Source organism: Medicago sativa, chromosome 8, assembly GCF_051527215.1.
Source record: "Medicago sativa cultivar Bolivia chromosome 8, Bolivia_mono, whole genome shotgun sequence".
Lineage (NCBI taxonomy): Eukaryota > Viridiplantae > Streptophyta > Magnoliopsida > Fabales > Fabaceae > Medicago > Medicago sativa.
In genome coordinates, this window is record NC_140756.1 from 8,351,265 (window position 1) to 8,495,035 (window position 143,771).

At 32.5% G+C, this 143,771-nt stretch overlaps 12 protein-coding genes, 2 long non-coding RNA genes and 2 pseudogenes across 28 annotated transcripts in view; 8 read left to right on the top strand and 8 right to left on the bottom strand.

Annotated features, from left to right (window-relative positions):
- The first annotated feature begins 8,854 nt into the window (after window positions 1–8,854).
- CSLC6 (Cellulose-synthase-like C6) lies at window positions 8,855–15,490 on the top strand. Its single transcript, XM_085737398.1, has 5 exons — window positions 8,855–9,957; window positions 11,398–11,706; window positions 12,446–12,736; window positions 12,814–12,927; window positions 14,308–15,490. Exons 1-5 carry the CDS (start codon window positions 9,211–9,213, stop codon window positions 14,941–14,943), a joined length of 2,097 nt encoding a protein of 698 aa, XP_085593524.1. The 5' UTR covers window positions 8,855–9,210; the 3' UTR covers window positions 14,944–15,490.
- Window positions 15,491–17,340: 1,850 nt separating this feature from the next.
- LOC146896670 (small ribosomal subunit protein eS8-like) lies at window positions 17,341–19,757 on the bottom strand. Its single transcript, XM_085737402.1, has 5 exons — window positions 19,689–19,757; window positions 19,512–19,584; window positions 18,369–18,693; window positions 17,718–17,887; window positions 17,341–17,633 (listed from the first exon to the last, which is right to left on the bottom strand). The coding sequence occupies exons 1-5, from the start codon at window positions 19,690–19,692 to the stop codon at window positions 17,558–17,560; spliced, it is 648 nt and encodes a 215-aa protein (XP_085593528.1). The 5' UTR covers window positions 19,693–19,757; the 3' UTR covers window positions 17,341–17,557.
- Window positions 19,758–25,276: 5,519 nt separating this feature from the next.
- Window positions 25,277–28,530, bottom strand: LOC146896671 (small ribosomal subunit protein eS8-like). Its single transcript, XM_085737400.1, has 5 exons — window positions 28,004–28,530; window positions 27,834–27,906; window positions 26,306–26,636; window positions 25,762–25,931; window positions 25,277–25,673 (listed from the first exon to the last, which is right to left on the bottom strand). Exons 1-5 carry the CDS (start codon window positions 28,005–28,007, stop codon window positions 25,598–25,600), a joined length of 654 nt encoding a protein of 217 aa, XP_085593526.1. The 5' UTR covers window positions 28,008–28,530; the 3' UTR covers window positions 25,277–25,597.
- A 624-nt stretch (window positions 28,531–29,154) lies between these two features.
- On the bottom strand, window positions 29,155–30,552 carry LOC146896672 (class II metallothionein-like protein 1A). The gene is made up of 2 exons (XM_085737403.1): window positions 30,109–30,552; window positions 29,155–29,475 (listed from the first exon to the last, which is right to left on the bottom strand). Exons 1-2 carry the CDS (start codon window positions 30,150–30,152, stop codon window positions 29,319–29,321), a joined length of 201 nt encoding a protein of 66 aa, XP_085593529.1. The 5' UTR covers window positions 30,153–30,552; the 3' UTR covers window positions 29,155–29,318.
- A 164-nt stretch (window positions 30,553–30,716) lies between these two features.
- LOC146896673 (peptidyl-prolyl cis-trans isomerase FKBP62-like) lies at window positions 30,717–35,256 on the bottom strand. The gene is made up of 13 exons (XM_085737399.1): window positions 34,904–35,256; window positions 34,719–34,805; window positions 33,645–33,905; window positions 33,479–33,553; window positions 33,307–33,387; window positions 33,006–33,200; window positions 32,804–32,899; window positions 32,538–32,713; window positions 31,778–31,900; window positions 31,544–31,690; window positions 31,335–31,462; window positions 31,112–31,229; window positions 30,717–30,976 (listed from the first exon to the last, which is right to left on the bottom strand). Exons 1-13 carry the CDS (start codon window positions 35,088–35,090, stop codon window positions 30,926–30,928), a joined length of 1,725 nt encoding a protein of 574 aa, XP_085593525.1. The 5' UTR covers window positions 35,091–35,256; the 3' UTR covers window positions 30,717–30,925.
- A 2,480-nt stretch (window positions 35,257–37,736) lies between these two features.
- On the bottom strand, window positions 37,737–44,056 carry LOC146896674 (70 kDa peptidyl-prolyl isomerase-like). The gene is made up of 10 exons (XM_085737404.1): window positions 43,956–44,056; window positions 41,771–41,986; window positions 41,606–41,680; window positions 41,439–41,519; window positions 41,263–41,351; window positions 40,443–40,565; window positions 40,220–40,366; window positions 40,095–40,129; window positions 39,915–40,007; window positions 37,737–38,226 (listed from the first exon to the last, which is right to left on the bottom strand). The coding sequence occupies exons 1-10, from the start codon at window positions 44,041–44,043 to the stop codon at window positions 38,103–38,105; spliced, it is 1,071 nt and encodes a 356-aa protein (XP_085593530.1). The 5' UTR covers window positions 44,044–44,056; the 3' UTR covers window positions 37,737–38,102.
- An 8,810-nt stretch (window positions 44,057–52,866) lies between these two features.
- Window positions 52,867–57,478, bottom strand: LOC146896675 (FK506-binding protein 2). The gene is made up of 6 exons (XM_085737405.1): window positions 57,379–57,478; window positions 57,141–57,190; window positions 56,213–56,275; window positions 55,158–55,248; window positions 53,872–53,976; window positions 52,867–53,161 (listed from the first exon to the last, which is right to left on the bottom strand). The coding sequence occupies exons 1-6, from the start codon at window positions 57,437–57,439 to the stop codon at window positions 53,076–53,078; spliced, it is 456 nt and encodes a 151-aa protein (XP_085593531.1). The 5' UTR covers window positions 57,440–57,478; the 3' UTR covers window positions 52,867–53,075.
- A 10,395-nt stretch (window positions 57,479–67,873) lies between these two features.
- On the top strand, window positions 67,874–74,307 carry LOC146896676 (copper-transporting ATPase HMA4-like). The gene is made up of 8 exons (XM_085737406.1): window positions 67,874–68,295; window positions 68,476–69,227; window positions 69,382–69,853; window positions 70,249–70,416; window positions 71,590–71,844; window positions 72,267–72,389; window positions 73,180–73,665; window positions 73,773–74,307. Exons 1-8 carry the CDS (start codon window positions 68,071–68,073, stop codon window positions 74,163–74,165), a joined length of 2,874 nt encoding a protein of 957 aa, XP_085593532.1. The 5' UTR covers window positions 67,874–68,070; the 3' UTR covers window positions 74,166–74,307.
- Window positions 73,093–75,298, bottom strand: LOC146896677 (uncharacterized). Its single transcript, XR_015023336.1, has 2 exons — window positions 74,700–75,298; window positions 73,093–74,377 (listed from the first exon to the last, which is right to left on the bottom strand). It is a non-coding gene; the product is annotated as an uncharacterized LOC146896677 (long non-coding RNA).
- Window positions 75,299–76,049: 751 nt separating this feature from the next.
- Window positions 76,050–78,798, top strand: LOC146896678 (putative glucan endo-1,3-beta-glucosidase A6; annotated as a pseudogene). Its single transcript, XR_015023335.1, has 3 exons — window positions 76,050–76,222; window positions 77,143–78,431; window positions 78,623–78,798. The product of XR_015023335.1 is annotated as a putative glucan endo-1,3-beta-glucosidase A6 (transcript).
- An 844-nt stretch (window positions 78,799–79,642) lies between these two features.
- LOC146896679 (mediator-associated protein) lies at window positions 79,643–82,705 on the bottom strand. The gene is made up of 5 exons (XM_085737407.1): window positions 82,590–82,705; window positions 82,372–82,515; window positions 81,857–81,947; window positions 81,602–81,685; window positions 79,643–80,269 (listed from the first exon to the last, which is right to left on the bottom strand). Exons 2-5 carry the CDS (start codon window positions 82,510–82,512, stop codon window positions 79,935–79,937), a joined length of 651 nt encoding a protein of 216 aa, XP_085593533.1. The 5' UTR covers window positions 82,513–82,515; window positions 82,590–82,705; the 3' UTR covers window positions 79,643–79,934.
- A 7,425-nt stretch (window positions 82,706–90,130) lies between these two features.
- LOC146896680 (UV-B-induced protein At3g17800, chloroplastic-like) lies at window positions 90,131–92,771 on the top strand. Its single transcript, XM_085737408.1, has 2 exons — window positions 90,131–90,502; window positions 91,817–92,771. The coding sequence occupies exons 1-2, from the start codon at window positions 90,177–90,179 to the stop codon at window positions 92,610–92,612; spliced, it is 1,122 nt and encodes a 373-aa protein (XP_085593534.1). The 5' UTR covers window positions 90,131–90,176; the 3' UTR covers window positions 92,613–92,771.
- A 5,465-nt stretch (window positions 92,772–98,236) lies between these two features.
- On the top strand, window positions 98,237–99,261 carry LOC146896681 (uncharacterized; annotated as a pseudogene).
- A 5,351-nt stretch (window positions 99,262–104,612) lies between these two features.
- Window positions 104,613–113,370, top strand: MHK (Protein kinase superfamily protein). Of its 9 annotated transcripts, none has more exons than XM_085737413.1 (19): window positions 104,613–104,754; window positions 105,422–106,017; window positions 106,148–106,238; window positions 106,333–106,411; window positions 107,330–107,398; window positions 107,633–107,722; window positions 108,281–108,419; window positions 108,540–108,642; window positions 108,775–108,827; window positions 109,255–109,321; window positions 109,672–109,783; window positions 109,887–109,952; window positions 110,069–110,137; window positions 110,206–110,266; window positions 110,412–110,516; window positions 111,633–111,667; window positions 111,783–111,828; window positions 112,333–112,408; window positions 112,979–113,370. In XM_085737413.1, the coding sequence occupies exons 3-19, from the start codon at window positions 106,231–106,233 to the stop codon at window positions 113,106–113,108; spliced, it is 1,308 nt and encodes a 435-aa protein (XP_085593539.1). In that variant the 5' UTR covers window positions 104,613–104,754; window positions 105,422–106,017; window positions 106,148–106,230; the 3' UTR covers window positions 113,109–113,370. The 9 variants fall into 9 exon arrangements, with proteins under 9 accessions (XP_085593539.1, XP_085593538.1, XP_085593544.1 ...); XM_085737412.1 differs by having other exon boundaries at window positions 105,899–106,017; XM_085737418.1 differs by having other exon boundaries at window positions 105,422–106,238; window positions 106,333–107,066.
- Window positions 113,371–120,181: 6,811 nt separating this feature from the next.
- LOC146896683 (uncharacterized) lies at window positions 120,182–121,682 on the top strand. The gene is made up of 2 exons (XR_015023337.1): window positions 120,182–120,526; window positions 121,010–121,682. It is a non-coding gene; the product is annotated as an uncharacterized LOC146896683 (long non-coding RNA).
- Window positions 121,683–123,197: 1,515 nt separating this feature from the next.
- LOC146896684 (GDSL esterase/lipase At5g14450-like) overlaps window positions 123,198–143,771 on the top strand; it is a 20,667-nt gene continuing 93 nt past the window's right edge. The window contains exons 1-7 of one of the 6 annotated variants that reach the window (XR_015023339.1): window positions 131,618–132,363; window positions 132,445–132,695; window positions 133,062–133,228; window positions 134,760–134,890; window positions 134,995–135,125; window positions 135,221–135,638; window positions 136,088–136,774. Coding sequence is in view for 2 of the 6 variants with exons in the window: in XM_085737420.1 (XP_085593546.1) it covers window positions 123,413–123,532; window positions 123,856–123,924; window positions 124,157–124,424; window positions 124,786–124,823 (495 nt within the window). In the remaining 4 variants the exon portion in view is untranslated. Of the gene's footprint in view, window positions 123,533–123,855; window positions 123,925–124,156; window positions 124,425–124,785; window positions 124,986–125,417; window positions 125,879–131,614; window positions 132,364–132,444; window positions 132,696–133,061; window positions 133,229–134,759; window positions 134,891–134,994; window positions 135,126–135,220; window positions 135,639–136,087; window positions 136,775–143,578 lie in introns of those variants that run through there. The other 5 variants (XR_015023340.1, XM_085737420.1, XR_015023342.1 and 2 more) reach the window with 5 other exon arrangements.

Consider the following 143,771-nt stretch of genomic DNA (forward strand, 5'->3'; position numbering starts at 1 on the left):
AACCTATGGTTGCCCCCGCCTCATGTCCTCTTAATGCAAATAACGTCGTTGTCTTATAGTAGGTTGCTTTAACCATAGCTGAAACTAGCAAGTTGAGAATACCATTATATATTGTTCATTGACTCAACAAAGTTTGATGTCATGTGGCCCCATCTTCGACCTTCATCATACGCTTGAGGCCACTTCTCTTTTAGTATTTTTTCAACCTAGTCCCCCACCACAGTTATTGGCCCCCGTATGTAGGATTTGAGCTTTGTCCGAATTTTTCTACACGAAGACCGAAAAAGGGTCGTCCATCCACCACTCGCATTAGGACCGAAATGGATGGAGTTGAAAAGGTTCCAAGAAAATGTGGAGTGTGTCGAGGCAAGAGTCATTATCGCAAAAATTGCCTACTCTTAATCTTGCACGCAAGTAGTACTTTCGTTGTATATATATATATATTTTGTAATATTTATCAATCTATATTATTATGTTATTTTATATTTTTCTATTAATTATACATATAATAAATTTTATGCCAAAAAATTAAACAAAAAATAATTAAAAAAAACCTAGTAAGATGGTGCCAACCGAGATGGAGCCATGATGAAGGAAGTATAAATTATTAAGTCAAAAAATAAATGAAAATCGAAAAAACAAAAGGAAAAAGCTAGTAGGATGCTCCAAGCGAGATGGAGCCATCCCGAAGGATGATGGTGCCATCTCGGATGGAGCCATGTAAGGGGAAAATTGAAAGTAGGGTAGATTGGATAATAATTTTGAATGTAGGGCAGACTGGACAATTATTTTCAAAAGGAGGGCAGCAGAAAAAAAATTCACTAAGTAGTCTATTCACTTCTCTTTTTAATAATACCATTTTGTTCGTTTTCTTTTTTCTGTGTTTTGTTCTATAAATGTTATCACCTCTGCTAGGTACCAACTGCAACAAATGAAATTATGTCCTTAACCAAAGTGGGTCTTCAATTTACCTAATTATATATGGAAATTTGTGCAGTTCAATGGTCATAATCATATATAATGAAGTATATATCCCTAGTAGATGGGAAGGGAGAAAAAGAAGAACTCAATTGTCATGCTTTAATAATCCTTTTACACAAACATTCAGTTGCATCTCATCATATAAATATTTGTATAGTTATTAAAAGAATATAGGCTTAAATATGAAAATAGTCCTGTAAATATACGACATTTTGGTTTTAGTCCCTGTAAAAATATTTTTTTTGTTTTAGTCCCTTCAAATATAAAAAATTTGGTTTTGGTCCTTCGTATTTTGTTTTAGTCCTTGTAAAATTGATTCATAATGGATTTGGTCCTTGTAATATGTAGAATATTAGATTTTAGTCCCTCAAAATGAGGACTAAAATGAATATTACGAGGACCAATTTCAATATGAAATGATTTTACAAGGATTAAAACAAAATACCAAGGACCAAAACCAAATATTTTATATTTGCGGACTAAAACCAAAAAAATATTTTTATAGGGACTAAAACCAAAACGCCATATATTTGCGGGGACTATTTCCATATTTAAGCCAAGAATATAATGATATAATACATATAGTTTTTAAACCAAAAATTTAAAGAAAAAAATGTTCTCTCCGTGTGAGATCGTTAAATTCTTCCCACTAAAATGACAAGAAAATCAATGAGGCCCTACCAAATGAGAATGTCTTGAGAGTTTTAGAAGGCACTATAATGATCATTAGGGTAGGTGCCCTACTAAGCAAAGCTTTCACGGTGATATATCACCCACTTTCCACTATCATTTACGGACCTCCACCCTCTTCTACCTTTTTTGGGTCAATGGATCTCTTTTACCTTGAAACATAGGGATTCACCTTCTTTCTTTTTTGGTCTTTTAACAACTTTGTTTTTGCTGGGGTGAGAAAGAATTATAAGGTACGTTTGATCAATTAAAAAAATAAATGATTCTAAAATTGTTTATGGATTATACAAATTAGGGTAAGGGATGTGATAAAAATTTAATTTTTTGTCGTTTAGTAAACTACAAGACAACTTTTTGTCCAAAGTACAAGTGTCTAACATATATATTTTTTTAAAAAAAAGCTAAATTAGCCCACTTAATTTGACATTGGATAGATTCGAACATGAGACCTCGAGGAGGAGCACACTCTCATATGTCCCAACCCAATACCACAAGGACAACTCAAGTGGGCCAATAGTCTTTCATCCACGAAATACTTGTTTAAGACTAAAAATTGTTTAATACCATAAAAGTTTATCATGTGATGTCCTGCCTTATAATGTATTGTTCTCTCTTATGTTATTTTGTTCAACACTTACTTTTTAGCAGATCGAACGAACCTATAAGACCTTATAAAACCTTTAATTTGTTATCATCCATATTTTGTGCTAAACAACTAAGATTTATAATTTTAAATGTCATGTTTTCTGCATTTTAAAGGCTCTCACTATCAATGGCCAATTTTTTGTTCCCCTAAACAAAATTGTTTAAAACTTGTTTCGATGTCAAACCCATATTCATAGCTCACTTGTGTGAATTTGATTCTAATCTATGCTAGGTACTTTTTAAGTAATTAAGTGACTATGACATAATTAATAACCATAGCCCATAGGGACAAACTTATTTTGTGAGGTGAAATTGGGAAAGGCTCCCTAAAGTGAAATTTACATTAAAATAAATAATATCAACCGTTGACAGGTAAATTAATGGTTGACAAGTGTACGAGTCATATTAGGGTTTAGGTGGGTGCCCACCTCACCAAAAAAAACTTAATTTTTTTATAGTATGATTGTTAGTCATTAACATTTAAATAAATTAAATTTTGGTTCACCCTCTTCTTCATCTCACATATTATTAAGTCATTTGAAATACGTAGATGATTATTTTGAATTTTTAAGTTATATAATTTAATTTTTTATGATCAACTTTGTACTTGATGTTTATAAAACATAAATTTTTTGTATATATTTTATTGTTTATTTTGGTGCCCATAGAACTTTTTTTCCTAACTCTGCCGCTTGTTGAAATCACATGAACATACATAATATATCACGGATTCACGGGTGAATAAAATATCAACCTTTAATTTTATCACTTTAATCTTATAAATACTCCATCCTGGTAATATTTATAAGAGAAAGTTAAGTCAACAAAAATTAATGTATTTGGATTGGCCAAAGTTTTGTTGACCAAAGTTTCTCTTGTAAATAAGATTGAAGGGAGTATTCAGTTTAGAGAAGCCGATTCCAATGAAATCACATGAGTTGCTGCGGTCCCTTCCTACCAAATGTGTAATATATCTATAAAAGCTTTTAGATGACATTTTCTACCACGGTGAAGCATACCCTTTTAGACAAACACATTGACTTTTGGAAAATACTTTTCAAATTTCTTCAATGCAAGCTCACATAGAGATTTATCTTCTACAGTTAACGAGATTTAACCAGATTTGACAATTCTCTTTTGCTACAATTATCATGAATGTGCAATGCATCCATGATTTTATCAATTACCAAGCCACCAACTGATTTGCTTGCCAAGAGCACCTACTTTAGTTTAGTTGGTTTCTACTTGTTCTGTATTTAATTATTTATTAGCTGAAATCAGGTGGTACACACTCTTGGTCTGGTCTGGCCTCTAGCATATTCATATCCAAGATATACACAAGAATACTTATTAATATTCGATCATTCAGCATTCAATACAAATTACAACTTGATCAAATCCGTGTTGATATAATTAAATTACAACTTGTGTGTGTGATACCATGACATCCACACACACGCATTATTATGTGTCACATAAAATAGTTTATGTGATCTTTCAACAGACAAATATGTTGGAACTTGGAAATGAATATCGCATGATAGATTGACCAAAATTAATAATACTTCCAAGTATTTGGAGAGATGAAAAATTATCAAAATATTTTCCAATGGCTAAAACCAAAATTTGATCATTTTACATAGACCAAAAAATATTACAATATGAAATTTTAAAAAATTAATATTTCTTCCTACCCATTTTAAATGACCTACTTTAAAAATTTGCACTATTCACGTAACATACTTTAACCATATTTTTCTACTCATATAAAAAACAAAGTATAACATATAGTATGTTATTGGATTTGTCTCGACAAATATTTTTAAAATATCAAACTTTCGTAATTTTTTCTAATATAAGATCAAAATTTACATTGTTATATGTGACGAGTCAACCGCATCATATAATATGAGACGGATGAAATAATGTTAACGGTGATCATGAATTGGAAGGAGAATTACACATGTTAAATGGACACCAGCTTGTTTCCTCACCATTGGCAAGACTTTGAAAAATGACACAAGTTTTAAGAATTTGACCAATCCAACATACGTGTGTGCTAGTTAAACGTGTTATCCAGCAATTCCACTATTGGTACTATGGATATGAATATTACTAGATAGATAGGCAAGTCGGTGTTGTGTGATTTTTATACAACGATACGTAATTTACTTTATATAGAAACCTGACCAAGACTTTATCTTGGTTCTTCATTCAGTGATAATTTATGTTAATTTGCCGTGAATCACTGATACGGTCTCAATTCACAGTTGCACACTTTTTATTTTCTGAAACTTTATTGAAAAATGTTAGTCGATTTCGGCGATAAATTGGTAAGTGACGATGTGTTCACTTTGTGTCGTGTGTGTCGTCCCTCATCTTGTAGAGTTTGAGTGTTCGTCGTCTCGTAGTATCCATGACTTAAATAGATTAAACGGAGCATGATGTAAATTGATCATACATAAACTAATCTAATACTAGTTTTTATCAAGTAGCGACATAGATAGATTGTACTCTTTTCAACGAGTGTAACAAAAAAATGTGGATATTTTAAGGTCTTAAATGCAAGCAAATTTACTATTTTTACTCTATTTTGTAATATCATTTTAATATTTACCTCAATTAATGTTTAATTCTCTAATTCTTTATTTATTTACATAGAACAAGTTTCTATAAATTAAATAGTACTTTTTGAAATACGTTTTTTTTATGATATCAATAAATTAATAGACTAAATTTATTTTTATTGTTTTAAAGTGCGAAATTAGTTGTTTTTCTTGTAATTAATATTGAATACGCACTAGTATATTTAAAGTGGTTAAGAACTAGTAGCAAAGGCGGTCGTATTGTTAGTTAGTTTTTAGATTTTGATTAAGATGATAAATTGTATTGAACACATTTTGATTAATGTGTTTGACAAAAAAACTAGTAGTAAAGTGCTAAGTCATTGGTTTAGATTGATTTTATTAAAACTCTAATTTCGATATGTGGTGTTTGTCTCAAACAACAATGTCTTCCCCGTAGAGGTTGTTGACACGCAAAATGACGCAAATAACACACAAAAGTAATAGTCGTAACTCAATTTGGATCATCTCCTCCCAATCATTCTTTATACATTTTGATTAATGTGTTTGACAAAAAAACTAGTAGTAAAGTGCTAAGTCATTGGTTTAGATTGATTTTATTAAAACTCTAATTTCGATATGTGGTGTTTGTCTCAAACAACAATGTCTTCCCCTTAGAGGTTGTTGACACGCAAAATGACGCAAATAACACACAAAAGTAATAGTCGTAACTCAATTTGGATCATCTCCTCCCAATCATTCTTTATTTCTCCCTTATCGCATCTTACTATGCATACATTTTTTTCCCTTTTCGTTGCATTTTATTCTACATTTCTTTTCCATGCAATTTTGAGTTTTTCACCTCCTCTTTGCTGCCGCTATTTCTTTTTACTAGTATTATTATGTACTTACCACATTTCCTCTATGCTTCTGTTTTCTCTCCAGTTTGCTAGATTTTTCTTGGAAGAGCTACTTTTTCTTTAGAAGCCTTCTTTTTCCACTCTATTTAATTTTTAGTGTGTCCTATGTAGTTCGGATTATAGAAACCGAACGGCAAAAAACCCCATGAAACCCTGCAAAATACGTTAAACATTTCAAATTTTAAAATCCAAACAAAGAGTGCGTGAGAAATTCATAGGGTGCGAAAAGTAAGTTTCTTTTCTTTATTGTCAAGTCTTTTCACTTTTTTGGTGAACCTTCTGCTTTTTTTTTATTAGTGAACATCTCTTTGAATTTTGCTCATCTCACTTCAAGAATTGCTCTTTAAACCCCAAAAATACAAAAATACCTCCGACGACGGCTAATTGTTGTTGGAACAACGGCGATTAACTCGTCGTTGGTTGCCAACGACAGTTAACCGCCGCTGCGCTCTGGTAACACGAGGCAAAACAAACATTCTTGGCATAATTGTTTTTTAATCACCAAAACTTGCAATCAATCATTCACACGTTGATTTAATCATTCTAATTACTTCTAAAAGTAATGTTCATTCTTTAACAAAAAGGAAATTAGTCATTAATTTACATATGATAATGTGCAAGTATCTTTGCTATTTGTCTTTTTGGATCTTAAATAATTAAACTTACCATTTGGAAATACTTAGAACTTACTCACGACAATTCTCGTGGGATCAATACTCTACTTACTCTATATTACTTGTTGCGACAGTGTATACTTGCACCTTGTATGCATTGGAGAATATGTAGCCATTTTCCTAGTATTAAGTTTTTGGTGTCGTTGCCGGGGTTTACTAAATGATTTATTATAAGTTATTTTCATATTTCTTAGTTTATTTTAGTTAAGATCCTTTTTGGTCAAATTTTTTTCCTTTTTTGTTTTGTGTTCCGTATATATTGTGTTTTATTTGTTGTTTTTAGTTAGTTGTTTTGTGAAGAGAAAAAAAAATTCTCACTCCAACTATGAGGTATTGGTCTTTTCTCTTTATTGAAGACAATGAGGTTCAACCACAAAATTTTGAATATGATGGGGCTGAACATACAAGAGGTCACAATGGAACAAATTTTATGTTCATGAAAACACCAACTGTTTGGCCATGAGAAATTTCACTTGTGAGTCATATCCCCAAGTTCAAAATGATTTCCCTTTTTTTTAAAAGAGAAACCATACATTTGAACTCCTCTTTGGTGAAACCAAAACATTTTCTCATTAATACTTCAATTCCAAAGAAATTCAACTCCATTGAAAATGAAAATGCGAATCTTGTTACTCCGGAGCATGTGGCTTAGGACTTAGGAGCAACAAAACCAAATCCTTCTTGTGTGGTAACATACCACAATTTCACATGACATGATCACATGTTTGATTGTTGCAAAAGCTCTTGGATGTTGTGGGACTAGAATCGTGCCTACTTTCGATAACACTCCAATGCAAAATTCAGTCAACTTCATTTAGAGCTGGATATTAGGTGTCTAGTAAATTGCAAGAATTTGGTATTCATTTACGTATTCAAACCTTAATTACTTCACCACAAGCAAATGTGACACCTCACTTTTTGTTTATCCCAAAGGAAATCCTCTTATTTACATGCTCTTTTAGTTGACGATGGTATCATAACTTAGAACTCTCCTACTCTTATTCAGTAAATTGTGTCAAATCTGAATTCTCTCCTTTCTCTTTAAGGTATTGGATGCTCTTGATTATTTTCTTGGATTGAAGTTAAAGCTAAACCAAATGGGCCACTTATGAACAAATATGCATGAAGCAAAACCTATTCCATCTCCCTTGATTGTTGGCAGCAAACATTCCGAAGATGGTTATGAACCTCTCACTGACCCCATTGTGTATAGATCAATTGTTGGTGTCTTGCAATACGATAATATATTCATTTACTTGGTTGACTCAACTAACCTTACTTAGTTGAAGTTACTCTTGTAACTATAGCTAGTCTATTTAAGGACCTTCTCCCTCATTTTGTAATCACAATTTCATTCGATACAAAAAAATATACAAAGGGTCGGTGATTCCCTTTGTATATGTTTAGTTTGCGGACCGCCAACTTCATATATAACTACTTCGTCTTGCATCAAGACTCGTACTTAGAGGGTTGTGGATCGCCAAATATTCCATTAAGGGTTCACTAACCCTTAACAAGAATTTGCCGACCCTCCTTAATGGCGCGCCCCATTCTCTTACCCCCAAAACCACCTATAGTGTATCTTGGGGCTAAAGATTCAGTCTAAGCATCTAGAAGGATCTAGAACTCGCACCTTCCACTCTAACTACACTTAGGGCCTAAGTCGAAAAATCATAAGCCTAAGAGAACTATAAATACCCACATTGAGATCATTCTCAAGGCATGACCTTAACGGACTAAACCCTAGCCATCAATAGTGTACTCACTGCAAGTATATTTTTTAGAGGATATTACAAACAACAAATAAGACAAAAAAAATTCATCATCCTTATTCCTTACTTTGTTAACTTTTTTATTATAATTAATACTTCTTTCGATCACTCTTATAATTAAAAAAACAAATTTTTAAATTAATTGAATAATTGATGTATAGTCAATAATATAGACGAAGAGAAATGTTATGTTGACAACCTTTTGGTTGTCCAACAACGTATATCTATATTGTACGTATACTATATTATTTTTTAATTAGTTTTTTTTGTTATAAGTTATTTCTCTTTCTTATAGTCACATCAATAGTTATAATTGACGTATTTTTTTACTAATTATCCCCATAGTTATTGATATTTGGATGTTCATATAACACGCTCTTAGACAAAATATACTTTTTATTCAATAAATCAAATTTTTTAAAACACAAGATTATTGGACATTCAAAAATCCATAATTAGTCAAGTTAATATATGAATAATCAAGCAAATCAAATCAAATCACCAAACATTGCAAACTCCCTCCAACTAACATTAAATAACTTAACACTAAAACCAGTAGAGTAGTGAGTGAGTGAGTAGTAGATAACCTTGATTGAAGTGAAGTCATCAAATCACATGAATCTCCTCACTCATTCACCCAATCTCCCATCTACCACTGTCTTTCCTTAACCCCTCAAATCTCTCCACGCGCCACCCTACTCTTTTACTCACCAAAGCAGCGCGTGTATCTCACATCCTCCCTTGTAAAAAAACAGACACACCAAAGAAGAAACAAAACAACCTAAAAACTTGGTTCCTACTTTCCAATTATAGCATTCTCTCCTTTCCCTTTGGATCACACAAAAAAAAACACACGAAAAAAAAACCAAAAAAAAAAAACAAAGATCTCTTTCTTTTTCTCTTTGTTTTTTTTCTTACACTTTCTTCACACCTTTGTTTCATTTTGTTGTTGTTGTTAACATTAATGTCTCGTGCACCAAATTACGAGTTTCAAGAATGGTGGAACAAACAAAGAGAAAAAGAAAATCTAGATTTATTCGAAGATAATAATAAATCAGATCAATGTCAATCTTCTTCTCCATTTGTATCCGTTGATGTTACCGGAGGTGGAGGAGGAGGTGGAGGAAGCAACAACAACCGTTCAGATGGATCTGTGAAAAAAGAACGAACACGAAGTGCAAGACAGTTATCATGGGTTTGTTTGTTAAAATTTCAACAAATCGCTGCAACTGTTGGATTTATATCAAATGGATTACTTTATCTTGTAAGGACAGCGAATAGACGAGTTTTATCGCGTGATTCGCGAGCTGATTCATCGTCTTCGCGGCTTTATAGGGTGATTAGGGTGTTTTTAATTGTGGTGGTTGGTTTGTTAGGGTTTGAGTTGGTTGCATATTTTAAAGGCTGGCATTTTAGGCCACCTTCGGTTGGTTCTGCTGATGTGTTGGGATTGGTTGCGGTGTTTTACGCGAGGTGGATTGATATTCGGGCGAATTATTTGGCGCCGCCTTTGCAGAGTTTGACGAATATGTGTATTGTGCTTTTCATTGTGCAGTCTGTGGATAGGATTGTTTTGATTTTGGGGTGTTTTTGGATCAAGTTTAGGAGGATTAGGCCTGTTGCTAGTGTGGATTATGATGATGGGAGTGTTGAGAGTGTGATGGATTATCCTATGGTTTTGGTTCAGATTCCTATGTGTAATGAAAGGGAGGTAAGAACATGTAGGTTCCTTAGTCCCTTTTAGACTCATTTTTTGTTTAATTTTTGGTACCGCTGATTTAGTGATTAACGAGTTGGAACGACATTTGGTTTATGATAGAATATTATGATGTAATTTGATTCATTTAGCTGACCCCAGTTAGTGGGATAAAACTTGGCTATTGTTGTTGGCGCTGCTGATTTTTGTTATTTATTTGTTTTTGTGATTCATGCTTTAGGCTCTTAACATTTTATAGGGGATAGATGATTTTCTGTGAATCTTGTGCAAGAGTAGAAGGGTAATATCATAATCATGTCAGTGTTTTCGATCGTGGAGAACAACAATTTGTTTAATTCTGCTACGCTATAGTGCTATAGCAGCAATGTAGCTGCTATTTGACAACCCTGTGTACGAAGTAGTGTATTGCGGAACAATAGGGATTTGTTCAAATTCCGTTGTACTATAGTGCTATAATGCCACTGTAGCCGCTATTTGACAACATTGATTCATGTAATTTAGATGTTGGTGGTAAGTAGTATTTCATGGGGAAAATGGACCTTAATGAGTTGAGTGTGTGCTCAAGTGTTTTTGTGGTTTGAATGTGTTGTGGTGCTGTGAGTCAGTGTAGTAGGTGTAGTAGGGGTGTCTTTTGTTGATTGAAGTTAGAGCTTTGTAACTTGCAGAAGGGAAAATGAAAGGGTTTGTGTCTTGGAGCTTCGAGCTTTGATAGAATGAGTGTTTTCTGTTAGATCGTGAGTGCAATAGACTGGGTTTGTTATGTTTTGTTGGTCCGTTGTAAAGACAGAAAATGAGAGAACATTGATGTGTCACTTGTGTTTTTGTGGTTGTCTTAGAGAGTAGGTAGGCAGTAGGCACGTGTGCCTTCATCAGAATACTTGATGAGAAATGCTCAACTTATGCTTAGATAGAGACTATAGAAAGTGTGTCTACAGACAGTGATAACTAATAGATATGTCTTTTTGAAGTTTGCATCCTAGAAAATCATGTTTCAATCAGTAGTTTCTTTGAATGCAATCTCCACGCACCCTGTCCCCTTTGTTTCATGCCAACTCTATAATTTTCCTCCTCTATTCTTGTCTCTTTTCAATATTAGTGTTGTCGGTAGTGGATTTTGAACGAACCGCTATTGTTATGTGACACGTGATTTAAGATAAAGTGTTGCCAAATTGCGGCTATAGTGCTATAGTCTAGACGTGTGGCGGGATTCGAACAAACCACTATTTTCCGTGATTGAGAACATTGATTTTAACAAAAATTATTATTGTGATTGAAAGGAGGAGTGCATCCCTTCTTATCACTATTGTCACTGCTCACGAGATGTTTCTATCTGTTTCTCCAACCTCACTATAGAACATCACTTCAGCGAAGACATTCTTTATTACTTCTACTTTTTGTTATCATTACTTACATTTTTTCGTTGATGTACAATAGGTTTACCATCAATCCATTGCAGCAGTTAGTATCCTGGATTGGCCAAAGGAGAGAATGCTTGTACAAGTTCTTGATGATTCGGATGAAGTAGATATCCAAAACCTTATCAAGGCAGAAGTGCATAAATGGCAACAAAGGGGTGTTCGGATCATATATAGACATAGGCTTATACGCACAGGATACAAGGCAGGAAATCTTAAATCCGCAATGAGTTGTGATTATGTTAAGGATTATGACTTTGTGGCAATATTTGATGCTGATTTCCAGCCAACACCAGATTTCTTAAAGAAGACGATACCTTATTTTAAGGTAACAAGTCCATAAATTCAAAGTTGAAAGTACTGTTGATTTCTAGATAATATATCGACAGATATTATTTGAGTGACAGAACATTTATAGATATTTTTGTTATTTTTTCCTTATAAATTAAAGTTGAGATTAGGGAAGGCACACCCTCAATTGAGGATTTATAGAACTTACTTATAACCTACCAATTGCAGAATTTCGGACTTGAATCCAAATCACAACCATCTGTGTCGTTTGTTTTTTATACTAGAATAGTATGCTTATAATGATTTTGTTATGTTTTAGATTGAACATATTGTTTAAGTTATTTTCTATATTGCAGAATCTTCACATACTTTGGCTATAGTTTTACTTTCAAAATATTATAACCCTCCAAACTTGAGACTTATGCACATTTGAATCTCAAGTATCCAATTCAGTGTTCTTTGAATTTCTGATTTTTAATTACACAATCATTCAGAGGAATGTGTGATAAGCTGTCCTATGTCCTGTCATCTACTATTCTCCCATTCAAAACAAAGTTTGTAACATTGGTTGTCTTTTATCAGTATCAATTTCAAAACTAGTCCTCAAGTTACATAAGTGACTCACCACTTTGAAAAATGAAAGAAATTTTCCACTATTTTTGGGACCTTAGTTGATAGTGTAATTCACCCAAGGATTATAAACTGCAACGTATATCTTGTGACTTTAATCTCTAGTCTCTGTCTAACCAAATTTTCTTGTTTTACTCTAATTGAAGGGAAGGGATGATTTGGCATTAGTCCAGGCAAGGTGGGCATTTGTAAACAAGGATGAGAACTTGCTTACAAGATTACAGAATATCAATTTATCGTTCCACTTTGAGGTTGAACAGCAGGTGAATGGTATCTTTATTGACTTCTTTGGTTTCAATGGAACTGCTGGTGTCTGGAGAATAAAGGCCCTAGAGGAGAGTGGCGGCTGGTTAGAACGAACAACTGTTGAGGACATGGACATTGCTGTTCGTGCTCATCTCTGCGGATGGAAGTTTATTTTTCTCAATGATGTTAAGGTGTGCTATATTTCAAATCTTGAGGCTTAATTTGAAATGATTGAGAGTCTTATATATGTTCATTATGCTTCTTGCAGTGCCTCTGTGAGCTTCCAGAGACTTACGAGGCGTATAAAAAACAACAGCACCGCTGGCATTCTGGTCCAATGCAATTGTTTCGTATGTGTTTTGTTGATGTACTTCGTTCAAAGGTATTGAATTCTTTCTTTGTTTTCTTTTTAGAGAAGTTGAATTCTTTTGAATCTAGGAGACTAATATGAAATCCTTATTCTGTTATTTTTGCTATTATTTTTATTTTAAGAATGGTGTGCTTAATTATAATCCCTGTAAGTATTTTAAAGTCAGAACTTGATTTTTGATGTGTCTTTCAACACCAATTTTTGGTGGCAAGATTTGAATAACTAATGCATAAAGTCACTTACTAAAATACACAGGCATGAAGTTGCCTGTTGTGATTATTATTAGCATAGTTTAAGACATTGTGCATAGACAATGACATTCAGATTTGTATAAGAAGGCGTTGATTCAATGGTATCAAATATCATATTCATGCTATTAAGTTACATGCATATTTTCTTGGTTCTTTCTTCAGTGACAAACTGATAATATGATTGTAAACTTATTAGTGACCTGATGAAGGGTTAATAACTTAATGTTGTTTTTTGCTGTCACAAATTAGATACATGATTTTTTTTTTTAAATGCATTGATGCTTCAATTGCATAGAGATTAACTTAATACTATACATTTTAGCCTGCTGTTCAATTTGTTATCAAACTTTGCATTCAAATTTAGTTTGTTTATCACGTCTCTAATAAGTTTACATATAATAAATTTAGTTATATGTCAGGCAAGACAATATTATAGGTAGTATGTTTTCAATTTCCCGGAAAAAAATGGAGGTTAAAAGTTAAAATCCAACAACTATGAAATTTTTGTTTTGTGAACTGTGCAATTTTTGGTCTGAGTAGTGTTCATGGTGACCCTGCATTAATGAAAACGCATGGAAGGGGGCCGGAGGAACTTAATACGTCTCAAATTACATTAACGGAGCAATTAGGAGCTCTCTCTGGACTCTGGCCTAAAGGCAGACAAGATGCTGTCTAAACTGTTGAATAGTGGAGTTTAGATTTAGTGACCTTTATTTTTCTTATCTTTATTTTCAAACAAAGCCACCTTGTGCCATCATTGGCTGAAGGTTATGCTGAATGACCTAATTGTTAGATTCAGATGTTATCTTCTTCACAATGTTCTCTAGAATAAGGACTAACAAATTTTACAAAAAATAAAAGAAAAGGGAAAGCATCTGAGCCTCCTCATGAAGTAATCAACGACAATATCGTCATAGTTAAAATCTCTGATAGTGTATATACATTAAAAAACGCTGCTTATATTTGTATGAAACTTTTGGCCATCGAAATGCTCATATGCCGTGTATATGCTTACATGGTATTTGTCCACATACTTCATTCATTGTATGCAATGCTTGGTTTGTCTTCACTTGTATTGAAATAATTTGACTTCTAGAAAGGTATACTATTACGCATTGATGATTGAATTCTATTTGTACAGGTTAGTTGGGCAAAAAAGTTCAACTTGATCTTTCTTTTCTTCCTTCTGAGGAAGCTTATTCTGCCATTTTATTCGTTCACGCTCTTCTGCATTATTCTTCCATTGACCATGTTCCTTCCGGAAGCTGAGCTCCCAGCCTGGGTTGTTTGTTACATTCCTGGAGTCATGTCTATCCTAAGTGTTCTTCCAGCCCCACGGTCATTCCCATTTATAGTGCCTTATCTTCTATTTGAGAACACTATGTCAGTAACTAAGTTTAATGCAATGATATCCGGATTATTTCGCTTTGGAAGTTCTTACGAATGGGTGGTTACAAAAAAACTAGGAAGGTCATCAGAGACAGATTTGGTTGCCTATGAAAAGGAATCCGAACCTCTAATGCGATCTAATAGTCTTCATAGATCTTCCTCAGATTCAGGTATTGAAGAGCTAAGCAAACTAGAATTGTCAAAGATAGCTCCAAAGACCAAGAAAAATCGTCTCTACAGGAAAGAACTTGCTCTTGCATTTATTTTGTTAACTGCCTCGGTTAGAAGCTTACTTTCTGCTCAAGGAATTCACTTCTACTTCCTATTATTTCAAGGGGTAAGTTTTCTTGTTGTTGGTCTTGATTTGATTGGAGAGCAGGTTAGTTGAGCTCCAACTTTTAGTGGATGCAAAACCTCCTTTCAGATCCTCATTGATTCATGATAAACGGTCACAATGGCCAAACCTTAAACCTATCTTGGAACATACTTATTTTGAGCCTAAGATGTTCTCAGTGGTTTTGGCTACCAATTTACAGCAAATCAGTTGCTGCTTGGCACCGAATTTGCAGTACTGTTTGCTTTTTGTTGTAAAGACTACTGCCTCGTTGTTGTTGCCAAGTCATATGCTTTATAAGTTACATAAAAGTTGTTTCAGTTCTGAATGGCAAAATGTGTTGACACTTGAAGAAGGGTTTCTGGCCTATAAAGCAATATACAGTTCTTTGCCTGCCTGAACTGAAAAGGTGGAGATTGTTAGATTACAACATTTGTTATTCTTTTTCAATACTTTTTGATAAGCTGTACAATTTCATAGTTTCATTGTGTTGTTGCTTAAATTGTATTTGTTATTGAGACACTCAGATTTCTGGTACAAACCAAGATTGTTAGCATGTTTTCATTGTTATTCATCCATTTTTGTGGTTATTTTCATCAAATCAAGATTGTGAATTCGAGCCTTGTAAATTAAATTCCATCTTAATATAACAAAAATAAGAATGAAATGCATGCATTATTGTTATCCAAGTAACAGAAAATGTAAACTATACGTATAAACGTATGGAACATGTCACTCACTTCCCCTAAGTTTTTGGGGATTTAGTGTATGTTTGATTTTGCGCAGACAAATTTTGATTTTGAGAAAATCGATTTTGTAAAATTGATCCTGACTTGAATGAGTTCAAAGTAAAGTGTTTTATGTTTTGATACATGATGTAAAGTGAGTGGACAATAAATTTGAGTGTTAAAATCAATTTTAGAATCAAAAGCTCTATATTTTCAGTTTCGTAGAATCAAATTGAGGCAAAATCAATTCAACTCAAGAGCAATTAAACATGTTAGAATCAATTTTACATCCCTAAAATTAGCCTCTAAATTCTCTGTTGTCTTTTTTGTGTGTTAGTTGTTTATTTGTGTTGTTGTATGTTTATTTGTGTGTTAGTTGTTTAAAACCAGGTTACATTGGATATCCATGTTGATTCGCCTTGTATTTGCTTAGAATTTTTATGTAATTTCAAATGATTCTTGACATATTTTTTTCCTCATACGTTTCATTTATTAAAAATGATTATATTTGAGACATGTTAAAAAATTAAAGATGGATAGCTCGGCCGACATTCGAACTTCGATTAGCTATGAAGTCTAACCCTTATCAATGAACTCAACTTCGATGGTCGTATATCTTGTGCCGAATCCCTTTCTATTAATATATTTGTGTCACGTTGTTGACATTTTCTTTGTAATCCATTTACCTAAATAATATTATGTAATCCATGTTCACATCCCACAAATACTTGAGATTCACTCCTCACATTGCGTTCTTTCATAATACCAAACAAAAAACAAGAACCCATTAAGATCAAATACTGTACCATCTAACTTAAAGAGCTTATTTGTTGGTTTTGCGTTGAAAGGAGTCATACTATAGTTTCGAATGTGTAAACAGTATAAAATCATACATTTCTAAAAATGGGACATTATACACTAAAACCGTAGGGGTGAAGGTAATTTTATAGGATGTTTTGTTCATGTTGCAATTTCTATAGGAATTACATCACCCACATTAGTATGTGGGTATGCTTGTTTCAGATTTTAATGTGGGTGATGTAATCCCTATAGAAATTGCAACATGAACAAAAACATCCTGTAAAAGAGACCTTCACTCCCTAATTAATATTCCCTCCGTCTCACAATAATTGTCACTTTACCGTTTTTTCTTTTTTCAAAATAATTGTCACTTTAGAATACCAATACAACATTTATTATTTTTTTCCATTAATATACCCTTATTTATTGAATTTCATCCAACTTAACTACTCCACTAACTAATGACACTAATTTTACTATCAAAATCAACTCAACTAATCATTTCCTTAATAACCGTGCACAAACCTTAAACGACTATAATTTAGAGACGGAGGGAGTAACATAAAGTACTTCATCTTATCTTATTATACTTAAATATTACAACTACATAAGAGTATCTCTGAAACATTATTACGAAGGTTGGATTTGTACCAGCATGTACTTCATGAAGTTGTTGTCACTAAAATAATTTGCTTTTCATTCAAAGTGTTCCTTTCACACACATACAAATCATGTGTTTTCTTCAGTCTAGACATAATACAGTTGAAACCATACGACTGTTTTAAGGACAAACAACGTGAAATGAAGTAAACATTTTCTTTCTATAATAACCAAATCATTCTCTTGATAACAAAATTATTTTGTGCGTGACAAATGAAAATGAGTGTCTGATAGTGGTCAGTACTATGAAAGTATTCAGAAATTAAACGGAAGTAATTGCAAATCATATTCATTGATAAAATTGTAAATCATAAATAACCAATAACAGTTTAAAGGAAAATCAAGACACTATCGTCAAAAGACCAAGAGATATTAAAATGTTAACCAACAGCATCAGCTGAAGCACAAAACATCTCTTTGCTCGGTACTGGTCTCATTTAAAACAACTAATGCAATACAAAAACATGGAAACAATACAATCAAGCGGCACCCTTGCCCTTCTTCTTCTGGAGTTTCTTCATGTAGAATTCTAGCTCCTTACCTTCAAGAATGTAGCTGCGTATTCAAGGAAAAAAGTTAGGAGATAGAAATTAGATCAATATAAGCAAACAGCAACAAATTGAAAATATAAGCATTTACCCATCAGCTCTGCCGCATTGACCAGGTCGAGAAGAAATGCATGCAAGCAATCGTCCACCACCAAACTGCTCCTCAATGTGGGCATCAAGCTGGCGCTCTTTCTGGCGTTGCTCTAATTTTCTCTGCACATGGGCACTCTTTTTGACTTCTTCTGTAGCAGCCTCAGCCTCCTGTAATTGCAGAGATTATTAACATATTACTTTCCTGAACATATTACTAAGGAATATATCAAACAGAAAGTAATACACATCAGAGTAATTTGCTTTCAATTTCAACATATACATGAGGTGGTCTTACTATTCGACCTTATCCAGACATCTAAAACTAAATCCACAAAATTTCAGATGAATAAACACAAACAAAACAGCTTAAATTAATATAGAAGATTATTAACAAATCATTGCTCAGAAACTATGTGTAACATGTCAAGCAAACTAATACTATTCAGAGTAAGTTGCTTTCAGTATCAAATCCCAAGCCAAATAACATTTAAACAACCAAAACCAGTATAAAAATTGTGGGCATAAGTATAAAGGCGCAACATGTGCCAAGTGATTAACTGATCTTTAATATTATACATTATAATATCAAAGAAAACGGCGCTTAAAACAAGAAAAGTAAAATAAGCAGAGAAAATTCCATAAACATTACCTCCTCTTTCTTGCTAACATTTTTCTTCTTTCTACCAATATCAACACCATAGTGTTGAAGGTACCATTGCTTGAAGGGAGCAGCATCAACCTGAACAATAGCACTCTTCACAAGAGTCTGAGTTCGCACCAACTCATTGTTGGAAGCATTGTAAACCACATCGAGCAAACGGGTTTTGCGAGTGACAGCTTCACTTCCCCATGAGAAGTTACCGGTATCCAATCTCAAAGCTCTCCACTTCACATTTCCACCTCTAACACGAATCCTCCTCACTGTCTTGTTGCTTGATAGTTTTGTGTTAGCTGGCTGGCGACCGAGCTCGTACCTAGATGAAACAACCAAAATATCTTAGTTAAAAAATAATCATAAATTAGAAACCCAACAAATAATAACATTGAGACCCCAGTTCAGACATTCATGTGCGAAGCATAGGAAAATTTAACACGAATATTAACTATGAAAAGAGATCAACTATGAAGAGAGCTAAACTGTCCATTGATCTATAACCTAATTATTTATCAGAAAATATGTGCTACCTGGTACAAAATAACCATCCCAGAAAATAGAAATGTAAACTATGAAACAAATTGTGAGAAAAATAATTATAGCCAAAAGATAAGCGAAATGAAATGCTTTGTCATCATACAAAATATGTATGTTTACTTTCGGTGTATTTGTTCAACCTTATAAGAAAATAAAATAAAATAGATCTTATTTTTGTATCATAATTCACAAAATCTTCGTACCCCCATTTCAGGGTTAAATAATACGAAGCAAATTCAATTATAAAAATAATTTCTCTTTCTCTAACAACAAAAATAAAAGTAATGCAAATCTATAATCTTTAACTTTCATTTCACATACCAAAATCTATAAACTAACACTGATTGAAACTAGTTCTAGTAAACACTCAATCAAACATGAAATAACATTTCCAATTCCCACATTATATATAAACCCCAAAATCAAATAACCACCCACATTAAAAAAAAAAGTGAAAAATTTCATTTTTACAAAAAGCCACCATATCTAAAACAATTACAAAATTCTTAAAAATCAAAATGACCCAGAATCTCAACACACAAATCAGCTCCAATTTCATTATATATATAAAAAAAGAGTAAAACAGGTTTGAAAGCGTACTTTCTCTTCTTCCTCCATGCTTTCTTCTTGCCACCAGTTTCACGTCTCTTGTGCATAGAATCTCGTGAAATACCTGAGATTCAAAATCAACAATCAAAAAACACATTAGAGAAAGTTGAATATGAAAAAATGCATAGGATTTTGAGTTGATTGAACAAGATTAGAAGGAGTATGTACCCATCTTGAAGAAACTGGATGAAACGATGCAGCACGATGCGCTTCAACTAGCTCCGGCTCAAGCAGAATGTTAAACCCTAATGTGTTGTTTCTTATATACTCTCAAAATTAAGGTTGGGTCTTCATATTCACCGACCCGGCCCATCATAAACAGGCGCATTTTATTTTGTTCGCAGAAAAATAAAATAAAGATTTTTGTCATAAATATATAACGAATAATATGTTTTAAAAAAAAAAGTGATTATTAGATAAAATGATTTATCCTCAAAAAAAAAAAAAACACTGTGTAATTTTTTTTACACATACATGCAATCAAATCATGCCACATATTTTTTGAAGATATTATCAAAATTAATCTATAAAAATGGCACTTTAATGTGATTTAAATTAATTAGATGCATATTTAAAAAAAATTACACCAAAGTGCATTTTTTTAGGGAAGACACCAAAGTGCATAGAAATTAGTCCTCGTGAACTTAGCTCAATTGGTATGGACAATGTATAAAAATATGCAAGGTCCCCGACCACCACCAAAAAAACATTAATCTTTGAGATTTTCAAATTGATGCAATTTTTTTTTTAGTAATAATACAAAAATAATTTATATATGGAACCATAAAGAATCATCCATCATTATATATTTATACAAGAGTAATGTTAGAATCACATATTTTAACACATATATTTTAACCCACATATTTTATTACGTGGGTTCCATATTAATTTGATGGGGTTTAAGTTGATTTTAATTAATCAAAGAGAGTCTATTGAAATGCGTGTTCTTAACATCACTCTTTGTACAATATACACATATATATTGCATGTATACTCATGCTGAGACCTGACATTTTTCTTATTTACAAAATAATTATCAATTGTCATACTTAGAGATTATTCTACTTTTTCACATATAAATTGTGTGTGTAATAGATTATGTGGAATTATAGTGAGTGCCATAACACTATAGATTGGTCTTCTAGCCATACAGAATTATCTCCTACGAGAAAATGTGTATCCATGAGATTTATGATAAGATGTTTAATGAAAAATGTTGTCAATTATAAATCAACTTACCGAGAAATTTTATTATAGAAAATGAGATGAATTTAGTAAAGGAAAATATGTTGGGGAATAAGTGTAACAATATTAACCTAAAACAGTTTTGGATATTCAAGGGTATTCAGTTCAGATTTCATTGTATTATTTATTCTTGGATTTTTGACTCGTGCTCCGCTCGGGTTTCTTGTAAAGAAATTGACATACGAATAATAAAATGCAATATATAATTGGTAACGGTGAAAAAACGTGATAATCTATATTAGACAAAAAAAACACTTCATAAAATGTATGAAATCCGAAAATATTATAAAAGAAAATTCGGTAATCCTATCGGTATTTCGGTAAAAGAAATATGAAATTTTTAGTACATTGTCATGTAGTTTCATCACACATTGCGAAATACTTCCTCATATACGAAATTAGACGTTACATTGGTATCTTCACCATCTTCATCGGCGATCAATATCTTTAGTCCTTCTCTGGATGTAACTCTTGAAACAATAACATACAACAACTGCCCGTGAGAAAATACATGTTAAGTTCTTTGCGAGACTTAACAAAATTAATAAATAAGGATTTGTTAGGTTAAATAATTGCAAACCTAAAAGTGTAGAAAATATTTGCTTCAAAAAGAAAGGCAAGAGAATAGGAATGAAATTGGTGCGATGCATTTTTTAGATGGAATTTGTTAGGTTAAATAATTGCAAACCTAATTTGCAAATGAGCGGGAAAAATTAGGTTAAGTTGCTGCAGACTTAACAAAATTAATAAATAAGGATAAGTGCAATCCTAAAAGTGTAGAAAATATTTGCTTCAAAAAAAAGGCAAGAGGATAGGAATGAAATTGGTGCGATGCATTTTTTTTAGATGGAATTTGTTAGGTTAAATAATTGCAAATCTAATTTGCAAATGAGCGGGAAAAAATTAGGTCAAGTTCTTTGAGACTTAACAAAATTAATAAATAAGGATTTACTAGACTATATATTAGTCTTTTTAGTTTTTATACAAACTGAAGTTCCATATATAAGGCCCAAATTAACAAAAAAAAAAATAAAAATAAACAGGGAGTGAAATGCATCACAAAATGAAAAATCAGTCCAAATTTATGATATTAGGTTTTCCATTCAAATAGCTTAACCCAAAAACCAAAAATTGACAATCTAGCAAACACGCAATAAGGCTTCAAATTCCCACATCATATCATAATTCATAACTAGATTGATGACCCGTGCGCCGCACGGGTCTTACGAGCCGAAAATCTTTGTATAACAATAAAATGCAACAGTTTATAAGATCTTTGTATTAATTTGTTATTAATGCTAATAAGTAATTTTTTTATTATTTCCCTTAAAAAAGTAATTTTTTTATTGCTACTCGGGAGCTACAATTTGCCATCCGAACCATTGCTATATCTCGATTAAACTATAAGAACGATACCGCATTTCATGTTATTTGAAATTAGCTATTTGCAAAAGGATTACACTAATATCAAACCAATCCATTTATTTGCAGGATTAAAGATCGGTACAATCAAGGCTACATCTAAAGTTGAAGGTGCAATTGCTTTAGTGACTTTGCCATTAACATATGCCAAATAAAAAAACGCCGCGATTTAGAATGGAAAAAATTTGATACTTAATTAAACCGAAATTGTCTTCATTGAGAAACATAGTATGAAGCGTATAAATAGCAAATTGCTTTAGTGACTTTGTCATTAACTGCATTGAAAAACATCCTTATATATGACAACCATTGATGACTCTCATTCGAATATTCGAAGTTGTAACCGTAACGAAACATATAGTTAGCGGTAGAATTCGACAATGACCTAATTATCTAATATCGGCTTATGAAATATACATTATATATTGCTTGAGGTGCGGTGCCATATCCTTCTTGAAACCACTTTGCATAGTTCCGGCAATATCATACCGCATCAATTATCTTCACATTCTCTAAATTATGATGATCATAAATTTTTAAGTGTAATTCTTCCTTAGATCTAAAGCTTAAACCTTAAAAACCTCAATTCATTCATCTAAAACAATTTAGCATCAAGACACGGACAAAGTAAGCGGCAATCGGATTACGGTTGAATTGTTTCATCGGTTTTAAAGGGAAAATTGTCTCCACGTTCATAGTTGACAAAATTGACAGAGAGACTAATAACAATAAAGTACGATAATTAACCATGCTGAATTTAGCGACTTGCCATTAACGAGATGCCAAATCAAAAAATGCCGCAGTTTAGAATGTAAGAAAAAAAACTCCGTTATGAGAATATAAGACGGTACCACACATAATAATTTCGAGTAGCAGATCCGTAATATATTCCCTCAATGTATAAGTAGCATGAAATTATTTGAAACTCATTCTATCTTCACTTGTAATTGTGAATTCCAAATTAAGATGTAATTTAAACCATTAAAAAGCTGATAATTAGAAAACTATTGAATTTGTGACTATTATTTCCAATTATCGAGAGGACACAACAATAACAGTAAACAAAATAGTGCAGAAAAACTTTAAGTAAATGCTGTTATAAAGATTTCAAGAAACAAATTCATTAAACAAAACTGTAAAATAATCTCAATAGATATATATGTAACCATTGAAATAAAATATATTCAAGCTATATATTAGTAGTTTGTTGTGTTGCACGGGTGCGGGTACGGTACCCGGTACGGGTACGGGTGCGGGTACGGGATACGGCATTTCTCAAAAAACAAAGGTACGGGTACGTTAGGATAAAAAAATTAATTTAAAATAACATAGCATGAGGAAATTATATTGCTCAACCGGCGGATTCAAACTTGTAGTTCCGGTAGGAAAAGCAACTTGTCTTGGATTTGCTTTTTCATTAGCAATTCTGTCAAGTTCTTTCATCTCGGCAAGATATTCATTCGTCACTTTTGGACAAATAGCTATCCCTTTTTCTTTTCTCGGAGCAAATGACATCTTATTCTAAAATAACAACCCTTGTATGATATATTGCAATAGTTGCGGTTCCGGGTTGCATTATTTCCCTTTCCTTCACATTTAATTTTAAATGACAAAACCTCATTTTCTCAAGAAAAAACGGTTATGTGTACCACGAGAGTACCACATGCCGTACCGTAACCGTACCAAGGTTTAAAAACAAAAAAAAATATTGGTACATCATGGGTGCGTACGGTACGAGTACCATACGAGTACCGGTACCCGCGGAGTACCCGGTACGGGTACGTTTTGCAAATTGGAGTACCCGTGCTTCGAGGTAGTTTGGCGGCCAATCTTTGCATTTCAAGCACACAATATATAAATCAAACAGAAAAGTTAAACCCTTTATGAAATTTTGAAAGAGTGATACAACCAACTTTTCCAACTCTCTCTACTTTGCTCTATTTGACTCTGCTTTCTCCACCAACTTTTCATTATAAAATTCATTTCACATTTAACTAAACATATTTTTTCTTTCAAATTTTCACAGTAGTTTAAGCATGAATCTCAAGCAAACCAATAGGAGACTGAGAAACTACAAACATCGGTCTCAATGACACAAATAGATGAAAATCCTCACAATAAGAACGATGTTTATAGATAGCTCAATTTTTAGCTAGAATACAACCACAGAGAGAGAAAGATTTGCCCATAATACAAAATCCAACATTAAAATCAAAGTAATTATATGGTGCAAAGGCTTTTACAATTAAACAGCTGAATCTCTTGTATGAACAAATATATTGAGATGAACCACTATGCTGCCAATACACATTTCATTCAATACAATCATAGAGATAAATACAGCCACCACATCTGAATCTCATGTAATACAATCAAAGTTCAATTTTATCTGCATGTAGAAAAGCCCTAATTAGAAATTTAAAAAACATGAAGGAAAAAAAAACAACATAAGGGAAATGTGTGAGAGATCATAAGGGATTTACAAAGCGAATGACAGGAGAACCTTGACTATGCTGATGTTGTACACGTCATAGGTGCCGAAAATAATCATGGCAAGAAGGAAGCTTCGATTTTATCATTGTTTTCCTCTCATAAACGATTTGATGTCGGATTTGAAGAAGCAATTGAGAGGGTAAAGATTGAATATGATTTTTGCTGAAAAGTGAAAAATTCAGATTCGAAAACCCATTTTCTCTGTTACAAAGCAAAAGAGATAACTTAAAATCCTTTCAGAAAAAAATATGAACAAAATGAAGCAGAAAAATATCATTTCAAAGAAGAAGATTGAAGGAGTTCAGTGATAGATTAAATAAAAACGTCAAGTTCATGGTTAGAATAAGGATGAAGAGCTACGTATAATTTTTCTTTGGAATTAGCTGCTTTGGAAATAGCTAATCGACTGTTTTAAAAGCAGATTATGTTTTGAATTTCAAAGTGCAAATATCATGGAAGAGCTAACTAATGTGGTGCTAAAACCATGCCTTAATAAATGCATAGGAAGTGGATGGAACGTAAAAATAGGGAGACAAATTTTGAATTTCAAATTGAACATATAGATGGTGGGAAATTTTTTAGGGTTTAGAGGATTAGCAATTAATGCAATAGAATTAGAGGGAAAAATTAGGTTAAGTGATGGCAAGACCTAATAAGCTTTAAGAGTAAGTGATAAACCATAATCCAAAAGCCGTCCACACAAAAAAAATGTCATAACTAAACAACTCCATGAAGGATTCCACTTTCATGGAAAAGCGCCAATTCCACAACAAAGTAAAAAACTGGTAAAAATAAAAACGACCAAAAATCAAGAGACAATGGGCAACAAACTAAACAAAAACGAATGCGCTAAAAAAAGGTCTAATGTCATCATTCTAAAGGATGTTGTCCCAACATTATCAACTTAAACATAATCAAGCGGCACTCTTGCCCTTCTTCCTCTGCAGTTTCTTCATGTAGAATTCCAACTCCTTACCTTCCAAAACGTAGCTGCATAATCCAGAAAAAATAAATTAGGAGAACATATATATAGTTCAATAAAAGTAATTGAGCAACAAAATGAGAATTTAATTCTTACCCATCAGCCCTGCCACATTGACCAGGTCGAGAAGAAATGCATGCAAGTAATCGCCCACCACCAAACTGCTCTTCAATGTGGGCATCGAGCTGGCGATCTTTCTCGCGATTCTCCAATTTCCTCAGCACATGGTTACTCTTTTTGGTTTCTTCTGTAGCAGCTTCAGCCTCCTGCAAGTTACACATAAATCAAAAAGCAACATCAGCTACTATACAAGGAAAATGCAGGATGTAATTTGGCATATTCACTCCACTCTTTATCTAATGGGAAAGCATAATTTCAGCAGCATATCCATATATATTCTCATCAAATGAAGTACAATAGCAGGTAATGGAATTATATATTCGGCATTTGTACTTGCCAATGACAATCTAGGCACCAAAAATAAAATCAACAAAACTTAAGGTTAAGAATAAACATAAAAATATGAGAGATTATATACATTGTAGAATAGAATATTATTTACAAATTATTAGTTTCCTGAACATATTGCAGCAGTTTAGATAACAAAAGAAAAATAAGCAGGAAAATCTAAAAGCATCACCTGTGCAGAGTCCTTTTTGGCAGCAATTTTCTTTTTGTTACCAATTTCAACACCATAGTGTTGAAGGTACCACTGCTTGAATGGAGCAGCATCGACCTGCACGATAGCGCTCTTAACAAGAGTCTGAGTTCGCACAAGCTCATTGTTGGAAGCATTGTAAACCACATTTAGCAAACGGGTTTTCCGAGTGACAGCTTCACTTCCCCATGAGATGTTTCCAGTATCCAATCTCAAAGCCCTACATTTCAAATTGCCACCTCTAACACGAATACTCCTCACTGTTTTGTTGCTTGATAGCTTGGTGTTAGCTGGTTGGCGACCGAGCTCATACCTAAATAAAACCATCAAAATATCTTGGGTCAAACATAATCATAAAATAGCAGCAAACAGAAAGCCAACAAATTATAAGAATTAAAATTAGGACCACGGTTCAAAACATGCATGTACAAAGATTAGGCAATCACAAACGTAACATGAAGAATGACTATAAAAGGTGCTCAATTTTCAATTGATTTTACACGTGACGAATTAATTATCTGATGATATGTAACTATGAAACCAACCATGGTATTTGTGAGAAAAAAATGATAGCAAAAAGATATTTGAATTAAAATGTTTAGTCATCATTTACATTGACACACCATGTTTACTTTCAGTTTATCTTTTCTAACTTGAAGTTAGAAAATTATATGATCCTAATTATATGATCCAGAATATGAACTGCTGTTTGACTAAAAATGCCTAAAATCTATGTAGTCCATTTCAGTTTTGCATAAGAGGCATATTCTAAATTACCAGTCCAAATTTATCATTGTTTTAGGTTAAAATAGCATAATGCAAAAAACAAAAATTGACTAAAATTAGACTAGCAAAACATGAAATAACTATTCCAATTCTCACATCAAAATAAACCATAAACTCTAAGAGCCATCCACACGCAAAAATGTCACAACCAATTTTAGTCCATTTTCGCTAATATTTCAAAATAAAATAAAAACAAGGGAGCGGACCAGAGTAAAAAGTCGGTCCAAATTTATAGTCCTTGTTTTTTCATTCAAAGAGCATATCTAAAGACCAAAAATTGACACTTCCAATTTCCACATCATAATAAACCATAAAGAGCCACCCACACACAAAAAACCGTCACAACTAAACAACTTCACCAAGGATTCCATTTGGGGACGATCCAATAATTTTTAATAATAAGTGAGGACTAAAACAAGTATTAATATGTGAAATCTTTTTTGTTTATAAAATGTAATGAAAAATGTTTTTTTTGTTGGTGCGCCTAAAACCAGTGCTTTAGCAGAACTACCATCTAACTCTACACAAACCCTAATTCCATATTCATTAAGAACCGCAAATACCAAAACAAAGTAACAAAATCGTAAAATTCAAACATTCCAAAAATCTAAACACAGACATCAGTTCCAATATTAGTAACAAAACGAAAATGTGGAAATAAATCAAAATCAAATAAATGAATAAATGATATATAGAAAAGAGAATAAAGGTTATGAAAACACACTTTCTCTTCTTTATGCATGTCTTCCTTTTGCCGCCAGTTGCAAGCCTTTTTGTCCTCCTATCTCTGGAAATGCCTGATTCATAATAACAATAATAAGGAATTTGATTAGAGAAAATTGAATACGAAAATAGTAGTTAATTAGAGTATGAGATTGATCGAAAGATATCTACCCATGTTGAAGGATGTTTGTGAATGAAGGAGGGTTCGTCTTGTTTCTCAGAAGGTCAAATGGTCGAATGCTTGCTCACTCACAAAAAAGTTTACAACCTAAACCCTAATGTCTCGTTTTTATATACTAGGGTTGCCGCTCCATGCATGCATTTCAGAAAGAAAGCCCAATATTCTCCCACTTTTTTTATTAAACCCTAATTTGCTCCATAGTCCCTCTTATTTGCTCAAAAAAGCCTCTCAATTTATCGGAATGTATCTCCCGATGACACAAACCTCTTAGAAAAGATACATTACAATAGACTTTGTTTGCATTGGTAACAAACTTTTGATCAAGTTTTTGTAGAGAAAATATATGCTAAGTTTTTTTTTTTTTTTTAAGGAAAATATATGCCAAGTTGTTTAGATGGTAATTTAAATTATTTTATATAAATTATATTGTTTGGATAATAAATTTGAAATTTTAAAAATAAGGGATTATGTTTTTGTAAAATAAATTTAAATACCACTCATAATCGATTTAAGAATTTGACATTAATTTCTTACTCTTTACAATGTGAATCCCAAATTAATTAGTCTTTCAAATTATGCAAATTCGTTTTAAAAAATATATATTATGCAAATTTGTTTCTACATGCTTCAAAGCTTTACAATCAATCCTCATTTTTAAAATTTTGTGGATCAGCCATTGTTTTTTTTTTTTAAAAATTAAAATTTAATCCCTAAAATTTTCAAATTTTACAAATTAACCATATTTAATAAATGCCCCCACAACTTTTTGAAATTTAAATTTTGACGCAAAATATTTTAAAATTCATACTTTAATTTACTTTTCGTTATATATTTGTACTTAATCCCAAAATTTAAATTTGTAAAAAATTTATAAAAATAGTCCTACCAAGTTGAAGAATGAATTTTATTACTCTACCCAAACAAAAATATTTACAAACAAAATGAATTCAATTGAACCATTTAAACCAATAAGAGAGTGAGTATTAGAGAGTGTTCAAAAGAGAGTGTTGCTAGGATTTCTCTTCCTGGAATGTGCAGTTATCTAATTCAAACCACTCTAAGAGAAAATGCATGCCTTCTTATAGTACATGCTCAATTTTCAACTACAAAAAACCCAGCAAAAGTCGTGCATATGCCATGATTAATGACATTTTGAGGCAGACCTCTCTATATTGAACTTAGTGTATAGTAAACAACTAGAAATTATTATTAGTAGAAATCATTTTCCACAATTTTAACATCCCAAATATAAACTAAAAAAAATAGCTAGCATAATGTTTCTTTGGTGATGAATTCAGCTAGAAATCAAGTGTGGCAGAAAGTACATGTGCAAGCTGAGGAACATTTGCAACCAGTTCCAGCTGCAACATTCTTAGGACATGCGCATGGGTTGCAACCACAGTGCTCCCCGCAAGAGCATGTTGTGTGATCAACTTCACTTGAGGATTCACTCCTTGTGCAACTGGAAATAATTAAACCAAACATTTTAAGGGTATGAAACAAAGAGCAATTTACTACTAAAAAAATCAAAGAGCAAAAACTCCTCTAAAATGGCCAATTTACTTTTGAGAGTAAAGTGAATCATATTTAATATTATGAAACAAATCAATAGTTGATCTAATATGTGTGGCTCGTAATAGCTTATATAGTATAGCATAAACAAGCATGATAAATCATAGGTGATTATAATTATTTTTTTAGATAAAAAAAAAGGCAATATCATTAATTAGAAACTTACATACACAAGTAGAAACTGAGATCTAATCAGTTGAGCTAAATTTATGAACATAAATAGTTATAATATATTGATTATTTTCACTTTAGTAAACTAATCATGACTCAAATTTAAAAAATCCATAATATTCTTTGTGTCTTAGCCTTTATCAAATTAAAAGGAAGAAAAATCAATGTTTAGATAGCTCAAATGATTTAAAACCGATAATGAGTTAGAGGTCATGACTTCAAACTTATACAAAGAAGAAAAATCCACCTACCTTCGTAACATCTGCCATTTAAAAAAATGTAAAAACTACTAATAGGGAGATATTAAATCAAATGTAACATCCAAAGAACACGAAAAACAAAAGAAATCTACCTGCAGGTGGAACCACCAGCAAACGGAATTGTGCAGCCACACATAGTCACGTACCCTTCTCTCTCGGATGCTTCTATAGTTTTTAAACGTTAATGTCGTTCTTTTTAAGGTTTTATAATTGGCTTCATTACCGGTCAAAAGAATATGAAAGGAATGAGAGGAGATAATAAGCCTACTAGCTCTTGTTATTGAAACTCGAAACCAAACATGACCAATATTTCGAGAATTCAACCAAGTTATGATCATGCATTCATGATTCATAGTGCTTGTGGCGCGACAAGGGTGGAATCATTTTTTAAATTTGCCTCAAAAGATTGATTGATTGTTTTGTGTTTGATGGTGAAATTTGGAGAAATATTCAAAGTTAGTTTATATACAACGCCAACACTCTAATGAGGTAAGCATGGAAATAAAGGGCAATACTAAGGCTATCACTAACATTTGACCTGCATATTCAAGCGTTAATCCATTGAAGACCACTTTCTCCAAGTGGACACTATAATTTCCGCCCCTCAGATAGTATACCAGAAAACCAACTATTAGTATTCAGAAACTTTAGGACAATTTCTTTTTTACTGCTCCCTTAAACTAAATTTGCATAGCAGAACTTGATAACACAAACAAGAATGTGTCCACTACATAATGCAAAATCTACAATGTCAAACAACTTCGGTAAATCAATTCATCAACGCAACTTTTTCTATTCATGACAATAGAACAAATTGTCCCAAATGACATGCCTTAAAATCCATTACAACTATTAAATGTTGAAAACAAAAACTTAAAAGACTGATTTTAATGAATTTTTCATGGTGCCCTATGCCTTGCTGTCAATACTCATGGGCTCAGCATCCTTTGGCGCCGATTTCTGCATGTTATATAAATGTACAAGATTAAACAAAGAGATAAGCAATTTAAAGCATATTTTGTCTTCAACTTGAAATCATATGCACCATCCAGAAGCGAAAAAGCATTAATGAGTCAGTAGAGATGGAATACTCACATTAATGTCAGAATCCAACTTCGTCATTTTACTGAACATATTCCCATAGAACTTTGCGTCCTTTTTATTGATCTCCTTCACCTTTTCCTTCAAGGTCTTGTACTCCAACTTCACATCCCTGGTTCAAAAAACACAATAAATTTTAGTTTACAAATCCTAGCCAATGATACAATTAGTTGATTTTTGAACCAGTCTATAATAAGTAACTTATTAGAACATTTACCTGTTGTTAGGGTCAATCTCAAGAGCTTTCTTGATATCAAATTCAGCCAAATCAAAATCAGCCAACTGGATATATGCCTGAGCCCTTCTATAGAGGGCCTTAACATTTGTGCTCTCAAGCTCCAGCACCTGTTTATCCATGTAAAAATCAGTTATTTTTAGGTTAACAGGAGCAGTGATATCCTACAAGATGGGACACATCAAGCGTACCTTGGTACACAATTTCTCTGCCTGTTTATAGTCTTTCAACTTCAGCTTGCATGCTGCATTGTTCAGATTACAAGCAATTTTCAAGGCCTTGGCACTTTTCTTCTGCTCTTCGGTATAGGAAGTATCATACTCTATGAATTTCACAGCCTGCATTAGGGTTTCAGTGTAAGAAAAATGTCTCAAAAAATATAGATTGAAGATGAGGGTGAAATATAGTAATGTATCTTTGGTTACCTTCTCATATCTTTTAGAAGCTTTTGCATATTTCCCAGTTTTGAACAAAGCATTCCCTTCTTCTTTCTTCTTGCCCGCAGCTTCTACCTTCTCTCCAGTTGTCATGTCCCATGACTCCTTATCCTAAAGCAAGTAATGGACAATGTATCAGTGCATACACAAAGCTGGGAGTTAGGGGAAAAAATAAACATAATCTTATTCGGTTCAGTCTAAAGAATGTCCAGAAAACACAGAGGAATTTGAAAATATTAATCAAGTGTAAGATTTAACCCTGCTAACCAATGCTAAATTTTCTCCATTGTTTGAATCAGTGCATATAATACATGCTAACCAATGCTAATTTCCATTATTTAAAACTTTAACCAAAGCCCTAAAAGCACAGTTAAGCATTTCCCTTCATATTGTTCCAAGACAAGCAACTTTCCGGATTAACAAGACTTCCGTGCTAAGATGGCAAAGAATCACCAATTTTACTGATTTCAAGAAATTCAATTACGGCTTGACGACAATTACAGATAACAATTTATTAACATATACAGGAAAAAATGGTGAAAAAATCAAAAGAAAAACATCAGACTTGGAAATAGCAGGGAGAAATAATCTATAAATAGAAGGCAGTTCCATGGTTTGTTCTTAATCTTTGTCAGTTTCTTCTTAATCTTCCTAATTGCCAAGTTCCTTTCAATAATAAAATTACATTAACCCAATAGTGAAATATATCAATGCACAATTGCAGAATATCATTAAGCTATTTATTTACCTTTATGAATGATACTAACTCAACCTCATAATACAAGGTTGAATTAGGAGGGACCACAGCCAATTCCTGCCGAGACTCGGATGAACCAAAAGCATACTCGGGTGCAATAGTCAACAATGCTACCTCACCCTTCTTCATGGTCATTACAGCTCTATCGAGCCCATCAATCACTTGCTCTGCTCAATACAACAAACATTCACTTCTGTCAGTTGGTGCAAAAACAAATTTATGGGAGACGGTAAAAACATTGCGACAAAAAAAATTACCCTCATCTGTTGTGAATTCAAACAGCTCTGCTTCATCATCGCCATGGCCCTTCTTCAAAAATACAGTGCCATCTTGCAACTTACCAGTTAGTTTCACTGCAAAGATGCAAAATGAGGATAATAATATCAGAAATCCATGCACTAAATCCATTAAAATGCAATGAAAAGAAAAGAGCCTTCATTAGCATCAATGATGATTTACATTTTACAACAGCTCCATCATTTGGACGCTCATATCCTTCTCCTTCCTTGACAATCTTTTTGATAACCTTCTTGTCATCAGTTACTTCGGAAACAGTCTTCCAAGAAACTAACTCAAGGGTAATCTCCAATGTTGCATTAGGTGGAACTGCACCTTCATCACCATGAGCTGGTTTGCCTTTCTCACCAAATCCATCTATCACACAATAAAGAAAAAAATAAATATCAATATTACCAATGAAAACCTTCATAAAGGAAAGTGTTATATAATCATTTCCCAAAGTGTTGCGTGGAAAACTTACATTGTGGCTTCACAGTCAAGATCACTTTCTCTCCCTTCTTCATAGTCTTAACAGCCTTTGACAATGCAGGACAAAAATAACCTGTCTCATGGCGAATATTATGTTAGACATCACATATAAGAAAATATGAAAAAGAGAGACAGAAACCATGATAAAATTTGTTCACACTGACCCTCCTTCACTGTGAACTCCACTTCATCGGATTTTGCTACTAGCGTTCCATCATCAAGACGCACTTCATACTTAACTACAACAACACAAGTGCATTTTATAGTTAACACAAACTCAAATAATAGAGTCATTCAATGAAAAATGAAAGATACTTGTAATATGTTTACCTAAAACTTCATCAAGATCCTTAGGGTTTTCCCATTTCTCCCCCTCCTTAACTATCTTCTTAAACAACCCTCCATCCTTACATATATCCTTCACACTAGTCCAAGACAGCAGCTCAACATCAAATTGCAGAGTAGCATTACGAGGAATAGTTGGAGGAGAACCAGATTCACCATAAGCTAACTCAGGTGGAATGGTGAAAAGAGCATTTTCACCTTTCTTCATGGTTTTAATGCCCTCATCCCATCCTTTAATAACTTGCCCTGCAAAATCAACACATTACTTATAAATACATTCAAACAATGAATAAGGAGGTAACTAAGAGTATCAGTCAAGGTAGCTTATGTTTGTCAACCATGGATTGCAAATTCTCATTTAAAACATAATACTCAATTCCAAATTCAAAAATCATAATAACTGTCAACATATACAATTTCATTTGAGAATAGCAATGATAACATCCGCATTGTAGAAACTGCTCAAATTAAAAATCCAATTACTGCGATCAGATACTACAAAGGAATCTATGTACATTCCAAAGAACTTTTTTACAGCTAGCTTTGGTTTATCATATGACACAAGCAGTAGTGCAAGTGATAAAAAAACTTGTGAAATTGACTTGTGAGTATCAAGCACCGACACAGACACCGAACACAACATTGACACAGACACAGGTAAAAATTTAAAAATTTAATTAATTGAATGCAATCATATGTGCTGGCACGGACACATGTCAATCATGCATGTGCCACGCTTAAATCAAAAGTGCCAATACTGCAAAACTTATGATATATCATCTATAAGCCGTTTCCAACTCATTTCAATACATTCCATATGATAAGTTGATAACTCATCAAAACATATGATAACCCAATTTTATGAAAACATTTAACTACATTCCCTATTACATTATATAGAAAATAGCTAATTCACAAGCACTGGTGTGATAAGGACTTATTCAGTAAGTGCTTAACTGAATTACAATTTCATATAAACATAACCTAAATGAAACATAGAAATTAACGGACCCAATTAAAATAACAAAAATCAAAATGACGTCGTTCCAATGCACTAACCTTGTCCAAGAGTGAAATTGAAAGTAGTTCCCCTATCTCTGCTAGAATCAAACTTCGTACCATCAAGCAACGTTCCAGTATAATGAACTACACATAAAAAATTACAAAAATCAATAAAAATCAGAAAAAAGCTTAATTCAATTCAATTCAATTCAATTAAATCAACAAAGAACGAACATAGGTACCGTGAACTTCGTCGCCAACATCAGGAGTATCCCAACCTTCACCTTCTTTGAGAAGCTTCTTCTTCAAACCTTGCTTTCCGATTTCCTTTTCCTCACCGACCTTGAGAATTGGATTATCGCCGGCGGCGTCAAAGTCGAAATCGTCGTTCATGGAATCAACCGCAGGAATATCGAAATCTTCGTCCATGATAGAATGCGGAGATGAGTGATGATTGAGGAATGAATTGGTTCGAGAAATTCGTGAAGAAGAAAGTGGGAATGTTAGGGAAGAAGGGAGGGTATAAATGTAAATGGAAAAGAGGTTGTTGAAGGGTTTCGAGAGAGTTCTATTTCTATGGCTAAAATCTCAGAGTGACTGTAGTTTACAGAATCGAGGGTTTAGTAGATGCTTCTAGATGCTGGAATTTTCACTTTTCACCTTTTTACACCCTCTATTTCATCATTATTTACTATTTTTGTTTTTTCTTTTTCTTTTGACAAAAGCAAAAGGAATTTTGCATAAACTAAATTCCAATATTTTACTACCACTTACAATGATCAATTTGAAAATAAATTAATTTTTCAAGGACTAAAACAAATGACAAAGACAAAAAATAAAATAAAAAAACATTTGTAAAGACCAAAACTAAATACAAAAATTACAGAGACTAAAGCCAACAAATGATATAATTGAAGGGGCAAATTACATAAACCTAGAACTAGCTTTCAACATGTACATTGATTTTCCTAAAAAAACATGTACATTGATTTAGAGGTTCTAGATAAATGGCCTCAAATTACAAAATTTATGGTACTTTTACTTCTTATAATTTGAGCAAATTTCGATCTTGTCAAAATTCATAAAAGTCCAAAACCAAAAAAACTTCAAATTAAAATGATGGAATCTATATATTTTTTTATAGGGGGTAAACTAGAAATAACATATACTACATGAGGTAAAACACTATTAAACTTAAATGTAAATACTATGTTTTTAACTATTCATTGAATCTTAAGTTCTTATTTGTCTTAGACTAGACAACATCCACTCGATCTAAATTTAATTACGTGAGGATAGATAATACTAAATAATATACTACCTCCGTCCTTTATTATAGGACCCTTTTAGAAAAAAAAAATTTTTGTCTCTTTTTATAAGACCCTTTTGATATTTACAAGTATATTAATTATTTCTTTACAAAATTACCCCTATTTACTCTACATATTTTTCTAAAAAACAATAAATTCTTTCCTCCCTATTACTATTTAAAAGTCACAAATATTTATACATATAGTTTTGATCATAATCAATTTTCCTTAAAAAAGTCACAAGTATTAATACATATAGTTTTAATCATAATCAAAATCAAAAATTTATATATGAAAAAAAAACATTAATAACCAACGTACACTCCGCTCTTTTTATTGTGTTAACACATAAATCACAAACAATGTTTCTTTTTATGAAATTTTGATTAAAATTGTAGGGTGTATATATATATATATATATATATATATATATATATATATATATATATTGCACTTTTATATTGTAACAAATTATACCTGTCTTTTTTAATGATACTAACAATATAATATAAATTTTTATCATTTTGAATGACACCAACAAAGTAGCATTTTTATAATCAAATTTATTGTAGAGTATAATTGAAAGTGAAAAAACGTATTTCATTTATAGAAACGTATGTTCATCTTTCCACTCTTTTTTATTGTGATAACACAAACATAAATATAATACTGAATATTTGCAAGTCAACAAATATTTGAAGGGTACCCCTCAAAAAAAATTGAATTGTAATATAGATAAATTCAGCCCAAAATTATACCCAAATACAGGAGAATTTGTGCGAATCTATTTATAAAAGTACCACAGCGGATCGCAGCATGTCAAGAGAATTACGTGACTACGTTTTAAATTGAACATTCTAAGTAAAATTACGTGACTACGTTCTAAACTGAACATTCTAAGTAAAATGTAAGTAGAGTTTGTCAATCTTGTAGACAATGACTTTGATTCCGTGGGAAATGTTATTGAGATGGGTTGATATAGATGCTTCGTCATTGAGAATCTGAGACTTGCCCATTTACAATGAACTGGTACATAACAGTATTCTTGAAATAAGTTTCAAGCCTGGTTCATGCTAGTCAAGAGATGCATTGTTCCGACAAGTGGATCGTTTGATCATGCGAGTTGGGAACGAAAGAACACCATGTGGAGCATCAACAAAAAGGACAATTTTTAAACATTTCAAGAGTAGTAGTTTTGAATATCTTAAAGTCCCAATTACTACAACTTGAGTAAGATGCAAGTTGGATAAATTCCACCCCTTTCCTTTGCCTTTCTAACTTGGATAAATTCAGTAGAATTAGGAAATGTTTCACGAGAACTCTAAATCCAAGGGAAGTTTCTGCAAAATGTGATGAATTACGGAAAGCATCTATATTTCGGGACAGAGTTTGCTTATTGTGCATATTCCTAATGAGTTAGTTCCCTCTGGAAACACTTCTGATGCGAAAGAAATCAGTTTTTAAGAGATTGCCTAAAAATCTCACACGATATTATTATATACATTAAGGCATAAATTCAGGGGAGCCTCTGCAATTTTTATCTCTCTTTTAAAATTAAAAATTGTTCATTAAAATACTTGTATTTGTCATTAACAAAAATGGGAGATTTTAGAATCAAGTTGGTTTGAAGAACAATGATCTCTAATTTTGGTTTTGATGATAACAAAGTATATAAGAGAGCAATTTATTCCTAACGTGTGTTTCAATGTGTAGAAAATCTTTTCGATATTGAAACCAAGCAAATCATTTTGAGATGTGAAGAAAATCACTAGCAAAAGCAAATCATTGAGCTTAATCTGGTGGTAAGCCATTTCATTTAGAAGGAACAAAAGGTTACTTCATCAGATGGAAGCGTACTCTACATAGAAAACAATTCATTTGCACCGAATAAGTAGAGTTGTCTGATCTGAATTGAAAACAATTCTGCTAGGCCAAAGAAGTGTAATGTCACTTTGTCTTATTTCTATCATTTCACTTGATAGCTGTTGCTTCGTCTGATGGTCAATTTGTATGATTTGAAGAATAGCTTTGGATCATCTGGTCAGGAATTCAATACAAATTATTTGAACCAATTATCCTCTCTGATAGAATCAATTTCTCATATGAACTTTTTAAGAAATTCTTAATCACCTTAAGATTCAAATGTCTTGAGGATAAATTTCAAATTCCCTTGTAAAGAATCAAATTTTGAAATTATCAGATATCTCTTTGAGTATACTTCAGTGATTCCAATCAACATTCCAAAAAAGACAATCCTGAAATACAATCAAGCATTGATTCAATACCTCAATATGACAATCGAATCAAAACTTCAAAGAAACATCAAGTCCAAAATACAAAAAGGCACGTAAACCAAATTTCAAATACTTGCTCATAGAAAGCAAATTCCAAATACTTGTAGATAGCTTATCATTTGTATTTTATCTAAACATTTTGTATCACCTTTTCTAATATTTATCTTGTAATCACAAATACTTTATAATTTTCACTTAGTGAAACCTCCAAGGGCTTGTTTAAGCCAGTAGCTTTGAGAAGACAGAGGACTTAATTATCTCAGCATATTTATGGAGAGATCTAAAGTATAAGTCAAGTTCACAATTTATTCTCTAGTGGTTGTAATCAATTGATTATAGTGGAACATCCTTCAAGGTTAAAGGTACTAGACGTAGCAACTATTTTGTTGGCGAACCAGTATAAATCCCTTTCCTCTATCTCTTTATCGTTTAGTTGTTTACTTTTGTGTTGCTAAACTCACATTGTTTTTGAACAATCAGTTTTAAAAGAAAAGGTTTTAAGTCACACACAATTCAAACCCCTTTTCTTGTGTTTTTCTCACCTTCATAGTATTCCTCAAGTTTTAATCATGTTTAATAATAAGTGGAAGATGCCCTAAAAACGATGAAGCTTGTTTTATATAAAATGGTTGTGAACCTTGGGATGATGGAGGTAAACAAGATCTTTGGATACGATTAGGAGGAGTCATTTTGAATTAGTTGAGACAAATTGGTGTGAATGTGGTGATTTTAACTCTATCTGAGGTGAAGAAGAAAGGAAAGGTAGGATGACTGAGGATGCCTCTCAATTCATCAATTTCATCGATGATTCAAAGTAAGTAAATTTTCCTCTTCATGAAAGGATATTCACTTGGTCTAGGTTGGATGGATCATCAAAGAGCATACTTTATAGATCAGTCTTGTTACTAGGATGATGCAACATGTGGCCAGATAGTGTGGCTGAGTCAAATTGGAGACCACACCCCTTTCAAATGCTAAAATGTTGGACTAAATTTACTGGTTATACCATGAGTTTGTGAAGGAACAATGGCATGGTTAATTTTTCAATGGATGATTGATGTGGATTTGTTTTGAAGGAAAAGTTGAAAAGGACTGAAAAACAGTTGAAGAGGCTAAGGAAAGATTACTTGTTTTTGGATTTGAAAGGTGAGGAGGGTGCTATGAATGATTCAAAAATTTTAGAGAAGAGACATTTATCATCGCAAGTTATATTTAGTCTCTCTTTAGTATAACCATTTGAATTTAATATGCATTGAAAGTATAAAAGTTTTACGCATACGTTTAGTCACATTTCACAATTTAGACATCTGCATTTGTACAGTTGTATAGATAATTTGTATAGTCGTATAGGAATGATATTTTGACATCCAATTTTAAACAACTTTTCAGGGACAACCTTTTTCCTTCATTCTTATTGGACAATAACAATAGAGAGAGAAAAAGGAAGAGAGAGAATAAAGGTATAATGAGAGTATGAAAGAGAATTGTCACAAAAGCTGTTGAAAATTGGTTGTCAAAATATCATTTCTCATACCCATAATCCCCCATGTTAAATAAAAATGTAGAAGATTACATACTGAGACACAAACAAAACAAACCATATTTTGACATCAAATGCACTAGGGTCAATTGAGATGGAGAATACTCACGTTGTTGTCGCAGTGATCCAATTACATTCCCATTCCGTTCTACTCGGCGTTAAAATTCCCTTCTTAGAATGCCTGCATCTGCATCCGTGTCGCCTGGTTTATAAATCAAAAGCAATTACATTTTACAAGAAAATTCCATCACATCCAAAATTCAAACAATTGAACACACTCAAAACGTACCGTTTCATAACTTTTTTGACCTTAAACTCCTGCGCCTGCTTGTTTATGTAAAACTCGGTTATTGATTGTTGTTAGTAACGACGAGGAGTTGTTATTTTTTATAAGATGAGAGACATCAGCCATACCTTTGCCCTCAATTTGTCTGACTCTTCATCATCTTTTAACATCTTCTTGCACCATGAATTTCTCATATAGCAGTCATACTTCAAGTCCCTGACAACTTTCTTCTCATTATCAGTAAAGGAAGTATCATCCTCTATGAACTTTAAAGCCTGCATTATGGTTTCAGTTCAAGAAACAATACATGAAGTGGATGAGGGTGAAATATATCAGTTTAGCTTTAAATACCTTCTCATATTTCTTAGAAGCTCTTGCAAATTTCACATCAAATTCCAATTTATTCCCTTCGATTTTCTTCTTACGAGCAGCTTCTATCTTCTCTTTAGTGTTCATTTCCCACGACCACATATCCTAAAGCAAATAATGAACCAATGAATAAATCCATAAAGTGACGGCATTATCCGACCTATATTTTTTTAGAGATAGAAGTCAGAAAGAACAAAATAATAGAAATCACTCTTATTTATATCCTGCAAACCATTGTCCGGGAAACAAATGAGGAATATGAAAATTATCTATTAAAAAGTGTAACGTTTAATTCCGCGAAACAATGCTACATTTTTTCCACAGAGTAATTTCAATGATTTGAATACTTAATCACCAGAGCCCTAAAACCATTGTTAAGTATTTTCCTCTTTATTGTGTCAAGAGAAGTAACTTTACAAATAAACAATAACAAGGCTTCCTTGCAAGGATGGTAACGAAACAACAATTTTATTTATGTCAAGAAATTCAATTTAGGTTTGACAATCAACATTGATGATAAATAATTAACCTAGAGATATGAAAAATGGTAGAAAAATGGAAACACAATTACCGAAATGGTAGAAGAAACACGATTACCAAAATTGGAAATTGAAGAAAGAAATAGTTATAAAAGTAAAAGGCAGTTCCTTGCTTTGTTTTGAAAGTATAGATTCTCTTCTTAATCTTGTGAATTTGGTCAAACAATAGTTCTTAGTGTTCCTTTTCAGTGATAGAATTTCACTAACCAATATTGAAATAGATTAATGCACAATTGCAGATTATGGTTAAGTTATTTATTTACCTTCAAGAATGATACTCGCTCAACCTGATAATACATGGTTGAGACTATAATTGCATTAGGTGGAACTAAACCCTTCTCACCAAGTCCATCTATAACACAATATCAAGATTACTAGTTAAAAACTCTTTTTAGTCAAAAAACAGATCATTTTCTAAAGTGTTTTGCAGACAACTTACATTGTGGAGACACAGTCAAAATCACTTTTTCTCCCTTCTTCATGTTCTTAACCGTCTTTGGCAATGCAAGACAAAAATGACCTATCACATAGCAGGTAAACATAAATGTAAGACTCCCCAAGAAATGAAAATCCAAGAGACTATTAATAACAATTGTAGGCAATGACCATCCTCGACTGTGAACTCCACTTTATCAGATTTTGCTACAAGCGTTCCATCATTGAGACGTGCTTCGTACTTAACTGCGATACCACAAGGAGTAGAGCTCATAGTTAACACAAAGTAAGATACTGGGATAAAATTACATATGATAGAAACATCAAGATGCATACCTATTACATCACCAGGATCCTTACTGTATTCCCATTTCTTCCCCTCCTTGAGTATCTTCTTTAACAAACCTCCATCCTTGCATATATCAAATTGTGTAGAAGTAACGGGAGGAATAGTTGATTTACCACAAGCTAACCTAGGTGGGATGATGAAAATGGTATTTTCACCTTTCTTCATGGTTTTATCAACTATATACCTTCGTGTGATAACTCGCCCTGCAAGGTCAAGGTAACTATGTGTTTGTCAAACAAGGATTATACACTATGCATACGGACACTGTTGGGTAATAAACTTGATTTGGTCCATTGGACTAATCAAGTGTTGTTCAATTAGCTAATAAGTGGTGTAGTCTAAAGAAAGTTTTAGAGTGGTGTAGAACTAGATTGGTAGTATGAAGAAATATTATTAAATGTATGTAGTTGAGAGAAGTATGTAGAACTCTCACTTGAAGTGTGTAGAATGTTATCTTACGATGTGTCTAGAACTCTCCTTTGGAGCCTATAAAAAGGGGAGAGTTTGTCATTTGTAAACCAAGCAAGTTGAAGGAAGAAAATAAGAATGAAACTATCATCTCAAGCAATAGAAATTTTTCTTCTCTCATCCTCAATTCCTCACAAAGTTCTCACTATAACCTTCTTCCTTTTCCAACAAAGTGGCATTAGAGCTTAGGTTCTGAGAAGAAATTCCTTTCTAGTCATGGTGAGCAATGGAACGGCATCCTTCCAAGTGCAACTTCTTAAAGGGAGTACCTATGATAATTGGTGCATTAAAATGAAGGCTCTTCTTGGAGCACATGATGTTTCGGAAGTTGTTCATAAAGGTTATAAGGAATCACAAGTTGAGAATTCCTTAACTAGAGCACAATGAGACATTTTGAAGGATTCAAGCGAGAGAAACAAAAAAAAGCTCTCTTTCAAATGCAACATCTGCTATAGAGGAATAGGAAGCTTCAAAACTCTTGTGAAGGTGAAGAAAAAGTAAAAAAGGTATGTCTCCAAACTTTATGTGGTGAGTTTGAATCCTTGCATACAAAAGAGTCAAAGTCTATTTCCGAATAGTTTTCAAGAGTCATCGTTGTTGAAAATCAATTTAAAAGAAATGGTGAGAAGTTAGAAGATGTGAGAATAATGGAGAAGATACTCCGTTCATTGGATCCCAAATTTGAACATATTGTGGTGACAATCGAGGTAACCAAAGATTTAGAGACTATAACAATAAAGAAACTTCAAGGATCAATAGAGAAACTACGGGAGAAAGAAGAAAGTCAAAGAAATGAGATAAGCCAACAAAGTCATGGTAGAGGTCGAGGACGAGGCCACCGTCGAGGACAATTTGGACGTGGCAGTGGTGGAAGGATGCTTACTTTGGAAGCAATTCCAAATGAGTTTTTCAAAGGAGTCAAACTCAAGATCCAAAAAGCCGCTCAAGTTTGCTAGGTAAAATCGGTTATTTCCTCATTTTTCATTGATGATTTTTCAATAAAAAAGGGTATGTTTCTTGAAGCAAAAATCGAAGTCTTTGTTACCTTCAAGAAGACATGGTGAAATAAAAAAGGATATGGCAATTCTCAAGCTAGAGAAAAAAATTTATGGACAAATCAAGTTTAAGGGAGGTGGGGGTGTTGGATAATAAGCTTGAGTTGGCCGATTAGACTAATCAAGTGTTAGGCCTAGTTAGCTAATAAGTGGTGCAGTCCAAAGAAAGTTCTAGAGTGGTGTAGAACTAGATTGGAGGTATAAAAAAATAGTATTAAATGAATGTAGTTGAGAGAAGTGCGAAGAATGTTATTTTATGATGTGTACGAAACTCTACCTTGTAGCCTATAAAAAGCTGACAAGCAAATAGTAGAAGCAAGAAAATAAGAATCAAAGGTATTCTCTCGAGCAATAGAAATTATTCTTCTCTCAAATATTATCTCCTCCTCAACTCCTCGCAAAGTTGTCATTATAATCTTCTCTGTTGCCAACGAGACACAAACACAACACTTGACACTAACGTCGACGCCCATAATAATTTGAGAAAATAACATAATTCAATGTAATCACATAAGTCGGTGCAATGTCGGTGTCTTCAACTTAACAGGTGACAACAATGACAATTCCATACAGTAAAATATGAATCAATCAAATTAAAACTAAAAAACAAAACAAAATCAATGAAAACATCAGCGTTGAATGCACTAACCTTTGCCATTTCTGCTGGAATTAAGCCTACGGAGTGATTTGAGCTGTACAAGCCGAAAAGTGGGGAAGAAATAATCTATGGCGTTCATGAATGGCTTTGCAATTTCTGTAAATAGTAATCAAGTTAACAATAACAATTTAATACAAGTCTCAATCAAATAAATAATGCACTCACCTTGTATAGGTCCAGGGGCGGAATCATAATATGTGCTCATAATTTAGGAAAAGTAGAGAAAATGTAGAGATAAGAGTTGCACGAGAGAGTTATACGAATATGAGAGTGATTCTAAAAGAGATATGAAGGAGTGCGTGATTATGGGGAAGAAATAGGGTTTCTTTCGAGACAACAAAATAATCGGTGAAGTGAAGCCGTGAAGGGGTACTAGGATTTCTTTATAAGCAAGCTAATAATGCACTCACCTTCTCTCTTCGGCTGGGTTTTTTGTTTTATTTTTTGTTGTATGAAATTAATAGTAAAAGACCTTACATGCTAATAATTATATAAAAAATAATTATATTATATATATTGTGAAATATTTAAAGTTTATTTTTTACAAAGAGAAATATTTTTTTTTTAAGAAGTTAAATTAGTCCACCCAAATTGGGACCGGAGAGAATCGAATGCGAAACCTAAATGAGAAGCACACTCCCGAAGAAAAATATTTAAAAATATTAAATAAAAATTATCAGTATTAATGTAATGTTTCTATTAGATATATTTTTCGTTTTTGCAAAAATACGCTAAGTATTTTTACCGCAATCGTTGCAGATTTTATATGTTTATATTTATTGAAACAAATTTTTATGTACCGGTATAGAAAAGTCGATATGATAAAATTTTGAAACTTCATGACTATTTTTTAAAATATCAATATTTAGTGTTTTAATTAAATATTTTTTATTTTATATGCAAAATACAGTTAAATATTTGCACTACGCTCGTTGTGGATTTTATGACTTATATTCGTGGAAGCAAATTTAATGTACATATGTGAGAAAGTCGACATAATAAAATTTAAAATTCAGGATTATTTTAAAAATATCAACATTAATGTAGTGTTTCTATTAAAAAAATTATTTTATACATACAAAACATCGTTAAATATTTGCGTCGTACTATATTTTTTGTTATCTCGAATACATGAAGAAAAGTGCTTAGAAAGCCCCTCTCTATCAATCTCATTGTCTACTCAAAACTTCAAAACTTAACCTTTATCCTCTCGCCGATAGGATGCTTCAAGACCGGCAAAAGACATGCGGGATTATAAAATATCATCATATACGAGATCAAAGAAACAACCCTCGATCTCGGATTTTATCCAATGATAGTAGTCATCCTCGGGGCCGTTCCCGAGATTTTGGTGACCTAGGGCAAACCTACAATTTGAGTTCTAACTAATAAATATATATAAACATCAAACTTGATACAAAAAACTAAGCAATTATTTTTAGGGCTCGATAGAACCCTAAAAAAAATTAGGGTTCAAATTTCGTACTAATTTTTTGGGGCTTAGGGCGGTCGCCCTCTTCGCCTGCCTCGGATACGGCCCTGGTCATCCTCAAAGATTCTTTGAGATGTTCTTGTATGAAGAACAATGGTATTGTCCAAATGTTTTTATCCTAGGAATTTGAATTGGATGACACCTGGCTATTTGTACAAGTGTACAAGTCAGTATCTATTAAATCGCACAAGTCCTTCAATGAATTTTTGTATGAATCCTACCTCATCTCTCAACGGGTATATTATTCAAGTAATATTTATATGACCTTAACTGTCTTTAAAGAGTTGTTGAAACATGTCAAATACTCATGTATAAGAAGCTCATGTTGAATTTGAACTTCAACGTCCATATGTGAAGTTCCTAAAGCTACAATTGAGAGTATGTGATCTTAGAGAACAAGTTGTGTTTTGTGATCAATACAAGTTGTGTTGACACCGTCACCAACTAATCAAGATCAAGAGCCAAATGTTTTTAAGTAATGGCTATTTGATATAGGAGAATGAAAATGTGTGATACAAGTTTGTAAAATCTATTCATAACCTTAAAGATATTATGAATTCAATGCCTAACAGAGAATATCTTATGATATTCGGTTTATAGAAGTGAGATTGCAAAATATTGTTCATAAAAAATAAATATTGAAAAACTCATGAATATATATCTCAAAACAAACTTAATATCCTCTCTTGTGAGAGTCATTAAGTGTGTGTTTGGTATGGCTTTTGGAAGCTAGAAACCACTTCCGAATGCCCAATTCACGCTACCCAATGCACAAAAAACGTGAAAAAGCATAAGCTCCAAATTGGAGCTTTAGCCAAAATGTGGTTTTTTTCATTTTCACCGGTATGGCAAACACACACTAAATCATGTTGTACATCAATCAAGTTGTCTTTAACACACTTCATTTGATATGGCAATCATTGTAATTTCCTCCCAGGTGAGAGTAAACAAAGCAATCTCTCCCTGAACTTTTATCACTCAAATGCAAACTCAACCTTGTTGTAACCGACACGAGGAGCATCAACCTTTTTTTGTCAAAAAGAGATCTGAAAGGACATTAAACATTTGGCTCCTTAAAAGACTCAACTGAGTCATAACTTTGAAAAGACAAGGTACATTCAGACCAAGTTTAGAACTTTGCAATATACTCAACAAACTTGTTGAAGACATGATGTTTGAGTGCAAAGGATTTAGGAATTTGAAACTTTGTGGGAAGTTCGGTGTATGGTCACTCAAACATATCACACTCTTGTGATTGTAATCGGTTTATTATAATGGAGTAAGTTCTCGACTGTACTTAGGCGAAATCTCTTCTCGGATGGGACTAGAGGTAGCAATGAGGCAATTCTTCAATGAGAATCATTGTCAATTCTTACCCGTTTTATACAAAGCCCAAAACATCAACCCAATTGACAATGTCTTAATGACCAATTATTTAAACAAGGAAAATGCTATTTATCTAGAAAAATAGCATCAAGAATTTTTCAAGACACATGTGGCAAGTTTTAATTGCATGATTTATTTGTCTACTTCCTATTTTTCACCACACCTCCTTGAATTGTGGCAAATAGTGCATTGTGATTGGTTGCTCTTTATTCTTGAAGAATTCTTGATTTTTTTCTAGATATATAGCATTGCTCTTTAAACAATAGAATTATGTTTAACGGTGCAACTTGTTACCTGCTTATTTTCCATTCATATGTAATTTTGATATATAAATGGCACCACGTTGAGAAATATTGCACTCCCCACATGATTAGCCAAACAGGGGTTCATTTAATTTGGGCCAGAGTGCATGTTTTGGTCCAACTTAGGCCACTTAAATGACCTGGTATTATGGGTTGTCTTCCGGTCAAACATGCCATACACTTTATTATTCAAAAACACACTAGCAGTTCCATTTTCCTCATTGAACTTACAAAGTTTTTTTTTTTCCAGATCTAACGAACCCCATGATTCTATTGGCGGTGGAGAGAAATTTGTTGTTCAATTCTGTCTTATTTGTTTGCGGGTTCCAAAGATTCTTCGTTCAACTGATATTCAGAGCTTGGGATTTCAATTTTTTCTTCAACAAGCCAGTTCTAATGTTTTTCTCTTCTGTAGAGGTTGGGATTCAGAGATGGATGGTATAGACCTAGTTGTAATTGATTTTTCTATTACATGTAAAAAAAAATCAATCCTTTAATAAATGAATTAATAACATATCCTTTAACTGCAGAATTGAAATTTTTTCCCAACACCATCCCATCTGTCTTTTCAATTATAGGAAAGAAGATGGAATTTCACAAACTATTATTAACAAAAACGAAGAAGATGGGATTTAAATTCTTTAGAGTTTAAATGTTGTAGTTCCTTCTATGCTGCTAACCCATAAAAGTTAGTTTCACAAACCAACAGAATCGATCTGGTGGAAAGAAGAAGAAGGTGAGGGAGGTGATGGAAAGAAGATGAAATTGGAGGAGTGAATCGCTCCCAGGAGAAGAAAGGAAGAGAAAGAAATTTTGGTTTTTAGTTTAGTTTAAGGGCATTTTAGGTATTTCATTTAATGACAAAAATGATAAGGTGTGGCTAGTCTTACATAAGACTGGGTGTCATGCAACTTTTACGGTAGGTCTTAAACTATTAATCCTAACCGTTTATATAAAATATTATTATATCAAATTTAGATTTCAATTTGCCTAAGTTGAACCTCAACTTTCATTTGGTCCAAATTAAACTTTACCAGCCAAACAGTGCTAAATTGTGCACGTCACGTCGTTGTAGTCAATAGAACCGTGGATTCTTATAAATATTGTACTTTTTTTTTAACAACACTTAAGCATAACAAGTTTTTTTATTGGTCCTCCCTCAAAAAAAAAAGTTTTTTATTGGTCCAAGTGTGTTGTCTTTGGTGTTTTGCTGAGTCTGTCTTTGGTTCTTATCAGACATAATTGGAAGATCAACAATTATTGGTTTGGTCATCAAATAAGAGCTTGAAAAATGCTCTTATTTTGGTCATCAAACAAAATTTATATTTATTATTTTATTTTTTATTTTTATTTTGCATGATGTTGGTATTCTAAATTTTGGATAGAAATTTAGGCTCTGTTTGGATTGACGGAGCGAACGGAGCGGAGCGGAATGGAACGAACGGAATGGAGTGGAATGGAGCGGAACGGAACAGATATTCCATTCCACCGTTTGGAAATTCTATGATGTAACGGAACAATGTTTCCATTCCATTGTTTGGAAAGTGGACGGAATAAAACAAATTATAGTTTTTATTCCATTTTTACCCCTATTTAAAACCACTATTATTATGTAATATATCATTACTAAAAAATTTATCTACTTTGTAACCAAAAAAAATTATCTTCTTTAATAATTCAACCACCCAAACAAAAGCTCCTAGATCATCCCAAAGAGGAACTCGTAGGAATTGCAGTCACCAAAAATTAATTGCACTCACCTTACCTCCATGAGAATAACAATGGAATAAGAAAGCAAGACAAAGGTCCACTACATATACAAACAATGCACGAAAATAAGAACTCAAACTCGTTGTGTATAGAAAGCAAGAAAAATAACTCAAACTCGTTGGGTATACAAAGCAAAGAATAAGAAAAAAGGTCCACTACATATACAGAGAAATGCACGAACATAAAAGCAAAGAAGAAAAAAAGTAAGCACGCAAATATGTACAAGAAGAAAGACACACACTGATTGAAAAAATGAAGTATTTGAGAGGAAGAGGAAACAATAATGATAAAATAAAATAAGGGTAAAAGGGTAATATTTAAATTATGGTGCTCCATTCCATTGCATACACCCCAAATTGGGGGGAATAGAAAATTGAAGGATTGGATGGTATGGGATGGAATGGGTTCCATTGTATTCCATTCCACTCCATTCACTTTTTGCTAATCCAAACAATGGAACATAATTAGTTACCACTCCATTCCATTCCATTCCATCACATACCATCAATCCAAACATAGCCTTAAGGTTTGGCCTTATCCATCCAATTCTTAAGTGAACGATACTTCAATAATCCGAAACACAATCGGGGAGGTAGGTAAAGTTCTATCAAGTATTATTTAAATTAGAGATCAAACTTGGTTACTTTCGAGTTACGATTGATAATCGATTTTCAATTTAATTCAAAGTTGCTTGTTCAAAAAAAAAAAATTAATCCAAAGTTGAGAATTTTAATTTAAATTTTTTGGTGATGTGCATTAATTAAAAAAATGATAAAAATACGATTAATTAAAAAATCAATTTTAAGTAGTAGATAAATCATACAAAATTGATTCTCTTCATTCTCATGAATTAAGTATAACTCTTAGAGTCATGCATAGAGTCATGCATTTCAATCTCAATTGACACCACCAATTATATACGAGACCACAAACAACTATTGGAATCATGCATTTCATGTTAGAAGATATATTATATATGTTATCTACCAAAAAAAAGAAATATTATATATGTTAGAAATAATTTTATGGTAAATTCTAATCCTTGATCATGTCAAAAAAAAATCTAATCCCTATTACATTATTTATTATCCATCTGTTATCTATTAAGTTGCTATTTTTTTTAAATAATCAGATACAATTTTTTAACATCTCATATTTTACGGAAATATTATATAAATTACATTATTTATCATTTTGAATTTAGACGATGAACATTATCAACATTAATTATATGATTGTTTTTTCATTTATCTTCACATTCTTTTCAATTTTCTAATTTCCTTTCTTTCTTCTTTTTGCACGCATGCGAAAAAAAATATACACTTGTCTGAAGTGCCCATGTATCTTGCTAGTACTAAACAAAATTGGTTACTCCACTAACTATTAACACTAGGTAAAAGACGAGCACTTACATGACATCTATCTTCATTTATTATTGTATTTTATTATTTATAAATATTTTATAACATTTACTCTTTTTTTCCGTAGAATTTGTATCTCTTACTTTATTTTTTTAATACGCTTAGTTTAATTTAATTTTTTTCTTCTATTTAAATTTTAGTTGAATATTCAATTTATATGTTTTTTAATTTGAAAACAAATGTAACAAAAAAAATTTCAATCAAAATAGACCGATAGTTTTCAAATTTTCTATAATTATTGTATAGATTTGAATTTGAACAGAAAATATAAGTTGTTAATGGCAAATTTATCTAGAAAACGGTTTGATAAAAAGTAGTTGTGGTAGTTAATTTTAATTTTTTTTATATATAATGGTATAGATATAGATATATATGTATACTATTATAAAATAGTATTTCGTTTCTCTCAATAAATATTTATTGGTAGTTAATTTTGGATTGGCTTTTTCACTTCCAATTATACCAAAAAAAAAAATTGACTATAAAAATGTTATTTTGTCGGTGTCATCAAAAAGATGAAAATTTATAATATAGTTATTATATTGTTGGTATCATTGAAAACGATATGTATAGTTTGTTTCAATCTCAAAATGTAAAATATATATTATGTATACATATAATTTTAATCAAATTTCATTAAAATTATTGTTTGTAATTTATATGTATTAATGCAAGAAAAAGAGGAGAAACGGCTAATCGTGCATCACCGTAATTGTCAAACGGAACATTTTCGGCAAATTAAAATTATTTTTAACGTGTAATTTGGTTATTAGCACAATCAATTGTCTCAACATTAGCGGCTACAAATTCAACAACGCAACGTCCAAATGTTGTCTCAAATTTACTTTGTGTGAAAGACCTCATTAGATTAGAGTATTTTGGGTAAATTAGTTAAAATAGTTTGTTACGGTTATATAAGCTATTTATGTTTTGGTCGATTTGGTGCGCTCGAACCTCTCTTTCTCTCCGGCTTTATCCATAGATATAGGAGGTCGTTATGTGACTTGGCATCCATACGAGAGTACCCTAAATGTTGATGGCGGTAGTTACGGAAATCCGGGTTTTGGTGGCGTTCTTCGTAATAATGATGGCGATTGGCTATATGAGTTTGCCGGAAATGTTGGTAAAGAGGATATATGGATGTGATCTCGCTACTCTTGTTGACATCATTATGCGGCAATTATAGTAATGTGCGGGATTTATTGCAAATGAGTTGTCGCGTCCGGTTAAAGCATTATGTGAGGGAGGCGAATTCGGCTAAACTAAGAGCTACAAATACCGAGATTTGGCATGAGTCTTTGGAGCCACCAAAGGGCCTTCTTCCACATTTGCAGCCTATGTGCCACGAGAGATGTATCATACAAATTAGTTTTTAGTTGTTTTTTGTTTCTTTTCTTTTTGTTAGCCTCTATCATCATTGGCTTATACATTGCCTTAACGCGGATCTTTGAAAATTATTGTGTCTTTTCTTTTATATATTTATCTTTTTCTTTTCTTATCTTTGTTTTTTATTTTATAAAAACACTTATATGTTTTTTTATACAGCTATTTTTCATAACAAACTCGTCTTTTAAACAATAGTAACATTTTATAATTGTTATTAATGACTCGTCTAAGCAGGTTTTGGTATACATATGCAAACTTAAAGAGTTTATTGAGTACAAGAGCTCGTGACGTATCTGAAATAATAAAATAGGAATTACCTTGAATTTGTAGCGTAGAGCACAATTTTCGATCTCGTTTTAATCTAACAAAACAAGCTTACAGCCAATTATAACAACAAATTGGTTTTTTCATATGATCTAATTCTTGGCATCTCTTCACTCTCAGTTATCCCCTAATTACTTGGATGATACTTGCGTGGAAACTAATATGAAGTCATATCATGCGCATCTAAATTTCCTCAAGTTTAATGTTGATGGATCTCATTATAGCGGTCTTCTTCTGGTGGTCTCGTTCGGGACCCCATTAGTAGTTTCGTTTGCAGTTTCACTGCAATCTTGGTAAAGCCACTTGTATTTTGGCATAACTTTAGAGTTTAACTCATGGCCTTCAGTTTGCTTGTCCATTTGTAATGTTCTTGTTAAAATGGATTATTTGGTGATTATTAATAAGATTACTATGAGACATTCTCATAATCTTCATCTGACTCTTTTAGTGGAAGAAGCTCTTGGTTTAAATAATTTTGCTGATTTAGATTGTCGGGTTAACATTGTTTCGTGAGGAAAATAGGTAAGTTGACAAGTTGGCAAATCTAGCTCCGGGCAATAATTTTAGTGTTCGAAAGTTGTTCCATCCTCTTCCCCAATTTCAAATTGTTCCTGATGATTTTGGAGTACCTCATTCCCTCGTTTAGTTCAGATAGTTTTTCTCTAACTTCCTCTTTATCTTATCAAAAATATAAAAAGAATCCACTATTAATATGCCTAAATATTTTGTATAGAAATGTGTTGACATGTTGAGCATATTAAAAGGATTATCATCAAACTCGACTTATAACCAATTGAATTGCAAGAAATTAAGAGACAGAGTAAAACCAATGAAAATTCTCACGAAAGCTTAATCGCTAAAAGAAACAGATAGATGTATTTAATTTATAGGGTACAAATGCAAAATCTTTCTAAACTAGCCTCACTTAAGAGTTAGATTACAAAACCTTCGTAATGAAAGCATTATTAAGGAACGAAAATAAGCTAACAAAGATTGCCAAAAGTCTAGTCTTCCATTTATTTTGATTTGTCTATAGTTCGGAGTTTGATTTTTCTTCGCTTAAACTTTTGTCGTTCACTCCCACAAGCTCAGTGTCAAATATAAGTGTTGCACCGCCTGCAGGTTCAACTCAGTGTCATATATATGCATACATTGATAAATTTTGTTAGTTGGTATGTATAAAATGCAGGAAAGCAATACAAGCTAAAAAATGGAATAGTGATGGAAACGACATTATTTTAACATTGTTTTACCTATTATGAGAAATTTATTTTTTACATAAACTCATAACAGGAGACCTCATTTCCAAAATGAGATTATTTTGTATACAATGTCAGTGTAAAATGTTTAGTGTCAACCAATCACAAATCATTCATTGTATGACTTTAAGGTACAAGTGATTAAAGTCAAACAATTTTAGTGATTCAACAATTGTGATTGATCGAAGGTATAATTTTTTTACACTGCGAGTGCATATCAATAATATCAGAAGAAAATTTATGTAAGTAATATAATATTAAACGGATATATCAACATCGACATTAAAAAACATGTTTAACTCTTCAACTAACATTTTATGTGGCATATCCTAGAGCCAACAATCAAAACCAAAGCTGCTAATGTAATTCAGTAGTCAACAAGTTTTTTATCTCGACTGAGATCAGATACTCTTCTACCAGACTGTAGAATAATCTGGAAGTTCAGGAAAACGGGCAACCAAGTTATTTAACTGTTTATTAATTTCCCTAACTTGAAATATGAAAGAGGTTTTGACTCATGAGCATTACGTTACATTACATACTATCATTATCAGCTTGATAAATTACCTGGAATAGTGGGTGGGGAACCCTGCTCTCCGTAGCCGAGTTTTGCTGGTATTTTCAGTTTTCGCTTCTCACCAAGACACATTCCCAATAATCCTTGGTCCCATCCTGCCAAGAAGAGGAGGAACAATCATGTAATCATCTATCTGGAAGATCTCCCGTCATAAACCAGAAATTTGTAATAAAACAAAATCTTACATTGCATGACTTCGCAAATACATCCATGCAAGTTATACTAAACTATAGCATGGGTATCTGGCGGCCAGAAAACTTAAATGATAGCAAGAACATAAAATCTGGAGAAATATAGGTGTATTTTTCTATATGAGCAATTCAAATCATCAAGTAGCACCTCCCATTAGATACGTCTGTCATTTCAATCTACTTGTTTTTTCCTGTGTTTGTATTTGACTGATCAATCCTGGTAATGTTATGGATTATTTATTGGCTTTAATTGTCAAAGTAATTTTGGGACTATTTCAGTTAGATAAGATTTCATGATAAAATATGGATCAATTAGAAAGCTTTCAAAATATACCTTACAATTTTGATCTGCTATTTTAGCATACAGTTCACATTCTTTGGCAAAGCCATTGTTCCCATTCGTATTGATATGGTGTAAATTTTCTTAACATCCAAAAGGGAGTAAAATCTTAAGAATCACATCAGCTAAAGCCTTTTCCAACAAAGGGGTTGACTAAATGGATCAAACGAATATTGTAATAGCCTATCTTAAATCGTGTTAGCCGACCCCACTTAATGGGATAAAGCTTGGTTGTTATTGTTGTTGTTGTTGCCTGTCTTGAATCATGGCAGGTGACAAACTAGTAAATTTAAATCCTTCTTGATGGTTTTGTCTGTAGTTTCTCTAGGTGGACTCTACTTCTAACTATTGAACTACCCTCCATCCAATTTACCCTCTCCTTACACAGGCTTCTACTAAGCATAGCAACATAAGATATAAACTAGTTCAAAGCGTTAGATTTCAATTCTATTGCTCAAATTTTATTTAATTAGGATCCACATGTTACAAATCAGCCATTTTCCTTGTCCGGGGAGAAATTCAAAGAACTTGATATTTCTTACATCAACAACCTTTTCCATGTGCTACAATGATCTGGCATACAATATCTTGACAATCTAAAGCATAGTTTCTCTTTCATTTTATACAATTTACACCTTTTAGCTTTAATTTTGCAGTAACTGAGAAAGCCAACACAACAGCTAGTTCAACGCTAATGAAACCAAAAATTCAAAGTAACAAAACTTATTTGTCGCTGCGCTGTTACCTTTGATCACTTGACCACCACCAAGCTCAAAATCAATTGGGTTATTTCTTTCAAAGCTAGAATCGAAAACAGTTCCATCGGTGAGTTTTCCCTGCAAAGACAAGTCAAAATTTAATATGAAGGAACATGATACAAGAAAAATTAAGTGAATGCATGACCCCTGATCAGTCATCACAAGAACAAATGAAATGATTATCAAAATAATACAGAATTCCTCAAAGCATTTAACTGACCACTCGAAATAATTGATAGATGTCAACATAAGGTAGGCTACATAAATAACACAGTATCAAAATGGCTTTAGGTGATTATCGTTTGTGATTGTGAGTATGTTATAGGTGCCTTACCAAATTCCCATTGTTCTCTCAATGGCTAGTATTTGTTAGGTTACTACCAAGGAGGATCAAGAAGTAAGTACATAGTTTAAATTTTAACAATGCTACATCTATAGAGTGACATAAAAATTTCTCCAAACAACATAGGAAATTAACCATCAGGCGACATTACCCATCTCATTAAAAACTGGAATAAGGCACGTTCAACATAGTTCATTCATCATCAAAACCATAGAGAACATGTTGTCAATGGGAATCACATGCTTCTGCGTATGTTTATGTAGCCTTTCAAATTAAAGGAGAGGCCAGCATAATTATTTTAAAACAAAAGTCACATGAGTGATTAACAAAACAAGTTATTATATTCAGTTTCTCCATGGGATGTTGTGCCTGTATTTATATGTATGCCTCACATCATATATATTTAGAGTATGTTTCAAATTTCAAATAGACGAGAATGGATGAAAGGTTACAAGAGGAAATAATAATTAAACCTTTTACTCTAAAGACTAACATCCTGCCTTATTAAATTCATGAACACTTTGAAGTTTCCCCTATTTGGACGGTCTTAAAGTAAAGCAAACTTTTTACTCCCATCCTCTTCTCTTTCCTTCCCCTTCATTTTCTTTTAGTTCCTTGATCCTTCCCCTCTCACAAACATTCCCTAGAGGTTACTGCTTAAGCTTATTTTCAAAGAACATATCATAAGAAATTACTCACCCGATAGTGTACTTTCACTTTATCACCTTTGTGTGCCTGAACTTCACATGATGTTGGTTTATACTGCAATGGAAAAGAGTATAAACAATGAGCAATAAAGAGGATAAACTCATTTTCTTTGTCTTATACACAAAATAGCTTATGCATTATTATTGGTGAAAATTAGCTGCATCGTAGGTCGGGATTAGATGCATGCTTTCTTATTTTCCCATTCTAATCTCAACAAAAAAAAAAAAACTAACTCACATTTACAAAAAAACTAACTCACATTTACATTACTATGCCTATTAACAATCAGTGAACAGTATCTTGTGACCTTGCTAGCAAGGTTTTTGCCGCACTTTAACCCAAATTAGGTCATGAAAACATATCACAGATGTTAAAGAAGCTGTGTTTCATCAATTTTGCATGTATAAAAATACTCTTTCTAACCCCCAAGGAAACTATAACTACAGAAGTTATTATATTTCTAAAAAATTAATAATTCATTTCATTCCAACAAAAAGTGGATGTCCATGTATCAGTTACATAACAATCAAATCTTTTCTTCGTTCCAACAATTGGGAATCATCAAGGCAACCCAACACACAAATTAACATAAATATGGAAATGGATTCGTAAGAAAAGATCAATTTAACATTTTGTATATGTCCAGTACTTCTTCAACATTCAAAAAAAGGGAACACGCACCAACACGACTTAAAAATACCAAAAATAGACACTTTTGATCAAAGGTGTGTCCGGTGTCCGAGACAACATTGACACCGACACGTGTGATTACATTGAATCACGTCGTTTTCTCAAATTATTATCAGCTTCATAAACATTGAATTATGTAATTTTTCTCAGATTAATATCGGCTTCATAACAAAAATCAGTGCAATTCATGCAAAAAAAAAAAATCTGAGCTATAAAATTTACAATTTACCTTAACGCCAATCTGCAACTCCTTGACATCAGCCTCTTTCTTGGCAGAAACTAACACACGATCACAAAAAAATACACATTATTAGAAATAAAAATGATAGAAATTGATGAATTGAAGGGGAAAATTAAGTAGATCTGAACAAATTTTAGATCAAAAAGTGAAGAATGAAGAAAATGCTGTGATGTGTTATGTGAACAATGGAATCAATGAATTTTGAAGAATAGAGAAAGAAAAACACCTAGTAATGTTGATGCAATGACGAAGAGGGTGAAGATGAGAAAAATCGAAAATGACTTCATCGTGTTCTTAGTTCTTACAGGCTCACTCACCAAGTGTTTCTCTCTCGTTGGATTTGGGTGTCGTTATAAATAGCATAGTACCATAGAAACGGGGTTGGACCGGGTCGGGATTGTAATTTTTATTTTTATTTTTATTTTTATTTTTATTTTTATTTTTGCATAGAAAGAATTCTTTTTTTACCAAATTAAATGCAAAGAAAGAAAGCTTAGCAAACAAAAACAAAAAAGAGTGAAAATGTTTTTTTTGTCTCTGAATTTGTAATTATCATTGAGCTTAGTTATTGAATTTTTTGAAATAGCTCAATTGTCCCAAGTTTATTATGTCATAATCATTTTCATCCATTTTTTTTATGGAATTTTCATCCATTTGTTAATTTCATTTGTTACCAACAATTATAGTATTATGACGTGGTTGTCTACGTTTGTTTCAAATCATCTTTGCATTCATAGAGACCACGTTAATATGAAAGTTTTTGTAACAAGGGAGTAAAATGGAGCAATATATACTTACTAGCATGGAAACCGTGCCAAGCACAGCTAGAATTCCGTCAAACTTAGAGATAATATTGCGATGTAGCAAAAGTCAATTAAAGTTCAACATTAGGCCGAAAGAGTACGGGTTGAACATCAAAAGAGTGAAAAACTCATACTTAAGCCTTAAATTTTTGGATGAAAATGTAGTCTCATTTTCATCGTGTGGTTGCCCTTTCTCCGATGAGTTGATCCACATTATTGTTGGCTTCTCCGGAAAGTCCAAGCTGTGGTATGATATCATGGTTCTTGTTGTAGGGGAGCGGGAGTGTTCTAGGTGGTGGATCACGAACACGGAGAGTCCGACACTTAATGGAGAGATGCTAATGTGTTAAGTGTAAGTTAAAATTTCACATTGTATGCAAGAGTAGATGTGACCAACAAATAAATAATATGATCCATGCCGTAATGCCTTGAGACATTGGATGAAGGTGTGATGTTAAGCTCCCTCGTGTGATTGCTCTTAACCTAATGTGATCATACAACTCAATTTTGACTCTCACGAAGTTTCAATGTTGTGATATTTTTATTTGTTAGTTTTTGAATGTCGTTTTGTTTAATTTTTTATCTTAAATGTCAAAAAATTATTCAACCTCTCGTTATATCCGATTCATTCACTTTTGATCTTTGGTAAGATACGACAATAGTAAAATGTAGATGTGTTTTGTTGAGATAAAAAATACATACATGTTTATTAGAAATTTTAAATTGTTGTGCTATTTTTTAATGAGTCTAATATTTTGGTAAGATAATTACAGATTAATTCTTATCTCCTTCAATAAATGTATAATATTACCAATAACTCATTATATACTTTATTATCTTAGAGAAAAACAATCACTCGTTACTTGTTTCTCTTTTCATTTCTCTCATGTTAAAATTCCTTTTTCGTCTTCTTTATTTTTCTAATATACTTTCTCCTTCCTCATGAAAGAAAGGAACAAAAACATTTCTCTATAAAACCACTACCAACCCATATTTTTTAACATGTTATGCCTACGATCTTATTTGGCTCTCTCACCGGATCGAAATACGGATCGTCTCACACATAATAGATATATGTTTATGTGTCATGTGTGAGTTAAACTTCTACCTTGGAAGCAAAAGTATATATTGAGAAATATGAATGTGAGATGACCAATATACATAATGTCTTTCGGGTTTTGTGTGAAGATGTGGTGTCAATCTCATTTTTGGGGTTTCTCTTAGTCAAATGTGACGATCAATCCATTGCAAGCTCGCTCAAAACTCCAAACACTATGATGAACTATTTTTTTTAGTTTTTGGATGTCATTAGTTTAATTGTATTATATTAAATATAAGTTTTTAGAAGTTCACTCTCATGAAAGAAAAAAATATCCAATCTCTACTATTTTAAATACCTTGACTTTTGGTCTTTGGTGGGATCTAGTAATAGAAAAATGTAGACGTGTTATGTTCGATTAACAAATCACATACTTATCTCCCTCAAAAAAAATCACATGCTTATCGGACATTTAAAAATGATGTAATATTTTTTTAATTGATTATCTTTTTGGGTGAAATAATTAACGATAAATCTTCAACTATATCATAAAATTACCGGTAACCCGCTATATTCCTAACACTTCAATGAATAAAACACACACTACTTTTTTCCTTTATAATTTCTATTATCTTCAATGAATAAAGCCCCTCACGCCTTCTCTCTCTCGAAATCGCAGCCTTCTCTCTCGATCGGTTTGAAACGCGTCGTCCTCCTCTCCTTCCAAATCTCCGCCGTCAAGATGTAGATGGTGGTGGTTGGTGGTGCGACAATGGGTAAGCCATCCGCATCGCCTCTGTTCTCTTGGTGGCTTCGTTGGGAGTCCAGGCTCTAGGCACACCGTGTGTTGGTCGGAGGTAGCGCCGACGGTTTGGATTCGTTCAAATCGTGCCGTCGTGATCGGGTTTATGTAGATCTATTCTTTGCTAGATCCGGTGTTTCGGTTTGCATCTGTTTCGTTTTCCTTCTTGCGGCCGCCGCATGTGTGTTCTTGTTGGAAGCCATGTTATGGTGAGACCGGTTCATGTTTCGGCAAGTTTCTTTTATGGGAGTCTCTGTTATGTGTCTTTCGCCTTCAACGTTGTGTAAATGTTAGGCGTGGATTTGGAAGCTCGAGAGGGCCGTGATGCTTGTTGTTTGGTTGCGGGGGCGGTTGGTACGTGAATCCGATATGTGTTGTTGTCGGTTCATAAACCATATCACATACGACGGTTTGTCTCTGGTTCACTTTCTTTGAAGGTGATTGCGGTACCGTTGTTGAGCCGAAGTGGTTGTTATTATGCCGATGATCGCGGTAATGGTTGGTGTGTGTGGTTTTGCTAATTTTCGTGTTGGCGGTCGAAGCCACTCCCCTATCAAATGTCCGTGGTTTCGTAGATTGAAATGGGACCGTGTGGACTCGAAAGAGTCGTTATTGCTTGCTTCTTTGCAGGGGAGTTGATGATACGGGATCCGAATTCGTGTTGACGATCGTTTCATTCGCCAAATTATAGGCACGATTGATTCGTTTGTTTGAATTGATTAGGGTTGAATACTGTGTGTTGTTCTTATTGATGTATTACCACCCGTTAGGGCTGATTCACATGGTTTAAGCTGGGTCGGGTTTTATGTCCCCAGTTTTTATGTATTTTTTTCCTTTTTTTTAATAATATATATGAGCAATTGGCAAAAGATTAGAGTGGGGCTCCAACTTAGTTGGACACTATTCTTTCTTATGTCATTTTGCTTTTGCCTTATCAAAAAAAATTTCCTTTCTCTTTTTTATGAAAGATGATCATAAACCTACGTCCATCAAAACACTATCAACCCATATTTTTTACCATGTTGTGCCTCTGGTTGACCTTATTTGGCTATGTCACCGGACCTCATGCGCAAGAGTCTCACACTTATGGGAGATATGTTAAAGTGCCAATTGTGACTTAAAATTCCACAATATATGCAAGTAGATCTTTAAAAACATATAAGTGAGATGACCAATATACATAATATTTTAAGGTTTTGGGCGATGATGTGGTGTCAATCTCGGTTGTGTGCTTTGTGATGATCTACCTCATTGTAGGTGGCCATGAAACTCTAAACATTTTGATGAATTATTTTGTTAGTTTTTTCAACGTTGTTTGTATAATTTTTATATTAAATTGAATTTTTTTGATGTTGTTCGCTTTCATGCAATATTTAACCTCCTTCAGTTTTGGTCTTCGTTGGGATTTCACGATAGAAAAACGTTGATGTGTTCTGTTGAGTTGACAAAATACATGTTTATTGAACATTTTTAAATGTTGCGGCGTATTTTTAATTGAGTTTAATTTTTTGGTAAATTGATTACCCAAATATCTCAAACTCCTTCAATAGACTGATAAAATTACTATAAAATCACTCTATTTGTTATATAACCTCATGGACAAAACACACAATTCTTTTTTTTTTTTTTACCACTATCACATCTCTTAATCTCAAATTTATTTTTCATGATCTTCTTTCTTTTTCTAATTTTATTATCTCTATTCTCATGAAAGATAGGAACATAAACCCCAATCCATTAAATTATATCAATCCACCTTTTTGACCATGTTGTGCCTCAATTTGACCTTATTTGACTATGTAGTATGTCACATAATTAAGGACACAGAGTCGCACATTGGGGGGAGAGAGGGGGAGAGAGAGAGAGAGAGAGAGAGAGAGAGAGAGAGAGAGAGAGAGAGAGAGAGAGAGAGAGAGAGAGAGAGATGTTAATGTGTTTGATATGAGTTAAAATTTTACAATAGATGGAAGAGTAGATGATGAATAACCTATAAGTGAAATGACTCATATACATGTATCTAAAGATTTTGGATAAAAATGTGGTGTCAATCTCATTTGTGTGATTTCTTTTAGTCGATGTTGAATATAATTCAATGTAAGCTTCATAGGAAGTCCCGGCATTACAATGATTTGTTTTTGTTAATTTTTATGTGTCATTTGTGTTAATTTTATTATCTTACATTTTAAACTTTTGATGTCATTCACTTTGATGGAATTATTTTTTGGTGAAAGCAATATTTAAAATTCCTTCAATTTTGGTCTTTGGAGGATCCGAAAAAGGAAACATGTAGATGTGTTATGATGAGTTGACAAAATACACATTTATTAGACATTTTAAATTTATGTGACATTTTTTTAATGATTCTAATATTAGGTAGAAAAATTACCCAATAATTTATAACTTCATCAACAAAGTCATAAATTATCAAAAACTCGTTATTTTCCCTTACCATTTCTCTCATGTTTAAATTTCGATTTCATCTTCTTTCTTTTTCTATTTTACTTACGCTCTTCTCATGAAAGAAATGGGTAAAAACGCCCCTCTATAAAAGTGCCACCAACCCATCTTTTTTACGGGTTGTGTCTCCAATCTTAGTTGGATATTTCGTCAAATCATAGACACCAAGATTCTCACCCTTAGAGAGAATAAGTTAATGTGACATGTGTGAGTTAACCTTTTACATTTGATGCAAGAGTAAATATTGAGAAACATATAAATGAGATGTCCAATATACCTAATGTCTTAAGGTTTTGAATGAAGATGCGGTGTCAATCTCATTTGTGGAGTTTCTCTTAGACAAATGTAATGATCCAACTCATTGTAGGCTTCCTCATAACTGCGAACTCTATGATGTATTGATTGCGGAGATATTCATTATCATTTCTCTCATGTTCAATTATTTTTTATCATTTTTCATTTCCTAATTTACTTTCTCTTTTCTCATGAAAGAAATGAGCATAAACCTTCATCCATTAAATCACACTAAGTGGTGCTAATGTGTCATATGTGAGTTAAAGTTTCACATTGAATGCATCGGTAGATGAGGAGAAACATATAAATGAGGTGATCCATATATCTAATGTCTTAAGGATTTTGATGAAGATGCATTGTTAATTAATGTGGTTGTTCTTAACCTAATGTGATTATACAACTTAGTTCATGTTAGCTCTTTTCTTGGATTCGATTTATGTCCCTAAATTTTTATCAGATTAGGTTTACATCTCCTAGTTTTTTTTTTGTTTTTTCTCCATAAATTTTTTCTTAAGAAAACTTATTAGAAAAGATCCTTAAAGTATCAATTATTTTCTATTTTTAATTTAAAAAATGTCTAGAATACTATTTAAAATGAAAGACATAAGATTTTATTGATCATCATAGGGTAAAAGTTATATATATTTAATGTATTTAATTAAGAAAAATATATCCTATTAAATAAAGGCTTTTTAATGGCAAATTTTAATAATTAGTTGTTAGATTAATTTTTCTTTCTTACTCAAAACAAAATTAATTTTTTTCTTCTTCATCCGAGTTTGTACCAAGAACCTCTAACATGATATGAAAAACACAATCAAAGAAAACCAATAAATACATTCAATTAGACAATTGATATTTCATTAAATGCTAAGATGATTTTGCATTTTTCATAGAAAAATAAAATGATACTCTTCATAGCATTATAATTAAATCAACTATATAATACGACATATTTTTAGGATCTTTTTTTTTATCAAAACCAATTGACCAGAAATAATTTGAATTAATTCAATTTTAGAAGCAATTCAATGGTCCTTGCAATGACATACACTCATACTCTCACCCCACGTTTATTTCTATTTTTCAGGTATAAGTAATTTTCAAAGTATCATTAGAGGCCGGATCACGGTAGAGTCTAGTTTAGGGTCTCATTATTCGTTGTATTTTTAAAGGTGTCTTTTATGTAAAAGTAAATATTTTGAAAATCTTTCTTCTAAATAAAGTTATTCAAAGTCATCTATATGAAGTTTTAAGTTGAAATCTTAAAGTAAAACTCCATTTGAGTTGTAAAAGTTTTAAATTCTTAATACTCAAATTGGAATGTTACACATACTCATTATGTTATATCATATACTCGTACTCAATGGTCCTTGCATTTTAGAAGCAATTCAATGGTTCTTGTAATGACATCAATGATACGTTTCATATTTGAGAAACGAAAAAAAAATGAAAATGAAAGCCTAAGAAAAAAAAAATGCCACGTCACCATGCTAGTTGAAAGTTGAGCGTAAAAACATTTAAGATTTTGCATGTTAGAAAGTTATATTTGTTGTACCTATATATATATATTTGATTTACTTGTTAACAAATACGTGTATGATTGAAACCTATGATGATTTAGTTACTCTAATTGGTAGAATAGAAAGTTAAGGCAAAGAGTACATGACTCCATTTGATTGGTTGAGAAATCAAACAATGATGTTAATTTGATGGTTGCCTTTGAAACATGATTAATAAGTGATAAAAAATTCAATTAGTTTTTCATTGAAAAAAATGAAGCTATTTTTTATTTGTTTACAATAGTGAAATTTGCATATACCAATTTTTTTTAAGAAAAACAATTAAAAAAACTTTATATTTTGTTGTGTCTCACACGGATTCAATCCAAATGTGATTGTTACCATTTTTGGTAAAAAAAAAAAAAAATTAGCGGAGTAAACTTCGTAATATTATACAAACAATAATCAACTCATAAATATTTTTTTATTACCAATTTTTTTTGGTAATGAATGGGTATTTCTTTTTAGGAAATGGATCCTTAATCGGCGGTAAAGGGTTAACATCGTTTTATTTATTATCTTAGTGAAATTAAAAATGAAAGAAGATTTACATAGGATCTTTAGTGCACTCTTGTTGAGATTAAAATACTAAGTAAAATGTACCAAAAAACAAATATTGCTAAGCAAAAGGATTTGTCCAATGTAATTGTTCTTATTTGGATATTTTTATAAGCTTTATTTTAAATAAAAAATTTCATTAAGCTTTATTTTTTTCCGAGAGAATTAAGCTTTATTTTATAAGCTTTATTTTAACGGTTATTTTTCATTCAAACTCATTCATGAATTTTCATTGTCATTTAATTCTTCATTTAATTTAATTATACATTTTATTTGATGTTATAAAATTTATGTTTCAAGCAAGAGAAGTAAAACACGTTGTTTGATTAATTTTTTTCTAACGTTAATAGTTGATTCATATTTAGAAACATTTTTTAAAGGTAATAAGATCGTATGAAATGAATAAGCAAGTGAAAATGATGTGAGATGGATCAACTATATATAGGGAAAAGGCTAGCAGATCATTGAACATTAAACATATGATTAAAAACGCAAATCATCCATTTGTCATGTTGAAGGAATTGAACAAATTATTTTTTAGAGGAAAAAGGAATTGAAGGTAAATGTTATTAATTATCTTTGACCATGCATATTATGTACAATCAACTAAAATCAATGCATATAATTTTCATTCAAAACAAAATTATTGCAGTGATAATGTATGATTAAATGGACACTTCTTAACCAAAATTCTTGCTTGTTCAATTTTTTAACAAAATATGGCCTAATAAGTTTGATTGGAAAGTTTGCCTACCTTGATTTATTTTTCCAAAAATTAAAACAAATATTTGGAAAATTATTTAATTAAATTTTTCGTAGGAAAATTAATACCTAAAAATGATTTTCTATTTACTTAGGATATTATTTTCATAGATTAAAAAAATCATGAAGAAAATACAACGATTAAGTTATGATTGAGTAATAAAATAGAGTTGAAACTGTATAATAAAATCATAATCAGTTTTTAGTACAATTTAAATCAATAATTATTCGCCAATTTTGATTTATTTTTGTTGTGCATGCCTTTTGTTTATTATAGAGATTCGAAGTAGATATTTTTTTTTATTTTGTTTAAGATTATTAATTGAATTGTTAGCATGTATAGAAATGATTGACAAAAAATTATAAAATTTTCACCATAAAAAAGGACAATTGTTTTGGCATTTGAAAATCTTCTCTTTCTTGATTTGATTATGAATGTTTATAAAAATTACTAAATTAATATGAGTAAGTAATAATAACTTTGAATGTTCATAAAAATTACTAAATTAATATGAGTAAGTAATAATAACAAAAAAGAAGTAACGTGTTTATTGTAGGAAATTTACAAATGAAGAATTAAGAGCAATTAAGTCTTGTAAGCAAATTAAAATATCACGTGTACTATTTTTTTATCTTTATAATAATATAGATTCGTAATTTCGTATATAGTGAATGAGTTAACTTGTATATACCAACAATATTTTTTATTGATATATTAAATCACTTTGTTTTATTGGTGCATCTAATCAAATTGCTTTGTTTTAAAATATAATTAAAAAATATGAAAAATAAACAAAGACAATAAAAACCAACCAACAATATTCCTTCAAAAAAAAAAACCAACAACATTAACGTAGCAAAATTATAATTTGAAACAACCAAATTATTTTTCTAAGGAGAAACAACTAAATTATTCCTTCAAAAAAACTAAATTATATATTTCGGCCAAAAAAAAATAAATTATCAACAAACAATTTGATGATAATGCCGGTAAACACTAAAAAGAACATTATTACGTGTTTATATCCATGTTTCATAGAAAGAAAAAAAAACTCCATGTTTCATAGATCCTTATCAATCCTTCTCAATCTTAATATTCTTCAAAAATTCTTGGACGAAATTGTACCGCTACTACGTGTTGATCCCGATATCAAATGATCGCTTGAAAGGTGTGAGTTCAAAATTTAGATGTCTAATTGCTAGGTCTAGCCTCCACGTTACATATTAGATCCATAATCCCTGGACTTTGATAAAGAAGTCTAGAATTTATAAGTGAATTAAAAAAAATGATAGATAATACTATCAAATAAAAACAATACAATGAGAGAAAACTAACGAGAAAATACTATAAATGAAAACACCTTTTTACCCGAACCACGATCATATACAACTTTCGTTACAATATTTGGAAAGAATTCGAATTCTTTGAATGAATATGAAATGGTGAAAGTTGAATCAATATTTATAGAGAAAAATTGAGCAATACAATTGTTGATGCGGATCTTAAATTAGAACTTTTTTCACACGTAATTATAAGACATTTATGGACATTAAAGGGTGATTGTTTGATTAGTGGAAATACACATACAAAATGAAATGGTTGTAGGTTCAATAGAGAGCATATTCTTATAGGATGCCACTTTTGTATTGGCATTCATATCGGTATCAATTGTAATAAATGGAAAAGTCAAACATGTGTTAATATGTAACAATGATTTATCAATAGCCAATAATCAAGCTACAATTAGATGATAAGGTGCACATGTGTATTAGTGATGCTTAGGTGTGTAATACATTAAATGAAGTTTAACATAGAAGAGTGCCAAGTGTACTTTTCAAAAAAATTAAGGCAAATATATATAATAGAGATTTGGGAGTTAAGGGGTCCGTTTGTTTTGGATTTTTTGAAAAAAATCTATTTTTTTTAAAGCTGAAACAAATGCACCCAAGATCATATTAATTTGATCACAAAATACTTGAGGTGATTTGATTCCATTGCATTAACATTAGTTTTTTATCACAAAGTATCGTTTCTTCCAATGTTACAAACTTGCGAGGTAGTCCTCACAATGGTAGGAACTTTACATATTATATGCGAGAGGTTAAGATTCGAACATCGAACACCCACGTTTTCATGTTTAAAAATATGTGAGCCACCAGACAACTTGAAGAAAAGAAAAAAACCTCTAATGGAAATAAAAAAGGGTGTAGAAATGTAACAATCAACTTTTAATCACACTATTCTCACATTACACCCTAGGGTTTGCCGTCCATTATGATGACATACAAACAAAATAAAAAACCAAAATACCAAATAAGTCCTCGTCAACAAAAACAACAACACCATCCATAACCACACATTTAGCATAAGGAATAAAGGGGCAGAATCGGAAAAGATTCAACTTTTGGTGGGAAATAAAGTCATAAGTCATTCATTCATTCCCAAATTCAAAAATTTAAACCACAAAAACGTAGTGGGCAGGCATGTTCCAGCTTCATTCCAAACCCAACTGACGCACGCAGTCACGCACTCTTATTCTCGATTCTTCCGTACCAAAATTCCCTACAAAAACCAATTTTCAAAACCCTAAATTTCTTCAACTCGTTCATTTCATTCAATTGTTTCAATTCGATTGAAATTATGGAAGGTAATGGAATCGATGATGTGAAGATTCCTTTGTTACAGTCTACAGAAGAAGATAACGTTGTTGTTAAGACGGTTACGTTTCAAATTAGCGATATTAAGTGTGCTTCTTGTGTTAATTCTATTGAATCTGCGCTTAGGGATGTCAACGGTGTTCAAAGTATTGCTGTTTCGGTAATTGATGGCCGTGCCGCCGTTAAATTTGTTCCTAAACTCATAACTGTAAGCCTCAAAATCATCATTATTTATTTTTATTATTATATGAATTTCATGATTTATTCACTAGTCATAGAAGTGATTATTTTATTGTTAAAAAATGATTTTTTTTTTCAATAAGAAAGTTGTAATTATTAGGTTCTGAATTGTGTTTTTAATTAATTATGGGTTATTTTTTAATTGTAGGCGAAAAGAATAAAAGAAAGTATAGAAGAGAGTGGGTTTAGGGTTAATGAGGTTCATGATCATGACCAAGATATATCGGTGTGCCGGGTTAGGATTAAAGGAATGGCATGTACAAGCTGTTCTGAGTCTGTTGAGAAAGCACTTCAAATGATTGATGGAGTGAAAAGGGCAATAGTTGGTTTAGCGTTAGAGGAGGCAAAAGTGCATTATGATCCTAGCCTTGCCAATCCTGAAAAGATAATGGAAGCGATAGAAGATGCGGGATTTGGAGCTGAGCTTATTAGCTCTGGGAATGACGCAAATAAAGTTCATCTTAAAGTTGAAGGGATTGATTCTGAAGAAGATGCTAATGTCTTGGTGTCTTATCTTGAGTTAGTTGCGGGTGTAAATCGTGTTGAAATTGACTTTTCAGAACATATAGTTATGGTTAGCTATGTTCCCGATATTACAGGTCCGAGAACTCTCATTCATTGTGTTCAAGAAGCTAGCCGTGGCTCCAAGGTGTATCGAGCAACTTTGTATTCTCCTTCGGGGCGAAGAGAAAGGGATAAGGTTAATGAAATTCACATGCATAGGGATCAGTTTTTGTTAAGCTGCTTGTTTTCTGTTCCCGTTTTCGTGTTTGCCATGGTGCTTCCTATGCTTCCTCCGTATGGCAACTGGTTGAACTATAAGATACATAATATGCTTACGCTTGGGTTGTTTTTAAGATGGATCCTTTGCACGCCTGTGCAGTTCATAATTGGAAAAAGGTACTTTTGTTACATGAACTGTTTAATGACATTAATCCCAGTTTCTTGTTGCCTTTACTATTAATTATTAGCCAGAAGATGGTTCTATGTATCTGCTTTCTATAGATAAAGGTTTGTATAATCATTTTACAATGGCTATTATTACTATTATTAGGTTCTATGCGGGATCATATCATGCGCTGAGGAGAAAATCTGCTAACATGGATGTGCTGGTTGCATTGGGCACTAATGCTGCTTACTTTTACTCATTATATATTGTAATAAAAGCACTGACTTCAGATACATTTCAAGGACAAGATTTCTTTGAGACCAGTTCCATGTTGATATCCTTTATTCTATTAGGAAAATATTTGGAGATTGTGGCCAAAGGGAAAACATCAGACGCTTTAGGAAAGCTGACACAACTTGTTCCTGATAAAGCTTATTTAGTAGAAATTGATACTGATTTAAATATCATATCAGAGACAGAAATTGACACTCAACTTATACAAAAGAACGACATAATTAAGATTGTTCCTGGGGCTAAAATTCCTGTTGATGGTATTGTTATAAAAGGGCAAAGCTATGCAAATGAAAGTATGATCACTGGAGAGGCGATACCCATTGCCAAAAGTCCAGGAGACAAGGTAATATACATGCTTTAGGACCCCTAGTTAGTTGTATTTTTTATGTTACGCATTAGCAGGTCAGGAGCAATCCAACAAATTAATGACAAACATATGAACGAAGAAGGTGAGCATAGATGTTGCGCGTGAGATTTGTATGAAAGATAGGATTAGGAATGACTAACACCCATTGTAACCAAAAAGTGAGAAAGTGAATGTACTCTGTGATGTATTGTAAACAGAGAGACACACATTGGATTGATATCTTCCTCTTTTCTTTTCATGGGAAGGGTGGTGTAGGGAAATGTGTACAGTCTCTATTTTTTTTTAATCCAAGTTTTAGTGGTTTAAATTATGTAAAGGTGGCATGATAGAGTGGTGAGAACATTTTTAATCTTTCAAAATATGTTGAACAGGTTATCAGTGGAACGATCAATGAGAATGGCTGCGTGTTGGTTAAGGCTACACATGTTGGATCAGACACTGCCCTTTCTCAAATTGTTCAACTCGTAGAAGCTGCTCAACTTGCCAAAGCACCAGTTCAAAAACTTGCGGACGATATTTCAAGGGTTTTTGTTCCAATTGTGAGTATTTTTTCTTAACTATACTTTTCTGTTTTGGTTGATGCTTGGAGTTGGATTTGAAATTAAGCATTGGAATTGGACCTTGCAATTCCAATTATATTGTTTTCCTGCATTTCAATACTTTTCTGTTTTGGTTGATGTGTGAAGTTGGATTTGAAATTAAGCATTGGAATTGGACCTTGCAATTCCAATTATATTGTTTTCCTGCATTTCAAAGAGAGAGGAAATAGGTCTGGATTTAAAAATTAAATCTGTCCTTATTACAGGAAACTGGGTGTTAAATCTATCTATAAAATATAAATAGTAGTCAAATTCTGTTAATTATGGTAATTATGCCACACAACACGTGTAACCCAGAATTGCTATTCCAATTCCATGGAATTAAAAAAAAAAATCAGTTATAATTTTTTATATATTGGATCTGAACAAAGACCCTAAGAATTGAAATTCCAAGTGTCAAAGCTAAAAGTTTAAAACCAATATTTCATATTTTACACTTGATTATTATCATTGTTGCCTATAAATATAAGAAACCATTGTTGTTGGCAAAATCCAACTACCATTGTTTTTGGCACCTGCAATGACTCCGCCGATTGTCTCTAAACACTACCTCCATTAGTAACCTCTTTTTTTTTTTTTTTTTTTGGAGAAGCTATAAACTAGCCCACCCAAATTGGCACCGGGGAGAATTGAACCTCAGACCTTGAGGAGGAGCACACTCCAAGTTCCCAAGCCAACACTCTATTAGTAACCTCTTATTAGTGTCACTGTTGATTCCCTTTAACTATATATACTGATTATGGAGAACAAGCTACTTCATGATAAGCATGTTTTGGGTGGGAATTTTCTTAACTGGGTGTTCACGAATTCTGGCTCACAGCATGAATTTTTATAACTGGATTTTTTTAATCTTGCACGTGGCATTGAATATAATCATTTCATATTTGAGTTGTAGAAATTCTGGCTCAAAAGTATTTCAAGAAATGGCATATGTCATCAGTTCTGTGATTAACTTTCCTGTTTCATGTCTTATTTTTGTTCATATGCCAATATTTGAAAATGAAGGGATGATAAAGATACTCCATTTTTTTTTATCTTATCTGACACCAGCATTGCAATGATTGTTACAATATTATCCCTGTGAAGCTGCTTATTTTGTGGTTACATCCTTAGGTGGTAGTTGCAGCACTCACAACTTGGCTGGGATGGTTCATTCCTGGGAAAGCTGGATTTTACCCTAAACATTGGATACCAAAAGGAATGGATGCATTTGAGCTTGCTTTGCAGTTTGCTATTTCTGTGTTAGTTGTTGCTTGTCCATGTGCTCTCGGTCTAGCTACACCAACTGCAGTCATGGTTGCTTCAGGCATAGGTGCTTCTCAAGGAGTGCTCATCAAAGGTGGAGATGCACTAGAGAAGGCACACAAGGTGATGATATTTCTATTTCCTGCTGCTTCATATCTTGAGTTTTATGTAAATTGTGCTCTTATTAGGAGAGTACACTAAACGGAAATTTGTAAATATTACATTTTTAACACAACATGTGAACCTTTCCCTATATTTTTGCTTATCAGAATTGAAATGTTTGAACCATGATAACTAGATATTGAATGTAAACGACATTTAAAGGTTCTCCTGTCTTGTTATTTATGCTGTTTGCATTAAAATCATTGTCAATGGAAGAATTTTTTGTGTGCTAAGATTGCTCTGTTTCACTTTCCACTGTATCTACTATGTCATGTTTTGTATAATCTAGTAGCGTTTGTTTGATAAAATTACACATTCCTAAAATTTTACTGTATTTTATCAAAATGATATCTTCTTACTCATTGTTCTCGACTTCAATGCAGGTAAAAACTATTGTATTTGATAAAACTGGGACACTAACTATTGGAAAACCAGAAGTAGTTAGTGCAGTGCTGCTTTCTGAATTTTCTATGGAGGTGTTATGTGACATGGCAATTTCTGTGGAGGTATTTTTTTATGTTGGATTCTGTACTTATTTGGATATCTGGAAATTTTGTATAGTCTTATTAATGTTTTTAGAGCCTGTGCAAAAGATATTGAAGAATATAAAAAAATCATTCAATTGTAGTTTTGGGCGGAGAAATTTAGTTTTTATTTCACAAAAGCCAAGAATTTTTTGCTTGGGTTAAATTTCAGGTGCTTTTATTGTGAAATAGGTAACTAATAAATATAAAAAAGCAAAGAACAAAGGTACTTTGTCTTTCGTTTAGGAGATCTGGGGGAAAAATCTAAATAGTGTCTAGTCCTTGGATTTTGATTTGATATTCGTTTACTGGAGTGAAAAGGAGAGGCTAATGGTCGTAGTTGCTGTCATGGTTTGAGTTGTGCAATCAGCGTCTTGCAGATGTATGGAAAGACTGCAATAGATGTGAAATGGATTCACCCTTTCCTGAATCCTGATGTAGAGAGAACTACATTAACCATATCATAGGTACAAAGTATCCACTGGCTTCACTGATGACTAATCTTCGTCGGAGAACCTAGTGGGTAACCTTCAACAAGGTCTTCCCTCCCCACATTTTTTTCAGCGACAAGGCTCGAACCAAGACCTTGCTTAAGGGATCTGACCGACCAACGTAATATTGGTAGAGCTGTATATTATAGAACCAGGCTCTTTATTGTTGAAATGAAAAACAAAAGGACCAATTGTAAATGATAATAAAGCTTTTCAAATCTAAATATCTTGATTAAAATTCCTCAATAAAATTTAAGCTAATTATATGTACATATTTCCAGGCAAATAGTGAACACCCAATAGCCAAAGCTGTTGTGGCACATGCAAAGAAGTTGCGCAAGAATTTTGGTTCTTGCCCTGAGGAAGTGCCGGATGTTGTTGATTTTGAGGTACACATGGGAGCCGGGGTAAGTGGAAAAGTTGGTGATAGAACAGTTTTAGTTGGAAACAAGAGACTCATGCATGCTTGTAATGTTAAAATATCTTCCGAAGCAGAGAAGTACATCTCTGAAAATGAGATTCTAGCTAGAACTTGTGTTTTAGTTTCAATTAATGGAAAGATTGCTGGAGCATTCTCTGTATCTGATCCAGTAAAGCCAGAGGCTAAACGTGTTATATCATTTCTCCACTCCATGGGCATCACAAGTGTCATTGTGACTGGTGATAACCATGCTACTGCGATTGCTATTGCAAATGAAGTTGGTATTGATCAGGTCTTTGCGGAGACAGATCCAGTAGGAAAAGCTGATAAGGTGAAAGAATTGCAGGTATGGCGTCTAACTCTTGCTAAAACCAGTTTTTCTTTTCAACTTGATTTGATGAACTAATGCAATTGACACATATTGGTTATAAAATGATATGAAACTGGATGCAGATGAGAGGAATGAGTGTGGCAATGGTTGGTGATGGAATAAACGACTCTCCGGCATTGGTTGCTGCTGATGTTGGTATGGCAATTGGTGCTGGAACTGATGTAGCTATAGAAGCTGCTGATATAGTTCTGATCAAAAGTAACTTGGAAGATGTGATTACAGCCATAGATCTATCCAGAAAGACCATGTCTCGTATCCGGCTGAACTACATTTGGGCTCTTGGTTACAACATTTTAGGAATGCCAATTGCTGCTGGTGTTTTGTACCCTTTTACTGGAATCAGATTGCCACCATGGCTTGCTGGTGCTTGCATGGCTGCGTCTTCTCTTAGTGTGGTTTCTTCGTCTCTTTTGCTGCAGTTCTATAAAAAACCTTTCCATGTAGAGTCCATTTAATGGCCTAATTTTGCCTTCTAGTTCTACTAGACAATCCACGTTTTTGCCATTTCATAAGACCTGGATGTAACTTTTGATCACCCAATTGATGTAATTATTCAATTGCTAATATTTATTCGAAATAGTTGCACCTGTTGTTCTATTTTTCCGGCAATTGTCGTTCATCTTGCCTTTATCTTTAGAGTTGGAAAATTCACAGTTATGCTGAGTTGCTGACAGAGGAAACGTTTGGTGGTTAGTATTTGGATGGATTTTATTATTCTTCTTTTGTAATTCGAACATATGTGGAAAAATAAATCTGTAGAGCATAGAAGGATTGATAATGCAAGAGTATAGTTTAAACAGCTAGAAAAGGGATACAGTGCATTTAAAAACCATAATATTTTTGTAAGACAGTGCATTTATTAGGAAAGGGATACAATGTTTTAATGTTAAGCAGGTCAAAAGGATCCAAAATTAGCTATAAAACTAGTACCAAATGCATTTTTTAAAGGACATACACCATTATGAGAATGATGACCAAGAAAGACCTACCAATTTTGAAGAGAATCAATACCATTTTATTTAAATCCAACAAACAGAACATGTCACAATCCTTGTTCCTTTTTTCCCTTCATTTTTGCCATCATTGTTTGCTCTTTTCATGACTTGCTTCTAAAGTAGCAAATGTTCCTTTCTCTTGTGTTTATCCACACGAGTAAGCGCCTTGACTTGTACACCTTGCAAATTCCTTCAAATCAACTAGCTCAAGTGTGTTCCCCCAATAGCTCTAAATTTGATATCACTGCATGAGTTGAATGGTGATTCTGCATATATACTTGTATTGTTGTTGTTGACAACAATCAATAAGAAATGTTGTCAAACTTCCATATCGCGAAGAAGACTTTCGATACAAGTATCTATACATGGATCAACCACCAACTTTGTTTGTGCTTCAATGTTCATATAAATTGATCACATAGTTGCACTAATGGCTCTCAGCAGGTTACCTCGAACCATAAGATTTGGTACCTCTATTGGAAAAAATACACACACGTCAAAGATTAACTCACAAGTCTATGGATCTTAAATAAGCACTACATAAAGACAGTAATAGAACACACTATTGCAAATGAGATAATACGATTGTAATTAGACATGAGCGTTACAAAGAACGATAATACTCATTTCATGCATTAAATGGTCACTGGCTCTTCATTTCTTGTAAGAATTGGAGAGAAAATACTCTAACTCTATTACTATAGTTTTAGCTGTATATGGATAAAACTACGATATAATTTTATTTTTATGCATAAAAAAACTTCATTTCATATTTTGAAAAATAAAACAATTTACCAATGAAGATTAAATCTATCGGAAGAGACTGGATTCCTTTTAAGAGAGGGAATCTATAAGAAGGAAAAATGAATTTGATTTCTTCTAATTTAAAGGATACTATAGTATCATGTGTTAATTAAATAAACAAAAATGATTACACATGGCGAGTAAAACATAATATTCTTATTACTAATGGATGCATATAATAATGTACATATTTGATGGATGATCTCATCTAAGCGTCAGTTTTATATTGAAAACAATAAAAACCATTTGTATTTATTTATTCTGGCAATCATATTCACATTATTACTATATACATATAGTACCTTGGAGTCAACGTCAATGTCGTATTTCTTCCCGCACTTGGCTGCACATTGAGACGCACTTGACACCCACATGCCATCCCCTTCGTATGTCAAACGTCTGCCACATACACCTCATCAGTCAGTCATCAGTTGTGAACAAAATAATAATTAAATTGTGATAACAAAACGACGACAAATCAAATAAAAATGTTTGATATTTCCAATTGCAATAAGTGATGTTGAAGACTCATTTACCAATAATTTCCCTTTGCATCATCTTCTAATCTCACATGTCAACCAAGTTATGGTGATCTAAATCTCTAATTTTGCCTTATACACACACCTTCAATTCAAGAGACACGGTCTCAATGAAAGCAATAGCTATGGTTGTGATTTTTCTATTTATCTTCTCTTCCTTATTCACTATATCAAGTAAGTCATTTCTCCCTCTCTATTTATCTCCTCCCCCTTATTTATTTACTACATTAATCAAAATCACAAACTTTGAGTTATTTTTATTTATTTATTTATTTTCAACATGAATCAACTTTCATCTTTTAAAATGTAAAATTCTTGATCTTGTCTACCTTGAAGCATCATATCATGAGAAAGCTAAGATGGTATATTTTAATTTTTCATATATTGGAGTTGAACTTGATTGCATATTTGGAGACTAATTAATCCCATCACTATTTAGTCTGTGTTTGTAAACCAACAATTTCACATCTTCACACCTTCAAACGAATAGAGATAGCTTCTTACATGGCACTTTAGTTTTACCAATTTCACCCTAAAACCAAACATTCATTTAGATTTTAAGTTTCTCACGAAATAATAATTATTTCTATGGTGTACAAGTGAAGTAAGGGTTGTACCATGCACAAGTTTATTCTCACTATTAAATTAATAAGTCTCATCATTGCATCAAGTGAGATATGGGGGGACATATTGATTCAATAGTTAAAAGAAAAACTTGAACATTGTGTAACACTGTACTTATGAACTACACCACGATACTAACTCACATGGGTCTTCCTCCAATCTTGATGTATCCATTAAGCTAGCATTTGATGATCATTCACTCAATTGTGTTAAAGTGTATAAATTACATTAATCCTTTAAAGAGTTATTAAATTATACTCATGGAGTATATATAATGTAAGTCTCTTTATATGCTTTGATGTAGTTACTTTTTCGATTCTATCTATGCAATATTCGGTTTGAGTATTCTCTCTTTACTTGGGCTACCATGGGTTTCTAACAGTTCCAAATTGATCTTGAAACAACATTTGTGATTATTATATAACGTAGTTTTTTCCTCTAACCCCAATTTTCTAACCTGGCCACCACAGGTGCAAAAATCTCAGCACAACCAGGAGTGAACTATGGACAACTAGGAAACAATCTTCCAACACCAACAACCTCAGTATCACTCATCAAAAACCTCAAAGCCAAACGTGTCAAAATCTATGACGCAAATCCACAAATCCTCAAAGCCCTCGAAAACACTGGAATCCAAGTATCCATCATGCTTCCCAATGAACTTGTAACAAATGTATCCTCAAACCAAACACTTGCAAATCAATGGGTCCAAACCAACCTCGTACCTTTCTACTCAAAAACACTCATTCGTTATATTCTTGTTGGTAATGAACTCATTTCCTCAACAACAAACCAAACATGGCCCCACATTGTACCTGCCATGTACAGAATGAAACACTCCTTAACTATTTTTGGTTTGCATAAAGTCAAAGTTGGAACACCTTTGGCAATGGATGTTTTACAAACATCATTTCCACCTTCAAATGGCACATTTAGAAATGACATTGCGTTGAGTGTTATGAAACCAATGTTAGAGTTTTTACATGTCACAAACTCGTTTTTCTTCTTAGATGTGTATCCATTTTTTGCTTCGACTTCAGATCCTATTAATATTAACTTGGATTATGCTCTTTTTGAGTCCGATAACATCACGGTTACGGATTCTGGTACGGGTTTGGTTTATACTAATTTGTTTGATCAAATGGTGGATGCGGTGTATTTTGCAATGGAGCGGCTTGGGTATCCGGATATTCAGATATTTATCGCTGAAACCGGTTGGCCTAATGATGGTGATTTGGACCAAGTTGGTGCGAATATTCACAATGCCGGTACATATAATAGAAACTTCGTGAAAAAGGTTACGAAAAAACCTCCGGTTGGGACACCGGCTCGACCGGGTTCAATTCTTCCATCTTTTATATTTGCTCTGTATAATGAGAACTTGAAACCGGGTTTGGGTACGGAGCGTCACTTCGGGTTATTGTACCCAAATGGGTCGAGTATTTACGAGATTGACCTTTACGGAAAGACGCCGAAGTCGAGCTTAAGCCATTGCCGCCACCAGATGATTATAAAGGGAAGGCGTGGTGTGTGGTGGCAGAGGGAGCTAACAAGACGGCGGTAGTGGAAGCATTGTCATATGCTTGCTCACAGGGGAACCGAACATGTGAATTGGTTCAACCCGGAAAACCCTGTTTCGAACCTGATTCAGTTGTTGGTCATGCTAGCTATGCGTTTAGTTCTTACTGGGCTCAGTTTAGGAGTGTAGGTGGGACTTGCAACTTCAATGGTCTTGCCACTCAAATTGCAGAGGATCCAAGTAAGTTGTTTTTTTAATTGCTTTAAGAACATTTATTTTAGTTATACTTCCATAAAAACTGAATGATTATATAAACCACTCGAGAAGAAGAGGCCATAATCATGTTTTGATTTTAAAATCATTTTGTAATATTGATCATACCCTTTTGTTTTTATGTTTGACCGATACTTTGTACATTTTCCTTTTTGAAGGTTATGGATCTTGCAAATACCCAAATGTGATTCTTTGATGAAGCCAACTCCAATCAGCCAATGGAGTCTTATATATTGTTGTATTTATTATAAAATTCATTGCTTTTCTTGCCGTGGATAACAAGAATAATTGTCGTATAAGCTAACATTATGTATAACAAGAATATTAGCTGATATGCATACGTTTTGTCAACAATAAAAAAAGGATAGAAAATACATTCAATGGAAAAACAAAAAAATACACCTATTTTTTATTTCTGCAATGGAAAACAAATTGTGACCTTCAAAAACCAAACCATGGATGTTTTTGCTTGTTTGTATTCAATTCAATGGAAAGTTCAGGCTTTTGAAACTTAGAACTTGCACCAGCTTTCTAGTAAATGTCATGGTTTGAAGTTTGAACTTGATTTATGATATAGGCGGTTTAAATACAGGACACAAACTTATTGAGAAAACATTACCAGATAAGTGATACTATAACAAACAAAGAGCAAGTACCATGAGCATGTGATCAGTTGTGTTTTAGAAAGCAAATAAGATATGTCCTTCAAACTTACGTGAGTCCAAAAGGATGCAACTGGAATGTTATTTCACTTGAGACACCAAAATTCAACGATGATTATTTAAGTTAAGACATATAATTAATGATTATTTTATCTGAGACACTTAAATTTTAAACATTTTAAATGATTTATTTTGTTAAGACATAATTAATGAAGTGTTAAATTTTAGATTTAGTTAATGAATTACCACAGCTTTTATCATAAGGAGGGGAAATGTGCTGACCCGGATTCGAACCTAGGATTCCACATAGAAAGTCCTCACGGCCAAGGTTGTAACAATCAATTAAAAAAATTGCCAATTTGAATTACTAAGTATAAATTGATGTTGAAATACCATTTGTGAACGATGCAAATATGCAACCAACTGTTATAAACCTTTCTTGCATGTTTCTTGAATCAGCAAATATTTGCTTTTGTAGAAGGTATACAATGGATATGTGTTTAAAAAAACATATAATTGGAACTGTAAAAGAAATACAGGGAACATATATTTGCTTTAGTCAAGTTTGATAGTTTTTCTGGACAGAAGAGGAGGAACAACATTAACGAGCAGAACCATAAAATGGAACAAGTGAACAACGGTGAATATAGGAAATCCAAATCTATGACCCTGAGTTACACCAGTTTTGCAATACAACCAATTGAAAATTGAAAAAGTAGAGAAACAAAGAAAATAACATAGCTCAAATACTATTAATTCCATAAATTAAAAAGGCCAGGGAGAAAGTATACATCAAGTCAAGGAAACATTACTCCGTATGTTTTCTTCTCTTTGATTTTCCTCCATCAGAATGATCAGAAGATACTGCAGAAACGCCAGAGCTGTGACCACGGGAGGATTCAGGTTGAGGTCTTCTGTTCTCACCATGTCTTTTTGGAGTAGTTGTTCGTTCAGAAAGTCCAGATATTGAGCTCTTCGCTCTGCTACTTTTTGTTGCTGATGTATGTGAACGTCTTTGAGCACTTTGTGTAGCCGCAGCTATAGAATTTTGCAATGTTTGGTTTGGATTAGTTGAACTAATTTTTTCGAGTGCTCTAGGATCAGGGTAATGGACAACCGAAACCCGGCGTGAAATCTTTCCACCTGTGGAAAGAGAAATAATTTCTCTTAGTGGTTTAACTCAAAAGGTATGCTATGACAACATTAATAAGAAGCAGAGTCTTGTGAGACATAATGACAAGAAAAATGGCCAGATACAACAAAGGAGCAATAACAATCCAATATCATCTAAGGAGGTCAGATCCATATGATTCCAAACAGTGTGAAAAACATGGCTACAACAAAAAGATCTAGCTCATTTTCATAAGTGAACTAGCTATTGACAATAGAGATTCCATGAATATTGGATTTATACACACACTTTATCTTGCTTTATATATTAAAAGATGGAAATATTTGAACTAAACAAAAATAATCAAGCCTCAGATCAGAGGTTTCTTCAGGGACAATACATAAAATGGATAAATATTAAACTGATCATACAGGCATACCCTCCAAATATATTGAATGCAAGTTCAATTTAGCAGAAGAATTAATTGATATTGTAAAAACCAGTTAAGAAAGACAATTGAGTCAATTGGTTCTCTCTCAAAGACTCAAACCAAATTTTCAGTAAAACAGAATATTCATTTAAAAAAGCAATTCATTACTATTCGTTTTAAGCAAGTTCTTTCTTGAACTCTTTCATTAGATGTACTTTTCTCAAATAAAACTGTAACTCAAATGACCATACCCTCATAAACAAAATTACCAGCATCTTCTCAGTAAATGATATTCAAGTGCATTTGTCACTAATCTTATACTTTCTTACATGTCAATGGATTCATCGTTTCGCCTATGCTTACTTTTTGTATGCTCCACATTCACAATAATAGCTTTATACAAGATAGATGGTAAAGTCATAGACTAAATGTGAAAAATACTGTTTTAAGCGTCTAAACACAGTATCTAAACCTAAGCAACAGACCAAACCAAATGGAGTATTCGCAAGTCACAAGTCACAAGATAGTGATACAGATTACACCAGACAAGTATATACAAACATAGCATCACAGTTTAAAATTGATGACCAAATCACAAATCACAACTTAAGTTCACAACTCAACACACACAAAGAATAACAAGTTCAAAATTGACGGACAATTTGACAAATCAAAAGGTTCAAAATTACTGAGGAGTGGATGATATTGGGATTGTGTTGTTCTGTTTAAGATTCAGCTTAATAAAGCTAGGTTTCTGCTTATTAGAGTTGGGTTCCTTGCAAACTTGCAGCAATGGATATGTTAATATTTTCTAGTTCGTGAATCATGATATCATTTATGCCAGGAGTTCTAGAGTTGAAACTCAAAACAGAATCAGTCTCTCTTAATCAATTCAGACTATATTAAGAGTATTTGTTTAAACGAAATTGCATACCAATTTTTGATTCAGTAGCAGAGGAAACAAAAACTGTTTCGTCTGGCTCCGTGGAAGCAAAGCTGAGAAAATCATATGTTTCCCCTGCCAAGATAGTTACAATAAAATTAGGGAATTTGCACAGCAATCAGTTTCATTATATACCCATACCATAAACAATCATGTAAAATGCCATTTTATAGATCAAGATAAAGAAATCGAAAAAATAAAACATGGGATATATAATGTCACAACAGATGATTTCTTCTTACTTACCAGACGCACCCTCAAAGCTGGCCAAGGTACCCTCCTTGTTAAGTTTGAAAGACGATTCCTTCCCGGCAATGTCGTCTATCAAATTTTTGTCCTGGCCAACACGAAATATAGAGAAAGTAAGAGCATAACTTGAATGATTAATACAAAATCAAATAGAGACTCATCCATCATCTAATTCTGTAGTATAAGAAAAAACTGTCAATACAGATAACATCTCATGTGAATGGAATGAAACCAAAAATAATTGAAGAAATTTCCCAGTCTCTCACAATATAGTAAGAGACTTACAGAAAAAGCTTATGACATTGTTCATAAATTGTTTTCAGCTTATTTTCATAAGTTCATAAGCTTATGATAACAACCTATAGCTTATACGAAAACAATTTAACTTATTTTATCTTTTGCTATAGAAATTGCTTATACATAAGTGCTTATCACAATAAGACAAACGCTCAAGCTAGAAGCTGCAACCCTAAAAAGCAAAAATGAAAAGCATGAAGAAGGAAGAAGCTTACATTGGAATTGGGAACTTTAATAAGCCAAAGCTCAGTGGAATCGGTCAAATTAAGATCAACGAGTGGTCCCGTTGCGTATTCGACAAATTCCTTATTAGGTTTGTATCTCTTTGAATCCTCGTCATCGCTCGACGATGACATTGCCTGTAAACACAACAAACGATTTTGAAGATGTGTATTGAAGTGTGAGAGGTGAGAGAAGGAAGAGAGAGAGATACCTGCGGTTGGGAGACGGCGGTGAGGTAGGTGGAGAAGAAGAACGACGCGGTGGTGGCGGCTGATGCGGCGGTGAGTGAGAGGGTTAGAGGGAGCGAGTTCTATGGACTGAAACGCTGAGCTATGGTTTAAAACGCAGAAAGGTTTATATCGTAGTGAACCGAAAACTAAGTTGAACCGGTTGGTTTTTGAGAAAAGTGCTCAAATTATATGGTTTTTTTACAAGTCTTGTCGAAATTTGGAGTTTAACTCATCATTACAAAGTCGGTTTTGTAAGGATAAGTTATGTCCCAAATTGCAACATGGTATCAAAGCCTATTCAAAATCTATCGTTGGGATTTCGCATTGTCACGCTTCATAGACCATTGGGTTTGAGCGTGAGGCGAGTGTTGAAAATCCTGCCCCAAGTGTGAGGAGGTGTGTTGGCAATCTCACCTTAATTGTGATTTGTCCTTAGTTGTCTTGTCTTTGAGGGGGCGATTTAGTCTCAAATCGGATAGATATGACTCTTAAGTAGAGTTTATAAAGATCAAACTTTCCTCACCTTATAAGCGGTGGTTTTGTAAGGATAAGTTAGACCCCAAATTTCAACAATCCCAAATTAAAATATATATATATATATATATATATATGTATATATATATATATATGTATATATATATATATATGTATATATATATATATATATATATATATATATATATATATATATATATATATATATATATATATATATATATATATAATTAAAGAAGCGGATGTTTGTGATATCCATGTATGTGGGGTAGAAGAAAAATCCATGATGCATTGTCTATTTGATTGTTCTAGATATTTGGAAGTTTGAATTTCTTGTGGTTGTTACAGTGTATGCAAAGTTTTTTTTATTAAAGAAATCGTGATAACCTTTCCATTATTTTGAACAAGCGGGATGTTATTTGAACAACCGTTTGGTTGACACCTTAAGTGACAACCATAATTTGCAAATGAAAAATAGGTATTTGCACGAAAATCAAAGCAATAAAGGGATAAAGTAAAAAATAATGTGAGTATGAGAGATAAAGTGGTCACAAAAGTTGTCACGAATTGATGTTCAAATATCATTTCACTTTGAACAAAGTGTTCTCTACTTTTAACAATCTTGGTGCTTTGATCGTGTGAAATATATGGTGTTTGTTAAAGAAAGATGACTTGGACAAGTGTTTATAAGTGGGGATAATCCTCACTTACAACCGATTTTTATGGTGAAGATTGCCCCCACTTATAAACACATGTTTAACTCATCTTTTGTACCGATGTCGATACTAGGCATAATGTACATTAAATAAGTCAACATGCTTATGGTGGTATTTTTGGCTTTGTTGCTACAAGACCGACTCTTACAATTTCCAGGAAGCGAGGTGAGATGAATGAACTGGTGCTCAACATTGACGAAAATACTATTACTAGCCCATGTATGGCTGATTTTGGGGGCTTGGCTAGGAGGAATGATGGAAGTTTTGTTTGTGAGCCTTGGTTTGTTTAACATTCTTCGTGCAAAAAATCAAGCTCTCTTGATACGATTTAAACCTCTAATAGAAAGTAGGTTTTAGAAAGTTGGTTTGTTATACAACTTTTTTATAACTGGTACATATCGTACAAAAGGGGACAACATGTTTTTACCACCATTCTAATATGATAGACAACGTAAAGGAAATTATAAAAGAGGAGTGAGATATCTCACTCCATATTCTTAAGAGAAAAAAAAATGGATGTGCAGACATAGGTGGGAGCTAGAAGCTCACTTTCTCTTGTTATGACTCTAAAGCCTGCTTTAGGCATCTCTTTCATTAGGGAGTAGTTTTTCTTTTTTTCCTTTATGTTTGTCTTTGGCTTTTTTCCTTTTCACCATTTTTGTCATGTAACCAGAAAAAAATTGCGAGTCTTCCTTTTTAACATTAAAAACATCATATACTTTAATTCTTACATCTATATTATTCTAGTTATACCTTTAAACAAATTTTCATATAATAATGTTATATTGTTGGTATTATGAAAAAGATAAGAATTTTTGTCATATTTGTTATATTATTGTTGTCATTGAAAAATATAAATATGATTTGTTGAGTGTGTTACATTTGAAAATCACAAATATCTATACTTTTTTTTGACAAAAACAAATGATATTCATTAATTCAAATTGATAGAGTACATCGATATAGTGAAAGTTCGCTAAAAACAAAAAGTATGAATTTGTGAACGTACTCACGGTATCCATGTTAATAGCATAAAACAAGGGAAATACTTCCATGACATAGTTTTGGTGCCATTGGTGCCATTGGGGAAATCTGGCCATTCAAATCTCCGGAATAACCATGTCTCCGTATCCGCAACGTGGATGACGCCAAAGTCATTGATTGAATGCACTAGATCAAAGCTGATTTAACAATCTTAACCGATCAAATACATGATAGAAACAAGAAAGACAAACAAGGTCGCACAAAGACGACGAACAAACCAACGTCGTACGAAGACGACAAAATCACAAAATAAAAAACGATATAGATGTGAAAATCACTTATTTTAATAAAAGGGAAAGAGAAAAACGAGTTAGATGGGTGATTTTGGGTCAAAAATTGACCCTAAATCACCCCTCTTTGGTGGATGGAGGAGAAGAAAACTAGGGTTTTGGTGACGGCTCGCCACAAATATCTATACTTGTAATTTTAATTTATATCAAAAAAATTATATAGAATATCGTTTGTGATTTACATGTAAAATTTCTATAAAATATCGTTGATAATCTACACGAGTTAGCGCAATAAAAAAGCGGAAAGACGGACACATGAGTGCCCATCTTTTTGCTAGTATATATAAAGAAAATATGATGTTTTGGGCTGGTTTTTTCTCCTTCCTATTAAACTCTTAATCGAATGTTGTTTTGTTGGTGTCATTAAAAAAGATAAGAATTTATATTATAGTATTTGTTATAATTTTTTTATAGATATGATATTTGTTATGTTGATAGTATCATTAAAAAAGGTAAGTAGAGTTTGTTACAACACGAAAACGCAAAATATCTATTAACTATATCTATATTTTAATCAAAATCAAAATAAATTTAATCTTTCATAAAAGTTAATGTTCGTAATTTATACGCATTAGCGCAATAAGAAAACGGGACGACGAAGTCATGCTCGTCCGAACGCCGGTATAAAAAAAAATAGATTTTGTTTAGGCTAGCTTTATCTTCTTCCACTTGTACCTTTACACAAGTTTGAGTATAAGAATATTATTTTGTTGGTGTTATTAAAAGATAAGAAAATACATTATATTTGTTATATATATATATATATATATATATATATATATATATATTAAAGATATTATATTTGTTATGTTGTTAGCATCATTTAAAAATATAAGTATATTTTGTTACAATATGAAAGTACAAAATATTTATTATCTATACATGTATAATTTTAATCAAAATCAACATTTTATAAAAACTTGTTCGTAATTTATACGCATTAGCGCAATAAGAAGACGGAACAGACGGACATAGAGTGCTGTATAAACGTTAGTAGAAAATAATAAGTTAAACTTGTTTAAACTTATATATTCCATTTTTGATTCTTCAAAAAAAAACTTGTTTAAACCTATGTTAAAATAAAATTAAAATAATTTTTTTGGATATAATGAAAAAAATTATAATAGTTTGTTGAGATATTTATGCTACATAAATAAATTAAATGAAATAATTAATGGATAGGATCAAAGTAATATATGTACTTTGTTTATATATTTATGTAAAAAAATATCAGTTTTGGAAAATTAGTTAAAATTAATAAAACTATTGATAATTTAAACTAGATATTAATTTTATGAAAAAAATTATAAATTCATTTAAAAAATTAAACAAGTTATGAAATGGATAAGATCAAAGATCCTATATTATTGACTCCTCACAAAAAAAAATATCTCCATCGTTGATTGATTAGTTATATCTGTTTTTTTTTTAACTAGTTACAAACCGTGCTTCGCACGGGGTTGATAACGTATTTGACAAAATATTATATTGGAAGGACGATTGTGAAATGACAGGATAATTAAAAACCATAATACAATATTTAGAGTACTCTTGCATTACGGATTACAAAATTAAATCTTTAAAATGGTTTGATCACAAGTAACAAATGAAAACATATTTTGTCGGCGGTAGAAACACTTTTCCGGTAATAATTGATATCTATCTATAAACCAATGAAAACCCGATTACCAAAGCCGCACTGATTTATATCATTTTGACTTTCAGCTTCAACATATATAAATCATTTCACATGATCTACGGCAAAGACGGATATTAACGCAATTTAGTATCCGGTTCTTTCAGGCGAACAAACTTCGCATCGGATAGATAGCCGAAAGCCTCTCTACCTAATTTATATCATTTTGTGTTTTAGCTTCAACGTATATAAATCTTTTCACATTATCTACAGCAAAAGCTAGGGATGTCAATGGATACCCATGGGTACGGATAATATGATACCCGTCCCCGCCCCGTTGGATAAGTATGATACCCGTGCCCGCCCGTATCCTCGTGGGTACTCACTATATGGGTACCCGTGGGTATTGAGGTATCCATGGGTACCCATGGAGTTTTGAATTTATTTATTTTTTGGTACAAATAATAACTTTTTTTAATTACCAAAAAACTTCAACTTTTAAACATCCATACATAATCCACTCAAAATTTCATAAATCATACATAATTCATAGAAAATTCATGATTCTTATATAATCTATATGTTTTATGATGTGAATGAAGTGGAAACGGTGAACTTAATAAGATGAATTAAAAAAATTTAAAAAAAAAGGTTATTATTGAGGATTTAGGTGGGGGTAAAATTTTCTTCAATAAGGTACCAACTTTAAGTAATAAGATATGATATATAAAGATATATTAGTAATTTACTTAATTTATTATCGGGTATGGGTACCCATAGGTATGGATACAATCCAATCCGTGTACGTGTCCATATAATAATGGGTAGTCAAATACCCGTTTATTATACCCGTGGATACCAGTTTAGCTACCCGCTCCATACCCGTGACGAATTTTACCCACGGGTACCCGTGGGCATGGGTATTTTTGCCACCCTTAGCAAAGGCGGATATTAGTGCAATTTAGTACCACGTATATAAATCCTTTCACATGATCTACAACAAAGGTAGATAGTAAGCGCAATTTAGTATCCATTCCTTTCGGTAATGGTTTAAGGTATATAAATCCAAATATTTGTGATGCATGGTTTAAGGCATGGGGTTCAGGTAACGTATTTTGTAAAAAAAATTGTTCCGAAGGAAAAATGAACAAATTAATGAATATTGCACAAAAATTAAAAAACTTTATCAAAATATTTATGAAAGCTTTATCAAGAGCAGGAAAACATCATAAATTACATAATAGTTAAAATTATAAAAGTGAGCGCTACGTCATAGAGTTACCAAAAAGGGATTAACACCAATATTTACATGACACAAAATGAACGAAAGAAACACATTAAACTCTTTAGCGTCTTGTGTAGGAACTTGATTATTAATATTTTGACCGTTAAAAAATAAAAAATCTCTTCGACGTCAAAAAAGTAATATCAACCGAGCAATATTCGGTCTCTTCACACATGCTTAGTAATATTCGATCTGGAAGATTACATTGAAAGGATAGATGGTAAAATGACGGATAATTGTGAATCATTGTAATATGTCAAAATATAAACCTTAAAAACCATGAACCATCAACTTAGTTTTAAATAGTTAAAAATAAAAAATTGTAAAATAGTTAAAAGTTTTTAAAAATATAAAAATTGGAAAATAGTTAAAAAAAATTGGTGAGGTAGCACTTAACCAAGCAACACTAAAAAAATTATATGCATTAGCGTAACAAAAAAACGAGACAGACGGACATAAAATATTACTCTAAACGTTAATGTGTGTATATATTCGCGAGGTTGAAGAAAGGAGATAAAAATATTTGGGATCATTAAATGACAGCGTGAATAAAAATATTTGTGAGATTGTGATGATTAAACGATATTGAAATTAAATATATAAGTGATAAAAAGATAATAAAATTCCTTTGAAAAAAGGTAATAAAATTAAATGGAATCTCCTTAAAAAATTAATGGAACGGTTAAAAAAAAGTTAAATGGAAGAAAAAACATATTGAAATATAATATTAAAAAATAAAGAAAAAGTTCCGGCGTGAGTTGAAAAGAGGTGCTTGTGAAATAAATTGTCGAGAAGTAGTTTTTTAAGGTAACATTCAACAAATTTCGGTCAAAGCTCATTCCATTCAATTTTATGCGTTCAAAAAAAGTACTTTTTTTAGTAAGTACTTAATTGATATTGTATTCGGCCTAACTTCTCCTTAAAAATGTAGAGAAGTTTGAAAAAAGTCGGGTCAAACGATACCTTAATCTCCCACAACGGCAATGTAGAAGCAATTGAATTTGGGAGGAAAAATTGAAAAATAGTTAAAAATATAAAAATTGGAAAATAATTAAATGTTATTAAAAATATAAAAATAACAAAATAATTAAAAAAATTGGTTAGGGGCAAAAATGGAAATTCATAGGCCAAACCTTAAAAAAAAAAAAAAAAACCACTTCCAATAATTGAATTACCAAAATGCCCCTCAGGGGCAAATTGGTAATTTCAACGGACATTTCCTTTCTTATATATAATAATATAAGTAGATGTAGATTAGTTATATCTGTTAAAAAATCGCATGAATAATGGACTAAAGAGTAGTAGAGTTAAACGTCTTTCACGTAAAATAGGGATCGAAGTGACATTTAAGCAAACATATGAAGCTAGAATATTCATTTTCTTTTTACCTTATCTTGAAGGAATAAATTTTTCAACATATTTTAATGCAAATTGATGATAAGTATTAATATGTTTTGTCGTATAGTACAGCTTATAGCATATATATCCAATTAAACTGAGTCCCACTAGAAAACGCACTTATCACTTATCGTTTGATCGCAGCACACAGATACCAAACTATCTCTGACCCCTCCCATACCTCAAAAGTCTCAATACCCTATCCATATCATAAAATTATTAGTTTTTATTTTTAATTTCAAAACCATATCATAAAATTAGTTACTATTATTTCTCCTATTTTAGCTCACTCCACTCTCCTAATTTTACTCCTACTCAAATCCTCTCTCATTCTGTTTTCTTATTTATTTTTATATACAACAACACCAGAGTCGAGTTTTAGAGGCTCATCGAGTTAGAGCGGTCATCAATATTCAACAAACACTATTATAGCTACTAACGATATTTACCGGTCACACTCGTTAAAATATTTTCGAAACTCACTTTTTATTTATCAACTAAGTCAACCTATTTATATTTTTTTTCCTACTATAATAATAACCATCATTAAATATCATATACTTTACTATCATATGATCCTATCCTATCACAAGGAAACACAACACAACACAACCTTTTCTTCTTAAATAAAAACCAATCAATTCATTCATTATCTTCCAACACAACACAAACACAGAACAACACATCATCAAACCTTGCCGTTGATGGAAAATTGTCTTACAATCAAACCTCACGTAGGATTCTTCACAAGACCTATTTTTTCTTCATCTTCTTCTTTGAATTTTAGGAGCAGAGTACCCTTGATAAAGGCTAGTACTGGAGCTAGTAGTCACTGTGAGTCAAGTAGTTTGAACACACCTTTGTTACCACGTACACAAGTTGGAAAGTTTCTTAGTGGTGTGTTGCAGAATCATCGTAATCTTTTCCATGTTGCTGTTCAAGAAGAGCTTAAACTATTGGCTGATGATCGAGATGCTGCTAATTCTCGTATGCTTCTTGCCTCTGAATCAGATGAAGCCTTGCTTCACAGGTTTGTGTCCATGCCCTTTTTAGTCATCTTTTTGTTTTTGCTATGTTTTTTATGATGTGAGTAAATATGAAAAGCTTTGATAAATCTTGATCATAGTCCTTATTTAATTTAAATAAAATAATACTAATTAATCATTCATATATGGTTAGCCCTTAAGTAATTAAGTTTCATGTGTTGTGTGTGTGTATTTTTACTTGGATTATAATCTGTAATTATGTACTTTAATAAATAATTCAATTTAACAAATATGTAAACTTTGTATCTCTGTATGTATCGGTCAGGGGTTTTGTTTTGTTGTTAGATTTAGATGAGTATATCATGTTGTGTGTTTTTCTTCACCTTGTTAAGGGAAGGATTCTCCGACTTTGCGATGACTAATTTCTGACGAGGAACCTCGTTAGCCACCTTTAATAGGGCTTCCCATCCCAGCCATTTTTTTTTTTTCAATCCACAAGGCTCGAACCTCAAACCTTACTTAAGGGTTCTGAGTTCAGTTTCACTCAGACCGATCTAATATTGGTATCTTGACTTGTGGATATCAATAATATTTTTTACTTATCCTATATGTATAAAGTATAGACTATGAATTTCTTTATCAAGGGTTTAATTAGTAAATTTAGGTGTGTGTTAAATGAGTAGTATTTTTCTGATTGATTGGGGCAAATTAATTTTTATTTGTGAAATTAAAATTTTATATAAGGAGGAGGTTGAACTCAATTTTCTAAACTCGTAGAGTATTGATACCACAATGTGATCATTATTCTGTATTAGCCTTGATTTGAATAGCTTTTAGGTTTTCCATGTTGTTTTTGATAAGAACATGTTGCATTGTGAGTGTTGGAGTTAGAGGAAAAAAATTCTCTAATCAATCTGAGAATAGGTTTGCACCAAGGGTTAACTTTGGTTCCAATCATTTCTATGTTGGTGTTGGATATTCTCAAGATTCAAATTAACCTCGTGTATTTTTTAGTGCATAACTAACCATTTGGCCCTATTGATTCTCTACTTGTAAACTGGCAGGTGTTAGGTCTTGAAACAGAATATTAACTAAGCCTCTATTAAAGCTGATATGGTTTAACTTTTCTTCTTTCTGAATATGAGATTTCTGTTGCATCATTTAAATTGGACTCAAATATTTCTGAACTTATTAGATCTTTATCAGCTTCTGCTTGATTAAATGAATGTTGGTGTTTCCCTGCATCAAAACCACACCCTTGAATGAAATGAACAAATCGTTTAAACCTCGATGCATAATACAATGGTAGGTATTTGTCGAAAAACTATTGACTCAAAACTTTTCTGAAATGGCTGCAGGAGGATTGCAGAAATGAAAGAGAATCAATGTGAAGTTGTTGTAGAAGACATTATGTCCTTGCTGATATTTCACAAGTTTTCCGAAATTCGGGCCCCTCTAGTTCCAAAGCTTTCAAGGTGTCTTTACAATGGAAGGCTAGAAATATTGCCTTCTAAGGATTGGGAACTAGAGTCTATTCACACCTTAGAAGTTTTGGATATGATAAGGGAACATGTAACGACCGTAACCGGCTTGAAAGCAAAACCGAGTGTAACCGAAAGTTGGGCAACTACCAAAGTTCGACAGTTCTTACTCGGGCGCATATATGTCGCTTCAATATTATACGGCTACTTTCTGAAATCAGTTTCCTTAAGGTACCATCTAGAAAGAAATCTAAATTTGGCTAACCATGATGTTCATCCTAGTCATAGGACTAACCTCTCATTTAAGGATATGTGTCCTTATGGGTTCGAGGACGACATCTTTGGTCAGTTGAGTAACATGAAACCGATCGGGCAAGGGCTAATAAGACAGGAAGAGGAAATTGAAGACTTGAAGTGTTATGTTATGAGGTTTCACCCTGGATCATTGCAGAGGTGTGCTAAATTGAGATCTAAAGAGGCTGTGAATTTGGTTAGGAGTTATAGTTCTGCTCTTTTTAACAGTGAAGGGTTTGATTCAGTTGACAGTGATGATGTTATTTTGACTTCATTTTCTAGTCTTAAGAGACTAGTCTTGGAAGCTGTTGCTTTTGGATCTTTTCTGTGGGAAACAGAAGATTACATTGACAATGTTTATAAGCTTAAGGATCATTAAGGTAGTTTAAAGACCTAGGATAAGTTGCAATCTTTGTTGAGCTGATTCCTCTTGTATATATAGTGAGCTTTTGTTTTTAGCTTTCGAGTGTTAATTGGGTTATGTTCATTTTGTACAGTACACATTTACCTTATATAATTTATATAGTTTTAATGCTTATGCTTTCTTGTTTTTTTTTGTTTTTGTTTTTTGAAATAAGCTTTCTTTAAATTGATGGATATGTTACACATGACAAAGTTGTATATGCATTTATATGTTTTGAATATTTTCCAGCTTCTTTTATGATGGTTATGGTGTAATTATGGATAGAGTTGTCAAAATGGGTTCAGGATGATATGCCTATTTGATTGAGCAATCATATTTGAACAACTATTTGCTAACAAACAACCTTCTTTTTCTCTCTTTTCATTGGTCAAAAACAATGGAGAGAGAAAAAGGAAGAGAGAGAGTAAGAATATAATGTGAGTATGAGAGAGAAAGTTGTCTAAAAGTTGTCAAAAAGGTTGTACAAATATCATTTCTCATTTGATTGGCCCGTATTTTAGTATAAACTATGAAGTGAGTCATATAAAAGTAAGGAAAATTACTCTTTAAGCACGTTCAATTGCTCACAAGCCCCTCGAATTGTTTGAAATGCCTCTAGCGAAGTTACGTCACGTTCGCTTGGAATCGGGAGTTAGAACCCGATCCCATGATCGAAAATTAGGATGCAAAAGCAAAATGCGAAACATGATTTGTTTAAACAAACTCGACATACACACAATTCAACAAGAAGTATTTTCATTCCACGTCAATTAACTCGCTCATAATTCAACAACAATATATTATCATTCATAAGTCAACACCAACCATAACTTAAAATTCAATATTACGGAAATTGACAACACAATAAATAACACCGGATATCTACTAACACTTTGTGCACTCACGGTTTGAACGAACACGAGATATAACACTCCATTTTCGAGATATCATCCATGAAACACATGGATTTTACATCACTATCGTCTCCATGACCTTCTTTCACATCATCATCAACCTCGAAATGTAACCTCATTTAATGCCCAATCAAATATGCCTCTTTCGAGGAATCTTCATAGCAATAATACAAGCACAAAGCAACCGATATGATAACAATATCACACAAATACACGTCTTAAGATTCATACCACATTCCTTTGAGCGAGATGTTTCATGATAAATCAAGTTGCTCTAGAAACATTGTAATCTAAATTAAATTACGAGAAATTGTCTCGGTATCTACGTTCCAAAATAGTATAACTCATCTCAAAAGATGCTTGTATCTCGGTGAACTACAACCGTAAAGTATTGTCCATCGCCTCCAAACCTCTAGCCAAATCTTCCTTACTATCCGTCAAATATTTCTTCGACCTTCCATTGGCATATTCAACTTTGTTAGTGGTTGTGTTGCAAAGATGTAAGGTGCGGTCCGTCTATGCCCTCACAATTTTCCTTTCAACAAACTTTGGAAACTTCCTACACGCCTCTCGAATTGCACTACGACTTCAACATATGATTCTTTCGAATGAATTTCAACCACATTTCATGACAATTGAAGAATTAATGCAACACAATTGAAGAAATAAAAAAAAAAACTAGGGTTGATTGGATCGGCAATTAGAACTTGATCCTATGATCGGTTCGTCACCTCATGTTCCAAAAAAAAAATCCACCAAAAACAACAATGTAAACACATTAAAAAAAGCAGTATCAATTTCTTGACGACAAATAAGTGTAAATTGGCAATCCTTCTTTAGTAGTAATTTGAAACACACTTTTTGCAAAATAAATAAATAATAATAATTGATCTTTTGGAGGAATGAATGGAATAGATAAGTAGGGTGTGATAAAGAAATGTAGTATAAATGAGTTGTGTTAGATATATGCTAAAAACCTATTAATTCGTGAGTCTCGATTATGAGTGAACGGGTCCTAACTCATGATCTCATGCAAATGAGAAATATGATATGATGGGGGTATTTTTGGCAATTCAAATAATTATATATTTTGGCCAAGTCTAGTTAGCCTTGATTAAAACTTGAATCAGATTGAGGCGACACATTGGTAGTGTAACATCTAGGAAGATGTTTGATACTAGAGTTGAAGATAAATTTGATAAGATATGAACTTTGATAAAGTAATTAATATTTGAGTTGTGTTATTTGAACAACCATTTGATTGACAACTTTTGAGACAACTATAATTTTACAAGTATGAGAGAGAAAGTTGTAACAAAAGTTGTCAAAAAGTGGTTGTAGAAATATCATTTTTCTTATGGTGTTTTTGGTTTGGAAGAGAAGTTGTAAAAAGAGAAATATGTAAGAGAGAATATGGGAAGAGAGAAAAATGTGAATAATATAGTAGAATTGATGTATTTTTTTTTTTGACGTTAAAGACAATTTCATTAATGAAAGTACGGCAATAAATCAAATGCCAAGACCGCGAAATACAAGGCGGAGTTTCTTCGATCCATATGCAATCTAAATTCTTAAGAGCATATTTAGCTAAATAATGAGCGGCTTGGTTGGCTTCACGCCTAACATGCAAAAAAATTAAACTACGAAAACTACCCTTAAAACTAAAACAATCTTGAATAATAGAGCCGACATAGTTGGGAGATTGTTGGTGAGCATTCAACGCTAAAACCACGTTAGAAGCATCGCATTCTCGCAATAAGATTCATAAGACCTATGTCTTTTGCAAATTCCAAACCCTTCCGCATAGCTAAAGCTTCGCAACCTCCGAATCCGGTAATGGAAAGACTTGACAGGAACTAGCGCCAACGACCACACCTTCATTATCTCTCACCATAACACCAATACCCCACTTATCACCCTCTATCGGACTCTTTGCATCGACATTAAGCTTATAGAAACCACTAAAAGGAGATGTCCAATGAACATCGGATATTGGCAAAATTGGACCTCCACTTAATGTCTCCACTAACACCATACCGGCATTATAGATTTGATGTATTGTTTGGTATAAGAGACAGGATGAAAGAGATAGAGAAAAAAAATGTGTTAATTATTTTTAAAAGTACTTAAATACCCCCGATTCGAAAAAAAATTGTCATATCCAATTTAATTTTTTATGTGAGTTAATTTTATTAATTTATTGAATTGCAATTTTGTTTTCAATTATTTATATTACTTTAAATAATTATTAATCCAAAATTATTTAATATTATCATCTTAATCGTGATTTGATTTAAATTTAGATGTTCATATTCAAATATAAAAAAACTAATTAACATGCTCACACAATGACCACCACTTCAATACTCGGTCCAATATATCCTTTTCTCTATTTCGTTCACTTCCCCACCTTCATTCCATATACCTAGTTAAAAAAATCCACCTTATGTCATTTTTTGACTGTAGATCCTTGTTTTTTTCTTGTAATGAAATGCTATGAGGGTCGTTTTCATTATAAATTTTTGTTGAACTACAAAGACCCGCGATTTTTAAAGTGTCATGGTTGTTTTCTCTATTGAGACCGACCCTTCAAGACACCAGAATTGCTTGAGATGAGAAACTTGGGGTGAAGGACATGGTGAAAATAACATGGTAAAATTGTTTCTCTTGCCTCTTTTTTCGCAAACCGGCGAAGAAGAAAAAAGGTGGTGGGGTTCATGCTCTTTTGTTCTCTCGCCCCTATTTCTCTTTTGCTAAAAACAAGAGAAATACCCAACTTCTATCATAATTCTCTCTATCATATTTTTCTCTTAGCTATTTCTCGCCTACCAAACACGGTGTTAATACTTACAAGTCTATGATACACTAAATATTTAAATGTAATCAGAGATGACACAACATAAACAATTCCTAATATATGATCCCGATTGTGATCCGGTAACCAAAAACTACGCATTGAACTGTTGACGAGTAGTTCGGACATACTTTTCAACTTTCCAATGTTAAATTAAACCTAAAAACATCACCCAAACATAGTGAGCACAAAACTCGGTAACATAGAATATAAAAAGTACTTTGATGATTCCGGCCATATGTCCGGTGTACTAGGCATGGAGAAAATCCTCTCATCAATATTACTAAATAATAAACTCTTATATCTATTGATCATATCACTAAATAGACAATGATTGATATACATATGTGTCCATATTCATAAATTAATTGTAATTTTTAATCACTTTAGTCGGACATTTATGATTCGCCTTTCAACCGAATTTCCATTGTTGCTTACGTTTGCCTTGTAATGTCACCTTTAACTAAACACTTAGGATTTGTCTTTCAACTGCATTTCCATTATTTCTCAGGTTTTCCCTGCAATATCATCTACAACTAAACACATGATATTTGTCTTTCAATTGAATTTCCGGTGTTTCTCGTGTTTTCCCCGTAGTGTTATATTTAACATAATCTAGTGTAATCTCGCCGACCGGTTAGCTTAATCAACTATTGGTATATATATATATATATATATATATATATATATATATATATATATATATATATATATATCACAGTTATTATTATTAATTTTTAACTAATAAGTAAGTTTACATGCATAAGATTACCTTGTTTCTTTTTATTTGTAAATATCTTTGAACGTGAGTGTATTACTTATATGCATCTGCTAGTGAAATGTTGACATAAAGGCGCAAACAAACATTCATGTAGTTATGTTAAACCAAAAGTAAACACTATTAATCAATCATACATTCACTAAACTAATTTAGAATTTTCCAACCCAATCAGTTTCACTTCAAACGGATTCATACAACTCAAATTTTGATTTTCAAAAGTCAACAACATTATTTTAAAGTTTTGTGATAGGGTATACGGGTTCACGAGTTACCGAGACACTTTGGTACATGCTAAAATTATAAAATTTGATATGAAAAAACTACTAGATGTCTTATTTCAAACGCAATTGGTCCCATTCAAAAAGAGTTTTATAGATTAAGACATGCTCATTCTAAGCCGACTAGCCTCAAAGAAATTTTATAGCTCAACGACCTACTTCATAATACTATGAAAGATTGTACAAATAATATGAAATTATAAAGCTTAATGTAACAAATTTCAATTATTAAGCTTTCAAACACAATTGATTTCATTCGAAATGACTTTCTAACGCAAGTAATATGTATTTGAGTACGGTTATGTGATAATCTTCTTGAACGTAAAATTACAACTTTTTTCTTCTATCATGCACATATCTTTATTCAAATTTCATAACCGTATCAACATATACTCAAACATTAACACTCTAAATGTATGAATTCATTGATCATGTTTCATTGCGATTTAGGGTAACTACCTTATTTTACCATAACTTCTCTTTTCCAAATTTTCTTAAGGTTTAAAATGTTCAAAGTAAATACATCAAACACATGGCGCATTCCAATTCCACGTAATAGAAATAGACACAAATCATATGAGATAAAATTGTTGTTTTCTTGGAGGAGGAAGTCGTCGGTGGTGGTGGCGGCGGCGGTGATTATGCGGCAGAGACGTTGGCGGCGGGACCATTGTTGGCGGCGACGACAACATTGTCGGGGGTAGCGAGAATTTTTGGAAAAAGCCTTTTAGATTGAATCAAGTTGAAGGAGAATATCATTGTATCTAAAGGTAATGACTAGGATAATTGGGATTAACCAGGTTAACCCAAAGAACTAGGGCCAAAACAGGGTTCAAAATCTTGATGATGAATCCCGAAATGAAACCGTTAAGTACCATGGTTATAATCATTTGAACAACACGCTTGTTAGTTGACATGTCCAGAGTGGCAAACAGAGTGAAAAAGAGGAAACTGACATGAATAATTGCAACAACAGTTATGAGAGTGTGCTTAATGCCTTTGTGGTCTTTGAGGTATCCCAAAACATCTTTTATAAGTTAATAATTGATATTTATAAGTAAAATGAAAGTAGGATAGTTCAACCGAATCTCGGCTTATTTTACTAAAAAAAAAACGAATCTCGGCTTGGTGTTTCTTTCGATTTAAGGAATATTGAACATCTATCTCACTCGACTTGTCTTCAACCTCAATGCTTTAACGGAGTTGAAACTTCATCGTGTATGTATTGGTGAGATTCTATCGGCTGCCTCTTTGCCTTCGCCCAAAATGTTTTCTATGGTTCGAGTCCGATTTGACACCAAATCGGTTTTCCATTCACTTCTATCTGCTACGCCGAGGATTACGGAGGAGTTGCGAATTTCGTCTTCTAGTATTTCATCTTTGACCTGCAACCACGAACATGAGCCTTTTCCTTGTCTTCACAAAGCCGTTTTAGACACGCTACCTTGGAAGATACTAATCATATTCATTACTATTTCACCTGTCTTGACAACCCTTGAATTTACTCTCGTTGATTCTAGGCGAAGAGTGAAATGAGAGGAAAATTTGGACAATCATGGATCAATCCAACAATTGTTCCACAATGCTTATCAAATCAACTCAAAATCTGTTGTTCTCATAGGTACGAAGCACGGCGTGTCGGGATCACTTTATGAAATACATCATGGTCAATTCCAACATCTTGGAGACCATTGCAATCAAATGTTTCTCTTTCACAAATACAATTGTCAAGTACTTATGGCTAAAAAAACTAACATCATGTAAAAGGCATGCATCAACCTCGCTTCTCTTTGAGTGATACGGTTTGTAGCCGGTTTTATGTTGGGTGATTACCGATTAAGCATATTTGGTTTGGTTTGTAGCAGATGCTATGGTAAACGTATTCTAAAACTTTGGTGTCGAGTTTAAGTAGATAAGTGCACATGTTAATTCTGTCATGTTTGATTTAAACTCGGTTTAATGCTTTGATTTGTAAAAAAATAGATACGTTATAAGTTTGTAGTCTCTTCTCTTCATTAGTTTATAAGTTTGAAAGGAAAACATTTTTCAAAAAAGAACAATATTTACATATAATACAATAGTTTTGACCATATTATGTGTTCTTGTTTCTTGGTTATTTTTAAAAAACAATGAATAATCATAGTTTTAAATGCAATTAACCAATATTTACATATAATACAATAGTTTTGACCATATTATGTGTTCTTGTTTCTTGGTTATTTTTTAAAAAACAATGGTTAATAATAGTTTTGAATGCAATTAACCAATATTTACATATAATACAATAGTTTTGACAATATTATGTGTTCTTGTTTATTTTTAAAAAACAAGTAATCATAGTTTTCAATGCAACTAACCAATATTTACATATAATACAATAGTTTTGAACATATTATGTGTTCTTATTGCTTGTTTATTTTTACAGAAATAATGGGTCATCTTATTACACCTCATCTTATTTTGACCAACAAAATTTGACAATAACTTGAATGGTTAATATATTTAAAATATTTGCTTAAATATGTTTAGAAGATGATTAATAAACATTATAAGGTTTGACGACATATTAACCATTCGTATAATTGTGGAAACAATTTTATTGAATGTTTATTATCACAATTTTAGGTGAATATTTAAAAATGCATATTAAAGTTAATAAATATGAATATTTGAAAACCCGAAAGTCATATATATTTGAAATTGATTTCGAGGCTTATAATGTATATCACCTTATTTTGACATTATTGTTGTTATGTTCATCTTCTATAGTGTCTTTATCAATTTCTCTCCATTCTTCATCAATGGAAGAACAACGATTTTGAATGATTCCAACATCAACAACATCGCCGAAGATGAATACGTGTTTTGGTGGAGTCATCGGATCGATAGAGATCTTTGGTACCGAAATCATATTCCAAAAAGCTTGATCGCATGGTCTTTTATTTCCAACATTTTTTTTCTATTTGACATTGTGTAAATTTGAGTAAATCTAGACATATAAAAATTATTAAACAATGTCGATGGAAAATTGTTTAAATATTTTTTTAAAAGATTTTAGATTTAAAAATAGTTTTTTAAAATGAGATATCATCGGTATTTATAATTTATATTTATGCTTAGAATATTGTTATGATTTGTTCTTATTTAAACATACGGTTTGTAAATATATTATGTATTGTTCATATCCAACAAACATAATTAATAGTTTTGTGTGATGCAACAACATTACCATCAGTTATATACTCGACATATATCTCAACCGGAGCATTGTGTTCAACATCATACTTAAAAATGATGCTAGCATCTTCACCATCATTAATCTTGATCAACCCAACATCTAATGAAATCGTGGTAGCCTTCCATTATATTCCTTCAATCTCAAGAAAGGACCACCTATCATCATCTAGACCCTCTTTCACGTGAGTAACACCACACACACACTCATTCCATTTTCACTTACAAAAAAGCCCTCTATGAAAAATACAAATTCGTAAAAGTCATACCTTCCAAAAACAAGTGTAAAATGGTAAGTTTACACACATAATTTGATTTTAGGGCAAAAATGAAAACACAATTGCAGGCATCTTTTGTTTCCCAAAAATAAGACATAAAGCTATGTATCCCAACATTCTGCTATACCCGAGCATGTATTCAATACAACAAGAAAACACAAAAAAAAAAATCATTTCCCCACAAATATACATATACAAATCAAAAACCGCAACCAACTTCAAAAACAAATGACAAAAATCAACCTAATAGTTTATTAAGACAACAATAAACAACACTAATCAAACCATCAACATAGATATAACCAAATAAACATTAAACAATATAATCCTTAAAAGTGAACTTACCAAGACCACACCACGGTGAACATGAAAACCAAACACGAAAATCACCCAATAGAAGTCGAAATCGAACTTAAACGTAAGGAAATTAAACAACAACGCAGATTCCACAACCTCTCTTCTTAGCCCCACAAACTCTCTTTTTCGATGGACTTAGAGAAAGTTCGGTTATTGTGGTTTCTATTTTTTTGTTTCTTATTTATATGGTCCCTTCATTTCCTTTTTTCTTATTATAATTATAATTATTTATTTTGTTGTTAATCAATCAGTTAACTACAATTTAACACTAACCATTTATTAATTTATTAATTCACATTCATTTAATGTGCCGGGCCCACTAAAGCCACATATACATTCATGTGTCTCTGATTTTTTTGCTACTTCAAAAAATAATTGGGACCCACTAGATGTCACATCATCACCCCCATTAAGAAATTAACATCAGAGGCTATTATTAGTAACGAAGATAAAATGTGAGAATTTTAAAAACATTTAGAGACTATTTATCAACGACGCACAAAATGTAGAGATTAAAAACATATTTAACCATTTTCTTTATATATAGCGCATATATCTCTATGTTTTTTTTTTCATAAATTCTTAACAAAAACAAGAAAATTATGTATAGAAGAAAGTTATTTAACCCTTACTAAAAATTTAAACACACTAAAAACTACATAAAGATGTAATTGGGAGGAAAAATCTCACCAAAGTTAGTCTACCAGATTTTTTTAGTTGAGAAAGCTCATCAACATAATTGATATTTCAAGTCAATAATTTTTTTAACTAAATTTCACATCATTAACATAGTTATTACCACCACTAATAATAATAATAATAATAATAATAATAATAATAATAATAATAATATTTATACTGTATATAAAGAAAATAGTCTTTTTTGACTCTTTTAAACGGTCTTTTACTTCTCCCACGATTATCATCAACTTTCGATACAAATAACACACATAACCAATTGGAAAAGAGTATATTCAAATATTAAAGCAAATTATAACAAATTGTTATGTCCGATTTTTTCCTTATCATATAAAAAAGATAATGGATGAGAGTGAATTCAAACGTTAAAAAGTGTAACAAACACTATTTATTTTTTGGTTACCACACAAAATATATCATGTAACAAACACAATATGAGCATATGTCCAATTTTCTTCTTTTATCACTTAAAAAATGTATAACAAACTATATCAAATATATGTCACTATAAATATAATCAATAAGAAAATGAAAATTATCAACGATACGAGTGGGATGAAATATTTTTAAAAGAGTATTTAAAGAGTAAAATAGTGACTCTTATCATATGTGAGTTCTCTTAACATATATGAGATACAATATTTATTATTGGATCATTGATTATGAAATCGATCGCCAAAACAAATTTTTGTTTATTGTTTCACTTACTCATGTATTCTCGATCAATGTAATCATAAAATCTCAAAAAACAAAGAATTATTTTATTTTAGAATTATTATGAAATCATTAATATTTAGTTTATTTCACACAAAAAATAAAATATATAAAATCTTTGGTCCATACTCTTTGAGTCATTGAAATTTGTCCATTTTTTCAAATGTTTAATGATGTCAATTTCATGTATTGATAAAAAAATATCACATTTTTCCACCAAATTATTTGACTTTTGCCTAAAAATATCACATTCATGTATTGATAAAAAAATTAAAATTCATACTTTCTTCTGTTAAAAAAATTAATGGTAAAAAATAAAAAAAACTCATAGGATTTAATTTTTTAACCGAAGAATGTGTGAATTTTAATGGTGTTACGAAACATAGACCCTACATATGACCTATGTAATGCGACACAATTATTATGTTTTGGATTGTTTATGAATATGTTGGACGTGAAAATACTATCAAGAAACAACACGGGAAAATGTAGTTTTTAAAGATATTATTTTATTGCAATCATAAGATTTTTCCTTTATACATATATGTTATCATTTTACTAATTGTTATTAGAATACAATAAATGATCGTTATTTTAATTTTTATTTTATATACGGACAAACAAAAATACGTCGAGTTGATAAATAATTTCATTATATGCTTTGACAATAATTTATAGATAAATCGATGTACGAATAATTTCCATAAATATTTAAACATTTATAAATTGTAATCAAAATTATACAAACAAATAATATAAAATACACACACGTTAGCGTAGTAAAAAAAACGGACGAGATGACCACGATAGTGCCCGTATTTTCTCTAGTATTAATAAGAAGAGGAATTATAATATTATCATAAGACTAAATAAACAATGTTTGGACGCACACATATGGGTATAATGGTTCGGTTTGGATCAGTTTTTGGTAAAAAAAAAGTCCAAACCAATGAAATCTTCATCTGTTCGGTTTGGTTTTTATTGTTTTTCAAAAAAAAAACCAAACCAAACTAGTTGGTTTGGATCGGTTCGGCGATCCGTTTGTTTGAAAATACAATTAAAAAAATCTATATTTTCGTAAATTTGTATTTCATGCATACAAAATACTAAAATATTTCTTGAAATTTTGTTTTGATTATTCTCATTTTTTTAAACTACTTTGTATAACTAACATGAAAAAACTAACAAGAGACGAACGATCTCGTGGCGGTGAGGAATGATGGGTTAAGTGTGATTGACGGCTAGTGTTCTTTTTTAGTAGAAATGAAATAGAGTGTGAGTGATGAGATGAGATAATGATGAGAGAAAATGAATGAATTAATGAGTATTTTATGTTGAACTTCAATTTCTAAATCATAAATGTGTGTGAGGAGAGATAATATTAATAAAATGAGGAGTAAGTTAGCATCACTTTAGTTCACCGGTTCTTTAAATCTCAAAATTAAAAATTAAAAACCGAACCAAACTAGATTGATTTAAGTTGATTCGGCTTTGAATTCAACCAAACAAAGTCGAATACTTTTACGATATGGTTCGGTTTCATTGGTTTTGTCTAATCCATTAACACCCTTACACACGGACACACACATTATTTTTTTAATAATAAAAATAAAATTGATAAAAAAATAATTGAATACTTTGAGATAATATTTTTATGTATGCATGCTCAAATATTATTTATTTTTTTTGAAAAAAATATTTTATTTATTTGGTTTTGTGACTATAGCTGTTATAAAGTTTTTTTTTTTTTGAAATAATAGCTGTTATAAAGATAAAAACATATTTAATGGAATAATATATTATTATTTATTTCATTGGTTTCTTCTCCTTCTTTTATTCTATTGATTTCGCTCCCTCTCTCTCTCTTACGCATTCTTCACATATCCGAATTTTCTCTCTCTTCGCTTCTCTGAAAATCAATTTTCATCGTTTCTTCTCCGCGAATCTTCATTCGCATTGCTGATCCGTGTTCTTGATTCTGCTCTGATTCCATCCAAATTTCCTACACGGTGAGGTTCTTTTTTCATCTTTTCTTTCAATTTTCTCTGTGAATTCGGTTTCGTGAATTTCCAATGCAGCTTGAATTATGCTTTGTTTTTTGTTACTATGATCGATTTGTGTTGTGAGAGAATGGAGAACGCAAAATTGAAGATGAATTTTCATTACTGGTTTAAGTTGGAGCAATAGTTTCAGCTTCTTGAGATTTTTGAATAAAAAGTGATTATTTCTCATAATTGAAGCTAATATAAACGAATTAAGTCTATAATTTATTTTTATTCTTTCAATTTCTATGTTCTCTAAATTGATTCTTGGATCTGATTAACTTATTAAATTTGGTACCTATGAACTTGATAAGACACTGACACGCAAAAATTTGAAAAAGTAAATTAATTGAATATAATCACATGTGTGCTGTTGTCCGACACCGGACTCGCCTTTCATCAGAAGTGTCCGTGCTATATAGTTTGACACTTCACATCCTGTCAATAGAATTTGATTTTCATAGGCAGGTTTGAATAGAGGAATCTAAGTTGAATTCATGGTTGAGTCAATTGTGCTGCACGAATATTTTTTATGCAACAACATGCCGTTATATGATAATGTTGTTAGGATCAGAGTCTTGTTGGAAAGGTTGGTTTTTGATCGGTGTTGTACTTGTATTTGATTCTCGAGTAGATTGGATGAGCAAACGTCATAAGGCATCTGGGTCTGTCAGTAGCAACGTCGTCAATCACGGATTGTTAAAATTCTGCTACACAACAGTGTTATAGCGCCAATACAGCAAGTTGGAACTATTTGACAACATTTTGTAGTAAATAGCTTATCACATAACAATAGCGGTTTCTCCAAATTGCTCTATGCTATAGCGGTATAGCAATGCTATATCTGCTATTTAACTACACTATTAGCAGTGAATTGAAAGGAAAACCTTAAGATTGGCTGAATGTGAAGTGATTTTTCATTGTTTAGTTTGCACAAGGAATATCGCACTTTCCAAGTGCACTTATTTAACTACACTATAGCTGCCAGTTAACTACACTATATTACTGTATTCTCCGAATATCACACTTTCAAAGTGCACTTGTTGTTTGCTTGATGTTTAAGTTGGTGATTAACTTTTAAAGGAACTAACATTTATATCTTCTACTGCAGCTTATCATCTGTTTTCCATTATACTGACTCAATTTGAAGTTAATGTAATGAAAATGGATCAACATTGTAATATGCAAACGACACCACCTAGTCAACATAGGTTTTGAAGGTTGCAACAGGTTGACATACTGCTTGCTGTTTGTGGTTTGTGGTTTGTTTCTACAATGAAAATTGGACTGTTGATGATATTAAATGCTTCATGCTACATATCAAATTTAAATCATATTTACAAACAAAGTGCTAGCACAGTGTTGACAGTTAGACGTCCCTTCATGGAATCTGTTCCAGTCTCGTTGAAGTGTTATTGGCTATAGTGTTATAAGTAAATAAAAATGGAAAGGTTGGTTTCTTCTCGTCTATTGAATTGTGTACAATTGTTGAGTTCCCAATATTGTCACCAGATTAACTTACTTTTTGTTTGACTTTCTCTTCAGGTATGAAATTTTGAAAGAGCTCGGAGATGGTTCTTGCGGCCATGTATATAAAGCCCGTGATATGAGAACTTTTGAGATTGTAAGCAACTTTAGCTAACTAAAAGAAAATTTTTCAACTTCAGCATATTCACGTATTTTGTTATTCTGGCAATCTAGTATAAATTATCCTTCATTATGTCAATAACTGGTTTTTAGAACGTTCCTTTCTTTATGTCTGTATCATCAAACCTTGTATTTCTATTTTCATCTTTCTCTAACAAAATTTTTCTTTAACAAAAATTTGGAACCATAGTTTTCATATTTTGGAATTTGACACAAGGAAATATGAAGTGTATATGGTTGGAAGTTTGGCTTTCCTAATTGAATAGCTTCTAACCATCTTTTTGGATGCATCAAGGAGTTTTGGTGGATTTCACTTTAGAATTTTTTGATTTACAATGTAATCTTTCCTATATGTGCATTGTCACACCTTGTAAGAGGTTCAACTGCAAAGTAAAGGCATGAAACCTAATACAAGCAGCAAATGCTTGTTCAAGAATGATATGCGTATTTGATTATTCAACATGTTTATTGTAATTGAATTTGGATTGTGTCTGTTGAACGATTGAGTTTACTGATGGAAGGGAGCCTCAGATTGGAGTGTCTATTGCAAGTTCCTCTCCTGTCGGAACATAGGACCATCGTTAAAACTCACGAGAGACTCCTTGTGTTCTGCATGACAACACTATGTAATTGTATGTTATATGTTTCAAGTGATGTGTCAAAGTGTATTCTGTGGGGGAATGCAATAATGATAAGGATGTTATACATTCATACATGCATTTTGTATTGAAGTTCAAAATGGATCTCTTGTTTTTCTAAAAATTATAGATGCATGTTTTACTGTCTTTGTCTCCCCCTCATGAGGTGGTGCTAACTCCAAAAAGTTGCACCTTTTGATGTTACATTTTGGGATATCTTTTTCATGTTATGCTCTTATCCTCATTTTATCTATCAGGTTGCTGTCAAAAGGTTGAAAAGAAAGTTTTGCTTTTGGGAAGAATACACAAATTTAAGAGAAATAAAGGTATGCACTATAGTAGTTTATTTGTACTCATGGCGATTTTCACACATTCTTGGATCTTCAACAATGATCTTAGACTTTATTTGTTTTGAGAGCATTTTTGTTTCCAATTTCACTTTTATAGATTGTTATAGGAAACATTGAAAGCAATGGAAAACTTTTATTTGAACTAATTTGACAGACTCTTATTTAAATGTTGATTTGCCTCCACTGATGTGCATTGCGTTTCTTCTGCAGGCCCTCCGTAAAATGAATCACCCAAATATTATAAAGTTGAGAGAGGTTGTTAGAGAAAATAATGAGCTGTTTTTCATTTTTGAATACATGGTAAACAAATCCTTATTGTACAACGTTTATTTATTTCTTTATTCATTTATTTATTTAAGTATCATCTTGGCATGTGGAGTAATTTTTAGATATCTTATTTTTTTAATAGATATTTTTACATGTCTTCTAGCACAACATATAATGATCAAAATGAAGAGTGATATATAAGCTATTTAATCTTGTACTTGTTTGAGGAAAAAATTGCTCAGAGAGGAGGAAGAGGAGGAATAGTAACTAGGAGGAAATGATATTGTCCAAGAATTCTAGACAACATAAAATGTTTGAGAAACTACCTAAACGACATACTTATTTCATGGTGTGCTTCCATTGACATAAACTACTTTAATAACCTAGAAGAACAGCGCCTGGGCAATATCCTTAAATCTTAATTTTGTGGAAAATGCAGTATTGTTACACAGTTGTCTTCTCTCTGCTGCTTGTATGTTCACTGGAAATATTATTAACTCCATAATTTGTTCCCAAGCTTTAGGTTGGATAGAGGGCTGTATTGACTGTTGCTTTTTCAGCAATTGCTTAACACTGCATTTCGTCTTTCAGGATTGCAATCTTTATCAATTAATAAAAGAGAGAGAAAAACCCTTTTCAGAGGAAGAGATACGATGCTTTATGAAGCAAATGCTCCAAGGACTTAGTCACATGCACAAAAAAGGATTTTTTCACCGGGATTTAAAACCTGGTAAGGCATATAACTCCATTTATCAAATTTTTAAAGGTACATTGTGTTTATGTTTCCAGTTCAATCTGTCAAAAGAGTCAAAGGGATCATGATCTGATAGGAAAGTTTTCCTCTATACAGAAAATTTGCTGGTGACAAATGATGTTCTTAAAATTGCTGATTTTGGTTTGGCTAGAGAAGTATCATCAATGCCTCCATATACTCAATATGTTTCCACACGATGGTGAGTTATGTTCTCTCTCGTCATCTTTATTAGTCTCTCTTTTCACATGTCTCGAGGGACAACTTGGATGTATGTTATTTTAAGAGATTTCATCATCACATTATCAACTATATTTTGTTTTTGGGAATTCAGGTACCGAGCACCTGAAGTTTTGTTGCAGTCCCCATGCTATACTCCTGCTGTTGGTAGGCATTAGAGTTTTTTTTTTTTTTACATTATTATACTTATCTATTTAGTTAATCCTATATCTCCAACCTTATGGAGTGATGTTAAAGATGATTTATTTGTAGATAGATCACCTTCTCGTTCCCTTTTACAACTTAACTTTTTAGTCAATGTCAACTGTGAGTCTGTGACACATATTCAACTAAGGCAGTCAGACTGCTGTTGATTATATTACTGGGCCATTTACCAAAGGCTCACAGGCAACTTGTGCCACTTAATCTAACTTAATATATGATCCAGTGGAACCATCACATTTGCCTTTAATTTACAATTTTTTTACACTTCCTATGTTGTCGAACTTGTTTGCCATTTATGCTGCCACTGAGATGACATTGCTCTTGTTTTTCTTCTTGTGGTGGTAAATAACACAAACAAGTTCTTTTGCAGACATGTGGGCTATTGGTGCTATATTAGCCGAGCTTTTTACATTGACCCCCATATTTCCTGGTGAAAGGTATCTCAATAGTCCCATGTTTTCTCTTTGATTGTGTGATGCAGTGATGATGACAAGACAGACTCATTTATGTTATCTACTTGTTGTTTTCTGTGCTTTTACATACTTAATAAACTTCATCAACATATTAGTCTCAAAAATTTCCCTTTTGCGTTTACATGTTTACTTCATATATCTGATACCTTCCTCCACCGTAAATGTAGTTGATATTTACATTTAGTAGCTAAACTGAAAGCTTCTTTTCTTTAAAATAAACAACTAATTTTTTTGAGGCATATCTTGTATATTCCTAAAATGAACTATTGGGCTTTCTATCACCATCTTATAAAATTACTTTTGTCCATTGACAGTGAAATAGATCAAATGTACAAAATTTACTGCATTCTTGGTATGCCAGATTCAACTTGTTTCACCATAGGTGCAAACAACTCTAGGCTATTGGACTTTGTTGGCCATGAAGTGGTAAGTGTTCGTATGTGTTCATATAACTGTAGTGCGGTAAAGTAATATTGTTTTATCATCTTTTCATTTTTTTAATGTATCCTATATTTTATTTGTTGTGCAGGTTCCGCCTGTGAAGCTTTCTGATATCATTCCAAATGCTAGCATGGAAGCTATAGATTTGATCACAGTATGTTTTGGTCAATACTCTAGCATTTGTCTGTCTTCATACCAGTAGCACAGATTTACTGTTTTAATGTCAGATCGTGCTATCTTTTAGTATCTACTCCATTGTAATTTATGCAGCAATTATTATCATGGGACCCATCAAGAAGGCCAGATGCGGATCAGTCACTGCAACATCCTTTTTTCCATGTAACATTTTCTTTGAAGCCTGTTCTATTTTACTTAAGGTCTCCAATTTTCTAACATATACTGAACAGGTGAATACAAGGGTTCCTCGTTCACTCAGTGATCCACTTGAGCTGAAGCTGAGTAACAAAAGTAAGGAATTTTCCATTTCCATTCTGTTTCATATACTTCTTTTGAGCTTTCAGTTTGTTAGATAGCTACTGTGTTTAATGAAGAATTGCACTATGATAAGTTTTTTTTACTAGTATTTATTGCTTTCTTTCTGCATTGCTCTCAGGGGTAAAGCCAAATCTTGAGCTGAAGCTGCATGATTTTGGCCCTGATCCCGATGATTGTTTTCTTGGCTTGACATTGGCTGTAAAGCCCAGTGTTTCTAACTTGGGTATAGTATCTTAACTATTTATTCAACTATAGAAAGTGTAATTAATATCTGTTGACCCAAGTGATCGCTCTCTTGCCTTTTTTGTAAACGTCAAATGCTCACACTATTTATTCAACTATAGAAAGTGTAATTAATATCTGTTGACCCAAGTGATCGCTCTCTTGCCTTTTTTGTAAACGTCAAATGCTCACAGATTGAAAACAAAAGTTCTATCTACACTAGAAGTTGGCTAACTTTATTAATTTAATTTTGACTTCTCAATTTTTATATTCCATAAATAAATAATCTTCACGTCCAACCATCCATGGCACCCCTCTCTTTTTATGATATACTTTGCCGTCTTTCTCCTTCAGAATGATGTTGAAAACAGAACTTGCTAGCCTAATGGTCTCATTTCCTTTCTTTGAAACATACAATGGTATATTATAAAAAGAAAAAAATAGGGTCATCTTTTTCTTAAAAGGTTGATCGAATTAGCAAGATCTAATGAATAAATAGAGGTATTTGGGTTGTATTTTCCCCATATTTCAAGGTAGATGTGAATTTTTTATATTCTTGTGAGAGAAAATGTCCTATTCCCTCCGTCCCAAATTATATGACGTTTTGGGCATTTCACACGTATTAAGAAATGTAATTTATTTTGTATGGGAAAGAGATAGAGTTGTTTTACAAAATTGTCCTTTATAAATGGTATGAGAGAAATAAATTAAAGAATTGAAAGAAGAGAGAGTAATAAATAGTTAAGGGTATAATAGAAAAAGTAACATTAATGATTAATTGGTATTGTAAAACGACTTACAATTTGGGACGATTTTTCCCCCAAAGCGACTTATGATTTGGGACAGAGGGAGTAACTACTACTGGATACCCTGCCACTGACCTGTATTTGTTGTCAGTTACAATTTGCTGATAATGATTTGCAGTTTGTTATGTTGGATATGTGTTCTATTTTCTGAAAGATGTCCACAATTTGGAATATCTAACCTTTTTCTAATATTGAATTTTCTTCTCTTGGAACATTTTCTAACCCCGGCTTTCGTTACAACACAAATTTTCTCCTTCAGTTCTTTCAACAGTAGACATTCCTGACCATTTGATTATTGTCATTTCCTGCAGATGTGGTTCAAAATGCACGGCGGGGTATGGGAGAGGTTGGTGTACTGTGTTGTAAATCCAGCAGCATACTATGTTCCGTTTTTTTGTTTTGTATTCCTACAATGATATCTGTTCAAATCTGGTTTGACTTGATGCACTATGAAAATGCAGAATATGCTATTTTGCTCGGATTTTAATGACCATTCAGACCAATCAGGTGATTCTTAGTTTCTTACCTTCTATTTGCATTATAATCTTTCATAATCAAGTTACCTATATTTGTAGAGAAGAGATAGTTTTTAATTTTGAAAAGATTGATCAATCTTGATTTATGTTTCTGGACATCTTCATTCTTTTTTCTAATAAATGAACTATATTACTTAAATGGTTAGATTTTGCAATAGGCAACAATATTTGATATGGATATGAATTGCTTAGATTCTCTTAAAGGCTAAAGTTGCTCTTACTAAGCAACAGTAATAGCTACTTGAAATAATTTTTTTTTGTTGGTAAGCGACTGGCTTGCAATTGCCAATCGGTCATTTGTGTCAAGGGACAAAATGATAACATTGTGGAACTACTTGTGGATCCCAATTAATAGGCTCGCTTGTTATTTCTAGAATGAGACGTGACATTTTTACCTTTTCTCTTTTTTAAATTTGCCTGTTTACTTTCATTTTCATTTTACTATATACTAACCCGCTTCTTTTATCGTGTCTAGTTTTTTGGACATTATTATCTCCTGATCAAAATGGAGTTCACAGCTCAGCAGAGACTTCATTATCATTGTCATTCGGGTAAGTTCTTGCATATACTCTGCATTTTCTGGTGTTATTACAACTTCAGAGTTTATTTTTAATATTGCAATATTAGTGATATTTGAGGAATACATATTTCAATGAACCAAGACTATTTTTGATTGTTAAAATGATAAAAAATTAAGTAGAAATAGAACCAAGACTTTTAATGTCAAGAACTAATAGCTCCATTAAATGTTGAAATGGAATTGGAATTAGTACTGTAAGAGATCGAAATCAATATGAAGAACATGAAATGCACATTATGCAGATAAAAAGTTATAACAAGTGTTTTATTGATTCTTAGTGCTTGTGATAAACATCTTGGAAACCGGCATCAGAATGGGGTTCAGCCCCTAAAAAACACAGTTCAATTGTTGCGTTTTGAAATTAATGATGCCTTTTGTGTAAGGAATAATCTGTATACAAGTGGATCAGCCTAGACATGCATAAAAGAAAGTGCTGCAGTTTACATTGTATAAGATTAATTAGATATTATGTAATATGCATTGCGTTTATTTTACCAAACTGAGCCAACAATGCATGATTTGTCGTTTGCCTTCTTGACAGATCTGTTCAACACCAGCCAATTGGAGTTCCACAGACAGCAGGATTTACTTTTCAACCTTTGCAGCCTAACATCTTAACGACACCGTTTTTGACACTGTCTTCTCCGTACCAGCGCAGGCATTGCCTTTGAACGATTATTTGCACTTTGAACAATTCTGCGAGATCTTGAATCTTGATAATGCATCAAACAGTTTTTTTTTTTTTTTTGTACAGCTCTGTTTAGTATTAAAAATAGTTTCACATTATCGTAAATATATATGTAATTAGTGGACAATTTCTATAAAAATATTTGATCTCATTGGGGTTTGTAATTTTAACAATTACGTCTTTTTAGGGCGTCAAAATAATCAAACGTGAATGTAACCCTAAATGTAGGGGGTGCGTCTTTCCCATCCCTCGCTCCTGGAAATCCTGTTTGAAGGCGGGGCAGTTGCTCCCAAATATGCAAATATGCAAATATGCAAATGTTTGAAGGCGGGACAGCTCTGTTTTGTGATTTTTTCCGTAGTGTATATCAGAATTCATATTTGAAGGCGGGGCAGTTGCTCCTAAATATGCAAATATTTCCATGAATCACAGACGAATGCACTATTTAGTCAAACAATTTGATGAATATACTTTGAAGATGGTAACTGAAAACTTAACTGAGTGCAACTGTTTGCATCCTCTGTTCTGCTACTGCCTTGGTGTTTTTCCTCCCGGTCGACTGCTTAAATAGAAAGATTTGAGCATACACGTCAAAATGCATATTAATTGGTAATTTCAAAAATATATATTATTCAATTCAGTCTTTTGCTTTTTTCAAAATGTGCGTGTCCTCAACTCCATTTTAATAAGGCATGTAACCAAACAAGTATTTCTCAAATTCCAGAGCTTGGAAGGACACTGAGAAAGCAACCACTAAAGATGTCATATACTTTGCCATCTAAAGGTATCTCTGACACTTTTTAACGTCCGGATATCATCTTTTGGACCAATTTATTTAGTTTTGTCATAATTCATGCTTCTAAAGTGTGTTTGTAAGCTTCAAATGTAAGCATCCACTAAAAAATACATATTATTTGGGGTTTCCCTGATTTTAAAAGACGCGGACGGGTAATGAGGACAACAATACTCACTCTAAACTCATCCTATTCTTTCACAGCTTCTATGCCAAGGGCTTATTTATTATTAACAAAATAAAAGTTATTTAAGCATTACAACATTGTATTGTGTTATATGTAACATGGTCTTTTTAGAAACCAAATGTTACTCTTAAATCTTCCCAACCTATTGATATGTTATAGCTTTCGTTACACTGGCAAGTGATGTTCATTATTGATGTTTTTCCATCTTAATTGATACGCTATTTGCATGTGATATGCAACCATCGTCCTTCCCGGTTGGTTTTGTTTGAGTTAAGGGCTCATATGAGCTGGAATGTTCTTCTTTTCTTTTAGTGTACCATTACTTTTTTGAACCATTGACAATAGTGGGTGATTCACCCATCATACTAAATAGACAGACACTCCTAGTGTGGAGTAAAATATTTAGGTGCCTATGGTAAATGGTGGTGATGAAATCACAATCATTACACTTTTTACAGGTTTCGTTTAATAAATCATAATGAAATAAATAAATTTTGTTGAAATGTAAATATTTATTAAAATTATTTGATTAGAGAGAATTGGTGTTCATTAAGTACCATCATAAAATGTGTGAGAAGATCCATCTAAACATCTAAAATGGATGCTTTGTCATATTATTTTATGCGTATGACTAAATGTTAGTGAATGAATCTTGTGATCATAGAAGATTTACTCCTATATTGGACTACAACGAGTGTGAGCTAAAAAATATCCATATTAAGTAGCTAATCACACCATCTATATAAATCACACAATCTATATATAACAAAGTTTCTTCTTCACCATCTTTATATTCTAAATGGAATATATGTTGTCAGAGAAAAAATCGATGAAAGAATACTCTTTCTCATAACGGAAGTAAGATTTAGGCAGATTTAAAACATTTACTATCTTTTTCCAAGGATTATTGTGACGGTAACACCATCACTTTTAAGAACTAAAATGAACATTTAATAAAAACAGCAATTCATGATCCAAACAACAATGTGGCCTGCCAGTTTCACTACACAATGCAAAATCACAAAGTAAATCATCTTGGGTAACTTTTTCTATATGTGACGATTGAAGAAATTGTCCCAAATGAAATGCCTTCAAATCCATCACAACTATCAAATGGCTTGCTGCCATAATCCTACATGTTAAATAAATGCAGAAGATCAAACATTGAGACACACGAAATAAATGATATTTTTACATAAACTTGACATCTTCTGCCACGTCCGTGTCGAGAACCATTGGCAATACATTGTCTAGAAATGAAAATGAAATAGAGAATCAGTTGATATAGAATATTCACATTAATGTCAAGTGAATCCAACTTTGTCATTTTACTGAACATATTCCCATAGAACTTTGCGTCCTTTTTATTGATCTCCTTCACCTTTTCCTTCAAAGTCTTGTACTCCAACTTCACATCCTTGGTTCAGAAATCACAATAAATTTTAGTTGAGAAGTGTAACATCTAACCTTGTTAACCAATGCTACATGAACAAGTTCATTTACTTCTTGACTCATCACAAATATCGTAGGTGATATATCCGAAACCGCTGAAGTTAGGATTAAGGAAGTAGACTATAATCTCGGAACCAAGCTCAACGCAGCATGTTACGATATTGCCAATACTGTCTTGTCCAGTAACCCGCTAGAACAATGAAGCTAGCGTCCTCACTGATGAATCCCGTGGAACCTAGTAATCTTGGTGGCTAAGTTTACTTGATTCTTGGGTAAGTTATCATGGTGGCTAAGTAAACTTTGTGACTAAGTAAGCTAGCTTGACTAACACATTTCCCAGGGGGATTGGATGCTCTCTAGTGGAGATCCCTCTAGTTTTCTGCAGTGCCCCACTATCCACCTTTAATTACACTCTCTCTCACTTTTTAATATTACAAACCCACCATCTCACCTATTTAATGGAGGGTCTGGATTACACCCGGGAGAAAAACCACCGGAGACAATCTCCTTGGGCTCCTTATCCTAAAGCGAAATTTTTAGCTCTTTTAAGCAAAGCTAAATTTTTTTCCAACCAATGGTTTGCTTTATTTGAATCTTTAAATAGAGCCATAAAAACCCTTTTGAGTTTAGAGTTGTAAAAATCACTTTTCCATTATCTGAATCTTCTTATTGTGCCAAACTACTTTCTAGATTAACAAAAACTACCTTGCTAAGCCAGGAAGATGGCAACTAAACATCAGTTTTATATATGTCAAGAAATTCTACAGTTTGACAATCAATAAAGATAACAGTTCGTTAACACAAACGAAAAAATGGTAAAAAAATGAACCGAAAAATGCCAAACTTGGAAATAGAAGGAAGAAATAATATAAAAATAAAATTTCTGTCGATTTTTTCTTTATCTAGTGAATTTTGTTAAACTACAAGAGCTAGGGTTCCTTTTCAATAATAGAATTTTGTTAATCAATACATCAATGCAAATTGCAATTATTAATTTATTTTTTTACCTTTATGAATGATACTTTGATCAACCTCATGGTACAAGGTTGAGTCCGGAAGAGCCACTGGCAATTCCTGCTGCCGAGACTCTGATGAAAAAAATTAAAATTAGAGTCTACTAATAGAGCTGTCCAAAGAAAAATGAAGTATACTAGTAATAATAAAAACATTACTTCAAAAAAAGAGACAAAACCAAAAAACATTAATACCAATAAGCTTATTTATCATTTTAACTTTTAGAATCGTTTTGCATGGAAAAAATGTGAGACATAAAATGCACTCACTAAAATTAAAAAACAAACATTCTCTCAAAAAAAAAAATTAAAAACAAACATATTAAATGAAGATAAAAAAAGTAATATAAACAAGAAGTGCGTGTTAAAATTTGTAACTTTTTCTTATAATAATGCCTAAAAATTCTTCAAAATTTTCTTAATAGGGAGAATTAAATTATTCAAAAGCATTGATAATAAACACTTATTAAATAAGGGAGTTTCTACGGTGCAGTCATGAAACCGACTTTTTTGAAAAAGTTAATTTTGATCTTAATGTTTGATTCATTTTTAAATTCATTTTTAAAATTGTTGATTACCGATTAATGATCAAAAGTAATTCATCTAGTAATGCTTGCAACATCTTGGACTTACATGTACTATTTTATCGTTGGAATCTTTAACATGCAAACAAAGTTGATGATATTATGTGATAGTCTTAAGTGTTACACCTTGTGGGGTGTTACGCTTAAAACAAGGTAGGATAAAATTAGATTAAGTGTAGTCTTGTTAATATGATGAATTGATGATACTATGAGGATTGAACTTTTGATGTCATTATACAAACAGTGGGGTGTTATTACCCACTACATTTTTGATGTTATAGTGTTAGCTGTTAAGAGTCCCACATCGGTTAGGAGTTGGCACGACAATTTGTTTATAAGTGGGGGCAATCCTCACCTCACAAGCCGGTTTTGTGGGGTTGTGTTAGGCCCAACCACGATTTCTAATATGGTATCGAGCCTCTTCACGATTCTTTGGGCCACCTGTTATCGGGTTTCCGTTATCGGGCCATCCGTCATTTATGTTCACGCTTCGGATGTCTAATCCCGAGCGTGAGGGGGTGTGTTAAGAGTCCCACATCGGTTAGGAGTTGGCACGACAATTTGTTGTTCGGGCTTCGGATGTCTAATCCCGAGCGTGAGGGGGTGTGTTAAGAGTCCCACATCGGTTAGGAGTTGGCCTGCGTGAGGGGGTGTGTTAAGAGTCCCACATCGGTTAGGAGTTGGCACGACAATTTGTTTATAAGTGGGGGCAATCCTCACCTCACAAGCCGGTTTTGTCGGATTGTGTTAGGCCCAACCACGATTTCTAAGATTAACTTCACCGAGAAAAGTCATTCTCATGACTTCACCATAGAATTTTCCATTAAATGCTTAACTAAACTTAAATTTCTCTTCCAAACACAACCATAATCAAATATCGGGGATCGAGTAACTTAACTAGTTTGAGTAAAGGAATAAAGAGTTAGAGCTCTTGGATTAAAAAGAAACTAATCTAAATGACAATTGTCATTAAAAAAAAACCCGCAATCAAATATAGATATTAACGGATCAATCAGGTTACTTAATTACATTATCTATCAATGCTAATGCACTCACCTTGTCCAAACGTACCCATATCTTTGTTGGAATTATTACCATCAAGAAATGTTCCACTATATGCAAAAATTACAAACCCAATTGCAATAATAATCCACCTTGATATACTGGTCAAAAGTGATGATTTTGTATCTAACCGTCGAACCGTTACTATGGCTCTCCCACGCAAAAACAATCGATCAACTTGTTCATCTCTGCAAAAGAGACTAGGTCTTTGACAAATTTGAGTATTCTCGAACTTTTGTCTTACTTTGTTAATAAGATCCTCATTTGTCAAATTTCCGTTGGTCTTCGAGAACTTTCATCACCATGTAGGTGAAAAAGTGAATAATCATATTTTTTACTTTTCCAAATTTAGCATCCTCGAAAGCCTTGACAAGCTGACATCAATACAACAAGTGGTGCATTATGAAATGTGATGCACACTTCTATCACCACTTTGCATCTTGACTCCTTTGATTAGCCGACCGCTGTTGCAGCAGTCGGCCGTGAAGAAGGCTCCTTCATGTACTATTTCATTCAATAATCAGCTACAAGATTTTTTAGAAAATGTTCTTTTTTAGAAACTTATGTATAACTAGAAAGATGATTATGTAGTACTTGTACCTGAGATCACAATGCCATCTCCAGCTTCTATATTGTTACCCATTTTTTTTTGTTTTTTTTTGTCTTTAGTGGCTGGTACCTGGGTCATTTGACCGTGACCAGTGAAATAAATAAACAGTTCATCACCTTCTATCTTTGAATCTATAAAATCCATCATTAACTTGGAAAGGAATGAAGCAGACGGATTCTAGTTTTCCTTCGTCCAACACCGTAATAATGTTATCTTCTTCAAAATCACAATATAGTTGAAGATACATTTTTTCATCATACGAGTATTATAAACTGATGCTTCAAGTACTTTTTTGAGGCGGCCTGGGTATGTCAGCCCAATTAATAATGTCTTTTTCCTCATTATTAACCTAAAAGGAGATAGGTTATAGAAAATTAGAATAAAGTCTAATATGAAAATGAATAGAGAAGTTGAAAATGTAAAATTATAAAATGTAAGAAAATAAAAAAAAGTAAGGTAGCCAAAATGAAAATTATAAAATAATTTTTAATATTATACTGAACGACTTCGATTTTACAATATATATATATATATATATATATGTATGTATGTATGTATGTATGTATGTATGTATGTATGTATGTTAGTGTGTGTGTGTGTGTGTGTGTGTGGTTGAGCTGAGGGATTAAAGAAGGTAAGGAGATATATATATATATATATATATATATATATATATATATATATATATATATATATATATATATATATTTTTTATTTTTTTGAAAGAAATGAAGTTAAGAAGTTAAAGGTTCTTGATTCAAATCGACAAGAGAGAAAATACTAACATAATAATTATCAACATACAAACATGTATAAACATTCTAACAGAGAGGTTGAAGATTAGAAATGTAAACTCATGAAATGCTTGATTGAAGATAATTAAGTGCATGCTTGTATACAATATACCATCTAATACAGTCTAAATTTAATTGTCTAGAAATCATAGTCCAACCGGCAAATGCCGAAATTGCAAGGTCGGACGTCGTGACCCGGGTTCGAACCGGGAACGTCACGGTTGTATGTGAGTTTAATTTTAGTGGATTACCACTTCATCTAAGAACAAGAAAAAAAGCCTAAATTTAAATTGGTTTAACATAATATATCATATTTTTTTGGCGGATTAACATAATATATATCATATGATACAAACATAAATTTAAAAATACATACATATTATTTTTGTGAAATATAGAAAATTCCTTTCATAAAAAAAAAATTATGTACTACAGGCCCATTTAATTTTATACGAGGAGCCCAACATTGTTAAAAGAAAAAGAGGCTTTAAAATTTCAGAACAATAAATAACAAAGAAACCAAGAAACCCTAGTTTCATTCAGCTGCAGCCGCGACACTGACAACCCTTTTTCTTCATTAGTCACCACACTCAAACAAAATTTACCTTCATCCTTTTATTTCAAAAGCATTAAGAAGCAATTCAAATACTTTTCAGAAATATAACACACTTGATTTGAGTCTTTGATAACCCTAATTTCAGATTTTGTATCTCTCACACGACAGCCCTAGGGTTACTTCTTCTTCATCTCCAGGATCCACACTCAACTTTAGAGAAACTTTTGAAGATCCAATGCTTGATAATGAGGATGACGATTTCAACAATATCCTTTGTTTGGTCATTCGTCCGTCATGTATACTTACTACGAGTGTGATTTCTTTGATTAATCGAACTCATAAATTCAAAGGTTAGAACTTTCTATCCATCTTTTTTGACCGTTTTTATCTTAATTGTAGTATGATTATTATTTTTAGCAAAATTGAATCACGCCTTTCATTTAATAGATAACATAAGACATAGATCTCAAAGCTTCATGCAAATACCGTAACCCTAGCAACATTTGGTTTACAGTTCAAACTGCTATTTCTTTGCAACCTTTTCTTTTCTCGATTTGACTATAAAGGCTCCAATTTTAACACTTGGTTACAATTTCAGTTTTCCTTTCAATTGCTTTGGTTTAATTCCTTCTTCAATTGATTCTGCCAATTCGCTATTTATTCATGTTATCTAATTCAATATTCATAATTTTTTTCTTTCTCGTGTTTATTATTCTGATTGTAATATAGTCTGAATTGGTGTCGCTGAACCATTCTTTTTTTTGGAGAGTTTTTAGATGTTGTTTAAAACAGTTTTTTTCCTCTCTTTTGAGTTTGTATTCTTTCTCTTGCAGATCAATGTTCTAGACAACTATGTAAGCAAACAACTGCATGCAAGCCATGCATGTAGAGCTTTAAACTTGCCAACGTGCGTTGGTTGGATAGCATCTTTGATTAGCTCTTCCATTATTTAAATTTACACAAGATCAGTGAAGAATAATATTAGGTGTATATGTAATATATAATGATATTGATAATATTAGGTTTAAATAAGTTTTCAATGTATATGACCCGTGAGGTAACACGGGTAGACGATCTAGTGGGGTTGAATCGTAGAAAGCCAATAGAAGAAGGCTTACATTATGGGTGGAAATTTGAAATTCAAATGGGGTTTGTAACGTGTGCAAGTTAGTTGGATAGTATTAAGTCCGGCAATTAAAGTCAAAATGGCGCCCAAAAGGAGTAGGGTTAGGGTTTTGGAGATTAGTTTGCAATGTTAAGTAGGATTAAAAATAAGGATGATATATTTCAAGTGTTATTCTCTGGAGCGTGGTTACACATACAAAGGTGAAGTTCCTGGGTGTATGCATTCGGTACTGGTGGTACTCCAAATTTATTCATTTTCTATTGTGAGTGTAAATCGTGGGTTCTCTTGTATATTGATACGATAACACAATATTATATGTGCATGAGTTTTTTTTTTGTTGTAACTAACTCTTATTTTCAATTTTTAAACTTCTGTCGTGATTTCATTGTGTATTTGTATCTTAATTTTTTTAAAATTGTTGTATTCTCGTACCCTTGTCGAACCGGGTACCGTACCCATACATGCAACATAGGTGTTACCTAATAAATGAACTATCATAAAAGAAAAATATCATCACATACAGTTGTAAATCCTTCTATGTACACAAATGGTAAAACTATGAGGGTATTGAACAATAATATTGTACATGAAACAATTGAATCCCCGGCCATATCTATTTGAACGACAGCCACAAATGTTTTGATTTATCATAATGATGCATATCTCGATTAATGGCTTAGTTTTCTGTTTATGGAATATTGGATTTATTAACAAATACGTTAATTGATTGTTTGAAGATATAGTACAAAACTGTCCAATACTTTTTTTTTTTGAGGGAAAAAAACTGTCCAATACTAACGATAAGTTGCTCCTACGAAGCAACAGTAATAGCTGCCTTTGACACTGTCTTCTACTTTTCATCGAGCATTGCCTTTGAATGATTGTTTGCATTTTGAACAATTCTGCAAGATCTTGAATCTTGATGATGCATCAAACAGTTTTTTGTACAACTTTGTTTAGTATTAAAAATAGTTTAACTCATACTATCGTAAATATATCTATATAATTGCCAAACAATTTATATAAGGATATTTGATCCCATTGGAGTTTGTTATTTTAATAATTTTTTTAGGACGTAAAAATAATTCAAACGCGAACTTAACCCTAAATATAGGGGGTCCGTCTTTCCCCTCCCTTGATGCGGAAAACTCTCCATGCTTCTGATAGTGTATTTAGTGATTTTTTTGGATGTGTGCATTGGACAAGCCTACTAGGTTAGCATGTTGCTGGTTTGCCCTGTGGAAGCAACACAAAAGCCATAAATTGAGGCATCTAACAACGTGTTGGTATTGAATCACCCAATGTGACTTGTCTATACGTGCTTTAAATTCAAGTATGGATACCATTCTATGGGTCGAGTAGCTCTTGCAATACCTTTCTTGTTTAGCGGGTGAAATATATTTTGTACTTTTCCCCTTTCAAACACAAGTCGATTTCAACAAACATGCAAGATTTTCACACCCTTTGCTAGAAGAGTAATGAGATTTATACAACTATTTTGTGATAATTTTTGTGTAACTTTTTTTTTTTGTATTTTTTATTGATAAAAAACAATAGACAAATAAAAAATGAAGAGAGAATAAAATAAAAACACACGAGAGTATGAGAGTGAATTATCCAAAATAGTTATATAAATATAATTGTTTCCCTTGTTGTTAGAAAACATGGCATCCATAGAAGGAATGAGAGAAATCTAACAAACTCTTTGTATTGATGAAAATGGAATATTACAAGTTATTTATACTACTCTCCACTAGGACTAATATGTCTCGTAAAAAATGATTTAATAAAAAATGACTTCCATTCACATTTGACACTTCTAGTCCCATAGGCTTTTGTCAAATTCACCCCATCCCTAATAATGGTAGACATTTGACATTACTCCCACAGTTAATACTCCATAATGGCTTGTTTCAATTTTATACTACAGATTGAATGAATTTTCAGCTGCCACTTTTTTAAATTAAGGTGACAGCAGCGCATATGCTAAATAAATTTCAGCTGCCACTAAATTTCATCTATAGACGTTTCAGGCACACTAAGTTTCCCTCACTCACACTAAATTCAAACACGTTTCAGGCACATACATAACTCTAATTTTGAAGATCCGATGCTTGTTGAGGACGATGATGATGATTTCAACATTATCTTTTGTTTGGTCATTCATCAGCCATATATATTTACATTGACCGTGATTTCTTTGATTAATCGGACTCATGAATATGGAGAGGTTAGAATGTTTCTATCTTAATAATTGTTCCAATTCAATCTATTTGGCCTTCAAATATCTCAGTTCATTTTGTTTAAATCATACACCAAGATTCTCTTCAATCAACCTCTGTGATAACAGTAAATTTCTCATCAAATTTGTGATATATAACAGTAAATTTCTCATCAAATTTGCATTCTCCTTTTTGTTTATAATTTGCAATCTTTGTGACATGAAAAAGAAGTGAATGGTGATTCCTTATGAGTTATGATAGTGAAAACTGAACCCATGTGAATTGTGATGTTATTGATATTGGAGAAAATGATATTGGCTTTGGTCTGCAGAACTCTTCAGAGGGACAAGTTAGAAGGTCATTTCCTGATATCTTGAGCCAATTCTCCCAAGCAATGCAGGTAATTTGTAACCACCAAAGAAATTAAGCCTTGTTGATGCATTATTATCAAGTTTGGCAACCAATTTTATTTTATTTTTTCCTTTTGTAATACTTGTCATATGGTTCAATCGTGGTTGAGCCGATAAAACCAATTGAACCAACACTCGGAGGTATAACCGATTCAATCTCCAATCCAATTACTACATAGAAATTTGGTCTTAGGACTAATACTTGTCATTACTATGTTTTAGATTCACAATGAAGGGGCAAGAATGTTTTGGATTCACAATACAGGTCCTATTGGATGCTTACCCTATGATAACATCTATTATCCACACAAGAAGGGTAATTTGGATGCCAATGGTTGTGTTAAACCTCACAATAAGCTTGCTCAGGAATATAACAGGCAGCTAAAAGACCAAGTGTTTCAGCTAAGGAGAAAGTTTCCATTAGCCAAATTTACATATGTTGATGTTTACACAGTCAAATATAAACTTATCCGCAACGCAAGGAGCCAAGGTAATGTTCAAGTCCAAAAGCACATATCTGTTTCGACTAGAATGCAATGTTTTGGTCAAGGTTTTAAATTGCGATCCAATCATAGACATGTTTGCATCTGAATCTTTGTTATTGCCGAAAATCGAACTCAACTGTGCTTGATGCAGCCTCAACCACGTTCGCGTTGTGGTCACAAAGACATCAAAAACTTTTTTTCGCAGCTCGTAATACAATCGCGAACCTTTTTCTTAAACCTTGGTTTTTGTTATCTTTAAATTAGCTAGTGCTTATTGAAAAATCATTTTTTGTATAATTCATAACAAACGGACCTAGCCAGTGCACAATTAAGTTTTAATTTTTATCCTTGCATGATTTGTAGCAGGGTTTGTGAATCCATTGGAATTTTGCTGTGGAAGTTAATATGGTTACCACATAAATTGCTCCATCTTCATCATCATTTCACTCTTCATCTCATGGCTCCACTCAACTTCAGTGGAACTTTTGAATATCCATTGCTTGATGTGGAGGATATATTTACAACGACTGTGATTTCCTTGATTAATAGGACTCATGGATATGAAGGTTAGAAAGTTTTTATCTTAATAATTGTTCGATAACTTGGCAAAACATAGATCTCAAATCTTAGTATGAACCCTAACCCTGGCAACAATTCTGACTGTTTGATGATAGACGAATAGGCTCCTTATCTCGATTCGATGATAGACGAATAGTCTCCAATTCTGACTATTCTTTACAATTTTAGTTTTGGTTTGGTTTTTCCTCTCTATTTGTTTGATTTTATTTTTGCTTCAATTGATTCTGCCAATTCTGTCTTTAATCCCGGTTCATTATTTTTTCCCTTCCATTCTTGTATTTTTTCGATTCTCACTGCAATGTAATCTGACTTCATATCGCATAAATATTCATTTCTTTTTTTTGTTGATGTAGTTTTTAGATTTCGTGTAAATGAGAATTTTTTTCTTCTTCTGAGTTTGTATTCTTTTGCACGCACAGATAAATATTTTAGGCAACTATGAGCAAAAACTTCATGCAAGACACACGTGTAGAGCATTCAAACTTCCGCAACGTACCAAATCTCGTTGGTCAAGGATGCTTTAAAAGGAAGGAAGGAAGCAGAGGGATTTGTAAGTGAAACTTAAGAAAGCAGTCTCTCCCTTTCTCAGCAGCAAACATTTGGGAGTAACCTGACCCTATAGTTTCATATCAAATTATCCATTGATCCCACAGTTTCTAGGATAACTTCTTTGATTAAAATATTCAAATCATTCTTTGAGAGATTTGGCATAAACACATTTGAAGCAATGACCTTCTCAGTGGCGGTCTTCTGCCTGGACAAGGTGTGCATTGAAATGTGACCATCTACATAAGCTTTTGTGTTTTAGAAGCATTTCATAATTTAAATTTTTCAACTGTGATTTACTTGGTTAATCAGATACATGGATTTGTTGTCGGCAGCCATCTAAATAACTTTTATTGCTTGATTTGTCCATGCACTATGAAAATGCCAAATATGTACTATAATCTTTCATGACCAAGTAACCTATGATTTGCAGAGAAGAGATGGCTTTTAATTGTTGAAATGTTCATCAATCTTGATTTACTTTCTGGAAATCTTCATCTTGTTTACTAATAAATGAACTACATTAATTAAAAAGAAAATATCTACACATACAACGGATAAATCCTTCTATATACTTAAATGGTAAAACTATGCAAGTGTTGAACATTAAGATCTTATTTGAACTGTCACAAATGTTTTGCACAAATCAAATTAGCAGAGAATTATAATGGTACAAGGACAATCCTATATCATGATTAGTGTCTTAGTTTTTGGTTTATGGCATCTTAGATTGATTTTGAACTAATTTGCTAATCGTTTATTTGAAGATTTGAAGAATCATAAACTGTCATCTTACCTCTTACCTTTTAATCCTAGTACTTGGTTTTATTTTTGCCACATGTCACACATCTAAGAAATAGACATGATAAATGGAGGCCTTAAATGGAGGGAAGCCACGCTTTGCTTAGGTGCTTTTAAGCAGGGTCTTTCGCATCTGTCTTTTGATTTGTTGTGTCTTTTCTCTGGTGGAGTAGATCTGGTCATTTCTTCCTTTATTTTGGGCACTAGGAGGTAGGGAGGGAGGCGTTTTTTGATTTGGTGTTTGGATGTTGTAGTTTTTTTGTGTATTTTTGTTGGTGTTGGGTGTTCTTTCTTTAGTTGGTGTTGGTTATCTATGATGTTGGCCACTTTGGCATTCTTTATCTTTTTTACATTCTTCCTTTTTTCAGTATTTATATATAGATACATGTAGAAAAAAAAACCATATACTCATTTGCAAATATCATCCATATACTATTTTTGGGATCATCATGCGATAATCAATCCATTGTACGCCGAGTACTAAATACAAAAAGTAAAATCTATAATGATCAAGTGCAAATATTGATAAAATGTTAATTTAGAAAGAAATTAAGATGAAATTTTAAAAAGAGCGAAGACCCAATTTAGTTCATGACAATTTTCCTGCAACTTAATTTAGTTTCCAAAAAAATTTAATATGTATACAAAACTAGTACCTAATATTTTCAAATTGGAGTATGAGTAACTCACTTGGTTGAACTAAGGGATTAAAGAAGTTAACGAGTTTTTTTCTTTTGAAAGAAATGAAATTTAGAAGTTAAAGGTTCATGATTCAAATCTTGACAAGAGAGAAAACACTAACATAATAATTAACATACGAAAATGTATAAACATTCTATCGGGGGTTGAAGATTAGAAATGTAACAACTCATGAAATGCTTGATTGAAGATAAGTACGTGTATACCATCTAATAAAGTCTAAATTTGAATTGGATTAACATAATATATTATATTTTTTTGTTGGATTAACATAATATATCATATACAAAGATAAATTTAAAAATATATACATTTTTTTTTTATGAAATATAGAAAATTCCTTTCATAAAAAAATATTATATACTATTAATTATTATAGGCCCATTTAATTTTATATGAGGAGCCCTGTCCAAAGAAAAACAGCCCTTCTTCAAAAAAAAAAAAAAGAGCCTTTAAAAATGCAGGACAATAAGAAACCCTAGTTTCTTTCAGCCGTGGCCGCGAGACTGATAACCCTTTTTCTTCATCTAGTACATATGCTATCCTCACCAGTCACCACACTAGAACAAAATTTCCCTTCATCCTTTTATTTCACAAACATTTAGAAGCAATTCAAAGACTTTTCAGAAATATAACACAATTACTGAGTCTTTGATAACCCTAATTTCAGCCAGCTTCGTCACCCACTATGATCCACACTCAACTTTAGTGAACCCTTTGAAGATTCAATGCTTGATGATGAGGATGACGATTTCAACAATATTTATTGTTTGGTCATTCCTCAGTCATGTATATTTACAAGTGTGATTTCCTTGATTAATCTGACTCATAAATTCGAAGGTTAGAATTTTCTATCTATCTTTTTTATGCATCAGACGTTTCTATCTATCTTAATTGTAATATGATTTTTATTTTTAGCAAAATTGAATCACGCCTTTCATTTAATTGATAGCATAAGACATAGATCTCAAAGCTTCATGTACATACCGTAACCCTAGCAACATTTGGTTTCCAGTTCAACTGCTATTTTTTTTTGCAACCTTTTCTTATCTCTTCTTATCTCGATTTGATGATAAATGCTCTAATTTTAACACTCGGTTACAATTTTTTTTTCTTTCTGTTGCTTCCTTTCAATAGCTTTGATTTAATTCTTTCTTCAATTGATTCTGCCAATTCAGTATTAATTCATGAGTATTAATTCATGTTATCTGATTCATTATTCTTATTTTTTGTTTTCTTTCTTTCATCTCAATGTTTATTATTCTGATTGTAATATAGTCTGAATTGTTGTGGCTGAAACATTCATCTTTTTTTTTTTTTTTGTTCAGTAAGTTTTTAAATGTTGTTCAATTATTTTTTTGTCTCTCTCTCCTGAGTTTGCATTCTTTCCCTCGCAGATCAATGTTCTATACATTAGCCCTTTCAAGTCATCTTACAGCAATTTCAAGTCATTTTCTAATGGCATGACACATTTGAATGACACATTTGAAGCAATGACCTCTCCAAGGACAAGAAGTGACTTGAACTTTGACAGATTACACAAGTTTCAAGTGTTATCCTCAAGGAGCGTGGTTACTCGTACAAAGATGACCCGTACTAGGGATACGCGTTCGGTACTCTTGTATATTTTAATACAATAATATAGTATTATATGTGCATATGAGTTTTTTTTTTTGTTGTAATGGACTCTTATTCTCAGTTTTTAAACTTTTGTCGTGTTGTTTTTGTTGTAAATTGAAAAAGTTAGCTCTCTCATGTTATATTATATACAAAACTCATGATTTCGTTGACGTATTTGTGTCTTATTATTTTTTTTTAATTCTTGTATTCTCGTACCCAACCGCGTACCGTACCCATACCTATGCAACATAGGTGTTATCTAATAAATGAACTATCTTAAAAGAAAAATATCATCACATACATCTGTAAATCCTTCTATGTGCACAAATGGTAAAACTATGAGGGTACTATTTTACATGAAACAATTGAATCCCCATATTTATTTGAACGACAGCCACAAATGTTTTGCATAAATCAAATTAGCAGACAATCATAATGATACATATCTCGATTAATGCTTAGTTTTCTGTTTATGATATATTAGATTTATTACGAACAAATACGCTAATTGATTGTTTAAAAATATAGTAAAAAACTGTCCAATACTAATGATAAGATGCTGCAACTTCTTGAGAAGATCCTTTGTTTTTGTAGTTTCTGCAATGACTAGATCCTATATGCTAGAGCTTCGTTTGAACATTAACAAGAGCATTATTGTGCTTCAGGGAGCCAATAGGTCACAATATTTGATAACGATATGAATTGTTTAGATTATTGAAATGATATAGGTTTGGATTTTTTTTTGAAGTTTTTTTTAAAAAAAAAGTAATAAAATGCAACCAAAGTTCATGCGACGATATATGGGATAGGAATAGAGGTGTAAGTGGTTCGGACAAAACCGATGAAACCGAAAATAAAAACCGAACCAAACCGAGAAAATATCCGACCTTGTTTGGTTCGGTTCAAAACCGAACCAAACCAACCTAAACCGATCTAGTTTGATTCGGTTCTCGGTTTTTTATTTTGAGATCCAATAAACCGATGAACCGAACCGATGCTAACATGACTCCCCATTTTAGTAATATTCTCCATCCTAGCACACACTTATGATTAAGCTTAAAATTGAAGTCCAACCTAAAATACTCCTTAATTCATTCACTTTCTCCCATCATCATTTCATCTCATCACTCACACTCTAATTCGTTTACGCAAAAAAAAAAAAAAAGAACACTTGTCGTCGGTCACCCTAACTCATCTTTCCTCACCGTCGTTGGGATCGTCCATCTCTTGTTAGTTTTTTCATATATAAAGAGTAGTTTGAAAAACGAGAGAATATGGAAAACAAAGTTCAATGAAATATTTGAGTATGTTGTATACACGAAACACAAATTTGTGAAAATATGAATTTTTTTATTGTATTTTCAAACAAACCGATCAACCGAACCGATCCAAACCGACTAGTTTGGTTCGATTTCTTTTGAAAAACGAGAAAACCGACTAGTTTGGTTCGGTTTCTTTTTTGAAAAACAAAAAACCGAACCAATCCGAACCGATGAAGATTTCATAGGTTCGGACAATTTTTTGACTAAAAACCGATCCAAACCGAACCGTTACACCCCTAGGTAGGAATACCCAAACCCGATCTAGTATAGGGATGAGGTTCAATTTTTCACCTTCATTAAAAATTGGGACAAGTGTGAGGAGACTCAAACCCTAATGGGTTTGGGGAAGGCAAATGCAGTCCCCGTTGTAACTTGTTGCCATGCTAATTCTAAAAGCTTAAAATTTATCTTTCAATTCATCTTATTAGCTCCTTAGCATTTGTGAAAAAAGAATTAATGAATCGCGTTTCATCGCAATGCATAAGATTGGCAAAATATGATTGATGGTTTCTTTTCACCATACTAATTTTTCATGCGTCATGCGGATTTTAAATTATACAATCTAAAACGCGTAAAAATACTGTTAAAAACACCCTCCAACACTCTATTCTTAGATTTCATACTTTGTAGCTGGTTTGAAAGGTGAAAAAGGAAATTCAAAAAAAAAATTGATCTTGGACTATGTTAATTATTAGGGTCATCGGGGCCGTCCCTAAGAATTCGGAGGCTCGACTACGGTAATGAAAAGAGGCCGGTGATAAAATCAAAACATATTTTTTTTAAAAGAGCAATGTTCTATTTATATTTTTTAAAAGATAAATATAAGGTGCCGCATATATGCGGTACATCCAAAGGTGAAAATGACTACCGTATACATGAGGAACCCCCACCTAACACCTAATTCTAATAGGCCTAAAAGGCTAAAACAGGGGACAAAAAATGGCTGGGGGTATTAAAAAAAATTGGAGGGCAGTAGTACTAGTGGGTATTAATTTTTTTGAGGCCCATGGCTGGGGGAGGCCCAGCTCCGTTGAGTTGTTTGCCCCCCTCGGGGCCGGGCTCGAGGGTCATGTTAACCGGTGCCGGGGGCCTTGGTTAAGGAAGTTAAAAAGAGAAAGTTTTAAATTAAAAATGTCACTTTTTATACTTTTAATACTTTGAATGCACAAGTTCCAATGTAATATTACTACATTTGGCTTCCTTAACCAGTGCCCGGGGTACCGGTTAACATTTCCCTAATTATTATAGGCCTAATTAATGTTAGAAAAGTGCTTTTAGACATAACAATTGTTCACAAGCACTTCAAACATTTGAAAATATCTCAATCGATAATTAACTACATACATTCGTTGTTGAACGGAATTTGAAAACCGTAAAGTACATGTTGGCCATTGTCTTACACCACACATATTTTCAACATCAAAATAGATTTTTTTAACTATATTAGGAACAAAGAGACGATGTATTCAATGAATTTAAATGCTACTACAAGCCTACTAGGCTAGCATGTTGTTGGTTTGCCCCGTAGAAGCAAAACAAAAGCCATAAATTGAGGCATCTAATAATTGTTGGTATTGAATCTCCTAATGTGACTTGTCTATACATGCTTTAAATTCAAGTATGGATACCATTCTATGGGTCGAGTAACTCTTGCAATACTTTTCTTGTTTAGTGGGTTAAATACATTTTGTACTTTTTCTCTTTCAAACACAAGTCGATTTCAACAAACATGCAAGATTTTCACACCCTTTGTTAGGAGAGTAATGAGATTTATACAATTATTTTGTGATAATTTCTATTTAACTTTTTTTTTTGTATTTTTTATTGATAAAAAACAATAGACAAATAAAAAATGAAGAGAGAATAAAAACACACGAAAATATGAGAGAGAATTATCTAAAATAGTTATACAAATATCGTTATTTCCCTTGTAAAAAATGATTTAACAAAAAATGACTTCCTGTCAGAAGTGGTCTTCCAAGGACTAAAGATTTCTCTAAAGCACTTTACACCATTAATATTGGGTAAAATGATATTGGCTATGGTCTGCAGAACTCTTCAGAGGAACAAGTTAGAAGGTCAATTCCTTATATCTTGAGCCAATTCTCCCAAGCAGTGCAGGTAATTTTGCAACCACCAAGGAAATTAAGCCTTGTTGATGCATTATTATCAATGTTTTCAAAAATACGCCGAACCGACTGGTTCAACTGAAAACAAGTTAGTTTGGCAATTGGTTTGATTCCGGTTACATTGCAGTATGATTGAACCAAGTTGAACCGTCATTGGTTTAATCGATCTTCATTTCTTTTTTCCTTTTGTAATACTTGTCATCTTGTTCAAGTTGAGCCGATAAAACCAATTGAACCAACACTCGAAGGTATAACTGGTTCAATCTCCAATCCAATTATCATATAGAAATTTGGTTTTAGAACTAATAATTGTCATTACTATGTTTTAGATTCACAATGAAGGGGCAAGAGTGTTTTGGATTCACAATACAGGTCCTATTGGATGTTTACCCTATTATAACATCTATTATCCACACAAGAAGGGGAACTTGGATGCCAATGGTTGTTTTAAACCTCACAACGAGCTTGCTCAGGAATAGAACAGGCAGCTAAAAGACAAGTGTTTCAGCTAAGGATAAAGTTTCCATTAGCCAAATTTACACAGTAAAATATAAACTTATCAGCAACGCAAGGAGCCAAGGTAATGTTCAAGTCTCCAAAAGCACACATCATTGACTGGAATGCAATGTTTTGGTCAAGGTTTTAAATTGCGATCCAATCATGGTCATGTTTGCATCTGAATCTTTGTTATTGCCGAAAATTGCACACAACTGTGCATGATGTGGTCTCAACCGTGTTCGCGTTGTGGTCACAAAGTCATAAAAAAACTTTGTTTTCGCAGCTCGTATCACAATCGCTAGCCTTTTTCTTAAACCTTGGTTTTGTTATCTTTAAATTAGCTAGTGCTTATTGAATATCAATATCGATTTTTGTATAATTCATAACAAGCGGACCTAGCCAGTGCACAATTAAGTTTTAATTTTTAATCTTGCATGATTTGTGGTAGGTTTTGTGAATCCATTGGAATTTTGCTGTGGAAATTACTATGGTTACCACATAAATTGCTTGTTGAGGAGCATGATTTCAACAATATCCTTTGTTTGCTTGTTCATCAGTCATATATATTTACAACGACTGTGATTTCCTTGATTAATCGGACTCATGGATCTGAAGGTTAGAACGTTTTTATCTTAATAATTGTTCCATAGTTTTTTTAGCAACATAGAATCACACGTTTTGTTGAATAGATAACACTTCATTGTTGTCAGCATTGTGCTCTTTTTTTCCCTATTCATTTTTCATCATTGCAACAATTTTGACGAATAGGCTCCAATTCTGACTGTTCTTTACAATTTTAGTCTTGGTTTGGTTTTTCCTCTAGCCACTAGCCCCCCTATATTTAGGTTTGAATTATTTTAACGCCATAAAACAGTTGTTAAAATTACAAAATCAAATAAGATCAAATATCCTTATAGTAATTTTGGTAATGACATATATATTTACGGTAATGTGAAACTATTTTTAATACTAAAGTGAGCTGTACAAATAATATTGTTTGATATCAAGATTCAAGATCTTGCAGAATTGTTCAAAGTGATGACAACCATTCAAAGGCAATGCTCGCACTCGAATGGAGAAGATGGTGTCAAAAATGGTGTTGTTAAAATTTTAGGCTGCAAAGGTTGAAAATAAATTCTGATTGCCCAAATGCAATGATAATGAAGTCTCTGTTATGTTGTTAACTCCATTCTGATCGGGAGATAATTGCCCAAAAAACTAGATGACACAAAAAAAGCAGCAGTTAGTATCAAATAAAAAGAAAGGGAAAGCACAATGGTGGCCTATTAATTAGAATAACAATCAAGTCTATTAATTAGAATAATGACCAACAAAAAAACTTATTCAAGTAGTACTAGCTATTACTATTGCTTCGTAGGAGCAACTTTAGCCTTTAATACAACCTACACAATTCCTAGCCTTATCAAATATTGTGGCCTATTGGCTCGGTGAAGCACAATGGTGCTTTTGTTAGTGTTTAATCGTCTACGTGCAAGTTAAATAGGAATTAAACAGAAAGTTTTTAGCATTTTAGAAACTAGTGTCTAGCATACAGGATCCGGTCGGGTCAATGTAGAAATTACATAAACAGAGGTATCTACATTAGGAAAAACAATTTTTCATAATATCTGATGACATCACGACACATACGATCTGGTCAAGAAGTTACAGCATCATATTATTAAGTATAGGACTGTTTTTCCATATCTTCAAGTAAACGATTAGCAAATTAATCATGATATTGGATTGTCCTCGTACCATTATGATTCTCTGCTAATTTGATTTATGCAAAATATTTATGACAGTTGTTCAAATAAATACAGGGATTCAATTGTTTCATGTAAGATCTTAATCTTCAACACTTGCATAGTTTTACCATTTAAGTATATAGAAGGATTTATCCGATGTATGTGTAAATACTTTCCTTTTAATTGACAAGATTGACAAACATTTCAAAAATTAAAAGACATCTCTTCTCTTCTAATCATAGGTTACTTGTATTTTTTTTTTCTATTCTCACTATAATTTATTCTGACTTCATGTCGCTGAAATATTCAATTCATTTTTTTTGTTGATTCATATTTTAGATTTCGTTTAAATGAGATTTTTTTTCTTCTTCTGAGTTCGTATTCTTTTGCACGCACAGATAAATATTTTAGACAACTACGAGCAAAAACTTCATGCAAGACACACGTGTAGAGCATTCAAACTTCCGCAACGTACCAAATCTCGTTGGTCAAGGATACTTTAAAAGGAAGGAAGGAAGCAGAGGGATTTGTAAGTAGGACTTAAGAAAACAGTCTCTCCCTCTCTCTTTACCTTTCATTGGATGTATTAAATTTGATTAAACTTCTTTTGATTTTTTATTTTGTAATGTGTAGTCCACTTGCTTTATGGCGCTCAGTTTGATATCAGCAGCAAACATCTGGGAGCAGCAAACATTTGGGAGAGATTTGGCATAAACACATTTGAAGCAATGACCTTCTCAGTGGCAGTCTTCTGCCCGGACAAGGTGTGCATTGAAATGTGACCATCTACAGAAGCTTTTGTATTTTAGAAGCATTTCATAATTTAAATTTTTCAACTGTGATTTACTTGGTTAATCAGATACATGGAGCTTTTCAGCAGCTTATTGTTGTCAATGGCAGCCACCAAAAGAACTTTTATTGTTGGATTTGTCAATGCACTATGAAAATGCAAAATATGTTATTTTGCTCGGATTTTAATGACCATTCAGACCGATCAGGCGACTCTTAGTTTCTTACCTTCTTTTTGTACTATAATTTTAACAACTGTTCTTTACAATTTTAGTCTTGGTTTGGTTTTTCCTCCAATTCTGACGAATAGGCTCTGTCACCCACTAGCCCCAGGGTTACTTCATCTCAGGATCCACACTCAACTTTAGTGAAAGTTTTGAAGATCCAATGCTTGATGATGAGGATGACGATTTAAACAATATCCTTTGTTTGGTCATTCCTCTTTACGAGTGTGATTTCTTTGATTAATCCGGTTCATAAATTTAAAGGTTAGAATTTTCTATCTATCTTTTTTATTTTGCATCAGACGTTTCTATCTATCTTAATTGTAATATGATTTTTATTTTTAGCAAAATTTAATCACCCTTTCATTTAATAGATAGCATAAGACATAGATCTCAAAGCTGCATGTACATACCGTAATCCTAAGAACTTTGGTTTACAGTTCAACTGATATTTCTTTGCAACCTTTTCTTATCTCGATTTGATGATAAAGGCTCCAATTTTAACCATCGGTCACAATTTTTGTTTTGTTTTGTTCTGTTGTTTCCTTTCAATTGCTTTGATTTAATTCTTTCTTCAATTTATTTATCTGATTCATTATTCTTAATTTTTTTTCTTTCTTTCTTTCATCCTCGTGTTTATTATTCTTAATTTTTCTTTCTTTCTTTCTTTTTTTTTTTTTTCCTCTTATGAGTTTGTATTCTTTCTCTCGCAGATCAATGTTCTAGACAACTATGTGAGCAAACAACTGCATACAAGACATGCATGTAGAGCTTTTAACTTGCCAACATGTGTTGGGTGGATAGCATCTTTAATTACTCCTTGCCAATGATCGAACAATAACATGACACATTTGCACCAATGTCCTCGGTGGATAAAACTTGAATTGAGCTTTGACCGTTTACACATTTTTGTTTCTTAGAAGCTTTTCATGATTTAAATTTACACAAGATCGGTGAAGAATGATATTAGTTGTATATGTAATATATAATGATAATGATAATATTATATGACCCGTGAAGCACGGGGGTAGACGATCTAGTGGGTTGAATCGTAGAAAGCCAATAGAAGATGGAAAGGCTTACATTATGGGGGGAAATTTGAAATTCAAATGGGGTTTGTAATGTGTGCAAGTTAGTTGGTGAGTATTAAGTCCGGCAATTAAAGTCAAAATGGCACCCAAAAGGAGTAGGGTTAGGGTTTGGGAGATTAGTTTGCAATGTTAATTAGAATTAGAAATAAGTATGATATATTTCAAGTGTTATCCTATGGAGTGTGGCTACACATATAAAGGTGAAGTTACTAGGTGTACACATTTGGTACTTGTGGTACTCCAAATTTATTCATTGTGAAAATCGTGGGTTCTCTTGTATATTAATATGATAACACGGTATTATACGTGCATATGAGTTTTTTTGTTGTTGTAACTAACTTTTATTTTCAATTTTTGTCATGTTGTCTTTGTTGTATTGAAAAATTTAGCTCTCTCATGTTCTACTATTATATAACAAAACTCAGGTATTGTACCCATACATGCAACATAGGTGTTAGCTCGGGTCGTTCCTATGAAATAGGAGGCTCGACTCTCTATTTAAAATAGGTCCCCGGTAAAAAATGCATTTTTTTGTGTAGCTAAGCTTCATTAAAATCTGAATCAAAAGAACTTCTAAACATGAAAGGAAATAAAAAAAAAATTAAGTGAAAGAGAGTTGAAATTTACCCAAGTGTCGTTTGAATTTGTCACTCCTCCGTTGTGGGAAAGAAGAAAATGAATGGTTTATGCAAAAAAATTATTTAGGTGATTCTTTCAATGAAATAGCTTTTCAAATCGGCTGATTAAGTGATTATACAAATTGGGGATGGTTTGACAGCACCAAATTTATGTCCGTAAAGGAGAACTACAATCTAGAATATCTTAAACGTGTACCGAAGAAAGAAAAGGAAGTAACATATATATATATATATATATATATATATATATTATTTAAGTAGGTGGTGGGTATTAGAATTAAATTTATTTGTTGAGGCGCATAGCATTTGGAGGCCCGGTTTGGTTGAGCACCTTGCACTCCCCAAGTTCCAGCCCTATTGTTACCTAATAAATGAACTATCATAAATAAAAATATCATCACATACAGCTGTAAATCCTTCTATGTGCACATAAAAACTATGAGGGCATTGAACAATAAGATTCTACATGAAACAATTGAATCCCCATATCTATTTCAACGACACCCGTAAATGTTTTGCATAAATCAAATTAGCAGACATGGGCGGAGCAGTGTGCATGTGAGGTTGAGCACCTGCACACCCCGAACTCTTGAAATTAGCACCAATAATCTGTATTTCATTCTATTTGCACACCCTCATTTTGTTGTTGCACCAAGTCTTGACCCAAAGAAAGACCTACTCATCCGTGTTGCTACCGACGTGGCCCTTGAGTTGTTTCTTTTCTATATATTTATTCTTAACCTTTTATTTTCACATATTGTAAAATAAAAATGGAGAAGCATACTCATGATTATTAGATAAAATTTTATGACTCATCCATTGTACCAAGTCCATTTATGAAATGAGTCGTATAATGCGTGAGATTTTTTTTACATTTCCCATCCCTCATTTTTAGTCATCTATTTTTTTCCCAATTCTTCTTTTAGAAAATAGATATTAACGATATTCTTCATTCAAATTCCTAGTAATAAGTATAATTTACAATTTGTTTTTTAGGATATTATTTACAATTCATTAAAATTAATAAAAGTTACAAAATTTTATTCGGTTAATACGGACATCTCGAGGGACCCAAAAGGGCCTAAGAGTTTTAGGGCTGCTGCATTCCTAAGCCCGTATTCGAACCCAAAACTTTGGTTAAACTAGAAGAGACCCGTTTCATCTAGATGTTCTTGTGTATCCCTTTTGTTAGTAGAATGTATATACTAATTAATGAACCCTTCAAAAAAATTATTTATTAATGAAATTAAAAAATTTGCACCCCCTACCTCGGGGTCCTGGATACGCCTCTCGTTAGCAGAGAATCATAAATACATATCTCGATTAATGGCTTAGTTTTCTGTTTATGGCATATTAGATTTATTACGAACAAATACGCTAACTTTTTTTTTGAAAATATGAAGGAAAAAAACTGTCCAATAAACTATAAGATGCAGCAACTTCTTGACCAGATCCTTTGTTATTGACTAGACCCTATATGCTTGAGCTTCGTTTGAACATTAACAAAAGCATTATTGTGCTTCAGGGAGCCAATAGGCCACAATATTCGATAATGATATGAATTGCTTAGATTCTATTAAAGGCTTATTAAAGGCTAAAGTTGCTCCTACGAAGCAACAATAATAGCTGCATCTTAACGACAACATTTTTGACATTGTCTTCTACTTTTCAACTCGAGCATTGCCTTTGTTTAGTATTAAAAATAGTTTCACTCATACTATCGTCAATATATGTATATAATTGCCAAACAATTTATATAAGGATATTTGATCCCATTGGAGTTTGTTAGTTTAATAACTTTTTTAGGACGTAAAAATAATTGAAACGCAAACTTAATCCTAAATATAGGGGGTGCGTCTTTCCCCTCCCTTGATGTGGAAAACTCTCCATGTTTCTGATAGTCTATTTAGTCATTTTTCTGGATGTGTGCATTGGACATATATATGTAGCCATTGTCTTACAGATTGGCCATTGCCTTACCCCACACATATTCAACGAGGAACAAAAGAGTCGAGGAATTTAACGAATTTAATTGCTATTACAAGCCTACTAGGCCATTATGTTGTTGGTTGGCCATAAATTGAGGCATCTAACAGTTGTTGGCTGTGAAGCCCCGATACTTCATAATGGATGACGTATCGTATCCCCTGCGTATTCTCGCACCGATACCTACCCGATACTTCTCGATACGTATCGAAGAGTATCCAAAGATTAAAATTTTTTTTTAAATAATTATCCGATACTTTCCGATACGTATCGGAGAGTATCCGATAATTATCTTGCACCGATACCTGCCCCGATATTTCCCAATTAATGTTAACTAAAATAACTTAACTCTTGAGTACCGATGTGTTCTTTTTTGGATATAGTGCTTCTTTTTTGGATAGATATAGTGTAACACTAACAATGTTCCTTTTGGATATAATATAGCAGTGATGATGCTCTTTTTGGGATATATTGTTTATGTAATTGACTAATCATCACTCTCTTAATCGTCGATATTATTTATATTTATGTTGATTTGTTACGAGCCTATGACCGGTTTCTTTTGTTTGTTAATATATTTGCATATTAAAAAAATGGTTATAATTATATTGTACATTTAATTATATAAGTTTTTTATTAACGTATCATAACTGTATCGTATCTTGATTTTTGAAAATTTTCCGTATCGACGTATCGGTGCGGTATCGTATCCGTATCGTATCTCGTATCCGGGCTTCGGAGGTTGTTGGTATTGAATCACCCAATGTGACTTGTCCTATACATGTTTTAAATTCCAGTATGGATACCATTTTATGGGTCGAGTCACATTATTTTATATTTTAAATAAATGTCACTTTTCAGCTGCCACCCTATAAAGCTTCATCTATAGACGTTTAGGGCACACTAAATTTCTCTTTAAAATTTTCAGGCACATAACTCTAATTTTGAAGATCCGATGCCTGTTGAGGAGGATGATGATTTCAACATTCTCTTTTGTTTGCTCATTCATTACCCATATATATCTACGTTGACCGTGATTTCCTTGATTAATCGGACTCATGAATATGGAGAGGTTAGAATGTTTCTATCTTAATAATTGTTCCAATTCAATCTATCTTGGCCTTCATGTATCTCAGTTCATTTTGTGCAAATCACACACCAAGATTCTCTTCAATCAAATCTCTTATAGCAGTAAATTTCTCATCAAATTTGCATTCTCCTTTTTGTATATTATTTGCAATATTCGTGACATTAAAAAGAAGTGAATAGTGATTCCTTATGAGTTATGGTTGTGAAAACTGAACCTATATGTTATTGATATTGGACAAAAAGATATTGGCTTTGGTCTGCAGAACTCTTCAGAGGAACAAGTTAGAAGGCCATTTCCTGATATCTTGAGCCAATTCTCCCAAGCAGTGCAAGTAATTTGCAACCACCAAAGAAATTAAGCATTGTTGATGCATTATTATTAAGTTTGGCAATTGGTTTGATTCCGGTTACATTGCAGTATGATTGAACCAAGTTGAACCGGTATTGGTTTAATCAATTTTCATTTTTTTCCTTTTTTAACACTTGTCGTCTGGTTCAATCATGGTTGAGCCGATAAAACCAATTGAACCAACACCCGAACCGGTTCAATCTCAAATCCAATTATTATATAGCATTTTGGTTCTAGAACTAATAGTTGTCATTCTTATGGTTTAGAAATTATACAATGAAGGGGCAAGAGTGTTTTGGATTCACAATACAGGTCCTATTGGATGTTCACTCTATTATTACTTCTATTATCCACACAAGAAGGGTAACTTGGATGCCAATGGCTGTGTTAAACCTCATAATAAGCTAGCTCAGGAATATAACTGGTAGTTAAAAGACCAAGTGTTTCAGCTAAGAAGAAAGTTTCCATTAGCCATATTTACATATGTTGATGTTTACACAATAAAATATAAACTTATCAGCAACGCAAGGAGCCAAGGTAATGTTTAAGTCTCCAAAAGCACACACCATTGACTAGAATACAATGCTTTGGTCAAGGTTTTAAATTGCAATCCAATCATGGTCATGTTTGCATCTGAATTTTTGTTATTGTCGAAAATCATACTCAACTGTGCTTGATGCGGCCTCAACCACATTCGCGTTTTGGTCACAATGACATCAAAAACTTTGTTTTCGCAACTCATATCACCATCGCTAACCTTTTTATTAAACCTTTGTTTTTGTTATCTTTAAATTAGCCCGTGCTTATTGAATATCAAAATCATTTTTTGTATAATTCGTAACAAACAGACCTAGCCCGTGCTTCATCTTCATCATCATTTTACTCTTCATCTCATGGCTCCACTAAACTTCAGTGGAACTTTTGAATATCCATTGCTTGTTGAGGAGGAGGATTTCAAAAATATCCTTTATTTGGTTGTTCATCAGTCATATATATTTACAACGACTGTGATTTCCTTGATTTTATCTTGATAATTGTTCCATAATTTTTTTTAGCAACATAGAATCACACGTTTCGTTTAATAGATAACACTTCATTGTTGTCACTTGTCAGCATTGTGCTCATTTTTTTTCCTATTCATTTCGCATCATTGCACTAAACATAGATCTTAAAGCTTAGTATGAGCCCTAACCCTAGCAACAATTCTGACTGTTCGATGATGGACGAATAGGCTCCTTATCTCGATTCGATGATAGAAGAATAGGCTCCAATTCTAACTGTTTGCAATTTTAGTTTTGGTTTAGTTTTTCCTCTCTATTTGTTTGATTTTATTTTTGCTTCAATTGATTCTGCCAATTCTGTCTTTAATCCTGATTCATTATTTTTTTCCTTCCATTCTTGTATTTTTTTCCTATTCTCACTGTAATGTAATCTGACTTCATGTGCTGAAATATTCATTTCATATTTTTTGTTGATTCAGTTTTTAGTTTTCATTTAAATGAGATTTTTTTTCTTCTGAGTTCATATTCTTTTGCACACACAGATAAATATTTTAGACAACCATGAGTAAAAACTGCATGTAAGACACACATGTAGAGCATTCAAACCTCTGCAACGTACCAAATCTCATTGGTCAAGGTTACTTTAAAAGGAAGGAAGCAGAGGGATTTGTAAGTAGGACAACATTCTCTCCCTCTCTTTCCCTTTCATTGAATATATTAAATTTGATTAAACTTCTTTTGATTTTTTATTTTGTTATGTTTAGTTCACTTGCTTTATGGCGCTCACTTTGATATCAGCAGCAGACATCTGGAAGCAGGAAACATTTCGGAGTAACCTGACCCGACAGTTTCATATCAAACTATCCTTTGATCCCACAGTTTCTAGGATAACTTCTTTGATTACAAATCATACTTTGAGAGCTTTGACATTAGCACGTTTGAAGCAATGACCTTCGCAGTGGCGGCCTTCTGCTTGGACAAGGCGTGCATTGAACTGTGCAGAAGCTTTTGTATTTTAGATGCATTTCATAATTTAAATGTTTTAACTGTGATTTTCTTGGTTAATCAGACATATGGAGCTTTTCAGCAGCTTATTGTTGTCATTGGCAGCCACCAAAAGAACTTTTATTGTTGGATTTGTCAATGCACTATGAAAATGCAAAATATGTTATTTTGCTCGGTTTTAATGACCATACAGACCGATCAGGCGACTCTTAGTTTCTTACCTTCTTTTTGTACTATAATCTTTCATGACCAAGTAAGCTATGATTTGCAAAGAGATGACTTTTTATTTTTGAAATGTTCGTCAATCTTGTCAATTAAAAAGAAAGTATCTACACTTACCTCGGATAAATCTTTCTATATACTTAAATGGTAAAACTATGCAAGTGTTGAAGATTAAGATCTTACATGAAACAATTGAATCCCTATATTTATTTGAACAACTGTTATAAATATTTTGCATAAATCAAATTAGCTGAGAATCATAATGGTACGAGGACAATCCTATATCATGATTAATGGCTTAGTTTTCGGTTTATGACATCTTAATCCAATACACCCCCCTTAGATTCATTTTGAACTAATTTCCTAATCGTTTATTTGAAGATATGGAAAAACAGTCGAATACTTAATTATATGATGCTGCAAGTTCTTGACCAGATCGTATGTGTCGTGATATCATCAGATATCATGAAAAATTGTTTTGCCTAATGTAGATACCTCTGTTTATGTAATTTCTGCATTGAAAGGATCCTATATGCTAGACACTAGTTTCTAAAATGCTAAAAACTTTCTATTTATTTCCTATTTAACTTGCAAGTAGACGATTAAACACTAACAAAAGCACCATTGTGCTTCACCGAGCCAATAGGCCACAATATTCAATAAGGCTAGGAATTGTGTAGGTTCTATTAAAGGCTAAAGTTGCTCCTACGAAGCAATAGTTATAGCTACTACTACTTGAATAAGACATGGCATTTTTACCTTTTCTGTTTATGTTCCTTTTCATTTTAATTGATACTAACTGCTGCTTTTTTGTGTCATCTAGTTTTTTGGGCAATTATCTCCCAATCAGAATGGAGTTAACAACATAACAGAGACTTCATTATCATTGCATTTGGGCAATCAGAATTTATTTTCAACCTTTGCAGCCTAACATTTGAACAACACCATTTTTAACACCATCTTCTCCATTCGAGCGCGAGCATTGCCTTTGATTGATTGTTTGCAGTTTGAACAAT

What these genes read in the sequence shown, in the direction of transcription:
- LOC146896674 (XM_085737404.1), bottom strand. Translation starts at nt 44,043, where the DNA reads ATGAACGCCATAGATTATTTCTTCCCCACTTTTCGGCTTGTACAGCTC. An exon ending in GGATCCTGGTGATGTAATAG is followed by an intron (nt 41,681 to 41,770) that starts GTATGCATCTTG and finishes GTGGTATCGCAG; the next exon opens with TTAAGTACGAAGCACGTCTC. An exon ending in CAGACAAATTGAGGGCAAAG is followed by an intron (nt 40,130 to 40,219) that starts GTATGGCTGATG and finishes ATAAACAAGCAG; the next exon opens with GCGCAGGAGTTTAAGGTCAA.
- LOC146896675 (XM_085737405.1), bottom strand. Translation starts at nt 57,439, where the DNA reads ATGAAGTCATTTTCGATTTTTCTCATCTTCACCCTCTTCGTCATTGCA. An exon ending in CATTGCATCAACATTACTAG is followed by an intron (nt 57,191 to 57,378) that starts GTGTTTTTCTTT and finishes ATCGTGTGTTAG; the next exon opens with TTTCTGCCAAGAAAGAGGCT. An exon ending in AGTTGCAGATTGGCGTTAAG is followed by an intron (nt 56,276 to 57,140) that starts GTAAATTGTAAA and finishes TTTCCATTGCAG; the next exon opens with TATAAACCAACATCATGTGA.
- LOC146896670 (XM_085737402.1), bottom strand. An exon ending in GCATGGAGGAAGAAGAGAAA is followed by an intron (nt 18,694 to 19,511) that starts GTACGCTTTCAA and finishes TGTTTCATCTAG; the next exon opens with GTACGAGCTCGGTCGCCAGC. An exon ending in ATGTTAGCAAGAAAGAGGAG is followed by an intron (nt 17,888 to 18,368) that starts GTAATGTTTATG and finishes CTGCAATTACAG; the next exon opens with GAGGCTGAGGCTGCTACAGA.
- LOC146896671 (XM_085737400.1), bottom strand. An exon ending in CCAAAAAGGACTCTGCACAG is followed by an intron (nt 25,932 to 26,305) that starts GTGATGCTTTTA and finishes TGTAACTTGCAG; the next exon opens with GAGGCTGAAGCTGCTACAGA. An exon ending in CAATGTGGCAGGGCTGATGG is followed by an intron (nt 25,674 to 25,761) that starts GTAAGAATTAAA and finishes TGGATTATGCAG; the next exon opens with CTACGTTTTGGAAGGTAAGG.
- LOC146896673 (XM_085737399.1), bottom strand. Translation starts at nt 35,090, where the DNA reads ATGGACGAAGATTTCGATATTCCTGCGGTTGATTCCATGAACGACGAT. An exon ending in TGAATTCACAACAGATGAGG is followed by an intron (nt 32,714 to 32,803) that starts GTAATTTTTTTT and finishes TGTATTGAGCAG; the next exon opens with AGCAAGTGATTGATGGGCTC. An exon ending in CTTCTAAAAGATATGAGAAG is followed by an intron (nt 31,691 to 31,777) that starts GTAACCAAAGAT and finishes ACCCTAATGCAG; the next exon opens with GCTGTGAAATTCATAGAGTA.
- MHK (XM_085737410.1), top strand. An exon ending in ATATGAGAACTTTTGAGATT is followed by an intron (nt 106,412 to 107,329) that starts GTAAGCAACTTT and finishes TTTATCTATCAG; the next exon opens with GTTGCTGTCAAAAGGTTGAA. An exon ending in TGCAACATCCTTTTTTCCAT is followed by an intron (nt 110,138 to 110,205) that starts GTAACATTTTCT and finishes TATACTGAACAG; the next exon opens with GTGAATACAAGGGTTCCTCG.
- CSLC6 (XM_085737398.1), top strand. Translation starts at nt 9,211, where the DNA reads ATGTCTCGTGCACCAAATTACGAGTTTCAAGAATGGTGGAACAAACAA. An exon ending in CTATGTGTAATGAAAGGGAG is followed by an intron (nt 9,958 to 11,397) that starts GTAAGAACATGT and finishes GATGTACAATAG; the next exon opens with GTTTACCATCAATCCATTGC. An exon ending in AGACGATACCTTATTTTAAG is followed by an intron (nt 11,707 to 12,445) that starts GTAACAAGTCCA and finishes CTCTAATTGAAG; the next exon opens with GGAAGGGATGATTTGGCATT.
- LOC146896672 (XM_085737403.1), bottom strand. Translation starts at nt 30,152, where the DNA reads ATGTGTGGCTGCACAATTCCGTTTGCTGGTGGTTCCACCTGCAG. An exon ending in GCTGGTGGTTCCACCTGCAG is followed by an intron (nt 29,476 to 30,108) that starts GTAGATTTCTTT and finishes AATTATTTCCAG; the next exon opens with TTGCACAAGGAGTGAATCCT.
- LOC146896679 (XM_085737407.1), bottom strand. Translation starts at nt 82,512, where the DNA reads ATGTCATCGTCGAGCGATGACGAGGATTCAAAGAGATACAAACCTAAT. An exon ending in TTAAAGTTCCCAATTCCAAT is followed by an intron (nt 81,948 to 82,371) that starts GTAAGCTTCTTC and finishes CGTGTTGGCCAG; the next exon opens with GACAAAAATTTGATAGACGA. An exon ending in CAGCTTTGAGGGTGCGTCTG is followed by an intron (nt 81,686 to 81,856) that starts GTAAGTAAGAAG and finishes CTATCTTGGCAG; the next exon opens with GGGAAACATATGATTTTCTC.
- LOC146896676 (XM_085737406.1), top strand. Translation starts at nt 68,071, where the DNA reads ATGGAAGGTAATGGAATCGATGATGTGAAGATTCCTTTGTTACAGTCT. An exon ending in CACTAGAGAAGGCACACAAG is followed by an intron (nt 71,845 to 72,266) that starts GTGATGATATTT and finishes ACTTCAATGCAG; the next exon opens with GTAAAAACTATTGTATTTGA. An exon ending in ACATGGCAATTTCTGTGGAG is followed by an intron (nt 72,390 to 73,179) that starts GTATTTTTTTAT and finishes ACATATTTCCAG; the next exon opens with GCAAATAGTGAACACCCAAT.
- LOC146896680 (XM_085737408.1), top strand. Translation starts at nt 90,177, where the DNA reads ATGGAAAATTGTCTTACAATCAAACCTCACGTAGGATTCTTCACAAGA. An exon ending in GATGAAGCCTTGCTTCACAG is followed by an intron (nt 90,503 to 91,816) that starts GTTTGTGTCCAT and finishes AAATGGCTGCAG; the next exon opens with GAGGATTGCAGAAATGAAAG.